General features: G+C 39.2%; 3 protein-coding genes across 10 annotated transcripts; 1 reads left to right on the forward strand and 2 right to left on the reverse strand.

Annotated features, from left to right (window-relative positions):
* Positions 1 to 247: 247 nt before the first annotated feature.
* On the reverse strand, positions 248 to 54629 carry mib1 (MIB E3 ubiquitin protein ligase 1). Of its 6 annotated transcripts, none has more exons than XM_086171891.1 (22): positions 53767 to 54629; positions 52906 to 53077; positions 50439 to 50568; positions 47145 to 47249; positions 46264 to 46330; positions 42028 to 42232; positions 41426 to 41609; positions 37818 to 37962; positions 37590 to 37723; positions 35722 to 35829; positions 32994 to 33191; positions 32659 to 32810; positions 8927 to 9059; positions 7883 to 7969; positions 7226 to 7384; positions 6318 to 6499; positions 5709 to 5898; positions 5547 to 5625; positions 5343 to 5429; positions 3991 to 4059; positions 3050 to 3150; positions 248 to 2370 (listed from the first exon to the last, which is right to left on the reverse strand). In XM_086171891.1, exons 1-22 carry the CDS (start codon positions 53993 to 53995, stop codon positions 2230 to 2232), a joined length of 3057 nt encoding a protein of 1018 aa, XP_086028017.1. In that variant the 5' UTR covers positions 53996 to 54629; the 3' UTR covers positions 248 to 2229. The 6 variants fall into 6 exon arrangements, with proteins under 6 accessions (XP_086028017.1, XP_086028016.1, XP_086028015.1 ...); XM_086171890.1 differs by having other exon boundaries at positions 3991 to 4062; XM_086171889.1 differs by having other exon boundaries at positions 5289 to 5429.
* A 534-nt stretch (positions 54630 to 55163) lies between these two features.
* Positions 55164 to 74822, forward strand: abhd3 (abhydrolase domain containing 3, phospholipase). Its single transcript, XM_086172802.1, has 9 exons — positions 55164 to 55475; positions 59179 to 59342; positions 61769 to 61951; positions 64022 to 64067; positions 64724 to 64836; positions 65571 to 65744; positions 66021 to 66069; positions 66169 to 66334; positions 67273 to 74822. Exons 1-9 carry the CDS (start codon positions 55314 to 55316, stop codon positions 67452 to 67454), a joined length of 1239 nt encoding a protein of 412 aa, XP_086028928.1. The 5' UTR covers positions 55164 to 55313; the 3' UTR covers positions 67455 to 74822.
* greb1l (GREB1 like retinoic acid receptor coactivator) lies at positions 72636 to 121294 on the reverse strand. Of its 3 annotated transcripts, none has more exons than XM_086172800.1 (34): positions 121211 to 121294; positions 102569 to 102681; positions 98675 to 98834; positions 98216 to 98389; positions 97829 to 98005; positions 97415 to 97591; positions 97170 to 97292; positions 93744 to 93866; positions 92822 to 92959; positions 92579 to 92704; positions 91007 to 91144; positions 90548 to 90733; positions 90016 to 90315; positions 89795 to 89923; positions 89191 to 89325; positions 88229 to 88426; positions 87944 to 88124; positions 87074 to 87263; positions 85563 to 85699; positions 85084 to 85426; positions 84699 to 84814; positions 81438 to 81646; positions 80051 to 80616; positions 79442 to 79544; positions 79168 to 79314; positions 78940 to 79079; positions 78673 to 78834; positions 78327 to 78531; positions 77566 to 77728; positions 77026 to 77253; positions 76803 to 76944; positions 76495 to 76698; positions 75346 to 75484; positions 72636 to 75049 (listed from the first exon to the last, which is right to left on the reverse strand). In XM_086172800.1, the coding sequence occupies exons 3-34, from the start codon at positions 98829 to 98831 to the stop codon at positions 74886 to 74888; spliced, it is 5820 nt and encodes a 1939-aa protein (XP_086028926.1). In that variant the 5' UTR covers positions 98832 to 98834; positions 102569 to 102681; positions 121211 to 121294; the 3' UTR covers positions 72636 to 74885. The 3 variants fall into 3 exon arrangements, with proteins under 3 accessions (XP_086028926.1, XP_086028925.1, XP_086028924.1); XM_086172799.1 differs by having other exon boundaries at positions 76495 to 76695; positions 81414 to 81646; XM_086172798.1 differs by having other exon boundaries at positions 81414 to 81646.
* Between the last annotated feature and the right edge of the window lie 7920 nt (positions 121295 to 129214).

Consider the following 129214-nt stretch of genomic DNA (forward strand, 5'->3'; position numbering starts at 1 on the left):
CTCTCATTAGCATAGCTGACCTATCAAAGGCTGGTGCTGAGTCATTAAGTGTTAGCATTTTCAATTATCCCTCACATCTCAGCCATGGGCCGCCTCACTCCTCTGTGAGGCAGATGCCACACAGCAGGTTAAAAGCAACAAAATGCTAATTTCCCACTTATAAGAAGAACCCTACATCCAAGCTCCACATGAAAAACAAAAGAATGCTAATTAACTATTATTTTGGGGAAAAAAAGAAAATCGTATGTCCCTTGGCTCCTTTGCTGCTTTATTTAAGCTAAATGGTTGTTTTAAAAGCACTTATTAGCAATACAGACTGAACAGTTTTCAAGGTACATAAAGTACTGCATGTCAAACATTCATGCCAAAATTAAAAAAAAAAAAACAAAAAAAAACAAAGAAAACTACTGATACAGTTTTAACGGGACAATTACAAAATAAAAATACAAAATTAGCTTTTCCATCACAACCAAACAACCATAACAAGAAAATACAAATTCAGCATATTAGTGCCTCTAGTTTAAGTGTTTTGAAGAGCAGTGAAGAGTGTGACAGGGTTGAAGCTGTAAGCTAAAAAGTTGCTTTCTTTCAGTCTGGAAAAGAAACAGAATGCTGCATGAATGTGGCTGCAATTTCCCACATAGCTTTTTGAGTCTCCTAGGCAACTGCCTTATAAGACATGAGGCCAGTCCTGTCTTAAGTCATGAGCTTTCCTCACAAACAGATACTGGTGAGAAGATGATTGATACCTTTTACGACACAGTGACTTATTTTCGTGTTCCACAAATGAATAATTTAGTCGTACAAAGACATATTTCAGAGAAAAATGCTTCTACGGATGAAAGAAAAGTATTGCAATGCCAAAAAAAACAACAAAACGTCACAAAACATATCTCAACATTAAATCAAATCAGAAAGACTTTTAGGTTAAATATTGGGGAGGCAATCATACTGACAAATCCTATTTTGGGGCAGCAACACAAAATAATTATTTTATATTGTCATCTTGTGTTTTGATAGATTGTGCTTTTTTCATTAAATGTTGATTTTGAGAAAGTAAAGACATTTATATAAAAAAAAGTTTAAGAGCACCATATCCCATTCATGTGACCTCACAAGTTGACATTGGAAGCAAATAGCAGAGTGATAATTGGTAAATTAGCAATGCTAACCGAGTCGTACAGTCTTTTTGCTAGACAATACCACCAAATCTTGAGACTTACAACATTGAGACAGCTGACACTTGCCTGATGTGGACTTGGGTTGACCACAAATTTGCTAAAGCAGAGGCTGCTCACTGAACAAAAGCCAAGTAATTTCCTTCTTTGTAATGAATGCTTGATTGGTGGCTCTTGTATCTGTGAAAGGGGTATTGCTACACCATTCTCATTCTAGTAAACAACGTCTGGGTGTGGTCTGCAAACTGGTAGCCAGATTGCTATGCTGTTTCACTGCTGCGCAAAAAGGGAACCCCTCTTATTCCACATCAAGAGGTATGGTAGTGTAATACCGGTACATTTGGGCTTCAATTTTATGAACAGATGGCATACTGTAGGTCACAAAAAACCTAGCTGGACACTAAAACACTGCATACAGTCATGTGTCAGATACTTGCCATAGTATTATGGAAAAATAACCCACATCGCGTTCTTCCAATATCAATACAGTTGCATAAGGATTTATCATAAACCTTGAATTAAGTTGGTATCAGAGGTTCTGCTTCAGAAGCATAAGGACTTTACATCATAGAACAAACCAGTCATATATTCATCCTGGAGAATGTCCTGACACTAAAAAGATAATCCAGGGTATTATCAAGATATGTTCATATTAAAGACAATTTATAGAAGCCACCTCGAATTCTAAGACAGAAAAATCTTCCAACATCAAGCAAAACAGATATAGCAGTGCAGAAATGAGGAGGAAATGAAAAGAGTCTGAAGGTCAGTAAGACAAGCATTTTCATTGGGCAAGCATCTTTTTAAGAATAGTTAGGACTTGTGATGACAAAACAGCAACTAATTTGTCGATTCATTATTGTCCTCCTTTTGTAACAGATATTCCGTCTGAACATGATCAAAACATTGAGAGGGTATTAGTTGAGGAGAATAAGAAATCAGGGGATGCCCTTTCCAGGCTGTCTTGGTTGCTGCAGCAGCAGCAGGTGTGGTTGTGGTCTTGAAGGCGTATTTGGGGAGGGCTTAAAGAGAAAAGTGAGTTCTTGGAGCTCTAATAGAGCAGAATGCGGCGCTCAATGGCTTTGCGGCAGATGGGACACTCGCTCATTCGGTCCCCACACAACTGGCAGGTGCCATGGCCGCACATGAAGATCATGTTCTTCAGACGGTCCAAGCACACCGGACACATGGTCTGGAGATAAGCAAAGGAAAAAGAACTTTTTGTTTTGGACACGGTAAAGTTACTTCAACCTTTGCTCAGAAAAATTACTATAGGTGATTATAAGCTAAAACACTTAATGAACCCTCCATGAACGTGTGTGTATGTGTGTCTGTGAGTGTGTGTGTGTGTGTGTGTGTGTGTAAGAGAGAGAAAGAGAGAGAGAGAGAGAGAGAGAGAGAGAGAGAATACCTATTAAATTACTATTAATACAGTTTACAAATGGGTAGTTCTATTCCCTTTCAATTTTCTCCTGAATCGTTAACAAGCCACAACTGCTTTCTGATGACATAAAACTAGGCTTGCGATTAGAGCAACAATTGAACAGTATCGAATGCTTCTTTGCAAAGCAGAGGAAGAATTTTCCACCGAAGCGAGTAATTGAAAGCCAAAGTTATGATTCAATTAATCAAACAACTGATTTTCAAAATGCCAGCAATCCATTTTTGTTTGTCTTGAAATGCTGACATGCTACTGCCAGGTTAGATTCCATTAGCCTGAAAATGTATTACTTTGTTTAAAACATTATTCAAAGAAACAAGTCCATTCAAACGCAACGCCATACTTGGAGATGGGGAAAACCCCTGTCTCCTCAAAAGCAGATGCAACTTTGTGTTCAATTAAACCTGGAGAACAGTTGAGTTATGTTTACCTGTTCCTTGATATCCTGGAGCTGCTGCTGAAGTTTCTGTACATCAGCATTTACATTAGTGTTGTCCTTGTCTCTTTGCAGGGCTGGGATGTTTCCACTCGCTGTTTGGACAAAATACAACAATATGAAACCAGTTGAGGTAAACAAGAATATACAATATGAGTCTGAGAACAGATCATCTAAATATAACTAGCCCAAAAAACAAGCAAGCAAATTTGGGATTACCACAGTCTATTAATTCAACTGCAGTCAAACTCCACACCATGTCTAGTGATAATGAGGATTGGACAATGTCCAAAGTTTATCTTTCACACATGCACGTGGTTGTTGCAGATACATTCTCATCCACGAAACTACAAATTCTCATTTGTTTGCTTAATTTGAAGGTTAGCACCTTGGTAGTTAGGAGTAAGGTACATTGAATTAAAGAGATACTGAACAATCGCAATTCATTTAATGTCTAGTCCATCTCATTTGGAGATTTGCGGTCAAACATACAGCTAACTGAGGGTCTCTCAATGTTCATTTACATTATGCATGTGTGAAAGTGGTAGTTTTAATTTGTAAATTCCTTTATATAATCAAAGCAGACAATGAAATCACATAAAGTGCATATAAAATTCCAAAAGAAAAAAGGCCATGCAACACATCTGACATATTTCCAAATTCACATTTACACAGCAGTATAACTTGAAAGTGTCTAAAATAGATGAATTTTAGATGAACTAAGGCTTTGTTGGGTGGTGTTGGGGAGTCATTTCATTTAGCTGGTTGCAACACAGTAAAATACTTGACAAAAGAGATACATTATAATCCTGTTTGCTGTGTTTGTTTCACTGAGCGATGATGTGGCTTTACATGGGGATGGGGGCAAGGGCAGCACTGAAAGGAGATTTTTAAATAGGCTCTGATACGGTAGGGGATCATGTAGACATACTTACACCAACTTAGTGCCAGATTGTTGGGCTGGAGAAGATCCTGCGATCCCCCTGCCATAGAGTTAGAGCTCCCTGCTGGGAACAACCAGTCACATTGTTATAGCAGGAGTTGTCCTCGCCAGCTCAACTGTTGGCCTGAGGACCAAAACTACTTACTACAGCCTCTATGGGAGGTTCAGGGAAGTCAGGAAGTAGGAATTGTTGGTGAAAAGTAAGGGAAACAGAGTCTTTATAACCTATATAGATTTATTCATGTCATATGATGATATTTAATGCTAAGTTTACATAATATTTAACCTTAAATTGTCTTAGAGAAGCTTGATAATGCAAGAAGTACATTAAAACTGAAAGATGGATTTCATGCAGTACATTTTAACTAGACATCTCCAGCCAATGTTGCTGGGATGAAAGTAAGGGAGATTGATTATAAATGCTGCCCCTTGCATGAGTGTATGTGTTTTGTATTCAAGTGTCTAATATCATTTGCCTGACAGTTAGTGGGTAAATGTGGAAATATAAAGGAATTAAAGTGGAATAGTAGGCATCATGTTAGTGAACTTGCAGCTGTTCCCCTTTTAAATCAACATGAAATATGAAAAAACAAACAAAAAAAAAAAAACAGAATTACTAATGTGGCATGAACTAAAAGTATTATTTGGATCAAAAGAAAACATTTTTTTTATTTGAATAAGAAATGATGTATTGGTAGATACAACAAAATGTATATACGCAGACACTTAATTGAATCACATTATCAGTGACATTAACAATATTTAGAATGTTTAGAAATATATAGGCTGTCTTAAAATAGCAAAAACAATAAGGGGTTATTTTTATTTATACTGAAGTCTAATGTGACAGGCATGATATATCTGATTGTCCTACAACATGATAACATTAATGAATTATGTCCAATTGTCAATAATATGATGATACCTCAAAATGAGTCTAAAGGGATATACAAGGCAACATAGCATGATCCATATCTGTTCTATTATAGTCACTAAAAGCCTTAACTGAAATGGATGAGGGCGGCAAGCCAGATATAGTAGTATTTCATAATTGTATAGTAGTATTATAATAGGAAAAAATCTATATGGTAAAGACATTTTGTGTATTTTGTGTGTGTGTGTGTGGGGGGGGGGGTGCATGTGTAGAATATCTGTGATGCAAACACAAAATAAAGAATGCAAAACAAGGCAGAAAAAATACAGGGAAGAAAAATGCCAAAAGAAAAAAGAGACACTTAAAAACAAAGTCATAGGGAGAATTAAAAGGGAACGTGTGGAAGATTCACTCACTAAGGTCATCATCATCATCATCATCATCATCATCCACGGCATCACCCTCCATACCTTTCCCTCCACAGCAAAGAACGAAAGGAGTGCGGCGTTCCACCACAGCCCGGCACTGTACGCACTTCTTCATGAGGCTGGCACAGTCTGGAGGAGAAACAACGTATTGTTGACATCCACGCTAAGTATATTTTCAAATCCTATTGAAGAACCAAGAGAGTGCCAGAATGAAGACTGTGAAGTGTTGAAGTGGGTGAAACTTACTTTCACAAGCGCACATGTGACCACAGGGCTGGAACAACACAGCTGCCTTTTTGTCAGAGCACACTACACACTCCTCAATCTATGAAAAAAAAAGGGGAAATGCGGTCAAACCTTTATCATGAATCTATTTCTGAATGGGATGGATGGTAGCTTATCTGATACCTTGGTTCTTGACTGGACCTGATCTTTGCAGATGAGACATTTCTTGACCCGTGGAGAGCAGAGTGAGCAGGTAGCAATATGTCCACAGGGCCCAAACAGAGTATCTCTCTTCATGTCTGAACACACCATACATTCCTCAAGTGACTCTATGTTGCTGTTTAGAGATGGGCTTCTGGTCCCCACCTGACCACTGGTTATGGAAAGGAAACAATAGGAAACAACCAACATGAAATTACAAATAAAAGTGATCTGTCATGAGTGTCTGGGAACCCTGCGGATGTATTGCTAGATTTCAGTTAGTACAGCATGTAAAATTGAGTGTTGGGCCTTTCTAATTTGTTCTTAAATGTTTGAACTCCAGCAGTAAGTTTGGATGCATAAACACAAATTTAAACATATTCACAGGAATACAAGCCAGTAATCACTCGCATGTGTATTAGTTGTGAATAAGCTGAAAAGAAGGAACAGAAAAGATGAATTCTGTTTGAAATTTATTTTTGTTCTACTGTCTGTTGCATTGTTTAGAGCTTATTGCTAAAAAAGTTCTTCAGTGACAGGATGAGCTTCTACAAGCGATTAATGCCTGATTTTATATTTAAAGATATTTACCTGCTCTTCTCCTTGTGGCATTTAGCCAGAGCCTTGCAAAGGCTTGGGTCAGGACATAGGTCAAGAGGGGACTGGCCCTTCTTGTTGCGAATGGTCAAGTCTGCTCCGTTAGCCGCCAGGAAGCAGGCGATGGAAGCTGCACTCTTCTTTTCGGCCCCCTGAGTGCCTAAGCCCATGATTAACTGAAAAGGGAAGTCAAACATGAAAAGGGGTAAAAATCTTCGATGCCATTTTCACCACCAATGAAGAAAGAGACCTGCCATCATTCAGATATGTGAAATTCAGATTAATCTTGTAAAGTTCAATTAGATATAAAACTAATTACCAAATTGAAGATATGCTATAAGACACCTTGAAAGGAGTACAACACCCCACATCTGAAGTTTAACTCAAGCAATTTGGAACTGATATGTCTTATTGTCTTCAGCAAATAGCTTTCACAATCCTGGTGATGGACCCAGTGAGAAGTCATATGGCATTATGACAGCTTGTTCCTGGCTCTAGAGAAGGATGAGGCTGATCAACATTGTGGTGAGATTATCCGTAACACGTCAGGCTGCTGTTTCAATGAGCAGGACTGTTCAGGAGTGCAGCTAACAGTAACTGATGATTTCTGAGCATGCTGTCTAATCTTGCTTGACCTTATTTTCGTATCCGATAAATGTAATTCTTCAAATATATTGTACATATAGATCATCGTGCAGACGTTTATATGTTCCACACCTGCTGTATTAAAGATCCAAATCAAAAATGTTTTCCGGTTACATAACAGTCAACCAGATACTACAAAAAAATATTTTGTTTGACATGTTAGTAGGTAAGTAAGTAAGTAAGTAAGTAAGTAAGATGCAAATGACCTAAGAATTAAAAACTATGTGAAATAATATTTTAATATGGAGTAAATATACTGTGTTCTTGGAGGGCTCCCAAGGCTCCACTTTGCTGACATCCTGCATATCTTGTAGCTGTCGTAATTGGGACAGTGTATGGTGACGTAATGCCTCGTGAAGTGGTGTGTCCCCATCTTTGTCCTGCACATCAAGTTTTGCCTCTGCTCGAACAAGCAGCTGTTAAAATGAGATGTGAATTGTTAGACAAAAAGACATATTCTTAAAAAGAACAATAATAAAATTATTAAATTGCGAGGATATAAATGCCACTATGCTGACTTTTTAATTTTGCTTCATAAGAGAGACTTCTCCACTCTATCTGACAATGATTAACTGCATTTTGTATTAAGTCCACAAGATGGCAACATGGCGATCTCAATTCAGAACTGTAACAAATGACTAACCAACTTCCTCAGAGCATAGTCCCAACAAAGCATTAGTGCAAAACTAGGAACTGATTCATCTGTTGGACATCCACTGCTGTAAAACAAGTGTACTGTTGCACTCATGCTGTTCTTTTCCCTTCAAATACAGCCAACAATGGAAAACTGATAAAAATGGGATCAAATGCACATAAAAACATGAGATAGTTACTAGTTGGCCAAAGATGGGAAACAAGAAAGAACAATTCTGGGTAATGTTAAGAAATAAAAGAACCACGAAACACATATTTACCCTGACAATCTGGGTGTGTTGACGCTCCACAGCCAGGTGTAAAGCTGTTTGCTGGTTAACATTCTGGATATCTAAACTAGCATTGCCCTGGAAAGATGTAACAAATGTAAGGAATAAAATCGTCAATGGTATTTTGGTAATTTTGATAATCAAATATGCATCAATGAAAAAGTCTGTTGTTTAAGACATGTAGACACACATATATATAGAAAAGCAATAAATTACAAATTAAAAATTTCTTCAGATCTTATCTTATCACTAGCTATTGATACCATGATAGAACCTTCCATACAGAACAAAGACAATATCAAAGAAGGCCTTGGAAAAAAAAAACAAGCAATAAACATCTACCAATAACATATCGCATTTGATAGTCATTTCCAAATGTGAAAACCTCGGCTAAGATGATGTAAGGTAGTGAGAAATCCTCAAGCATTAACACTGGCTGTCTAGAAATCTGCAGTGCACCTTGTAGCGTGCTGCAATTTCTAAACAGAAAGCTGAGCCATCACTGCAAACCAGCCCATTGCAGAGACTTGGGGGTGGTGGGGTTCCCCTCCTCAAACTGCAAGACATCCATGTTGGGGCTGACACTTGCAGCTGCACCACTACTTTGCACCCTCTCCTAAATAATCTGCCTCTATCAGGTGATTTTTACAGGATACTTCCATTTGTATCAGTATTAACACTGGGGGTTAAACCTGATGTAAATGAAAAAAACAAGTATGAACCGATGACTGCATACCCCCGGAGATCCTCTGAACTCTATGAATTTAACTGGAAAAAAAATATAGTATAAGCAGCCTCAACTGGTCTACGGCTTGCTGTCTGCTTGCAGGGTGTGCTGCCCTTAATAATTTGTAGTCTGGAAGAGACAGGAGTACAGTTTGGGCCACTGCAGCTTTGTTAAGGGCCCATACATTATGTGTGGACAAAGGGAATTTTCTTAAAGTACCGCTATATGAATACCTGCATTTGCAGTCAGATTAAGGGATTTGCTATGCATTTAGTTGAGGTGTACATATATTTACAAGTGCTTTGTACCTGATGAACTAATAGCTCAGCAACCTCCACATGGTTGTTGAGGGCAGCCAGATGCAGTGCGGTGTAACCGTCATCCTTCTTTTCATCTACAATCCAGGGCCTTGGCAGTTTCGACAGAAGTACTCGCATGGCACTGAGGGCGAGTTAAACAAAGGGGGATTAGATAAATTACTTTCACATGACAGAAAGGTAAAACACAATGATTCTTGGTCATATTGATAACAGTATCTGAGGAAGTCTGAGTCACTGGTTTGTATAAAATAAGCAAAAGCTGTCATTATGACATATGATCTCGAGCTTTTTCAACTTAGCGTGCCTGTATTTGGACCAGAGGCTGGAACTTGATTATAGTAGCTGGTCTGACACAAACTTATTAACGATTACTGGGTAGACTACCCATAGAGCAAAGGTACTCTATTCTTTATTTTACTATAATTGTGTCTGTAAATTACAAAATTAACACCCGTCCTATGGAAAACTTCAACCAACTAATTTTAGATATTTATGGAGAAGTCTTGTAGACTTTAAATAAAGAAATCTCAGACTGTTTTACAACCACTGCAGTTGTCCCCGTTGCACATTTGAATGGATACATGTTGAAATTACTTATTTCCTATTTTTTCAAAACCACCAAACGATGTGTACTGTATTATAATGTAAATAATTGGTAAAGGATAACTCTTGACAGAGTATGCCTTCAGCCATCAATAACTCCAGCTGTTTAGTAACATAATCAATTTGACAAAAAGGTTTACATTTGGTTGGTTGCATTGATGTTTATTTTGTGTATTTTTACAGCTGAAGCATTTCACATTTTCAAACAGGGTAACAAGAGTACTTAATCAACTAATAGAAGCGTAGCTTTTCTACACGAGATTATTTCAATTAGGAAATTTGCTACATAATATTTTGAAGTACCATGCTCCTGGCATCTCTTCAGTTAAAAAGGTTGCTACATTTCCATTGATAATGCACAAAAGGGCCAATCATTGGAAGAAAAAATGGTAATTAGATGTGATTAAGCTCAATTCAGGGTTTCATCTGTGGAAAAAACAGACCAAGTGAAAAGACAAAAGTAGTAGTATTTAACAAAATTGCCCTGGTGAGGTATAAGAAAGATGGCCAGTTCTATTCCATTGAAGGTCATTTGGAGGATGCATGAATGTAAAGGCAACTGTAGGAAAGAAAGGCTGAAAAAGAGTCACCGTGTCACTGTGAGGATAATGAGGAAATCTGAACATCAAATCCACTGAAGAAGGACATTTCAAATAGAACTATAGTATTTCCAATCCTTGTCAAACAAAAAGACTAGGTAAAAATGAGTGGAAAAAGAGGTAAAGCATATTTGACTTTAGTGGCAAGAAAGTACATCTATTAATAACATAACTACATTAATTAATAACATAACAGCTTCAGCAGTCATTATGTCTTCATCCTGCATTCTTTATATTTCAACTTAATCATTCTAAATGAAGTACATGAAAAGTACATTAATCAAGGATATGTGATAAAAATACACACATAAATCAATTCTTGCAAATACCATAAAATAAACTATTTTTAAGACATTGATTGTATCTCACTACAGTCATATCTCATCACTAAGCATATAATGTATCTTCAATAGGTGTCTTAGCAAGAATGTTGAACAAAACACTCCTGACCTTGATGTTGAATCATTCAGGGCATATCTTTGAGCTGCGACAAAAGGAGGCAGATGATTCTATTCACTTCAATATGTTTCATCAGCCGCCATGCAAGTACTGGAGTGTTTCTGTCTATGGCAGTATGGCAAATATATTTGGAATAGCATGTAGAGGGCATGAGTTTCAACTTGCAATAGAAGGGGCAAAGTCTTGACAATCAATGATACTTGTTAAGAATTGATATAATGATCAAGACAAATGTAAATGTATAAACTGACAGGCTTTAAGAGTCAAAGTAATCAGAGTAGATGATTCCCTATTGGTTTGTACTAAAGTTACAGCTTGCCTCCGTCCTTCTGTGGTTGTAAAAAAGAGCATAATCAGCACAACCTCTTGAGGAAATAAGGAAAAGAGGGGCAGAGAGGCAGGCATTAGGCACTTCTTTGCGGCCAGAGATCCATAGCTTCTGAACTGCTGCAGTGATGAACAGCGCAGCACACTGATCCCAGGCTCCCTCGCTCTCCCCCTCTATCTCTCATTGCATAGAAACTGCGCGCACACACACACACACACATACACATACACACACACACACACACACACACACACACACACACACACACACATACCTGCATTGCTTGCAGACATTTTTTTTCAACCACTTAATGCAGAGGAGCACTGCTTAAATGTGATAGCAACCGCACCCCTTCTGCCTAATTTTACATTCATATTGTGTTGCCTTTGTTGCAAAGAACTATTTGCTTGTGTTCTGTAGATGTAACCTCTCTCAAGGAAGACTTTGAGTAATTTCATCCATATTGCTGCTACTCGGAATGAGATGTGATCGGAAAAAGCAAATTGTCAAGAAATAAAAATGATTTGACTTAAACTTTGGGGCAAAACTTTCATAATATTCTTTTAGCAAAAGACTGAAAGACATAACTGGAATATATATCATCTTGTGTAAAACTGCATTTTTCCAGTGGTCTTTCATTTTTAAAAAGAAAATATTTTTGGAATTGAGAATGGCAGAAAATCTATATTATGTATAGAAAAACTAATAAATTAAGTCATACTTTCTATCCAACACAAAATCGTCACCTTTTTGTGCAAAGGCCATCCAATTAGGTAACAGGCAGGTGTTTGCTGGTGTAAAGAGCCCCTCCAATAGAAGTCTGAATCTCAGGCTCCCTGTCATGCTGGGCAAAATGGGTGAACATTAATATTAATGCCCCACACTGATACTGCTGCATTGCAGTTCAGGTCTTTGCTGTTATGGCAAAAAAATAGAACATATTAAAAATGAGGAAACATTTTTTTTAATCTCTTGGGTAAGATGTTTGCACTGACTGAAAATGCAAGTGAAAATGTATTGACCCATGAGTGCACAATGATGAGGCAAAGAATCTGGCAAGCTCGGGCATAACAGGAGTTGACATTTCAGACCTCTGAGGTTATCCACTATGGGAATGGGGCAGAATTATTTACACTATTACCAATTATTTTCAAATGAATCACAAAACCAATGCTATGACCTTTGTTTTAGAGGGACACCATAGATCAAGAGAAATAGAAGAGGCAAAAGGTAAGACATGATATTACGGGGTCACCTTGTGAGAGATCTTGAGAGTCCCCAAGGACAGCTACAGAGTGGCCAATTTTCTCAGGCTGCAATTTGTCTTTGACTGGAACACTTTTTGAAGCCATCAACTCTACAAGTGTGTTGGTGCTTGAAATTGTACACTAGACATTAAATTGAATGTGCATATGCTTGTATGCGCCTGAAAGTGACCGTGTGCTCTTGCAAAAACTAGACAGAGGGCCTGACAGGGTCCTACTGCTGCCCTCATCTAGCTGACAACCATCTGTGCGGTGGTCATTTGCTCTTATTACATCAGGATGCGAGAGTTAGGGACAAGTTGGGTAGGACGGGGAAAAATAAGTAATCAACATCCATATTAATGGTCATGCTCAAGCATATGGTTATTATGATATAAGAGGCATTCTTTGCATTCTTTCATCTGGCCTAAAATCAGGGAGGGAGATCCAAATTCTGCAAGAGTATTTGAATGGTACCACCTGCTTTGTGAAAACATGTGCCTAATAAACTTCAGAAACAAGTATAAAATCATTTTAATTTTGAAATTTGGTTTCTCTGATGGGTCATCCAACTCAACTTCCTATTGATTTAGATTACAGAAATACATACTAATACAGAGCCAGGCATGGACACATTCACATAGACATGGCTGAAATTTTAAGTTGCTCAAGAGTCAATTAAATAACCCCTCATTCTACCACTGCCACCCAACAGCCACTATCTGTCTTGCTGAAGACAGTGTAAATGATACAAACATACCTTGAAAGATGCAGTATAGAGCTGAGGAAGAAGAAGCTTACAGGCTCTGCTCAATAAAAATGTTTTTCATTACAATCCTGTGAAGAGAACAATTTCCCCCACAATGTGACCTTCCCCTGGCTGCCAATACCTGAGGCCACTAAGTGAGCATGCTTCTATTATAGACTATTTGCATAAACTGGTGAGGAAAATGAGGAAAAATTGGTGCATTTCTGTTTTAGTTAAAATAACTGCAGATGACATTGTGTGAGAGAGGGCTTATGCCCTTTGAAACGTTTGCCTCTCGATACATGAAGAAGGGGCAGTCTGTAAAGGTTTAGGTTTAATTTCCCTTAATTTCCCTTAAATGAGAATGGTAAAGTAACCCCCCATTGGTTCCTGGTGATCTCACTATGTAACCCTTTAACTTTTCTTTTATACTCAGCAAAACAAAACAAAAACAATCAATCAATCTTATTTCTCCATCACCCATATACACACCTTTAACCCCTAGAAGAAGAATTATATAATTGATACAATTACTCAGGCATGATGTGACAATAAATCTACCTTTCCTACATTTCGAAATTATCAATAGTATTTTATCTGTGGAAAAATAAGATTTTTAGGTTTTTATAAGTATTTGGAATGTCTAATTGTTTCAGACAGACATTGTTTTATAACAGAAACTTGGATGACTTAAGACTTTAAGTCATCCAAGTTTCTGTTCGGTACCGGTAACTCTAAGATGTACCGTCACCTCATCTCATCTCTGAAGTGATCTTGTTTCCTACATTACAGCAAGTATACATCATATTACATCCTTGCCAGCCTGCATAAAATACAGGTCTTCTGTTCAAGTAATATAATATCTGCCTGAATGAAAATGAATTAAGAAATCTTTTTCGTACAAAAACATTTGAAACGCCAGACTCATTGCTTTCTTTTTTTCTTAAAAAAAAAAAAAAAAAAAAAAAAAAATTCAAATAATAAAAAACACTTCAAATATTCATAAATTAAATATTACAACAAAAACTCATATTGCATGTTTTAAATGTCTCTCGCGCATGCACGCACGCACACACACACACAGACCATTTTTTAGTTGTTTTTACAAACTGCAAACTGATATACACAACATTACTTTAGTTATATACTGATATTTTCTGATATACTTACAGTAATAATAATAACAATAACAGGGGAGGCAGTGATTCAGTTTGTTGACATGCAGCTTGGGGATCTGAGGGTTCCCTTTTCAAGGCCCACTTGGACAACTATTGCCTGGGTGGGTGGGAATTGGTGGCTTGAAAGGTTCATCTTCAGAATACCACCAATGTGTCCTTGGGCAAAGCACTGAACCCCTACACTGCTCCTATGCTTCTCTAAGTGGAGGCCTTCACACTTGTGACCCTCTCCCAATATGCCTGTTTACAAATTCTATTTGTGCATGTGCACTTGTGTGAATTTCAGACCTGCATGCAATAATCACTACGGAGCGCTGAATCATAATTACCCTGCAAGAGCTCAATTAAGCAAAGTAAATTAAATAAATACTGGGCATCAGCAACTGTCACTGGCTGTCTAGGGATGTTCTGGTCTTCCTAGCAAAAATGCAGTTGCCTTCAAAACTGATTTCAAATGGTATTGGAAAAAGCATGGAACAAGACTGGAAGAGTGACTGAAGATTTTTGCAGTGCAAAGGAGATTCAAACATCTCTGAAGGCCCTTTAATCGACAGCCTTTCAGGAGCCTGCCAAACTGTCACCATATAGGCAGAGAGTCTGAGAGCTTCCAATGATATATGGTCTCATGGCAAATTTAGCACTTTCAATCAGCCACTCACTCCTAGGTCTGCCTCTAGCCATTGTGTCCCCATAAACACCTGAAACAATCATCTGTGATGTTGAATTGCACGTTCAAATTATGTTGCACAGTAACTGGCAGTACTGGTAACTGTTTTTTAAAAGCATTGGAAGGAAAAATGAAAACCTAAACAATCTCAGTTCATTAATGTTTTTCCATTGATGATCTATCATTTGAAGTGTCTATCCAACTGAATTGTGAGTAGGCAGAGCAATGTGTGACTGAGAAAATGGTTTTGCACACGGGAGCACCGTTGCAGTGAATTGATATTTGTGCAGTTTGGGGAGTCACCTAATGTAGCATGTGGTGCCTGGAAAGCACAATAAAAGATCAGAGGCAAGAGAGGCAGAGAGCTTTCCCTGCAGAGAAGCTAGAGGGAACAATGGGCTGCTGGATCAGAGAGGTTGACTGCTACTGGCTTTCCCCTCAAGCAGCCAGGTTGGCCCATTCATAAATCACTTTTATTCCTCCAAGTGCTCACCGGCCTCACCTCTTCAAATGATGCACCGTGGAAAAGGAAAAGTGGGGGTGGGGCAGGGGCAGAGCAGTGAGTGTGAGTAAGGGACGAGAGAGGCACTGATGAGAGAGAGATAAATTAAACATAGGAAGAGCAGGGTGATGGCAAAGAGCATGGAAATTTTCTAAAAAGCACAAACTGGACTCTTAAGAACAGTACCTCCCTAAAATCCCTCTATGATACTGACTTGTGTCCAATACAAAAAACAAGAATTTAAAGAAGCTTTTCATCAGTACATTGCTAAGGAGTCAGTACTAAAGCTAAAATCCTGTGCAGAATTGCAAACTGCTACAAAAGAATTGTTATTGTGTGACCACTCAGACATAGTAAGGGAAACTGTGCATTGCTGCTGATGAACTATGGTCTATTGAGCTAAATTACATATTATTTGTACTTCAAAAGGTCTTAAAATGGTTTTGTCTACATTATTTCTTAAATTACACTTGAAATGTCATATTGTATGAGAAGGAAAGGTATACAAGACAGTGGTGAGACCAGCGATGATGTATGGACTAGAAACTGTTACAATGACCAAAAGACAGCAGGCAGAACTAGAGGTTGCAGAGATGAAGATGTTGAGGTTCTCTTTGGGAGTGACCAGGATGGATAGGATCAGGAATGAGTCTATCAGAGGAACAGCACATGTTAAGATGTTTTGGAGAGAAGGTCAGAGAAGCCAGACTGAGATGGTTTGGTCATGTACAGAGGAGGGATAGAGAATATATTGGTAGATGGATGCTGGAATTGGAGCTGCCAGGCAAGAGGTCTCGAGGAAGACCAAAGAGAAGATTTATGAACGTAGTGAGAGAGAGGATATGATGGTAGTTGGTGTGAGAGAGGAGGATATAGAGAATAGGGTTAGATGGAGCAAGTTGACTCGCTGTGGCGGCCCCTGAAGGGAAAAGCCGAAAGAAGAAGAAGAAGATGAGCCTCACTCGTAGTTGTTCGTCACACATTTAAAAAACAACTGAAACAATTGCCTTTGGCACAAAAAAAACTTATTTCAGATGTACCTGGAAAGTTATTTTTCATAAACCTTTATTAAAACATATAAATCTTGTGACAAATCAAAGCATTGTTGATAAATGGGTCATCTCCATCCAACCTGTTTTATTCACTGATTTTGATTTATTTCAGTGGAGATGTATTAAGTGGTGCTTATAGGAAAAACACCTTGTCTCTTCATCTGGCGAAACAAAAGCATACCATTAGCAGATCCTTTCTTTATTGATTGATTAATTGTTTAGCGCAACATTCCGTGCAGTGCAATTGATCATGGAGGGGACACTTGAGCCATATTGTTAAGTTTCAGGAGCAGATAAGAAGTTAGTAAAAAAGATTAAATTGGGTGGGTTGGGTAAGCTGGCTTGGACAAGCAAATAGGAGAACAATACAAGTGAAAAAACACATTGAGGGAAATTTGTTGTGTGGACATTACCATCACTTTGACTTTTTTCCTTGCTGAAAAGCTTGTACTGATTAGTAGCACAAAAACCTAAACCAATGATGGGGGAAGTACAGTGGGCTTCAGATGTAATGTAATGAGGAGAAAATGCTAACTAAAGACACACGCCCACCTTACCCGAGGTAGTTAGGTGAGTGATTATCGACCTACAAATGCCATCATTCAACATTAGGTGCATATGAAATTTTCATTTCTGTAAACCATTAACCCACCCTAATGAATTGCATCACATTTTGCTTGACAACATTGATTAGCTAGGGTCGACAACAATATTAGTGAAATACTTAAAAACACTTTCTGTATAGCAGGCCTAATTCTGAAACCAATGTTATTATAGAATAAAATGAAAACCTTACTAGAATAGTCCTGTGAAGACAAATACTGTACACACACTGCTGCAGTACAGAATCATTATAAGACTATGTAGAAAAGTGGTGGGTAATTCATTTTTACAAGGGGCCATATGAGAAACCTGAATGGTGTTGGAGGGGTGAACCAACGATAACTTAAAACTTGATTCTGCTCAATAATAAATATGTCCCATTGTAAAAGTCGGTAAATTGCATATTGTGATTAGCTCCTACTGTCTAACAGAATAATAAGTAAATAATAAGTAACAAATATGTATGTAAATACACTAAATTATAGTATATAAGTATAGTGAATCAAACAGAAAAATACCCGTTAAGAAGTAGTAAACAGTGAGAGCAAAAATATCATTAGATCAGTACAACTTGTTGACCTTCACAAACACTAAAAATGTGTTTTGTAGTATATCAAAGGCAGGCAATTGATCAACTTTAAACAGAAAGCAAAAAGTGCCTTTGATTTTTTTCAGTTGATTTTACTTGTGAGAGAAATCCGGCCACGCTTGGGCTTGAACAAGTGCATCAAAATCTGTCTGAATACCTAGTGGATATGCGAAGGGCAGCTGAGAGGTGGTCATCAGTGATAGAGTTTCTGTATCTGGATTTATTGAACTTCATCACTGAGAATGTCTGTTCTCATATGTTAATGTGATTTTAGAGTCTGACGTTATCTCACAACAAGATGAGTAGTTGGGCAGTGTCCAGCTCTCAACCAAGCCAGAGAAATTATTCAAAGTTGACCACTGTCCTTCAGCTGAAGCTCGCGATTTCCTGCAATATCCCTCTGCGTAACAGTGCCTGACGATAGGCAAGCTCTGAAATGCATGTGTTTCTCCTGGCATATTAGTGCTGTGGAGTCCAACAAACACCCTCAAAAACCCTCAGTCTGAAAATGCCTGACTTTTCTGGTGATTTTGTGGTATATGACGTAACTTGTCTTGACAACTGCATATCTGGCTGTGTAATGCTTTGCAAAAAATCCTTGTTGGTTTTGCCATTAGGCTAGCAAAGCATCTGACTACTTGCACGCTCTTCATCAGAAGAGCGTTTTTGGATCATCCTCCATGTTTGGTCACATAGTGACTATTCAAACTGTAGTCCTTATACCCTGTGACCTGCATACCACAAACTAAGCACATCAATATTATTATTATTGTAATATTTGTCTGTCCATGTCTTGCTGAAAATGCAACATTTGGCATCAATTTTCCTGTAATACTCATCAGTTATTATTCATATGCGAATGTCTGTGTCTGTGAAAGTTGCTTTCAATTAAAATGCATTTTTTTAATATTATTATTATTGTTATTATTATATATATTATTATATTTTTTAATCTCTAACGCCAGACTAATATGTTCCATGCCTCAGAAAAATCTGATGTATTTTGTTTCAAGTTTGAAAACTGGAAGTGTCAGGAAGGTCAATGTTTTACTGACAGTAAGTTATACAATACCAAAAATAGACTGATCAACACGAGGCAGGGCACAAACAGGTTGCCAGCCATTGTTAACATGTATGCTCCTTCAACTCTGCACTTTAATTGGCCATGTAATATTATGTTTATAAACCATGTCGATAAGGTGAGTACAACTACAAATTGTAGAGACAGCCCACTGAAACCATTCAGTTAAACTTATGTAACTTAATTAACAGCATTAGATCTCAAGACAATTGGGAAAATAACAAAAACTGAAAAGATTTGAAAATGTAAATACATATTAGTATTAATCTTTGCAGACTAATTAAATTTGATTTGAGAAATACTTCCGGACACCCTACGGTCGACAGGTGACGGGTCCAGAGTGAACTGCGCCTCTTGCCTAATGACAGCTGGGATAGGCTCCAGCCCCCCCCCAACCAGGAGTGTTAGAGAAGTGATATGGATGATGAATGAATGAAATACTTCTATATGAGGAGGGTTTGAGTTTTTACAGTACTGCTCTTATAACTTGATCCCCATAGTTCTACATTATGTTTGATTAAAACAGAATGGACTAATTTTACTTTGTATGTACAGTTAAAATACAGGTAGGGTTAGGAGGATATTTTAGCTGTCAATGAAGTATAGAAGAAGAGAAGCTGAAAGTGAAAAAATTGAGAGGGCACAGAGGACATTGCTTCTGTACAGTATAATTGTGCCCTGTGATGAGACCAACTAATTAAACAGATTCTTCAGTGGCCGCGCCTTGGGAAAACTTGAAAAAGACACTTGAAAATTAATGAGAGCAGACCAAACTTTTTAGTGTCTCAGAGGTAGGCCTGCAATTTGTCTCCCTACATTGCTAAAAGCAGTGTATATAAATAACTGAATGGGAAAACAACAGCATATCTCAGACTGTCTAACATGTCCCCTTACTCTCTGCACTTTGCATTCAATTTGATGCTCCTCTATGACTCGAATGCAGAGTTATTTCCTGTTTAAGCATAGGAACAAAAGTAATTCCTGAACTATTCTGAAAGAATTGCAGACCGCTGACAGTAAAGAGGTTATGTCAGAAAAGGGGGTGGAGTCTGTGGTGGTGAAGGATGTAAAACAGGGGAGGGGAAGAGAATCAAGGATGTACAAGTGGAAGAATGAGAGACCTCTTTATTAGGAGCCACTAAAAATAGTGTAGCAAATGGTAGCAGTGAATAGGTGGCCTTACATTCCTCTCTTCTTCCAGGCCAGTGGAATCAATAGTCAGAGAACTTTAGCAGGGCTTCCTGGAGCCTGGAGCCAACAGTTGCTGAGAGGGGGATATGGAAAAGAGGGGGGCAAAGAGAGGAGTGGAGTAGAGCAAAGCAGGAACTATTTTTTGCACTGCTTGACTAAATATGGTCAGTGAGGTGGTGAGACAAGACACAGCAACAGCCCAGCAACAAGGCTGAGGCATGTTTCAAATGCTTGGCATCCCACATATTGGTAACATTGAGTTTAGATCTCTACGTGAAGAGTGCAAACCACCGGCTGGTTGGCCTCTTGTCCTCAATTATCCTGAAAATGCAATCCCAAGGATATAAAAACTGTAAAGATGAGTAAAAAACATTTGGACCAAAGGACATACTGAAATTTTATACTCTACTTAATATTGATGAGCACATTTGCATTGGATCAAAAGAGCTATGTACTAAAAATACATCCATCTGATGCAAAGGCACAGCCACCTCATTCAATCACTTCTATCCCAAATTACCTTTGAAAAATTCAGCTTTACTACTCCAAAGCTGGTGTATTAAGTTCCATGGTACAATACAATAATATTTTCGGAGCAAAACAAAGCATCAGGCCTGCACGTGTGCTGATGGAACAGTGATGGAATGGTAGAAAAGTGTAGGGTGGGAGAACAGTTCGTTCACTTTCAACCTCCTCCGCACAGCAGAGTATCCTCCCATCTCACGCTCTTAAAATGCAACATGATAGAAAACGATACAGATCTCATCAACCCTACTTTTCTCCCAGCCCCCATTAACAAATGGCAGCTCTTCATGTCTACTCAGTATATTCCTCTTTAAAAGGTATGACTTGTTTGTGTGGGAATGCACACACAAGAGTGTTTATGTATGCCTGTTTTCTCTCCTTTCTCCATCCTCCCCTCCCCGACTCTGGCACTTGCCACCACCCTCCCTCCCCCCAATCATAGGAGCTGATTCAGCGAGTCAGCCGTGCACCCGGCACACACGATGGCTGCAGCAGCTGGATCGCTCTCTAGGTCATTATGGCTCTCTCCACTACAGGAAGAGGAGGAGAGGAAGGGACAAGAGGAGGAGCAGCTCAGACATGAAACTGATCTGGCAGGTAATATATGCCCTTCCTTCGCTTTTGGACGGAGTTTACCTCTGACAGGCCTTGTTGGCTCGTGTCCTGTCTCTTCCTTCTCTCCTTCGGATGTGATCAGTTATTAACCGCATGGTTTGCCTGTGAGTCGCATAGTCGGAAGGGGGAGTGGAATTTACTGTTCTGCAGCAGTATTGGAACAGAACTTAACCAGAGAACACCTTTGCTTTTTCCCTCTTCTTGGCTGTTTTGTTTTAGAGGAGAAGACATGAAAGCCTTTTTAAAAGGAGAGAGAATGGAGAGGAAGAGGATGCAAAGGAGATGGAACAGGAAAAAAAGAGGGGCAAAGGAGATGCTATACTCCACATGGATTTTTAGCCCATTTTATACTCTCCACACTATCTCTCATTTTGCTCTTTCTCAGTCTTTCCCTCCCTCCCTCCACCCTTCGTGTCTGTTCCTGGCACTGGCCGGACATGCTGCAGCAGAAGGGCTCTTTGGCTCTTTAGACTTCATGGTTGCAGCCCTGCTCTACCTAATGACGGACTCATTAACTCAAACCTGCATTGGTGTGGAGAGACATTCTCTTATTCCCTATCTACCAACTGCATCTGACACATTTCAAAATGTTTTTGACAACAAAAATATGGATACTAAAATTACTGGGATATTACTGTTTTTTTTTCCACCACCCCCCGCACACTTTTTTTTAATAAATATGACTTTTTAGGACAACTTTTCAAATACGTTGAGGGGCTGGGGAGGTCACAGCCATTTTTAATTGACAGGAGGTAAGTTGGAGGACAAGCTGCAATTTTAACTCCAAGGGTGTCCAACTGAGGTATAAAGGTGGAATGTAGCTAGTAGAGAGACGCGGGGCAACAGAATATTGAAAACGTTGACATATTAGAGGTAAAAAAGGTTATCTGACAGAAGACGCCTGAGTTCATTAGCACTGGTATTGGGGGGTAGGCTATTTGGATGGGTGAGGAAGAAAATAGTAGGTAATGGATGACTGAGTAGATGTGTGTCACTGGCTGAACTCACATCACTTAACCCACTTTCTTCTCTTTAAGTATAACAGATGCAATTGGCTAGGTAGGGCATGCAGGGCACACAGCACTGCAGTGAAATTGCCCAATCCAGAGAAAACACAACAACCACCAAACAAATTCTCTGGTTCATGTCCCCATCACCATTCTACTGTGTGTAGGAAGGAATGTGATCCCTCTTTTTCTCTGTCCTATTTACTCACCCTCTCGGGTGGATGTGACATTTCCTAAACAGGACATTACACCTTTAGCAGCAGACTCATCCACCTGCCCAACCCTATCTGAGAACAACTGTCCCCCTCAGTTCCATTCCCCCTAATTTCAATTCCAAACCCTTCCTCTGTAAAAACATTGCATCACTTTTCCTATTTATTCAGTTCTCTACCACCCAGTCTCCAATGTCAAACTCAAGTTAGTCCCTCCTAATCCATTTTTTACACCCATTGCTTCAGCATTCAGCCTGCTGGCTAGCTTAGCATGATCGGGGGCCGGTGTTGACTTGTGGAATGTGTTGGTCTAGGGCAAAGATTCATTAGAGAGCAACTGAACAATTCTCACCATCATGCTAATAGTTATTGATCTGTTCTGCCCCTCTGGAATGAACAGCTTGTTTTACTGTAAATACAGACAGGTGGAACGGGAACAAAGTCAAAGCTATCCATAAAAAGCAGAGGTACATGTATGGGAAACGGGGGGAAATGAGGTAGTGCAAGGGAGGGGAACTAGAGAGCAATAGTGCAGTGTTGGGAGAGGGGGTATAACCACAACCAATCCACAAGTGCTGAGGTGGCATTAGCGCCTTCATGTGACCTATGGCCTGCCTCTGTGCCTAAAACCCAAATCCTGCTCACAATAGCTTCCTGTTCTACTTGGATCACCGTCATTTTCAAACATCAGCAAGCATGCCAGTTAGCCACTGGGGATGTCGCTGACACACGAGGGACAGGCAAGAGTAGGGTATATATTGGTACAAGTAAGCAGTAGAAAAGGAGGACCGCCACATAGAGGAGGAGGTCATGTTTGAGGAGAAAGTGATCGCAGAGAGTGACTAAAAGAGAAGCGGGAGGGAGAGTGGGAAATTGTTGAGTATGGCCATTGAGCTGGTAGGAGCAACCCTGTTCCCAGGACACAGCAAATGATCATCATATAAAACAAGGTGCAAATGGAGGTACCTCACACAACAGACTTTCGACCACGGAGATAACTTTTCCCTTCTTTGCTGCAGTTTTTGTTCAACCACTGAATCCAGATCTGGAACACCTTTCTCAAGGAAAGAGAGCGAGAGACAACCTTTTAACTTCTGTATAAAACGAGGGAGGGGGGTGTTTATCCTCCTGATTTCTCACAGTTGTCTGGAGGACAGTGGGGGTCACTGGGACACTCGACTATGGTATGGACCGAAAAAGTTCTGTTATGTTCAGGGGCGGGGGGACTGGCTGTTCAACCTTACATGGCAAGTGAGGGAAAGCCTTGAGTGTTGAACTGAATTTACACTCAAAGTCACCTTACAGTGCTGACTACCATACTTGGGAGAGGGAACGGTGAGGAAATTGTTCTGCTCATAACTTCCTGACCTTGGAAAAAGGTGAGAAAATTTCCTACCTATAATTACCTCCTTGGTGCACATACTTCTTTATGTACCCATATGAACATATGATAACTATGGAATGTAAAGAAGTATGTATTCTTGGTGAGGTGCAAGTCCTCGTTCTAGAAAAAAGTTATGTTGGGCGCCACTGACTAGTCTGAGGATGTCTTGTGTTTTGCAAATTGTTAATCTGGCAGTTGAGAAAATATTGAGCACAAAAAGTGAGCGGTATCAAAATAAGGGACAAAACGTATATAAATTTGACCTCTAAGGCCCTTATATTAACTATACCATCCCTGGGTGATATCACTGCAGTTATGATGAATATAGGGAGTTTACTGCTTGTTTCTAAACTGGGTGACTTAGCCAATAAAAATCTCTCAATCAAGATAAGACAGTCAAAACATTTATTGAATATTTATGTATATTTATGTATTTATTGAATAATTATGTACATTAGTCTAAATTTACTTCTGTTAGCTGTAGTTGTGTGTAGTCAGGTAGTATAGTTAGGTACACTTTTAAAGGGGAAACAGAGGCGCCTTTTGACATTGCCAAATGAGTAGGACTTCTTGTCATTAATGAGGAATTTTACTGCATGACAGTTTTGCAAGTCAGCTGAATACAGCATGAACTTCAGAAAACAGTGCGTGCTGGAGCTGCTCATTAATACCATAATCTTTCCTAGTAGTCCTGCATGTCTAATGAGAAAAAGAAGGAAGGTGAAATGAGACCAAAAACTGCCATTGTTCCATGCTTTTTTTCATGAAAACACATGACAAAGAGCAAGGTATCGTTGCTGAGGTGGCAGATTTAAGAGGCACCTAGGCTGCTATTGCCGGCACAAGCTGCCCCTATTCTAGTGCTGCATCATACAGCAACCATGCTAACAGTCTTGTGTGTTTAACTATGGCTCCCTTTATGCTGTTGCCCTTAACCGTCCCCCCACCTCACATCAACCCAGCTACCCCATGCTCCCCTCCCATTCTCTGATTCCTGCACTCATTGTTCATGTTTGCTATGCTTGCCAAATGCTTTGCTGGGCTGCTAGGCAGTCAGATTAGACCATTAAAAAGTGACAATGCAGGATCAGGGTCAACTCTGGCCTGTCAGCTGATTCCAATTGTAGACTGATTCAAACAAATAAAGGCAAAAGAATATAGACAGTGGCTCAGAGACCAACGAAGGCAAGGGGAGGTGGAGAGTAGTTTGTATTGCAAGCTATTCATATCTTACTCTGTTGCTTATGGAAATCGCCCCCCCTTTGCCAGTTCTGAGATTATTCAAATATACAAGGCAATAGTTCACTACTGGTTTAAACTTCTAGTATGTTGCAAAACAACTGCAACATTTTGATAATGTACATTTTACATACATATGAAACATATCTTAAAAACAAATTGAAGTTGGATACAAACAATCATTTGAAACAAACTATATACACTTGATAGCACTAGTTTTTTTTACTTACAACTGAACAATATCATATTATCCGTGGGAAAGACAAAATATTTCTACTTAAAATTTTATTTCTGCATTAGTTGCTGGTGTCAGAAAAAAAATATAATATGTCTATTACTGAGCAAGATGTCAGTGGTAGTGTGCGTATTGGAGCGCATGATATTGAAAATCTGGAAATGGGATTAGAGAAATTGATTGACACAATCTAAATTAAGACACTAAAAGTACATCCTCATTTGTAAATAATTTATGACTAATAATTGTAAAAAAAAATGAGTGTTCCTTTTATAAATAATACAAATTATTATTGCAATGTTATGATCATTGTATAGAAAGAAATTTATAGCATAGCTATTAGACTGGGCCATGTTAGATTGTACAACTTAACCAACATGGCAAAACCAAATACCAAACCAGAAATCTATTACGGCCTAAATTTAAGACATAATCTCTGTTGAGACATCAATTGCCTACGCTAGCACACGTTTAGTCCTACATGTTTCTGCAAGGTCTTCGATACCAATGACCAGCTGTCTGAGTGACAAACACAGCAGATGCTGACATTATCAAATGCTTAACGCCCCCCCCCCCCCCCCCCCCCCCAACCCGCCCCCAATCCCCTTACTCTTTTGCCCTGTTATGGCCCTTAGACGAGATGAGCTGCTTGGCCACCTGACTCTGACTTAAAAACTGTATGTGTGTGTCAAACATGGATGTGCATGTGTGTGTTACAAATAGAACTGCCTCTGGTGTACCATATCAAACTGGCCCGATGTTACCTCCCTCCTGTCTACAAGCACTACTGTGTATCCCTCAGCTGTCACTGGACACTTAAAAAAAAAAATCACATGTGCCTTGGCAGAGTCAATAATTATAACACCTGACAATGATTCTACTCTTACTTTCAAAACATTTTAAGAGTGCATTCAATTTGAAAACAGTTAAACACAGATATACATCAGTTGAAAAATAAAGATCTGCTGTGAACAAATAATTTTGGGAGATATCAAAGATAAACTGCATGTTGCCTAAGCTGAACAGCACATTCTGAATTCATGAGTTAACTGAATATGCATAGCTGAATTAAATGAAAAGCACATTAGGGTTAGAAGAAAACAAGCAAAATACCAAGCTAATATGTGGAATAATACAGTCAACCACTCTGGGTTACTATGTGGGTGAATTTTAGTTGAAAATAATACATCTTGTGATCCTACAGAAAATAGAAAGACACGTATAATAATCTGCCCTTCGTCATAGTTCAAACAATTCCCTCTACACTGCAAGTACATCTCTTGGACTTAAGTGACTGGTTTAAATTGATGTTGTGATTTGACACCCCAGAGTGCTCCTGAAGGAAGACCAGTGAGAAACCTTGTGTGCGTGGTTGTGCCTCTGCATTTGCCTGTTGGCCATCTAAGTGACCGGAGCAGCAGCACGCTTCCAGCAGGTCCCATCTGTCAGAGCCTGTAATTGCTTCATGACTCCAGGATATTTGACTCAAGTATACTGCCACAGATTATTATCCTTTTCTCAGGGCACAATTTCTCCAACTTTCAAAGAGAGGGCAAGTATTAAACTAGAAAAGATTGCAGGAAGAATAAATAGTCTACCTGGAGGGCAGCAAAAGAAAAGTTTGGTAAGGCTGATCAACTTTATGACATACTGGTGTGGTAAATGAGGTGTAGGGTGCTCAATGTCCATGTGCAATGGCACAGAGTCGATGGAGCTAAAGAGTCATTGGGGAATTAAGACCTAGTGAAATGCTATGGGGTATTCCTTTTCCCTCTCTTGTGATGAGTCACACTTCAATTTTTGCATGTTCAAGTATGGTCTTTCCCTGTTGAGTTTTTGAGACAAGCCACCGTACAGGAGTTATAGGAGTTGTAATATTTTTCACTGAAACAGAGATTTTGCAATGCTTTGCTAAAGCTGGTAAAATGGAACCAAATCACCTCTTGAATGGATTTGGTCCCCTTCAACCAGCTGTAGCTATGCTTTGATGACTACAAGGATTCCACCACTCAGTTAAGACCTTCAACACATTGTCTTTAATGACAGCATCCAAACCTATTAATGACAAGTGACTGCCTTATGTCCTTTTCAACACCCGGAGTGCCCAATGACTGTCATTTTCAAGGCTACATGTCTCCTTTTAACTAATAAAGTAACTATCTCAGCTATAAACTTTTTTATGGTCTCCTTTACTTACTGAGTGCTGCATCTGAGTCCTGAAATTTGTATTCTGACCACACTATCAATGGCTGTTTCAAAATAGCAAGGCAGAGTCATGCAGTGTGCTATTTTAGAAGCAAAGCACTCACATATCTCTCTGAGTATGAATGTCTGTCTTTCTAAGACACCCCCTTCGCTGTCACTGAATGGTAACACTCGATTACACTCTGAGTGGCATCATGGTAAAGAAAAAACAAAAGTAACATTAAAAAGAACCTTGAGAGAGTGAGTGGTATGAAACAAAAATTCTTTCCATAAAGTCCTTTCTCTACAGCCCAAAGAGTGACGTTGAGGAGGCTGGGCTAGATGAGAACAAGATGCTCAGGAGAATGACAGCTGAATTTGCAGTAAGAGTGACTTGCGATTAGCAAACACGGGATTACACATAACTCAATGTTACTACCATGAAGGCAAGTGAATCCATCTATAATTTTGTCCCTTCATTCACTCCTCTACCATTTTACTGACACTTGAATGTGAAAAGGTCCCAGAGTTGTGGGACCTATTATCACATACAGAAATCAATTTATTACATTTACATACATACAACTGAGCAATGTCTTTCTTTTGAAGTGTATTAATCTCATCAGTAAACTTCAAAATCAAAACAGTTAATCAAAGATAGAACCCTACTTACGTACTTCGGTCTTGTTCAAAGATTTTAGATTTTTTTTTAGATTTTGAAAAAGTCTCATAGCATATTGAATACAGTGGCCAGATCTAACCACTTTAATCTAATTTTCTATTAATTTGTGGCTATTCATACAATTCTTAGTTCAAACAGGTTAAGCTTAAGACAATCTATGGGATTACAGTGTCAAAAGTTCCCTGAGCCCCAAGGTCTTAAAGTGAACTAAAAACCTATGTGGCTGGCCTATGTTTTGCCAAATTAAAAAAAAAGGCAAGCACTATATTTCAGAGAGAATCAAAAATCTTAAAACAGAGCAACACATAAAGGGGTACAGACAGTCAGTGCACGGCTTGTTAGGAGCCCATTAATGAGTCATGGGCTATTAATCAGATTGTTTATAGTATTTTAGCAGGCAGTGGCTTAAAGCAACCCCACAGAGACACCCAGAGATGAACCAGGCTCCTCTTACTAGCTAAGGCAGCAGTAAACACACAGAGACAAACAAAACTCTTCCCAAGACATCTTACTACTGGTTATACATGCACTTTCAAATAACTAGCAACTGTTAAATTTAACAACCACACCTACTACTTATAACTGATGTATGTGAGTATTGAACAAGACGAAATAGGTAAACCTCCTATTGCACACCCCTACAGTCAAAAGATTGTATAACAAGAAGATTTTCTTCCGTATTTGGGTTTACAAGCTGAAAGATTTATATGTTGCTCACAGGGTTATGCACTGTATCTTATTTCCAATGCTGAAGGGGCCACTCGCAATCTTCCAAGAGCAAGGCAAAAAAAATAAATAATTACACACCAGGGTGAGACATGCTCTATTCCAAAACTCTTTCAGTTTATATTCAGTAGCTGACAAGAAATTAAGGATTGGACCTCCATGTATTACACAACTCCCATTTTACTGAAGGTGAAAACATACAAAAAATACTGTGGTGTTGTGCGTAAACATCAGGAGGCGACATGTCATATTTTTTTCCCTCACTGTTTTACCTTTAGAATATTCCTGAATTCTGTGCTTTCCTATTCATCATACTTTTCCATCAGATATGTAATAAAATGATTGTGGAAACATTTCAAAAAATTCAGTTAAGTTCATGTAATGAATGTATACATTTGAATATTATCAACATATTTCATATATTTGATATGAATACAATTGTAACAAAATTTGCTTTTCGGGCTGCATCGCTACAGTTTATGGTACCAGGTCACATAGTGTGCTCAATACAATCCTCTGCGCACATCTAAATTTTAGTACAACCAAGAATGGTACTGAATTCTTAACCAATATCTTCAAATCCACTTAATTACTAGGGGGTTCAGAAGCTGGCCAACTAGACCACATTTGTTTTTGAGATTTCACAAAGTTAACTTCAGAAAAAGCAGTTGAAATATCTATTTCAAATACTTGTTTAACGAAGGACCTGAGGATAAATGCTACTTATAAAATCACAGGTCTTCTGCCTTATTTGATGAAACAGACAACTGTATAGTCTCAGCATTGCATTTTTGAGCTCAACAACTTCAAAAGTCAGGATAGAAAAACTAAAGAACTGCACCCGTGTATCATCACCATGTAATCACAATTTATTTAATTTTACCCAGTTCAAAGATTCCCTGTTTACCCACATAGTAAAACCAATGAGCCTTACTCGATCCTTAATCAAAGGATTTTTTTCCATTCCACTCTTCTATGGAAATAACTCTGTTCAGTTATCATTTGAAAATTTCAACTAAGAAAATTTGTCTTTGGAGATAGCTTTTGATTATAGACATTTCTCTTACTTTTGCAATGGTTTGAGCGTCAAAAGAAAATGGGGACACTACAGATGACAACATACTGTATATCTTTGTCTCTCTGTATGCAAGAAATAGAATGTGAACTAAAGCACACAATCAGATAAAACCAGGGCCTCATAGAGTCAATACTGTAGATTTTTTTTGTCTAATGTCTAATTTTTTCTCAAATGTTCCACTGGACTATCTCCTTAAATTGTAATCATCAGAGCTTTTTTTTACATACGTGCACAAACAGTAATCCTACTGCACTTGTGACCCACTTGAAATAAATTTTTTGCCATTTTCAAGAAAAAAAATAAAAACAAAATACAAATGTCACAGAGGCCTTTTATATTTCTGACAACTCTGGAGAGTTCTACAATACCCAAAACACCTGTAGCTTAACTGTGGAGCTATATTTGCTATTTAAACAATATGACTGTACAGTAAGAATATGGCAACTGCATCATTTGTAACATAGGACCCCTAGATTTCTGCCATACTGCAGCTCTTCATGCATCTTCTGCATATACCACCCTCTGCTGGTCAATAACAAATAATCCACATTTTAAACATTGCAGCATCGACTTCAGAAAATAGCCTGAAGGGGCTGTTCATTGAATACATTAAGTGATTTTTTTTCTACTGTATTTTGGCATTGAACTTGATAGGGGCAAGTAGGAAAGACGAGTATTTATCTTGATTAAAGAAGACACAAACAAACATTGTGTCACATTGTGTTGCCAATGGCTACAAGAGGACACTGCATTCGTGACAGATCGATTTTCAGTCCCTGCAGCATCTTCTCTGCCTAGTAGCTGTCAGTGACGCTTCTGTTGGTTCTACTTGTACATGAAAACTAGAGGTATTTTCTATTGAAGGGCGTAAACATTACCAGATCAGGCATGGAGGTAAACAGTAAATGCATGATTTTATGTTCAGGGCTCAATTGATGAATATCAATTTTTCCTAGGTCTGGATCAAGGAGACAATTTAAAAACTTGCGGACATCCTGAATTGTGTTAAGGTAGCACATATAGCGAAATCATGCAAATTTTAAAATCCAAAATATGAGGTACCGTATTTTTTGGATTATAAGTCGCATTTTTTTTTCATAGTTTGGCCAGGGATCTGACTTAATTCTCTGGAGAGACTTATGTGTGAAATTATTGAGCTCACTTGCTCTGATACGTGTCTGTCTGTGTCTTTAATGTATCACCGATCGTCACACACACATTACCAGAACAGGCACTGACACACACACACACACACACACACATATATATATACAAACACACACACACACATATATATATATATACACACACACACACACATACATACATACGTGTATACATACATACGTGTATATATATATATTTTTTTTTTTTTTTTTTTAACATGAATCAACAACGTTTGCAACTTTTACTCATTCATTGTCTGTACCACTTGGATACAGAATTAAGGGCATGCTTGAGCCAATCTCAGCTGACACTGGGCGAGAGGCAAAAGGCAGGGTGCTTCGTGGACCATTTCCCAGGACACAGAATTGTAAGGACATAGAGAGACAACCATTCTTTCTCTAATTCAGACCCACGTCAGACCTAGGCATTTTGGTCTTTAATTAATCTACTGCGCCATTTTCAGATAGTGGGAGGATATTAGAGAAGCCACGGTGTACCTAAACAGGGTTGGGGGAGAACATAAATTGTACACAGAGTGGCCCCAGAATGAGTGGGTGGAGGCAGGAGTGAGGCAGAGTGCTGTCCACTGCTTCCCAATGCTGTCTATCTCATACCACTTACTTCAACTCTCTCTCTAACTTTGCAATCATCTAACCAATCCAAATTATTTTCCCAATTGTTGTACACTGGAAAAGACTTGACAAATCCTACTAATTCAGTGGCAAGCACAATGTTTTGTGACAACTGGTTTTAACAAATAAACAAATTGACTTCTATTTTTCTGTGAAAGTCAATATGGAACTTTTGGTATGTTTAAGTTAATCTGGTGATCAATGCATAAGTTAAACATATGGAGAACAAGTGCTGCCATCAACAAATGTTTTTAGCAGTGAACCAGAGATACAGGACCAGGCTTGATTGTGGCAGGGGTGTCACAGCCATCTAAACACTGGTCCTCATGCCAAAAGATTGGATGCAGTAAATGGGAATGACAGTCTGCCTGGTATAACAAAGTTCATCACCAAACATACTCTCATACATGCCCAAAGCACTTGGCACTAAAAACAATCATTAACTTTTCTAGAAATCACTCTAGCTAACAAAAAACAAGGGTGATAACAATGAAACAGACTGTTGTCTTTCTAAACACCATTCAATATGCTTATAACTGAAAAATATCAAAACAACGAACAAGCTAAGCATCAATGTGCTTTACAATAGATAAAAATAACTGGCGAAGGAAAAGGTGTACCCCAGTCCAGCTGCAATATGGAGTAGCCTCTTCCAATCAGCTTCTGGTCACAGCACAACACATGACTGACCAAAGTAGTAGGAAAAAGAAACACTCAACACTTTTTAAAGTGTTAATCTCTACAGACAAACGATTTGAAAAGCCTGTAAGGAACTTTCTCAACAATTCTTATCAGTTGAAAAAAAATGGATGATATGGGCCTGCCTCAAATATCCATTAATTTTAAACTAAATTTAGAGGCTTATATACATTTTATTTAGGAATTAAACGTTAAGAAATGGCAGAAATGCTAGCCAGCTCATTAGATATTGACTGATAGAGAATCTGCTGTGATAGAAACTAATATGAAAAGGAAAGTTTGAGTATATAATAAGTCATCTTCAACATTGATGTATGGCTTACCAAACTAACTTAACAACTACTGATTGTATAGATCATAAACATGACAACACTCTGACCACTGGGAAGTCTAAAGGACATTTTTTGTACTACAGTTGAAAAGATTATGAAATTATGAGAATGTGTTGTAAAAAATAAAGTGGGTTATGGAAGCTGATAAGTATCTCATACCTGGGGTTTCCTCGCAAGGCAGCATGATGTAAAGCATTGAATCCATTATTGTTGGTGATGGTGACATCAGCACCAGCCTCTAACAGTACCGAGAGCATGTCATCTCTTTTCTTACTAATGGCATCGTGCAGAGGTGTGTCCCCTTCTGAATCCTAAAAGGAAAACCTGGGGTTACTTCTTTCTGGCAAATATTTTGCTTAATCCATATGATTTTTAAAACAATGATGCCATATACTCATACATAACAAGTATTTTCTTACAAATGATCTGATAATGATAACACAGTTGAATTTCTGAAAACATTTCTCATTGGTCAATAAATTGGTGTGAAATACCTGGAGACTGGGGTGGCAGCCAAAGTCAAGCAGAGTTTTGACCACCTGCAGATGGCCCTTGTTTACAGCAATATGTAATGGAGTCTGCCGTCTCTTATTCCTGGCATTCAAGTCAGCACCTCCCCTTTGCAGCACCTCAATCACAGAGCCTTCATCACCAAAGGCTGCATGGTGCACTGCTCGATCTCCATCCTTGTCCTGAGGCCAAATCCACATTGGTTGGTAAATACATAGCTAATGTTGCGTGTTTGTAAGACTTTAACATGATCTAATTCATGAGTCTTTTTAACATGATCTAATTCACGAGAGTCTTTTCAACATGATCTATTTCATGAGAGGCTTTGTAAAATAAAATGTCAAAATTTATTGCATTTTAACTGCATGCCAATTTTTGACTGAGAAAAAACACATTTTAGTTGGTTTGATGAATTACTCAGTATACATGAGCTTCGACTTCAAAATCTTGTTTATTTTCCCATCATTATAGTATACAGATCAATAGATAAGTGCAGAAAACACATTTGTGTCTCTTATCAACATAACCTGTTCTACTTCCCTTTCATTATCATACAGCTGCTGGAATTGTTTTGGCACTGTCATTTTGGATAGCAGTTCGTAATTCTCATGATCTGAATCAAACTGTTGTGTATCCCTGTAACTCCTGATCATCTACCATGGAGAAGAGGGGTCTATGGTCCACAAGGATATATTTTGCCATTGAATTAGTACATTTATCTTGACATGTTTCTGAATTTAGACCTGGGCATGTGGCTTGCTTGTGTTAGCATTGCCATTATCTTCCACGGCGAATTTAACGTTACCAACCCGAAGGAAACCAACACGTTTCACATTGAGGTGGTAAGAAAAGGTAGAGGTGCTTCTGTGATACTCAAAATCCTTCCCACATTAACAATTCCCAATTCCAATTAAGTTGGCACATTGTGAAAAATGTAAATTAATGATTGCAATAATTTGCAAACCACTTTCAACCTTTATTTAGTTGAATACACTGCAAAGACAACATATAAGATTTTTTGATCTTTTTTTTTTTTTGTTGCAAATATTCACTCATTTTGGATTTTGATGCCTGCAACACATTCCAAAACGGCAGAGGCAACAAAAGACTAGGGCAGTTGAGAAATGCTCAAAAAACACCTATTAGGAATATTCCACAGGTGAATTGGAAATAGGTGAGTGTCGTACTTGGGTATGAAAGGAGTATTACCGAAAAGATCAGTTGTTTGCAATCAAGGATGGGGCGTGGTTCATCACTTTCTGAAACACTGCCTGAGCAAATAGTCCAACAATTTAAGAACATTTCTCAACATGCAATTGCAAGGAATGTGGAGATTTCATCAACTATGGTGCATAATATTCTCAAAAGATTCAGAGAATCTGGAAAAATCCAATATTGAATACCTCTGACCTTAAATCCCTCATATTGTTCTGCATTAATGAGTTGCATCTTTGTGTAAAGGATATTGCCACATGGGCTCAGGAACACTTCAGAAAATCATTGTCAGTTAATACAGTTTGTCGCTGCATCTACAAATGCAGGTTAAAACTGAACCATGCAAAACAAAAGCCATACATCAACAACACTTAGAAACACCACCGGCCTCTCTGGGCTTAAGCTCATCTGAAATTAATTGATGCTAAGTACAAAACTGTGTTGTAGTCTGTTGAATCTACATTTCAAATTGTTTTTGGAAATAATGGATGTCATGTCATTAGGGCAAAAGAGGAAAAGGACTATTCGGATTGTTATCAGTGCAAAGCTCAAATGCCAGCGTCTGTGATGGTATGAGGTTGTGTTAGTTCCCACGGCATGGGGAACTTGCAGATCTTTGAAGGCACCATTAATGCTGAAAGATACATACATATGTTGCCATCCAAGATGCTTCTTTTTCAGGGGCATTCCTGCTGTTTTCAGCAAGACAGTGCCAAGCCACATTCTACTGGTATTACAACAGCATGGCTTCATAGTAAGAGTTCGAGTACTGGACTGGTCTGCCTGCAGTCCAGACTTTTCACCTACTGAAAATGTATGGCACATTATGAAGCCCAAAATACAACAACGGACTGTTGAGCAACTGAAGTTGTACATAAAGCAAGAATGGAAAGAATTCACACTTAAAACAATCAGTGTCTTCAATTCCAAAATGCTTAAGAGTGCTGTTAAAAGGGAAGGTTCATGTAACACCATGGCAAAAATACCTGTCCCAGCTTCTTTGGAATGCGTTGCAGGCATCAAATTCAAAATGAGTGAATATTTGCAAAACACGTTAAAAGTTAATCAGTTTGATCATGAAATATATTGTCTTTGTAGTGGACTCAACTGAATATTGGTTGAAAATGATTTGCAAATCATTTTATTATTTTTTTACATACATTTTACGCAAGGTCCCAACTTCATTGGAATTGGGGTTTGTATTGAAAGGTTCATTCAACCAGTGTCCTATCACCTGCCTCATGTACTTTCATAACCATTGACAGTATGTTCTGTCCCCCTTTAACTCCTCTACTGGGAAACATTCCACGGTCCAAATTAAAGTCTAATTGAAATGCGTGAATTTTCGTAGCTGGCTCTTTTTCTGTAATTAATTGATCAATATGAATGCAAGTCCCAGCCATAATATATGCACTTTTCTGTTGTGAGAGATGCTGAATTTGCAGAATAATATGAATGTTAGATCATAATGGCAAAAATGTAAGTAGTTTCACCAACCTCAGCTTCAAGGTCTACATTGTGTTTAAGCAGCAGCTTGAGAACATCCACATGACCATTCTGACTTGCTGCCTGCATAGCAGTATGCCCAGCACACTGTCCATTCACCTGGAAATAATCAAAAGTGAGATCTCAAGTGTTTCAAATTAAGGTATAGGTCAAATCCTTTGTTGGTTTGTTTCAGAATGCACAGCTATGTGTTTATTTTTAATCACCACTTTCTGTATGGTCACTAATCAATTATTTGGGCATTATCGCGAGACTCGAGCTGTCTTTTGTTTTTGCAGGGGATCATTCGGCCAGGCTCCAGTACTTAGAGTTAAACAAATAATTCAACTGAAAGGCATTAGGGCATGTGGCCAACCATCTATCCTTGCACAAACAAATACATTTACATGCGCACTGTCAATACTGCAAACAAACCAGTACTCACACTCTTAACTGAGCTTTTTACTCTCTAACAGTCGTTTCCCTTGTATCTTGGCCTAACAGACAAACCAGTGCGTAAATTTCAAAATTTAGTTTACGAGTGACTCATATCTCAACTACACTCAGGGTTTATGAGGGTATCAGATAATCTAATTTAAGGCTTTTTAATGCTCTTTTTTAATGCTACTTTAAACAATTTAATTTTCATGTCCAACTACAGATACTTTTATCAATAATAATACATTTCACACTGTAGCAGATAGATACATATGACCTCCTGAGTGAAAATGGAACTAAAGAAGCGCATGGATTTAAATTTGTGTATGATTATCAGAGCATAGTTCTTGTTTTTTTTTCCTTTTTTTCTCCAACTGTTTTCAGTTCAAGGTATTTGTCCTTGTATCTCCTACTTGATGATAATTTGAGCCATGAGTGCACCGTCTGTGTTGGTATCAGCTTTCTCAGCAAGTTCATCAGCGTCCTGAAGGCTGGCGCACACCTCTGTAAAGACAGCCTTTTTCTTTCTCAGTGATTAAAGCTCATCCTTAATTGTTTTTTTTTCCCCGCCACACTCAACTGCTGCCTGCCTTTTGCTAAACTTATGACCTTCTGATCCCATGTGCTATTTGATTGATGTCCATTGTGCAAAGGTTAAAGGTTTTTGTGCAAAAGCTACAAATGCCTTTCCCAGTTTTCCACTGACAGGCTTTAATTAGTCTTGGAACACTCCTTCATCTATCCACGTTTGTTGAAAATTACACTTTCTTATTATCCAGACACAACACTATTCTCCACTCTTTCACCATGCTCTATGTCTGGTGTTGTAACTTCGTGCAGAGCAGCGGCCGTAAACAATAGTCAATTAAAGGGTTCCACCTGTCAATCATCACCGATCACCACACTATTTTGATCGAAAATTACTAAATGTTTGTACAGCCGAATTAAATTAAATTGTGAATGTATTTCCCCATGAGTGTATTTGAATTTTTTATGCCTCTGGACACTGAATTTGATGCAATATAAGGCTATGAGTTTTGCAAAATGTTTTTAATTAATTTTACAACCCACAGAAATCCTGATAATGCTCTGAAGTGATCTATGATGTACAAGGAGGCTCATTTTCAGGAGGTGTGTGGAGAGGAGGGATCTTCCTAAAAAAAATTACCCTCAGCTATGTTCTGTGAGAAAAATAGGATTCAGCCAGGAGAATTTCAGCTCCAACAGCCCAATCAGGGTTGAATTATCTGGATTTGCAGCATAACCCATGCTTTCAAGAAGAGCTTCTTTGGTGTTTGGCATTACCATTACCATTTTTAAGACTGAAATAAGTAATTAGTGTTATTCTTTAAGTATTTATAAGTTAAAAGATAGTAATTTCATGTTACTCAAACTTCACATAGAAATCTAGCAAGAGCTACTCAAACGTGTGCAGCACTTACATCTACATCTGGTCTCTTTAGGATGTCCTCCACCTTGGCCAGGTCTCCATTTGCTGCTGCCTTAACAAGCTCTTCATTGATGTCCCCCGACTCTTGTGTCTCAAACAGTTTTTTCAGTAACTGCGATAGACGCTCTGGCGAAACAAGTGATTAATCATGAATAAGTGTCCCTTAACAACAAAGACCTGGGACAACACTCTTCACAATGTCAGCAGCACATGTTAGTACCTCCAGAGGCATTGCTAACAGCAGACCCAGAGGGAGCAATCTTGGTGACTGCAGCAGGATTGTATGTCCAAGATGTTCCACAAACCTCAACCTTCAGGTCACTATCTGAGTAGATCTGCTGCACACGTCCCACCTTGCCAAGAGTCTGTTTAAGAGAATAAAATTGGTTGATGTTGTATAACAGTATGTAAGTGGTGAAGGCAGAGATAAAAGCTTGAGTAACAGTGGTTCTGGGATGTAGAGTTTACAAACAGCACTGCAAGAAAGGATGGAATCATAAAACTGAGTCATAAACCTGTTGTCATACATTGAGAAAAAAGAAGGCAATGCAAAACATTTTTCTATGCTTGCAAGAAAAGTACTAATAATAACAGATAGCCTTTCTCTTATTACTATTTGGGGCAGTCCTGGATGATGGCATCAATAATGGGCTGCAACAGTAGAGGCAGCAGCATGTCTTTATCATCAGCAGTGGTTAGTGAACAAAGCTACAACCTTATCAGGGATAAAAGGGTGCATTATTTGGTGAAGGGGACCAGTTTGGCACAGAAAAGTGGCATATTCGGGTGTATTGGCATTACATAACCCATAGGAGTGCCAGGCAATACATTTTATAGTACCGGTAGGTAACAAATAAAATCTTATGACAGAAAAACACTAATAACGTCTTTTAAATCTGCAGCAAAAGATCGCCTTGTGAAGGATTCAGAACAAGAAAATGAATTGGCACTGCTCAGTATTCAGGAAGGGACAGAATATTATACTGGCTTTTGGACCCCTTGAGCTTTATTTATAGCCAATTTGATATTCATTTTGGAGTTTGATTTTAAGAATATAACACAATAAGGGCAATCACAAAAACCAAGAATCATATTAATATGACTAATGTGATCAAACATATGAGAATTTAAGCTATCATTTAAGTGTTGTTTGCATTCAAGAGTATTGGCAGAGAAAGGTGATTTTCACCTTCACATTACAGCTAATTGATAATGAATAGATAATTGAAAGCTAATACTTTCAATTATCTATACACACTAACACATAGCTACCTTGGGCACATATTTTCAATTAATTCAGTGTTTCTTAACGATGACTTTATGGGCATAAATCTAACGCATGGCCTTATTGTCTGCATTTGCAATCCTTTTTGAAAGAAGGGGTCACTCATGAGGTCAGCATAGTACTGTAAGATAAATCTTTTGTTTGTTCTTGAAATGTATTAATTCTATATATTACATTACGAATTACAAAGACTAGACAATATTATCAACTCAGCCATAAATTAGCAGATAATATAAACCCAAAGAACAGGATAACCAAGTCCAGAGGATTATTATGTAGAAAACTGGTCAACTCAATAACTGCAGAGTCCAGACATCCTCTGAAATTGGCACACCTTTTCAATGGGAAGCTTTACACATTGGTATTTTCTTAAAAAAGCAGACGCAAACAGGCCCAACATGTCAAAATTCTTCTCAACAACTCAAAACTCACCAATCATATGATAGAATAGTATAAAGCATACTGTGACCAGACTGTACATTGTTAAGATTGGTGGAGCCCTCTCCTGGAACTGCCACCTTCTAGTGGCAGAGGGTTTTGACAGTCAGTGATACTAGGAGCTAAGTTGTCGGGAGCTTTATGCCCCTAGTAGAGTGACCCAAAGTATGGAGGTCCTGGGTCAGGGACCAGACAAAGCGTATCTCAGAAGACTCCAATGACGAAGACAATATGGGGATTGGGCTTGAGCGCCTGGTGCCCATGCCTGCAACCGTGGCTCAGCTTGAAAGTGCAACGAGGATCCCCTTCCCTTGAGCTCACTAACCACAGAAGGGGCCAAGTGGGTTGGATGCGATGTGAGAAAGGTTGGGAGACCTTGAAGGTCCAATCCACAGTTGCAGAAGCTGTCTAAAGAACATGGAACATTACCCTTTGGCAGGGGAAAGAGCCTGAGCTAGTGCACAAGGCTGAGAAGTTCTGACTGGATGGTCGGACTCACCTCGATGCACAGCTCGGGCTCTGGAACCAGGCCCCTTAGGGAGGAGGCTGTGTTTTGTTACGGGACTTGTGTGCTAGTCAAGTACTGGGCATAATGAAAGTTGCACATTTGCATACCTTTAGGCCTGAACATGATGTTCACACCTGTCACCAACACACCTTCAGCCCCTTAGGTTTGATGATCCACTTTGTAGTCTAGTCATCAGAATTGAGGCTGCATGTTCCAGACACTCAGGTGAAGAGGGGGCTGGGATGAGGATCAGCACCTCCAAATCCGAAACCATGGTTCTTAGACAGAAATGGGTGGAGTAGGTCCTGCCTCAAGTAGGAAGGTTCAAGTATCTTGTTCACGAGTGAGGGAAGAATGGAACAGGTGATCGACAGGTGGATCAGTACGTTGGCAGTGATGTGGACTTCGGTGGAGTCTGTCTTGATGGAAGATCGATTTACCGGTTTATCTACATTCGTACCCTCACCTATGATCATGAACTGTGGGCTGTGATGGAAAGAACAAGGTGGCAATTCCAAGTGGCCGAAATGAGTTTTCTCCGCAGGGTGTCCGGGCTCTCCCTTAGAGACAGGCCTTAAGAGTTCAGCCATCGAGGAGGGGCTCAGCATAGTTGCTGTTTCTCTACACAGAGAAGAGTCAGATGAGATGGCTCGGGTATCTGGTCAGGATGCCTCCTACACACCTCCCTGGTCAGGTGTGCCAGGCATGTCCAGCTAGGAGGAGGCCCTGGGAAAGACCCAGGACGCGCTGCAGGGACTATGTCTCTAGGCTGGCTTAGGAAAGCCTTGTGAAAGCCCCCGAAAGGGCTGGACTAAGTTGCTGAGGAGAGGGAAGTCTGGGCCCCTCTGCTTCAGCTGCAACCTGAACCTAGTAAGCGGTAGAAGATAGATGAATGGATAGATTGGTGGAGCATTAATGGTACATGGTTGTTGTTTGAAGGCAGGGTTTAGCCCCTGAGTTCCAATGAAGGTATTATATAATGTTTCTGCCATACAATACATTGTGGATAATTCCAGGCATTTAAAAGTAATCATCTTAAGACTTTGTAGGGAAGTCGACAGGGAGGGCAAATTTCTATGTTAGCTTAATAGTGTTTCAGTACAGAAAGCATGGTCCTTTGAGACATGGCATTACACCATCAGGATGCAGAAGAATTGAGATTGCCAAGCAGGCCTTCTTGTTCAACATGATTTCCTTTCTTCTGAAATGATGATCTGGATGAATAAGGACATATTTGTTGCTTTTGCTACAAATGGACAATAGCTCTGGTTCTGACATTTACAGAATAAGATTACCACAAATGATGTTCTGAAAGCTCTTGTTGGCGAATTGGCCTGGTAGTCCGACTTTAACACACACACACACACACACACACACACACACACACACACACACACACACACACACACACACACACACACACACACACACACACACACACACACACACACACACACACACACACACACACACACACACACACACACATTACTTTTAGTTTATACATCAATATTTCACACCCTCTGACAGGTAAATTAGTTTTGAAGAAAAAAAAAAAAAAAGAGAACAAAAAAAAAAATTTGCTACGTAAACTTACAGGCAGCATTGCCTCAGCCCACTCTCCATGGCCTCTTTGGAGCAGCTTGATTCGGTCAATGTCATAGCAAATCTGGACCAGGTCTCCCACCAGAAACTGGGAACTGCCTCCCTCTGCTCCTGCTGCCACTTCTCCACTACGAACTACATTAGCTTTTGTCAGCACTGCTGGATTAAATGTCCACCTGAGGGAACAAAAATGAATACACAAAAGGATAAATTCATTCATAATATGAATTAAAAACCTAGTAATTATGGAAAATAAATAGAAATGGCATTATTTTCACTAAATAAGATCCTTGTTTTCTAAAAAGAAAATCAGATTTTTTTTCAGAGCACATATATTTTATGGTAGATGGAAAAGCTTTTGGAAATTAGTTCAGAGTAGCATTCCTGTAGAGGATAACTACCTTTTGCAATCTAATCAAGTATTACAAATGATAATTACAATTAATTTGTTAAATGATTAACAGCTTCAGTTAGAATTGACATTTTCCTGGAAAGATAATGCCTAAGTCATTAACTAACAGGGAAATTCAGATATGATATGATTCAGTCCTAATGGCAAGGAGCAATTCAAATTGAACCAATCTATGGATTCACCTGTTCCCACTTGGATACTGGACAACAATATCATGATCTTCATCAATGCCGCACACTGTGCCAGTGGTGGTAAGGGTCTCAAACATGCCATCTGTCCATCCCCCATGACCATGTTGGAGAGATTGGACAATCTCAAGATCCAGATCAATGTTGACGAGGTCTCCAATCTGAAGGCCGCCAGGATTTCTGTTGCCATTCTGCTCACCTAAAATAAAGTAAAGTCAATTAACGAATTGGACTGTCAAAAACGTCTCAAAAATTATACAACCTTCACGTTTGAACAACAAAGCATAAGAGCTTGCAAGGATGATTCTGACCATTTGGATGCGTTAAACTTCTTCAAGCAAAGACTCGAAGAAGCCCCAAAGGCCCCTAATCATGAACAAATTGGCCTATGAATCCAGCTGCAAACAAGCCTCAGGGCATGAACACACAAACAAATAAACTCATGAGCTTTCCTCCATGTGGCGTTGTATTCCACGTTGTTTACATTGCTCATTGTTGTGTTCTCTCTATTTTTCAGTGAGGTAGACCTCATTACGGCTCCCAAAAAGTTGGGAGTGCTGGTGCTAGCAGTGTTAAGAAATAAGGTCAATCTGAAGAAGGAAATTGCGACTAAATTTGAGAGCAGTGTTCAAATAACAGATCTCACCAAGCACCACAACATGGCAAAGTCAAACATCTGTACAATCCTGAATAACAAAGATGAGCTAAAGATGGCTAATGTGGATCATCTACATTAGTGTGACTACATTAACAGCCTTAGAAGAGGTAGAAAAGTGATTGTTAGTTTGGATTAATGAAAGACAGCTTGCTGCAGATAGCATTTGTGTCTCATATGTGAGAAGGCTTTACTTTTGCGTGCTGATTTAGTGAAGGAAATGCTGAGTACAAGTGCTGGCAAGAAGAGAACGAACAACGTAATAATCAAGGTTATCTTTAATTCCTCTCTTTTTTGCCACAAATAAACCCATAAAAAGTTTTGAAACAGTACAGTATGTTTTTGAGGCTGGAGAACAGAGCAATGGTCTAACATTGAAGTGCACACTAAACATTAAACTATAAAACATAAAGTACACAAATACAATCTACTGGTACTGGGGTGAAAGGATGGCAGAGATTTAACAGCATGAAAACTGATATGTAAAAACTTATGTATAACATAGAGAGTAGCTGCAGACGTTTCTGTACAGTTCAGTGCAAAAATAGTAAGGTACTGCTGTGCCTTCTTCACCAGTCATGCAGTGTTAGTGGTGAGAGGTCCTCAGTCATGTGCAACCCCAGGAATTTGGTGCTGCTCACTCTTGCTTCAGTGGCACCGTTGATGGTAAGTAAGCATGCTTGGTGTGGCCTCTACGGAAGTTTATCATAATATCCTTATTCTTGCTGACCTTCAGCAGGAGGTTGTTGTCTCTGCACAACAAAGGTTAGAAGATTGGCCTCCTTCCTGTAGTAGGTCTCATCACCCTTGGTGATAAGACCAACCAGAGTTGCGTCATCTTCACCATGTAATTGGGGCTGTAGGGTTGCTGTGCAGACCTGAGTCAACAATTTGAAGAGCATGACTGAGCACACAGCCCTGGGGGGGTCCCTGTACTGAGTGTGATGATGCTCGAGATGTTGTTGCAGACTCTTGATTGCTTGTGGAAGTCCAGCAGCCAGAGGAAGTCCAGAAGCCAGTCGCGGACAGAGGTGTTGAGCCCGTGTTGGACGTTTGTTGACGAGCTGTAGAGATTATGCTGTTGAACGCTGAACTGAAGTTTGGAACAGCATTCTCACATAAGAGTTTTTGGTGTCCAGGTGGGCAAGGGCTGGGTGGAGAGACGAGCAGATTGCGTCTTCTGCTGCAGGGCGATAATCATTGTAGCTGGCTGGGGCAGGTTTCTTTGACACTGGTTCAATGACGGTAGATTTAAAGCATGATGGAACAGCCACCTGCCTCAAGTGTTAAAGATGTGTGTGAAGACATCCTTCTTTCACAGACAGATGTCATCAAAGAGCTGTGGCACAGGTTTGTAGTCCGTGAAGGTCTTGATGCCCTGCCACAAGCTCCATCATCTCTTCTGTTGTTGAAGGGGTGGGTTATCTTATTGATGTAGATGCATTTGTCTTTCCTGACGCAACACAAGCAGGTTGGCTCTTTTTGCTCCCAGGTTATCTCTGGCCCTAAGCAGCTGGTGGGCAGCCCCTGTGAGCCATGGCTTAAAGTTAGTTCAGGTGATGATTGTTTGGTGTGAGTCAAATCATCAATGCATTTGCTGATGTAAGAATTAACTGTGCACTCCTCAGTTTCTGTGTGGTTGTTGTAGGTGTCTGCCTGCTTGAACATGTCCCAGTAGGTCATATCGAAGCTGTCCTGAAGAGCAGAGGAGGCCCCATCCTGCCACATCTGAATCTGCTTCTAAACCGGTTTGATGACCTTCATCCTGGGTCTATAAGCCAGCATTAGCTTAACAGTGATGTGGTCAGAGTCCAAGGTGGGGGACGCGAAAGGCCTTTTATGCTCCTTTGTGGGTGATGTAGACCAAGATCAGGGTGTTATCCCTTCTTGTTAGGAAATCAGCATGCTGGTGAAGTTTTGTGTGGAAAGCCTTCAGATCAGCATGATCAAAATCACCAATGAGGATGACAAAGTCATCTGGGTGTGCTGTCTGTTGCTCACTGATGGCCTGGTGCAGTTTACTAAGAACAAGATTCCTGTCACTGCTGTTGGGATGTTAACAGCAACAAGCAAAAATCGCTGTAAGTTTCCTCAGTAGGTAGAAAGGACAGCACCTAATGATCATAAAATCTGCCAGAGGTTAACAGTGTTTGCAAACCACCAGTGTCCCAGAACCATGCATCATGGATGTAAACAGAGACTCCACTGCTGCAAGTCTTTCTTCTGTTTATGAGGGCTCTGTCTGATCGGTAGCATGTTGGCTGCTCCAGTTGTACAGCAGTCTGGGATGTTGTTGTTAATCCACATTTCCATGAAGACAAGCACACAGCAATTACTCACATTTCGATTCACTGTACTTTGCAGCCTTACGTGATCCATTTAATGTCCACGGATTGTATGTTTGCTAGAAGGATGGATGGTACGGCTGGTCGAGTAGGTCTAGCCGCTAACCTAGCTCCCTCCATGCTTCTCCCTCTTGCTTCATCGCACACTGCTTCTGTTGCTTCCTTTCCGGGGGAGAAGGTGCAGTAGAGTCTGATGTAGCTGCGGATTGGTGGAGTAGTCCAAGCTCTTTAATTCTCTTGGTTTGTAGAGAATCCATGGGGTCCTGAGGCTGGCTCCTGCAGATGTCTTACAGATCCTGTCAACTGTGCTTGTATTCCAGTATTCCCAAAGACCAACGGGACGAACGTGAAAAACGCAAAAAAAAAAGCACAAAACACTTTAAGGTCTGGAGAGCGAGGGGCTGTTGCGTCTACACGCACTTCCGTCTTGAATCATTCAATTGCAATAAAGTTTCAATCAATTGCAGTAAATTGCAATAACATGCCAATTGACTACCTTTTTGCTCTACAAATTTGGTTTCTTCTTTATTATTTTAATTGGCAGGTTTAGATCTGCAAAAATTACACTAACTTTGCAAATTACAAAAAATATATATAATAAATATGGATATAATTCAGAAACATTTGAAAAAAAGAAGCCAGATAGGGGACCCAAACTTTTTTGAGGCATGTAGCATTATTTCGATGAAAAAAAAAATCCTGTTGCACACCAAAACATTCCACTCTATAACAATACAGCTACCAGCTAGGAGAGAGTATTTCATTGCTCTGCCTGTCACAACATTGCAGGCACTGACAAATCATTTTGTTGGACCATTTATGTGAAATCAGACAATTTCTACTATCTGTCAGCCATACCTGTGTGTCCCCTTACACAGTGGTTAAAAAAAAAATCAATGTTTTACACTGCATTATATGAAATATACATAACAACAAAAAATCATCACAAAACGATATTGATATTTTATGCCACAATTCAAACAGGAAACTACTTAAGGCTACTGTGGCAACGTTTGAAAATTCAATCAGTGTTCCTTTAATAAATCGATTTCATGGCTTGAATCTGTAAAATAATTCTGAGTCTGCTAACCATGAAATGCTGCCATCAAGTGGTCATAAACAGTTAAGTAGAATTAGCACCATACTTAATACTCATTAATTCACTGCACCACAATACATTTGAGAAAAATTGGTGCTCCACTAACAAATACATATCACAGCCTTACTTACCTAAAACAGGACAGTGGTCTCTGTAAAATGAACCCCCTTTGGCATCTTGAACACATTTCAGATCAGACTTTGAAACAAAAAGAAATAAAGATAACAATGTAGAGAAATTCATTTTTGATAAACACAATTACAAAAATTGCAACTGAGAATTTGAAAACTTTGTGATGTGTTTCTCTAAAATATCAAAAATGTTAGTGCTCCAAAGCCAGGACACTAAATAAAAAGCCACATTGCTACAAAGATAAAAATGTTATTTGTAAAGACTCAAATGACAGTTATGGGGCACAGATCATGAGCTGAGCAATTTGAGAGCAAACCATCTTAGTTTAGTTGGATGTGTACATAATAGAAACTTCTGAACAGGAAAATGCATTAGGATGATACACTAAATTGGAAACAAGTCAAAAAGAAGAAAAAATTTGCTACTGCAGCGGATAATCTATATTCAGACATATTGAATGCTGAAACAAATATCTACCATCTTCCGCAAACAATTTAAACTTATTTGACAATAGACAAATCTGTTATGCAACTAAGAAACCCTATTGGTCTCTTTGATAAAAAGATAAGTCTGAACGAATGAGAAAGATCCTTTTCATTTGTGATACATGTAAAACTGCAAACACAACCATCTCAAAATAATAGCCGTCTACTCTGATGTTGACCTCCATGTTCACTCTCATCTCAAAAAACAAAACACATTGCTTTTATTATGCAAAAACCTTCCCAGCTGCTTCTACAACAATTCTTCTCCCATACTTGGGGGTTTCACAAAACCCTGACAAAGGCCTAATGGTCAGAGACAAAAGATGACGGACAGATGATCTTTTAAAAAGTTGTACGTGTGTGAGTGTGAGGAGTCATACAGGATCATTTCTCACCATTCCCTCAAATCCAACTCTGTAAAGGTTTTTGGCCCCATTATCCCATAGTACATAGGCAGCACTGTGTGGGCTTGCTGCACTCCAGTCCTGGATTTCTGTCACCTGTGAATAAAGAAGTAAAATGTGATGGGAAGAACCATAGGGGAAAAGGGAACAATTAGAGTGAAACCCTCTTGATAAATGAAATTGCTGCAAATGAAATAAAGATATTTGCTTGGTAGTATTGTCAGAGGAAGTATTTCAGTGGAGGTATTGACAATCATCTTGTATGTCTCAAGTGAAAGGGATCCGGTGTCAAACTATTCATTTCACCAGCTTAAGAGTTTCAATTAATGTAATGTAATGTAACACAGAGACAATACTTTTGAGTGTTTTGTAAGCTGCAGTAGATGGCTATTATTTGGTGTCTTTCCTTTATTATTGTAAGACTTTCTTTTACAGGATTCAAATAGACACTGTCCTTTATGGCACTCTTTTAAGTGCATTCAAAGTGTATTTGCTTATATTAAAGTCTGAGATATCACTATCCATCCATCTTTAAACTGGTCACTTATCACTTACGTTATAACAGCAATGAGGTGAAACTCAAATATTATGTTTCTGAAGAACCATGTGGTCAGTCTTTCAAGCCATTCAAATTTCTAAGTTTTTTGAATACAAGTGCAATTCCAAAGAGTCAGTTCACTTCACATTTCCGATAGTGGTTGCCAATGGCAACGTATTTGGAAAGACCTACTCCATGATGGAACATCCAATCAGTATAACAGAATGAGTAATGTAATGGGTTAACTGGTTTTGATTGATAGGTATTCTCAAAAGATTATTGACATTCAACTAAAAGGTTAACCTTGAAAATACAATTAAATCCTAATTTAGCAGATTGGATAGTTGATAAGAAAAACTTACCAACAACAGAGAAAAACTGGGAGTCTCTATAGAAGCTAAATACACTGCTCAAAAAAATAAAGGGAACACTTAAAAAACACATCCTAGATCTAAATGAATGAAATATTCTTATGAAATACTTTGCTCTTTACACAGTTGAATGTGCTGACAACAAAATCACACAAAAATGATCAATGGAAATTAAATGTATTAACCCATGGAGGTCTGGATTAGGAATCACACTCAAAATTAGAGTGTAAAAACACACTCCAGGCTAATCCAACTTTGATGTAATGTCCTTAAAACAAGTCAAAATGAATCTGCGTTGCTTCCTGAGTGGACACTATGATTTCACAGAAGTGTGATTGACTTGGAGTTACATTGTGTTGTTCAAGTGTTCCCTTTATTTTTGAGCAGTATAGTTAGGACCAAATACTGAAAATGCAAAAGACTATTGTCTATAAGACTATACAATACTTAAACTTAAGTGCATATTATTTTCATTCTACTTTATACTTGCAATTTTAATTCAATCAATTCATTTCAACCACATTGAGGTAAAATATTTTAACAATAGTCTTTGAAGAACAAACAACAAAACATAAAAAAATTATCACCAAAGGGAGTCACTCTTTTGACTGACAAACTTACAACCAAAAAAATCCAAAGAAAAGTCACAATACAATTCTTGGTGATTTTCGAAAGGTAGGATTTCCTATCACAGTGAGATCATCCAACTTAGTAAATAAGATAAAAAAAAGTATAGGCAATGAAAGCAAGAGGGAAAAAAAATGTAATTTAAACTGCTCTAAAAGTTATGAAAAGTCAATCTGAATTTCAAGACAACACCTGGATAAAAATGTAACATCATTCTTTTCATTCCAACCACCATACTGTCTTCATAAGATTGAGAATGTGTCAAGAGAAGAGCTGAAGGGTAATGTCCAACATTTTCATTAAAAAGCGTTGCTTATTTTAATACATAAATTCACTTATTTTCAGGCTGCTTTCTGTGAAAGCTAATAAATGGGCCAAATTGTTATTCCTGTTAGACTGGGGAAAGACCTAGAATGAAAGACATAACAACAATTTTCATGTCAAGAATATTGCTTGAAGAACCAAAAAATACTATTGAGATATGCCAGTAAATACAGCAAAAAAAGTCTAAAACTTTCCCAAAAGGACTATCAAATTAATGCTGTGGCATACAAACCAGAATCTAAATAAAAGACTGCTATTGCAAAATTACAACAAAAATGTCCAAAGACTTTCTAGAACAAATGCCATGAAATAGCCAAAATACTATTAAAATTAAAATGTCAACTTAAGTATTCTTATTCTTTACATGAGTTTTCAGTTTCTCCATCTTTTCTGTATAACCCTGAATGCTTCAAGTTACTATAATACTCTTTCTTTCCCCTTTCCAAGCAATTTTTTTGGGGGGTTGGCTCACTGATATTGGTTTTTGAGATACAATACAACTTATCATAAGTAAAATTAGTATTATAAGTCCAACAGAATAATCCTGATTTTGTGAAAAATTAAATGTATTCATAAGTGGCCATTAAAAGGTCAAGTAATACACATCTTTGCAAAGACAGATTGGAATCCATATCTTACTGGTTTTAGTGCTTCTATGAAATTGGAGTATCCTTGTTCATGCCACCTATTAACCATATATACTGATAACAAAGGTCTATGCAGCTGCAGTAGGTGTTGATATCAGTAAATCACAATCAAAACACATCTTCAAAGTTACAAATCTATCAAGAGCTGCTGCATGATTTAAGTCAGGAGACAATGCAACAGTCTCAGATTAGAGCAATATCCTGTTGAAAATTTAAGTCCTACATACTTAGTATAATGTATTACTTGATGTTTTACTAATGAAGTGACATATATATTAGTCTTCAATGTTGCAGCTGGTAACGCTAGTACTCTCATTGTATACTGCTGCAATAATATATCTATCATGGCATCACTGGAAAACTGTTTGAGTCTATTTTGTATGTCTACTTTAAAGGCACTCTAAGCACACTTCATTGAGTACGAATTTGTTCAATTCATTCTCACATTTACACACTGGCATAGGCTGCCATTTAAGGTGGTCGACATAACCATCAACACAATAAGGACCACAGTCTCAAAGACACTTAGATGTATGTGGGAGGACTACATGAAAATAGGATGTGATTTAGATCGATTCAATAACCTTTCCAATTACTCTACACTAAAATTCCTCTTGAGCAAAGCTGCAGCTATAGCATTACCACTTGCTGTGTATTATATTGATTTTTATTTTTACTATTATTATTATTATTATAATTATTAAGAAATAAAACAATAACAAATTTTTGCTGTCCGGTCGAGTCAGCAAATATTACCCCGGAGCACTGTAGAACATACCTTTCCTCTCCTTCCATTGCCTCCATCCTGGTCTTCCCACTGCCAATCTACGCCTCTCACCACCCGGCCACCAGTGAAGATCCCTCTGGCTGTAATTTTCTTTGATTTACGACGCGACTCCAAAAGTACTCTGCTCCAATAGAAGAAAAAAAAAACACAGATCAATTGGATTTTTAATGACCTCAAAAAGCTCAAGTGCTCAGTGCTCAGAATAGTAATTTATTTCCAGCCTTGCACTTTTACCTTTTTTTTTAAACAAAAGAACTTTAAAACTATCCTTTTCCTATCTACTAAAATGCTATTGCGCATTTGGTCCACCATCCTCTGTATGCAGATTGCTGTGGCAGTACAATATGACACAATTTCAACAAATTGGCTTGATTCAGATGGAAATAATTGATAAGAGATCATCTCTAACAACATCTAATTTGTAAGCATGAATCATCCATATACTGTAAGACTCAAGGCACTGAGTACCTATCTGTGCCTGTCCAAGCACAAGAAATTATAGCAACCAACTAAAGAGTCAAGACTCAAAGCCTTAATTGTCACATGTACAGTGTAGAAACTTGATTCCCTGTACAGTGAAATTGAAATTAATTGTATCCTTGGAATAAATGTAATGCTCCCTGTAGATTTTCACCTTTTACACTACTTTTGGAAACAACTATTTAAAAGTATCAACATTAAAAGTTGCAATAATTTTTCAGGTTCACTGTACTCTCATTTTACTTTCAATTGCTTACCCTTTCATTAATACCCATCAATCATTGCAGTGCAACTACAAAAGCAGCAGGTAAATAAATGGAAATGTCTGAAAATTAAAATAACTGTGTGAACTGTGCTGTCAGTTCCAGTTTAGCTAAAAAGCCAAAAGCAATAAAAAGGCAAATCTGGATAAAATATCCCACTGTGATTTAACCATCAAAATGGAATGTTAATCCTGATGGTAGGCATGGCAGCTGGACAGTGTGTTTCTAACCAATGCAAACACTTTTTTTTGTTTCTAACCACTCCCTTCTCAGTAGTTAGTGAAAAGATCTATTGTGGTGTAACAAAATACCCCACTGAGCTGGTGGAGATGTGTGACATGGGGACACCTCCAGCAGTCATTGCGCATTATGCAACGCCTTTCTTTGGGGGAACGGAAGTAGAAAAGGCAGGCAGCTGTTAGGCCATGTGTTCCTCAATAAATTGCTTTTGTTTGAATGGGCTTGAAATATACAAGTTACCTATGCACCAGAGGTTAAAGGTTTTTAGTGGAATTCCTACTCACAAGCAAGTAAGGATACAGGTCAATTATCTCTAACTGCAAGTTTTAGTAATAGCTTGGGAAATTCCTTAGTCACCATATAAGGTTTTCTGCAGGTTCGAACAGAGCGATCTGGCACAATCGTGTCCACACAAGAATTAATTCAAAACCATTTCTCTGCCTCCTCCCTGTCAAGTCTTTACCACATCTGTAATAGTTTCCCCCTGAGCATCTGTTCAGACAAGGCAATGACGGTAGTTTTATGTATTGATCTTAAACTAAAAACAGGAACATAAAGCCAACACAATCAGTTGATAGACCCAAAGCACAGTAACTTCCAACTGTAAGGACTCAGCTTTTGAAAAACTATAGCTAAACCAAATCAATTCCAATTAAAGTTGCTTTACAAGATCTAAAACATGACCTTACAGAGCTTCATTGAAATAAAGTTAGATACGTACAATATCCATTTAATTTTAAGCTATAAAAACTAATATTAGCCTAAAAATGAACACACCCGCGCACAAACACACACACACACGTACGCACACACACATGCACGCACACACACATACATATATGAAAATCAAAGTTAAAAAAATTAGAATTCTCAGGGTCATAGAATGACAGCAAGTTATGTTACATCTTGTTACATCACTAATATCTGGAATCTCGAATAACTTTGGAACATAGTTTGTAATTGACAAAGCAATACTCTGAAATGCATTGAGAAATATTCCATTATAGCAACTGAGCGTAGGCTCTGACATTCTAGTCAAAACACACTTCTATTGAGCTGGATAATAAATGTAATTACTAAGCCTTGTCCTAACACACAAATACAAGAAGTTCTTTTATAAAAGTAAGCTATTTATTTTTGAGAAAATATTAATGTATGTAATGAATATATGAATATAAATAATATATGTGTTTATAAATTTTATATTTGAATCTTAAACCAGGGCTGGGCTGTTGCTGGGCAACTGAGGCTTGGGAGCACAGTTATAGAATTCCCACTGCCTGAGAGCTGAGGCAGGCCAAAGACTTACCAATTTCCACTCTGACACACAAACATACACATAGGCCAAAAGCTGAAAGTGAGGTTTATTTTGTCACACTTAAGTGCTCAGGATTACCTGACTGCTTACTTCCTCACCCTCATATGTAGGTCGAAGGTTAACCACAATTCTGGAAAATTTTGCGAGGTGAACTGACCTTTCACTGCCCGGAGTGGTGATCCTGTAGAATCGATGTCTCAGGTGATGCTTATCTCCATGGTAACAGGCTGTACAGAGATCATAATTGGTGCACTCTGCACATTTCCAGCGAATACCAATGATGGGCTGTTGACGGCAGGTGTCACACATGGTTCCATCATGCTTGATGCCTAAAGGTATGAAGTTTTTTTATAATGAAAGTCTATGTGTAATTATCAACATATCTATATAAGCAGACACATTTTCCCGACAAACTTACTGTAAAATTTATCCCTCTGCAAAATAAAAAGAATATGCAAGAGCATATACTAAGGAAAAACAAATATCTTTTCTTATTTGCAATCTGAAATCCACAAGGGATCACTGTTGTTATTCTCTGAATCTCTTCTAGTTACAGTCTTTTTAATCAAACGGATCAATCAGATTCTTTAGAAGCATCATCAGGTGAATATTCAGTGAAACAAATGAGGTGGTCATGTGTAACAGATGATGACAAATGCTGTTGAAAAAAGATTGCAGTATGTTAGTCTGACAGACTGCAAGATATAACTAAAGTCGCCCATAAATGAATGCTGTAACAACCAATACTACTTTTGAGGTTGTTCATATAAGGACCGACACCGTGCATATGATATATTTTTCTGACAACTCGTCAAATACGTTTAGCCGGGAGGTTACCGAAACTAAACAAACATACTGAAAGATCGTGAATATCATATAACCTTTTCGTTACACAGAAACGGACAGTCACATACAAGTATCTGGAACCACCAAGGCCCAGTTAAGGAAAACTACCAATCCAATGTAAACCGATAACGCAAAATAAAAAGATTGTAACTTAAATTATGTGTTGGGTTACCTGTGGGTGCACTGTCTAAAATCCTCACGTCGTAAGCTCCAGAACAACGGTAGTTCGCAGCCGTTCCATTATCCCAGACAACAACGACTTCCTCCGGACTTTCAAAACTCCTGACGGTGCCGACATGTCCCTCTCCACCATCCTGCTTCCCCCACTTCCAGTCAGGTCCACGGACCACTCTCGCTCCAACTCCTTCCATCATCGCTCTGTTATTCCTGCCGGTGGTCATTGACGAAAAGATCTTGCGATACCGCAGCAGACCTTTAAAGTTAGTGAGCTAGCACTTTAAGCTAGCTAGCTACTGGTGAACTGGTGAACACTCTCCAGATGCAAGTACAAGCAAGCCGTTACAGGAAAGACACTGAACAGTCAACAAAGCTAGCCAGCCGGCTAAATCAGCGAACCAAGGAGCCTTGAGTCTCTTTTTAAATCAGTTCTCGTTAATGAACTGCAATAATATCATACCAGTTAAGCATAGTGTATAAGAATACGAGACAATATAATACCAAAGTTCATTAAGGAGCTACATTGCTAGCTTATCCAGTGTTCACCGGACTTGCAGCTGCTCTCATCCACTCGACACACACGAAAGCTACCTCTTAAACTGCTAGCCGAACTGCTAGCTAACGCAAAGCTAGCAAGTTTTTGTCGTTGAGGAAAATGTTATTCCTTAAGGTGTTGTTGATCCCAATGATGGTTTGTATTATGCTGAAGATCCATTCGTCGCGTTCCCTTCCTTTGACAGAGACGATTCCCCGGAGTCATCTCAGAGAAAATGCGTCGCCATTATAATCAATCATCTTTCCGACTTCAGACATGCTACAACTAGCTACGAAGGGAAACGGCAATCACGAAGACGCGATGCTTCGAAAACAAGGCAACTAGCTGCGCGCCTGCGCGCCTGCGCCGTGCATAGCCTTCTCAACGCAGAAATGATTCAGACACAAGATCATATTAAAATAAAGATATATTTTTTAATTTTAAAATTTGAACCCGTTAGCCGCTTCTGTTACCGCGACAGGCTTGTTATTACATTGCCTTTAAGGCTCTATCCGTGTCCATAACACTCAATGCGACATTGATTTCTTTAATTGAAACGAATGATAGAAAGGGGGAGGGGTAAACGCGGTGCTTTCTTGACAAATGTTCAAATATCTCACTGCATGAAGACATACTTTATAATAAATGAATTTTCGTGGCAAAAAAAAACTGTTTTGCTATGGCATTTTTTAAACTTCACTTTGTAGCTTAAACTAAACAGGTTGTGAAGACCGACATCGGTGAAGGGTGTATGCAGCTAAATCCCGCATGTTGCATGTGTTTCCCGCTGACATTAGGGGCGCCCTACTAATTGTCGCCGGTTCAGTTGAACTGCTGGTCAAACAGCGCCATCGCATGTTCACGGGCTGCACATGCACATATATATCTCCCCCACATCAGGTCCCCTTGACTGTCTCCTTCACAGCAGGATCGCTGGCAGACACAGCTGATTCTCAACTGAAGCCGGCCGCTGTCTTTGCTGTACGAGGTTAAACAGGGACCTTGCAATGATCTCGTTGGACTTCAATTTCAACATTTTGACAAGAGACCTGTCACATTATCTCGAAAATCAAGTGAAAGTTGGGCTGTTCGGTTCGGGAGTAGGATTATCTCTGGTGCTGGGCTTCAGTGCAGCCTACACCTGCTACTATTTAATTTCAGTAGCGAAGGTAAAGTAGATTTATTGTATATCATCCGAATTGAATAAGATTGGTTGTAAATATGCTTGTATTATACGAGTGATGATACTCGACTGGTGCGTTTACTAATGGATGTTTCGATGAGGTGCCATCTGTCGACCGGTGCGCTAACATTACCCCCCTGCACATGTGCGATGGATTTCTACCAGGCAATATGTTAATTGCCTTATAATTCCGATTTAAATTACGCCTACACCCTACATAGAGCTCAAATGCATGAATTCAATCCGGAACATCTCAGTCAAATTGCACTGATTTTGGTCAAGCTATATTCGTCTAACTCAGCGTAAAGACGGAGCTGTCAAACTCTGCCCCAAGCGGTCAAGACATGTAGCTGCGCTTCAAAAGTAAATAGGAACATGTGCATCGATTGTTTCACCGATATGGGTCAGAACTGTTGGCACGGTGGTTTGCGCTTCTGTCGCACGAAGGACCTAACCCCACAGTGGATTCGATTCCCACAGGGGGCCCCTCTGGAAAATACTTTGCATGTTCTGTCCGTTTCCTCTGACAAACCTGCAGATTCATTTGAATAAACTGGAAACTGCCCAAATTATGAAAGAGAATACAATGGTCATCTGTCTCTACATGGCCCTGTGATCAATATGTCCAGGGTGTACCCAGCCTCAGTTCAGGAAAATGCGGTAGATAATGGATGGATTTGTTGGTTTAATCATTGGCCCCTCATCTTTATTTGTGCCATTTTACTTTGCTAGTTTACACACTTGTTTATGTATTATTATGGATTGAATTGGGTTTTAAAAACTGTAAAATGGTACGTTGGCTTATCATCCTATGTGTCGTGAAAAAAAAATGTTGTCAGGTTGCTGTGAACAAACACAATCAAACATGCTGTATTTTGACCAACTTCTGAAATTCATTATTTAGTAATACTTTATTTTATGATACTTGTGCTTGACAGGCATGAGATTTCTTATACAGAGATATCAGCATATTTGCATTTTAAGACTATATAATATTTAAGATTAAACAACAAAACCAAAGGATGTTTATGTGCATGTTATGTTGTCTACTGGCTAAATAGGCAACATAATGCCATTATTTTGCTATGATTGGTTCAACAGATTCCTTCCACCGCAGTGCGTGATGTAACACAAGTCACATATGTAGCAGGGATGAGGGATCATTATATTTCAAAATATTATAATATCAGCCTAACTCTAATCCTACAATAATCAAAATGCTGTATAAAATAATAGTAACAAATATCTATCAAGCTCAGACAGTGAGCCTGAATGTCTTGAAACCTTCACTGGTACAATATGTCACAAACTTGTTTGTAACTTAACAGAAAAAGCCAGCTGTGATGTGTATCTTTACTCTATCCCTTCCTATGTGTGAAGACCCTTTTTTAAATTTAACAAAGCATATTTCAGCAAAATATTGTTAGGGAAGACAGAGGACATTTACAAATCAGCAAATATCAACAAGCACACATGCTTACCATTGAGGTTCTCTTCGAGAGTGACTAGGGCGGATAGTATCAGGAATGAATCCATCAGGGGAACAGAAAATGTTAGATGTTTGGGGGATACAGGTCACAGAGTCCAACAGTTAAGGGTCTTAGATTGTGTATATCATACTTGGTAGCCTTGATGAATACAGAGACATTTTTCATTTACATCCTCATTTCACAACATTTCCAACAAGTGTTCCATCGCCATTTGATTGCTTGTTCTTCTTGGTCACGGTGATCAACAGCCCTTCTATAAAGCAATGTCCATTGACAAGAGGAATAGCACATTTATTTTTTAATTCAGTTCAGTGGATAGTGCAACATGCATAGTGGAATAAAGCATGGAAGCTAATTTATGCACACAGAATGCATACCGTTACACATCTCTTATAAAGACTGAGGACTTTGACATGAGTCTTGTTGAGGGTTTTGTGTAATGCATGTGAAGATGCCATAAACTGCAACACGCGTTTGATGTTATGATCATGTAAGTAAAGTAAAAGTAGGCTTTTTATTCAATTTGAAGTTTGACATTCCTAACACAATTTATTCTTATGTTCCAAATTTTCTGGTATAACAGCCAGGAATATTAGTTTCTGTACAAAAAGCAATAACACAAATGTATTAGAATTTCAAAGGTTTCAGTAGATGGACCAGTCTGTGGATTTATAACAAAATGTATCCATCCATCCATCATCTACCGCATATCCTGCACTCAGGGTCGCTATCCCAGCTGTCATCGAGTGAGAGGCGGGGTACACCCTGGACTGGTTGCCAGGCCACATATACAGACAGACAACATTCACTCATTCATTCAGGGCAGTTTTCACTTTTTTTTTCTTTTTTTTTTCAAATTAAGCTGTGGGAGGAAGATGTGGGAAATATGAGAGGAAACTTGAGAACCTGGAGGAAACCGTAGACACGGGGAGAACATTTAAACTTCACACAGAAAGGTCCCATTGTCGGAATCGAACCAGGGTCCTTCATGCTGTGAGGGCAAAACGCTCACCACTGTGCCAGCACCAAAATTACCTCAACAAACACATTTATTTATCTGGTAAATGTGAAAAAACATTGCAAAGTTTATTTGCATGCAATAATGTTCAGCTTTAAAACAGCTATTTAGCTGAAGAAATTTCCTGAAAAACTGCAAACAGTGACCTCAAAATTAAGAGGAAAATTATCCAAATTGAAAGAGAAAGTAGCTATAAATTTTTAAGATATCTCATCCAAGAGCATCCAATTATCTGTGATTTAGAAAGTAAGCACTTTATCCTCAAAATGTAAGTAAAACACTCAGGTGAAGAGAGGGGCGGAGCTGTCAACTTATCACCACCTGGTGGTGAGCTGGCTCCAATGGTGGGGGAGGATGCTGATCAGACCTGGCAGACCCAAACATAACATGAGGGTCTGCTGGGAGCGTCTGGCAGAGACTCCTATCAGAAGGAATTTCAACTCCCACCTCTGGGAGAACTACAACCACGTTGTAGGGAGGCGGGGGACATTGAGTCCGAATGGGCCACGTTCCGTGCTTCCATTGTCGAAATGGCAGACCGGAGCTAGGCAGTAGGTGCCTGTTGGGGCGACTACCCTCAAACCCGCCAGTGGACTTCAGCGGTGAGGGATGCCGTAAACTGAATGAGTCCTAGTGGGCTTTTCTGGCCTGTGGGGCTTCGGAAGCAGCTGATAGGTACCAGCAGGCCAAGTGGCATGTGGCTTCAGTGGTTGCCAAGGCAAAAACTTGGTTGTAGAAGGAGTACAAGGAGACCATGGGGAACAAATTCCGGGGGTCTTCAAGGACATTCTGTACCACCATCCGCTGGCACCAGGGGGAAAAGCAGTGCTCCATCAACACTGTTTACAGTGGGAGTGGGCGCTGCTGACCTCAGCTCGACACGTTGTAGATTGGTGGCAGGAATACTTCCGAGACCTCCTCAACCCTGTTGAAACGCCTTCCAATGAGGGAGCAAACTTAAAAAGATGATTCAAATTATGGTTTAATTATGTATAAAGTTTTCTTTCCTTGCAGTTTCATATAGCTATATATACTATATAATATATAAATATAATACCGTAACTTACCTCGAAATGTTTTACTGTATTTTTTTTTCAGTACTGCTGATTATTATTGTCTTGCATTAGAAAAACAACAGGCCATTATAACACTGGTCTTATTCTGACACCACTGTTTTGCAGAAGCCCCAGCTTATCTCAGGAGGTAAAAAGTTTTACCACTTTCTAAGGGAGCAATGTCCAGTCGTGTCAGAGACATACTACCCCACCTTTTGGTGCTGGGAGAGCCGCATCCAGACTCTGCTGAGACCCTTCGTCACAGCTAAGCCAGGGGTCATCTACAGGAAGTAAGTCCTCAACACGACTAATATTAATGCACTCATAAAAATTTCATCAGACAGCTAAATGTTTTTTTTATAGCTTCTTTAATTTATGTATTTACTGGTAAACTTTTTAAGGCATGCTGCTAACAGTTAACATAATGGTACAATTATTTTACATTTGTAGCCTTTTATGTTATCATTGTAAAGGATTCTTGTGGGAAAACATGTGTCTCTTCCCATTTTGTCCATATCTTAAACAGAGACTTGAATAAATAAGTATGGCAATGTTTCATGCTTTATTTCTTTCAGTTTCATAACAGAAAATAAATCCCAGTTTTGTTCTGAGCAAAGACTACAAAGCTTAGAGGAGAAAGGGGTCTTTTGTGCCTTGATGCTGACTGGCTTGCATTTATTCAAGACAGATTAATTGGTAATGTGTTCTTTGCCCCATGCGTGGATAAAGTAGATTAAGAGAAACACAATTTTCATGAATATTGATGAATTATTCATTTGTAAACGTTTTCTTTTTTCATGAATTCATGTTCATTCTCCACAACTCTATGCGTGGATGTGTATTATTATATAATCTGTGAATGTGATCTGTGATAATCTGTGAATTGTTTGTATTTAGATCCTTTGGAGCCGAATAGAAGAAAAAGGTCCTTTATTTATTTATTCACCTTTCCAGATTGATTGAAAACAACCAAGAAAAGCAATGCACATATTGATTTATATTATTGGTAATGTTGGTAATTTATTTGAATGTCTTCAATTTAAGTTAGGACTACCATAGCCGCATGCCGCTTGGCCTTCTTGTACCTGTCAGCTGCCTTCGAAGCCCCACAGGCCAGAAAAGCCAGATAGGAGTCCTTCAGTTTGATGGCATCTGTCACCGCTGCGGTCCACCAGCGGGTTTGAGGGTAGCTGCCCCGACAAGTGCCGACCGCCCTGCGGCTGCAGCTCCAGTCGGCCACTTCAACATTGGAAGCACAGAATGTGGGGGTTTTCAGGCCAGATTCATTCAGTCCAGAACATGGACTGAATGTCCCCCGCCTCCCTCGGGAAGTAGTTGTAGTTCGAGTGGGAGTTTAAACTCCTTCTGATAGGGGACTCTGACAGACATTCCCAACAAACCCTCATGTTACATTTGGGTCTGCCAGATCTGACCGGCATCCTCCCCCACCATTGGAGCCAGCTCACCACCAGGTGGTAATCAGTTGACAACTCCGCCCCTCTCTTCACCCGAGTGTACAGGTCATGCGGCCACAAGTCCGACAACGATATAACCACAAGATCGATCAAAGAACTGTGGCCTCAGGTGTGTTGATGCTAAGTGCACATATGGACACCTATATGACTGAACATGGTGTTTGTTATGGAAAATCTGCAACGAGCACAGAGGTCCAATAAGAAAACGCCCCTTGGGTTCAGATTGTCACACTGTCATTGCCCATGTGAGCTTTAAAGTCTCCCAGGAGAATGAGGGATTCCCCAGTAGAAGCACACTCTAGCAGCTCCTCTAGGGAGTAAACTGAACTGCTGTTGGTTGCATAGCCACAAACAAGTCAGAATCCGTCCCCCCACCAGAAGGCGAATGGAGGCTACCCTTCATCTACTGGGTTGAACCCCAACGTACAGCCGCTGAGTTGGGGGGTAATCAGTAGCACCACACCTACCCGGTGTCTCTCACTGGGGGTAACTCCAGAGTAAAAAACAGCCCAGCCCCTCTCAAGAGCCCTGGTTCCAGACCCCCACGCTGTGCCTCGAAGTGAGTCCGACAATAGTCCGACTCTACTCAGAATCTCTCAGCTTGCGCACCAGCTCGAGCTCCTTCCCCACCAGAGAGGTGACATTCCATGTCGTAAGAGCCAACTTCTGCAGCGGAGGGTTGGATTGCCAAGGTCCCCCGCTCCGGCCACCATCTGACTCGCACTGCACCCGACGCCCTAGGCCCTTCCTGTGAGTGGTGAGCCTTGGGAAGAGGGACCTATGTCATCTCCTCTGGTTGTGCTTGGCCGAGCCCCATGGGTGCTGGCCCGGCTGCCATTTCAATTATGTTGTTCTTCATGGGGGATCATCTGAGCCGCTCTTTGCCTGGTCTCTTACCTTGGACCTGTTTGCCTTGGGTGGCCCTTTCAGGGGTATAAAGCCCCCAACAATATACCCGAGGATCACTGGGACACACAAACCCCTCCACCATGGTAAGGTGGCAGCTCAAGGAGGGGATTCTGAAAACATTCAAACAAAAATATATAATCGTCCTTTTCTGAGTGCATTTGAGAGAAGATGTAAATTCCAATTCAAAGGTTATTTTCATGTATTTTTACATGAATATTGATCCATATCAACTTACGATGTGCAATGGGAAAACAAAAGTCAGACATTCATGTAAAAGATGATGGTCACAAAACTCCTCATTGCTGAGTTGCATGCCCCTCCTCTCTCTGCAGTGAGCTTATTAAGGCAGCAGATGGAGGACAGATCTCTTTGGATTGGTTTGATAATGACAACAGCCATGCTCATCCTGACCCTGCCACAAGACCCACAGTTCTCCTTCTCCCTGGTCTGACCGGCACCAGCAGAGAGTCCTACATCCTGCACATGGTCCAACAGAGTCGGGATCTGGGCTACAGGTGGGTGGCCCTGGCTTGATAATATGGTTTTGTGTACAAAAACATTTGAAAATTAAAACCCAGATATCGCTAACTTTTATGTGTGTCTGTGAGTGGCAAGAACTGCTGGGATATCAGGTGAAGTGAACAAATAAATTTGGCCAGTTCAGCATCTGATTCAAGAGCTGCTTTTGTAATTAGCAAACCCTTGCACAGTTGCAGAGGAGTTGCAGAATGGCAGTTTTCCAACTTTTCTCCCTCTCTAACAGACCTTTTTCATGTTCCCTGCACTCATTCTTTCACCCAAATTTGGAAAGACATGCAAAGGGAGATGGCAAGCTCAGCATCTTCCTTCCATCACCCCTGTGTGGCTTAATGAATTACAACTTACATGCTTTGCAGCTAAGCTCAGACTAGCTTCTTAGTCTATGCTGCAGTATGTAATTAAGAACACCCCAGACACTAACCATCCCTTTGCCCCTCTCCCAAACCCTCACCCAAGACCCTACCCTTGTGGTAATAGTTTCTTCTTCTTCTTCTTCTTCTTCTTCTTCTTCTTCTTCTTCTTCTTCTTTTGACTTTCAAGGGGTTGCCACAGCAAATCAACTTTCTCCTTCAACCCTATTCTCTGTATCCTCCTCTCTCACAACAACTACCTGCATATCCTCTCTCACAACATCCATAAATCTTCTCTTTGGTCTTCCTTGAGACCTCCTGCCTGGTGGTCTACACTCCGCTGCTGTGGACTGTTGACCCCAAGTACCTGAAATCTTTAAACGTCTTGATCTCCACTCCCTGTAGCGTCACCCAGGTTCCTCTCATTCACACACATTTATGTAGTTAAACCTATAGAAATATCAGACTGACTCTGACACCTTTGCTCAAGGAACAGAGCACTCCCTGCCCCCCTGCCTCTCTCTCTGTATTCCCCTTTATTAATAGTGCTTTTTTTTTTTACCAAGACTTTTGTCCATCCACCCATCTTCTGCTGCTCATTCGGAAGAGAGGCCCAGACCTCTCTCTCCCCAGCCACTTGGGTCAGCTCTTCTGGGGTGATCCAGAGGTGTTCCAGCTTGTTGATCTCCTGTTCTATTCTTCCTTCACTCGTGAACAAGACCTCCTCCCCAGCCCAGAATGGGCACTCCAACGGTTCCTTGCTTCGAACAATTGTCTCGGATTTAGAGGTGCTGATCCTCATCCTGGCCACTTCACATTTTGCTGTGGCTCACAGAACAGCACTTGCTGGAGATTACAGTCCGATGAAGCCAACAGAACCACATCATTTGCAAAAAGCAGAGCCCCAGTCCGTAGGCCACCAAACTTGATCCTCTCAACACCCTGACTGTGCCCAGAAATTCTATCCATAAAAGTGATGAACAGAAGCCATGACAAAGGCCAGCCATGGCGGAGTTCAACCCTTGCCGGAATCCAATTTACAACTGGAAATGCAGACCATGCTCTGAGATTGATCATACAAGGACCGAGCAGCCCATATAACGGGGTTCGGTACTCCATATTCCTAGAGCACCCCCCACAGGATCGCTGGCAGGACACAGTCGAATGTCTCCTCCACGTCCACAAAACACATATAAACTAGTTTTGCAAACCCAAGGACCCTCCTATTTTCAAACAAACTCAAGTAACTATTTTCTCATTACCCAATGCAGGTTACAATGACATTCAAATTGATCAAATTAGTAAAAATGTGAACTGGATGTGAATAGTAAAGTCACGTGCCTGTTTCAAACTTTAATAATACACCTCACAATATCATAGTTAGACCTGTTTAATATTTATCTATGTATGGCCCCATAATACTTTGAAATTCTTCCAGATTTCGTACGAGTAAAATATATAGGGATCAAATAAATAATTTAGACCAGGGGTCTCAAACCCACAGTCAGCAGGTTAGTTGTGGCTCACTGGACAATGTATTGTGGTCCCCTACTTCTCATCGTGGAGCCAGCACATTTTCTCACACACACATTTTTGCTGAAATTTTGTCAGCAGGTTTTAGATCCCTGATTTAGATGGAAGACCTTAACTTAAAGACGATACAGAATTCATACATCTATGTTTTGTGTGTTTCAGGTGTGTGGTATTCAACAACAGAGGGGTCTCTGGTGAAACATTACTGGTAAGAGACTAGAAATAAATCAATTTTCACTATCATCAATGTAATGTGTTAAATCTATATTTTAACAATGCATACATATTCATATGATCAAGAATGGAGCCAAGGTCAGTTCTATGAGTTGCCATGCTATTGCACATGTGTCAGTTTCCAAAGGTTGGAAATGTTGCTGCACTGCAGGGAGTAGGATGTAGGCAGATGCTAATATAATATGAAATATGACCTGGCTGGACATGTGCTGTTTAGACACCTGGCTTCATCTGTCCTAGACCCATGGTATATATAGTCCACAAAAAAAACAAGAGCTTTGTAAAAATCCCCACTATGTAGTTTACTTGTTGAACAGAGCCATGTTCTTAGTTGACAACTGCATCTCCTTGATCCAGCCAAACAAAGGTTTTATATTATGCGCAAATAATTTTCATTACACACAATGATTGTCAACAATCAGTCAAATATTACTCTTAGAGGATATAAATCTGAATAACTGGATTAGTCATGCGTATAACACCGAGGCATGTACCACCAAGGTGGTTTGCATAGAATGCAGTGGAAAGTAAGGGGTTGAAAAGCAGGGTACAAAACAATGTGTAATGTGTTTTATCATCATAATTATAGGACTGAAAAGAAAATCTATATTTTCACACTTTCCCAACTAGACACCAAGGACATACTGTGCTGCTAACATAGAGGATCTGGAGACTGTTATTGAGCACGTCAAGAAGAACCATGAAACTGCTGCAATAATGGCTGCTGGAGTATCAATGGGCGGGTAATGAAGCCTATTTCAATTGCCTGTAACAGATCTCAGACTGAGGAATAAAGCGGTACATTGCTAAAAACAAGCAACTTAAAAACACAGATGAATTAAGACTTGGATATCTTTATACTGTGACATGCTTTATAGATTTTATGGATTTTTTATGTCTATAAAATTCCAATAAAAATGATACTGCCAGGATGGATAATTATCTCTCTTTTCGGACAGTTATTCATTAGTTTAACACATTTGAAATGATTAAATATTCATTTTTATTAATATTTTTTTAGCTATAAATCCCCTGATAGTTATCAAAATAATTGTTTTGAATTTCATGTGTATACTGGCAATTGTAGCATTTGAAGATTCACCAAAATATTAAATTATTGCTGAACATATGTTCAAAATTTCCAAAGACAAATAAAAATGTAAACAAAAAGCAGCATGAAATTGCATGAAAATTGTCATGTCAGTTGAACTTCATCAAGATGTTTGTGGGGGATAACAAGACAGACCTTGAAAGTATAGGAAAATCAAAAACAAAATGTTTTCTTGATAACTTTCCTTCGGATGCATGTAAATGTCTTCCTAAAACAAAGCAGTCACAAAAAATTATTCTTGAATATGGAGCAATGACATAAATAGAATAATAGTTTATTTCAAAACACACTGCAAATGTCAAAAGACTTGACAGAAACTGAACATCACCAATCCATCTTCTCCCCTGTCCATTATGCCATTTTTAGGATGATGCTAGCTAACTACCTGGGGCTAAAGGGCCGGGAAACTTGCCTCAAAGGGGTTGTGGTCTTCTCAGCTGGCTGGGATGTATTTGAGTGCACGGCTTCATTGGAAAAACCCCTGGACCGTTTCCTTTTCAACTCCTACCTCACCAGCTGCCTCCAAGCCTCTGTGCACAGGTCAGCTGGGGCCAGAGACGGATTAACGTTGATGCAAACTCACTGATATTGCAGGGGGTTTAGTGGTAAGGGAGCTGGGACAAATGAGTTCAAAACATTTTCTGCTCTGGATTTACCAAATCCAAAGTATACTGGTAGTAGCAGTCACTCACAATTATCCAAAATATGCATATTTGAAATGCTGAACTTGAGGTCTCATATCTCACATATTGTCGCATGCAAATACTTTTGCTAGACAGTAGTGGATGACAATTTTATTATTCATCTCCCCTCCAGACACAGACCAGTGCTTGAGAAGTGTTATGATATTGACCATGTTATGAAGGTAGGGTTTGTTTTCACTTTGTAAATGACACATTGTAAAAATGGTTAATTATGACAAAAAAAGGACCAAAAAAGTAATCAATTTCCCTGGTTCCCATAGGCAAGGACAATTCGAGAGTTTGATGAGAGGTTCACCTCAATAATGTTCGGTTATCCTACCAATGATGACTACTACCGAGATGCCAGTCCTATCCACAGGCTCAAATCTGTGCAGGTGCCAATGCTGTGTCTGAACGCTGCTGACGACGTCTTTTCCCCATTTCACGGTAGGATCCAGCCCCGAAAAAAAATTTTCCTAACACAATGTATTCAGAAAATCCTTTGAATCTACGTTGTAATTGTAATTTTGAGAATATCTTCAAAGGGGCCAGATTAGCTTTGTTTTGGGGATTTTTTTTTCCATGAGGCGTACTTTGTTGCCATTCTTAATTCCTAAAATATTTTATAATACTGATCATTGTAGCAACACTTCTACAATGTTCTACGTCTGTTTGGATCCTTTTTTTCTGATCCTGTCACTTTAAGCCCCACCACCCAAAAACACTCTTCTGCTCTGATTAGTCAGCTCAAACGCATTAGCTGCTACTGTATTGCTCAATCTGCAAGTCTTGAGCACTAGGGCATCTAAAGTGCTGGGATTATTAACAAAGAAATGTAGTTTGTGATATTTTCAAAAGCACTTGATTTGTATTCTTGTGAAATAATAATATAGGACATTGAAACAAATGAATCAAATCAGAAGTGGCAGTAAGCTGCTATTTTCTCATCCAGAATAACCTAATGCAAACTACAAAGTAAATAAGAAATCAACAAAGATCTTTGCAATCCTAGTATGTTTTCCTTTTGAAAACACGTAGTATTGAGTTGACATGTTTGTTTTAAAGACATCTTGGTCAACTTCTCTTCAAGACCACCATTACCTTTCTACTGCTAACAAACCAGAAATTAATGTGCTTTGCTTGTACCCTCCCTATTGTTATAGATTGCTGCAGCTGATATTGTAGTGTAACGTTTAATTTCTGGCAGAGACAAGAAGGACATAAAGATGGCTGCATAGAATTTTTTTTCTCAGTTTGAATAAAAAAAACTCTTGTGTCAGACCTGGCATAATGATAACAAAAAGTCTGACATAAACTCATCAGCAATAAACGGAAAAAAATTCTAAATACCAGAAAATGACATTATAACTTTTTTGGATTTGCAGCCATACCAGTGGAGGCTGTGAAGCAGAATCCCAACCTGGCTCTACTCATTACTTGCCATGGCGGCCATATTGGCTTTCTGGAGGGCCTGTGGCCTAGACAGAGCACTTACATGGACCGAGTCTTCAAGCAGTTTGCAAAAGCAGTATTCGAACAAGGAAACCGACTAAAAGACCTCTCCTGATGGATGGTTTTAATTCGATTAGTTTTTCTTACCTGTCTTCCTTCACTTTTTCATTTCAACTTTGATTTCCAACTCTCCATGATGCCTTCTTGCTGTTATCTGATTTATTTGTTCCTTTTGATTCTCTTCCTGCTTGTATTGCCAGACTACCCCCCCTTTTCTTTGCCGTGTTTCTTTCATCATCCATGCTATCCATCCATCCTTTCACAATCCATTTAGCATTTTCTTTCATCCTAATATTACTCTGCCTTTTATCTTTTATTTTAATTCCATTGATTCTTTAATATGTTCCATCCATAATTCTATTCTCCTGCATCCTACTAGCAAAAATATTTCGTTTTTTTTCTCATTTGAAGGGTACATACTAAAGAAGTTTGTGTTTAATTTAGCATCAATGTACCGGTATCCCTCCTCTGAACTGACAAGTAACTGTTTTTGATCCTATGCTCATTGGTATGCTTCTTAGAAAACAAGCATAGTTGTTCTAGACAATGTTTAAAATCTGGAGATTTGCCCATGTTGCATTGGGGAGTATTTCTTTTTTTCTTTTTTCTGTGTACTTATTGTTTTCTTTTAAATTTCATACGAAGGTTCACTCATACTCTGCTCAAGAGGCATCCTTTAGTTAAGTTTACATCTGTAGGCATTTAGCCCTCAGGGATTTTCTTTTTATACTGATCTTTCCTTTGGAATTTTGTTTTTTTGTCTTAAGACAAAAACCCCTTGAAAAGAAGGGGGTGACATTTTGGAACAATTTCTCATTTGCTATCAATCTCAAAAGTTTTCTTTTATACTGAGCAAGTCTGCTCAGCAAAGAAACATCCACAAAGAGTATGACTCTACATAAGAATGCAAATTGTACATTTACAACTGCAGATTTTACAGATTCTTATTTTTGTTTAATGAGCTGGTGTTTTATCTATTCTTCATACCAATCTCCCAATATTTTGTTTGAAAAAAGAAAGTCTTAAATCCAATATACATTAAGAATTCATGTGAGACACTAAAACACAAAAACAGTGTGACATGATCGTGTTGATAGGTACTTCCAATGTCACCTGGCTTGAGGTTCATATTTAACGCATATCTTCCAAAACGTCACTCTTCTCTCATGAAAATGGTATTAACAGCTTGAATAACTGTAGAGTATTTTCTTTGTTCCTCTGCATGCACCTTTTTTCACACAAATTCTACCTTCTACACACCAAATAACTGTTCAAATGTATTTTCATGTTGATCATTAATTCTGACAAGGACTGTGGTATTGCACAGTTTAGTTAATTCTACAATGCATCTAACTCCTTAATTTAGAGCACTTTGTTCAATTTGTTATTTTGAAGTTGATCCCAAAGTCAGTGGAACAGTTTATGAATATGTTGACGTATTCTTGAAGGTGTCACTTTTCAAGGCCTGTATGCTAGGTAAAGGCTGCTAATTACATATATGTGACTTACATACTGCACACGAAAAGCAAAAAGATTTAGACCACTTGCAGTGGTGGTTATAACCCAAGATGCACCATATCATTGATTGAACCTATTGTTGTAAGTCTGGTTTATTTTGTTTATCAACAAAGATCAAGCTGCTGGCTACCACGTATAAGTTGGTGTTGTTAAACAAGCAGATCTGACTGTCCACCAGGATATCAGTTGCACTGCATGAGGGATTTTGACCTCCTGTTCCTGTGGAACCTCCTGTTCCACAGGAACAGGAGAAGGTGTCTCCGTTCTGTTTGTTCTTTCAAGTGTCCATTAAGTAGCATGTGTCTTATCAATGTAATATCAAGTCATGAACCTTAGGACTAACGCCACATAATACGTAGCACAAATGACATGTTTTTGTCTTCACATAGGATACTGCATTTCATTTTGTACATCACTTGAATATAAAGCGGAGGAACATTCTGTGTTGACATATGCAGCAATAAGAATTTAAATCAAAAATGGCTCCATAGTGTAAGTAGGAAATGCATATAATCAACATGAGTATAATACACTGTATTTCATAAATTATTAAACAGACTCTAGGTCCATTTATCTTCTCTCCACTATGCTTCTGCTTGTAATGCATTTTCTCAGTAGAGAAAATTGGATTGCTCGTCTGACCATGTACTGTGGGTTACAGTAATTTAACACAGTTGCCCCATGTCAGCAAGTATTTATTTTCTGTCTTCAGCATTGTGTTTGTACAGCTGTGACCAAACACCGGTAATATCCAGGTTGCTTGGTCAGAGGTTTCAAGCTCATGCAAAACTTTATCCTTGGTCAAATTCATCCCCAAAGGCAAGGCATTTGACAGGCTACCACTGGCTTATTGCATGACCAATGTGTTTGTGCATGGTCACACTCCTCTTCATTTAAATCAGTGCACCTTTGCAAGTTGTTGATGGTGATTTGCAGTGCTGCAGTGGTTGACTTTATCCACTAAAAGCAAAATATAATCCCCTTGAACTTTACTAATATTCACTGCAGACCCCATCTCTCCTGAAAACTACCCCCATTTCTCCCAAATAAAACTATGCCAGGATGAGCTATCTGTGCTCTGAAAATATTCACAACATAACAAAATTGTCAGACAGACCAGTTGTGATCTTTATTTTAGTCAACTCTAATATTTGACTAATTTTAGCATGTTTCCTGATTCCTGTATCAGAAAATCAGAAGACATTTATTTTAGAGAATCATGAAAATGTTTTTTGCTCATTATATACACAAAAAATATATCTGTAAAGCTGTGGACATATGTATCTTTGGCTCCTGTCTTATTCAAGTAAATTCTAGTTCAAGTAATGTGACATCCTACATGACAGTTTATCTTGCTTAATATTGTAAAGTCAGTCATAAAACAGTTAATTGCCCCTCGAGCCATTTGCGAGTGTTGTCATTCTCTAAATTATCACTGAAGGATTATTTTGAAACAGTTTAGAGACTTTTCTCTTGAGCCTTGGGCACACTTATTTTTATGTTCGCAAAAGAGCAACTACGAGGCACAAGAATGAGCATACCAGCCACTCTTGCCCTTTCTATCTTACCCTTCCTTGACTGCTACTGGCTGAAAATATCCTGGTGTTATATCACACGTGGGTATGGGTTGATGAAAAGTGTGCACTAACATTACCTTGAAATAGTTCTGTCCATAGGTCGAAAATGCCCCCAGGGAAGTTACAGTGAAGCCAGAGGGGAATATCATTTTTTTTTAAATTGTCTTTCATGTTAAAGAAAGGATTCTTCTAAATTCTAATGGCACCACTATACAGAGATGTGTAGATGAGGCACATATCAAGTGATGATGGTCCTCATGAGAGTGAAGGCTTGGGATGTACTTAACATCAGAGTAGATTGTCATGTACTGTAAGAAGACTGAGATTATTCACTTGCAAAAGAAAGGCACATGTAGCTCAACGATACTTCTGCTTTGTATTAAGCATTAAGCTTACATGCATTTAGTAACTAAGTAGACAGACACTAAAACAAGATAGAGATTATCAAAATGGTATAAACACACTGCTAGTGTCAAGCCATCTGTAAAGGCAGTTTTCACATGAAGAGTAAAATTAAAATGTTAAATATGCTGTTGTTTCTGTCATTGATTTTTTTTTCGTATTTGATGCCGTTCATAGGCCAACTCGGGACTTGCTCTTCAGGGATAACCAAATATATAGTAGCCACCTTTGTGGCACCACTTCTTGTCACCCTGTTTCCTTCTCCTTCACCACCTGAGACTTCAGTGCTACAGTATGGCTTAGAAAGAATCCTGTACAGCCAGTTCTGGTCACATAATTTCTTGGTGATCACATGTCTTGTTTCACAAAGAACCACTTCTCTTCAGCCCTTGCATGCCTCACAATGATCTGGAAGCTGAGTGATCTGCTTTTACAAAATTAGGTGGTCTCAATAACTTTCCGTCTTTTCAAGCTGCATCAAAGTTTATTTTCAGGCTGGCACAAGATAAAGTTCATGAGAACTTTTTGACCATACTCAAACTTGGGCCATGCAGCATCTATCTTGGGTGGATTCTGACTGAGACGACAGTGGGCCATGCTGGTTCTGGACCATCACATTCACATTCTCTTGGGAATTAATAGATTAAGACCTGAAGATGACATAGGTTAGGGTAACATAATTAGTCAAGCCTTTTAGGGTGGTCAGTTTGATCATTGTTGATCAAAATATCCTTTTTCATCCCTAATGATAATAATTCATTTACATTTTATTGGTCCTGCTGTGGCACACAAGATGGAAAGAAGAGTGTCTTTTGTGTAAGTTCACTTAATGTATGCACGTGCTTTGAGCTGACAGCTTTGCTTTCCTTGACTCTGGTGCTCTCAGTGCAATAGGTTTTATAATGTTATATTTGTCATTTTGCTTTGATCCTCAAAAGAGAAGCACAACTGCATTTTGAAGCACTAGACATCACATTTGGTTGATAGGCCATCAGTGAATCTTGCTATCTTCTGTACCTCCCTGCTGTGGTGTGGCATGACCTGCTCTGATAAGGGCATTCCATTGATCAATTGTTTGTTACTTGGGAAATTATTCAACAGTCTCATATTTTCCAACTTGGACCTTAAAACAGTTATGGGGATACTGCAGTTGAATCATTTTCTAACTGTTTGTTGCACTTGCAAACTACGGCTTGTGTATTTACCACCTTTGTTGTTAATATAGGGCATTGCAAGACACAGGTAGGATGGTCTCAGCTGTTAGAGGATGAATGGTATATCAGATACTAAAACTACACCAATGATGCTCCAAGTTGATGATTATAGCTCCATACCTTTCAACTTTCTCTCTAACTTGCCTTGGTATTATGACTATTGTCAAAGAAAGAAAATGAACAGTCAGCGGATAACACCGGGCTCTTATCTCTGATGTAAGTTCAACCCAAGTCTCTAGTATGGCTAAACTGAAAATTGGCCATTTATATTGATAAGGACACATTTCATATTAAAGGTGTTTTTTTTAAATGATAATTATTACTTGATATTGTTACAGAATTTGTTAGGACTGGGCAAGACACATAATAGGTTTTCAGAAACAATAAAATGTAAACAATACAGAAATGTTCCAGACACAACACAATTACTATGACATTGTTAAGATGTCATATTAGAATGTGAAAATCGCCAGATTATCATGATAAAATGCAAGGAAATCCACTTTAAAAAAGGAAAAATGACAGTTCAATTTTGAAAGTCATTTTATTACATTCATTAAATTTTCACCAACAACAGCTCTAGTGTCACATAGTTCTCAAAGCCTGCAACCACAATAATGTACATGAGGTAGATCACCCAGATATCAATGCATTTGATCATTGAAACAATTGACATTTAAGTGAAGATTGTGAGAGCAAATTGCATATTTAGGGTTCATATGTGTTTTGTGGACACTAGAATATAACTGATACCTTTGATCACCTATAACATATTTGGACTAATATTGGGGTAAATTCCATAATTTTGCTGAGAGGAAAAACGTTTCTTCTGCTGGCAACTTGTATAGTGCAAGTTTACTTTTCCTTCCCCCAACGACATTCAGTAGATTTAACAATCATTCATTTAGGTCATGTGCAAATCCTCTGTGAATATTTTTGACGAGGACACACTCCCTTGGTTAAAGCGAGTTGAGCATGCAGTCAAATATAACACTTAACATGATTATCAGTCCATAATGTTTGTCTAATAAATAAAAATCCCATATGGACTTGATTTTCATTTTCAATAAAAATCCAAAACAAGAATAGAGAAGGATACAGACACATGGTTCAGGACACCTCTAGGTAGATTCTTTGTGTGTTTGCAACTTAACATACAAAGCAGAAAGACATTATAACCAAAATATACTGGCAAGTTACACAGACTAAAAAAGATCAGTAACCCTTAGGGGGTGAGAGGATGATACAATATATTAATAATGTAAACAAAGCTTTAAACAGTACAGTAGTCCAAAATGCTATTTTTTTTAGTCTTGAATAATTCAAATAAAATTTCTTTGCCTTACAGTTGAACGTTTCATCATTCTCATTGGTCCGCAAAATTAGTCACATAAGCAATGACTGTAACAAATGTCACTCAAGGCATATTCTGTGGACAACCCTGTGCAGAAACGTATCGAAACATTCTCCTTTCAAGTATATGAAATGACCTGGTCGGCTTTGCCTGTAAATGTGCTACCTGTTTCGTGTAAATATTGTTTGTTACTTGGAAAAATGATTCTGAAGTATGAGGATGGGAGTTCAGACCATCTACTGTATGTGCAATCCCAGCCACAGCGAGGAATAGTACATTTGGCAACACAGCTTACCCAGTACATTTCCCATGATTAAATATGCCTAAATCCAAACTATATGTGCTTTATTACATATCTGCAAAATTAAAATTTTAACTTGCTCTGACTATTTGAATAAGGTCAAAATATTAAGGTGTGCTAAAATTATTAAACCCTTGGGCAAGTCATCTCAGTTTGTTTTAAAAAAAGGAACAACTTAAAAAATGCATACTTTTGAAATTTGAGAAAAATGACAATTCAAAACAAAACTTGTACTTGTGAATGCAAAAATAATTGGAAAATATTCATTGGATATGCTCCTGTAAAGCAGATTTTGAAACTTGCTACAGTCCTGTATTTCCTTGTTACAGCGATTATCAATGCCATAATGCTTAAATACTTGCAAGGCACAACAGAAAACTATTCTCTCTTTGCAGTTTGTCTGTGCTACCGTCAACATTTACTTATTCTTTAATCCAAATTGTGTACATTTTGATGGTCTTGATAAATTCATTCTGATTCAGTAAAATCATTACAAATTGCATTAAACTTTATCATACTTATCTTGACCTGTCCTTTCATAGTGGTTGCACTTGGAGTTTCAGACAAACCCAGTACAAATCAACGAGAAAACACAATAGGCAAGGTGCAGCTTAGGATGTCTTTGGTGCTAAGTTAATGCCCAAAATGCATGTTACACTGGGAGAAATCTTTACCCACTCAAGCAACTTCCCTTTGATTTCTCTTTAAAACCCTGAGATAAACTTCTATATCCAGTACTGGATAAACTGTTGTTGAAATCATTGTTCAAATACAATCCTCAAATAGCCACAGTCATGAGAGAAGAGTGTCCACTTATGGAAAATACAGCAACAAAACAATTGTGTTATTTTCCAGGTGTCCTTTTTTGAGCTTGAAGTCTTCATCATTACAGGTTCCGCTACAAGCAAGAATTAAAAACACTCTCTGACCCTTATCAGAGCCAGGTAAGGAAAGCCAAATGAGGCTATTCTGTGCCCTGTGATACATCCCATCACCTTTGACCTTTCACCGGAATTGAAAGAATTGTGTTACTGGTTGATTTGAAATCCAGTCCCCCCTCTTATTCGATTGTGTTTTTGCAGTAGATGAGGCTGGAGGAAACTTTGTGTTTCCAATAGGTTCAAACATGGCGCCCAGTCAGAAAGTAGAGCGGACGATCTTCACTGCAGTTGGCCGTCTGAAACTCATCCCGCAGGCGAAACTGCCACTCATCCTCCAGCTCCAGTCTGACAATGGTCTGACGCAGAGAACTTCGGTCCTGGCAAATCACACAGAGGGTGGCACCTACAGTAGTGACCACGGTTAAAATCTTAGCTCGTGGGACTCAAACATACAGATCAAAACTATAGTATCACTTTAAGAAAGAACTGATGCTTCTGACTTTTCTTCTAGATGACTATCTAAATAAGAACAATGTGAAATTCCATTTGCCATAACTTAATTTGATCATGGGGAGAAAATGTCCCTTTATTGTATCACTTCACGTACCACGCTATGATATAAAAAAACATTTTTAAGCAGATGATATTGTAGCTCAAACATGATGCAACCACAGGGTTTTAATACCACTACTGATTCACCTTTGAGGAAGCGGAATTTCTTGAGGAGTCCTGACACAACAAAGGAGTCACAGAGATAAAGTAGCAACCCACTGAATACCAGCCCCTGATGGTTCAAGTTGGTAGAGTGAGGACGAGAGCTGATGTAGCACACAGAGATCTGTGACACAAGAAAATAAAAAGAGTCCATTCAAACAATGGGAAATAAAGATGAAATAGGAATTTTTAGGGATTCAAGTGCATTTATGATTCAACCTCAGTAGTCCCTGAGGGGGACATTACAGAATACATAGAGGTAAATGCATAGTATAGTACCGTGGGTAAATGTGATGATTTCTTTCAATTGTGAAGTAACTGAAACTCATATATAATGTATTACAAATATGCTTCAGTTTAATAAGTTGTTGCTTGCAGAGTCAGCAGAGCCACTCTCATTAACACATTAGGGGAATTTTCAATTTTTTTTTCCAATCGACCCTCTGCATGCTTTTGGGCAGGGAGGAAACGGGAGAACCTTGAGGAAACCCTCACAGACACAGTGAGAACATGTAAACTCCACACAGAAAGGCTCTCTGTAGGAATCGAACCAGGGTCCTTGTGCTGTGGAAGCACTAACCCCTGTGCCACTGTGCTGTCCAAATCACACACATTTAAGGAAAAAAAAGACACAAATTCAAGGTTTTACCTTTAAATTAGAGTTGATATATTATCAGTGTGCTTTTTAATGTGTCATGTAATACATTTTTTTAGCTCCTACAAGGCACCATTAAATGTTTACAAATGTCATGGTATGCAAAACTATTTGTTATACAAAAGGAAAGCTATGAACATATCCTAAATAAGATAAACATTTGATTAGACAGAACTTGATAAGAAATAAATAAACATTTGTGGAAAAATAAAAACGATTAAAATAGCTATTTCTGTTCCTAATGTACCAATTGATAAACTGTTAAGTTTTATGTTTATTTTGATTATTATATGCTTTATCATTCGTGACCTATCTGAACCACAACTTACATGTTGAGAAACATTGACTTATCCCCAATTAAAAATTAGGAACAGTAGTTAAAGACGTTATACTAATTAATTCAGCTGCACAGTCTTTGTGCAATCACATGATGCATGGTGATGCAAATACTCTTATTTTTCTGCATAGTATCCTCTTACCTCTGGGCTGATATTGAGGTAGCTGTCGATGGATAGAACAGGGTTGTTTTTGTTTTTAATAGCTTTAGGAAAAAGTCTGTGGCTACAGCTCTGCAGGAATCTTTCCAGCAGGAACTGTGCTGGGGCATCCAGTAAGGTCTGCTCACTGTCAGGGGCACAAATATATTGGGATGGGCTTATGGGAGCCAGGTTTTCTATTTCCTGCTGAGAGAACAAAGTAGAGTTTCACATGACTAAGAAACATAAGTAAGAAATGGATATTAGATCTACTGCATCATGTACATGCCTCCTATGAAGAGAACACCCACCATGAGTTTAGGTTTGACCATGAAGTCTTTGTTTCCACCCACTGGAATGTGTTTCTTCATCAGGCTGAAGTAGTTAAACCGACACAGTAGAAGGCCGCTACTGTTCACCCGTAGATTGAAGTCCACCTCCTCACAACTATACCTGCATGGAAGCAGAAAATTAATGTCTTCAAAGTATTGTACATTATGAAGTGAGACATGACAAAATGTTGCATTAGCTTACCGATTGAGGTCATATTGTACATTCTGTGTCAGATCTACATTGAGCATGAGAAAGTCGTAGAGGTGACAGCGATTGAAAGGTTTACTGGGAGACTTGCATGCCAGACGGCTACTCCATTTGCGTATGCCACACATGGCATAGAGAGAGATCTTTGGTGTGGCCTCCATATGCTGCAGCACCACCTTCAGAGACACATTTGTGATGGTTGAGTTTCTCTCTGATGACTCACTAGAAGAGAGACAAAATAATAGGGTGGGTATACAAACATGGTGCTATATCATAACAACATGGTAATAGTACATTGGCAAGGATAAAAGACATTTCAAATAACATGATTCTAGAAAAAGCATTACTTCTTTAAACAGAAGTGAAATATAGATCATCCTAAAACAACAATAAAAGCCAGCTATGATGACAAATAAATATATATAGAGAATATATTTTAGTTTGAATCACTGGACATTTTATTAATGAAACAAGAAGAAACCCAGAAACGCAACCTTATCCTTTCTGCCAACTTTGACCAATAACAATTACTACCTGCTGTCTGCTGGCTGCTGGACATTCCATAGCACACAGGAGTCGTCCATCATTACAATGAAAGGCCATACATCTTGTCTCTTTACACCTTGCTCCTCCCAGCGGTTTCTCTCGAGCTCTAGATTATGGTATGACAGCTCTTTTATCATGAAGCGAGCAGTACCTTAAACAGAAAAAAGCACTCATGTCAATTTTCTCATTCTAAAACCAATTTCATTTATGTAAAGAAAAGGTCAGTGAAGTGACAAATCTGGACATCCAATTTGCATGCTCTCAGAATTGATTAAATGATATCGATAGTTCAAAATTTAGTTCAATAATATACTGTATGTTAATTAGGTTTTCATTTGCAGGCAAAATGCATTGGCTTTTTATTTACAATTTTGAAAGGTGATCACCTCGATAAATCCTAAAATTTATGGTCACTTCTACACATTATTGGTGATTATTAATTCACACCCTTCAAAGTATGACTTGACATGTGACTGCTTTCTATACCATCTCATTACAATGTCAATATTTTCACTTTAATGACACTTTACCACTGAATAACACTGCACTTACTCTTTTGACTATCTTACATCACCGGGACTCACTTTCATGAATGAATTGATACTCTGGTCCATTCACTGTTCTAAATACCTCACTAAAAGCAAGTGGATGGTAATGTACACTTGCTCTTACTCCATTATACTGTTTAACTTGGAGAGCTGTATCTGATGTGTTGGTGGAAGGATCCATTCATCACTAATGAAACTCACCAACTCCGGAGTTGTTGAACATAGCTGGTAGGACAAGCAGGATGTGATTAGGCCAGTACTTTCTGTAGTGGGCTAGTTCAAACTGTTTCACCACCAGAATATGCAGATGACTGGCACCCTCCATCGCATGATAAATGTTAAGCAGGCCATGCTCTTGCCGTCCTGTAGTTGGGGTAAAAATGGGACTCTTCAACAGATCTGGGTCCTAGGGACAAAAATATTATCACTAGAAATTGTGAAAAATATGAAATTTCTTAATTTACAATTATCAGGTCTTTGGTAAAACTAACCAAAACCCTGATAGTAGTGCTTGTACATATTGTCATCTTTTAGCTGTTCAACTAACCTTGGATGAAACAAGAGGCAGGCGCATACTTTCAAGATGGCTGCCCTGTTGACTGAAGACAAAGTGCTGCTCCTTAGCTTTGGGGATGACAAACTGAAGGTGGACCTCCTCTCCCAGCATTGAAGAGCAGAAAGTGAAAGCATGGAAGGTGCAATCTGACAGCTATTGGACAAATGCATGGATATACTGTGTAAAGAGAAGCTTCATCTGTCACTAGCCAAAGCAAATGCTTTGAAGTATACAGTCTGCATTGCACACTGCACTCACCTGTGCAGCCATGCCTTCTTCACAGTAGTGGTGACACTGTTCACAGTGGTGAAAAGCATTGTGAGCAGCAAACTGACTGAGGCGTACTGACTTGGTCTCCCGTTTGGCTTCTATTTGATTCTCTCCTTCTTGCTTAAAATCTAAAAAATACCCAAAATGAACTTGATTCAAACACTTTGTGTTACGTTCAGCATGCTTCTATCAGAGATGTGTGACTGCCCATCTCACCTTTTAAAAACCTTGGCATCTTTTCAGAGTAAACAGGGCTGGCCATTCTGACCTTGGAGTCTCGAGGAGAGAGATCAAAAGGCAGCTTACGAATTTCTTCAATGTCAGGCCACTGAGCACTGACTGGAGCTATAACTTCTGAAGTTTCTGGTGATTATGTGGCAAGAATTAAGTGTTAAATTACATCTAAAACACCATCATATCACATTGTATTCTCCATCATCAAAATATCAGTATTCAGTTACAACATAAATAAAATCCTAATGATCTGTACCTTCTTCCTCTTCTTCCTCATCATACACATCGACCTCCAAGAGTCTGATTAGCATTCGAAACAGAATTCGTAGAAACTGAATGTAGGCACCAGTTTTTCCAACCTGTTTTTGCAAAGGGAAAAAAAAATTCCGCAATAATTATCAGCCAAAGATGCAACTAACTAAATAAACAGTAACTGTTGCAATTATAAAAATTGTGCTGTGTAACCTAATGACCAGGCTATAGATAGATAGATAGATAGATAGATAGATAGATAGATAGATAGATAGATAGATAGATAGATAGATAGATAGATAGATAGATAGATAGATAGATAGATAGATAGATAGATAGATAGATAGATAGATAGATAGATAGATAGATAGATAGATAAATAGATAGATAGATAGATAGATGATCCATCCATGCATACATGGACATATTTATTACATACAGTATTATTACATAGTTCATGTAGAGCGATTACACTGACGCATGCTGTCAATTATATGCCACCGATTTAATCACTATCCCGCACTAACCTTCTTCTCATCTTTTTCTGTTACAATAATTCAAAACAATCACTTTAGTATTTGAGCAGAAATGTGGCTAATATGTTTTGTGTTACCTGAGGAGGACCACTCAGTAGCAGGCGTCGTGGATGCGGCAAAGATGGAGCTTCATAATCAGCATGATGCTGCCTGGCAGTGGTCCACTGGCGGTAGTAAAGACTCTGCTCTTCACTCTGAAGATTCTGTGTGATGAGGGGCCTGAGCGGACTGCTCCATGCCACATCTGCATGAGGTAGCAGGGAGAAGGAGCTCAGCTGACTCCCAGATTCTCCTGCTAACAGGTTGTATGCTGCTCGTGACATGATGACAGTCCTTGGTGACAACTGAGATGGTTTCGTGTATTGGCCGCACTGCGTGGACTGGCTTGGTTTCTGGATCGAGGATGAGGATGGTGAAGGGGAGGAGGAGGAGGAGGAGTAACTGGAGTAATGAGATGGCGGAGCCTTTGAGGCCTTGGAGTGGTTGGAGGAGAGTTGGCTTCCCATGGAATCACAATCCTGCTTGAACACTTGTGTTACTGTGCCCACATCTGCTGTGCCTTCAGGTGGATAGGTAGAGGTTGAGGGGTTTTGGAAGGAGTCTGTAACATCAGAAGAGCTGACACCATTCTCGACCAAAGAGCCTGAGAAAATACGCAAGCAAAATAAAATAAAAAGAGAAATGTAATTTTTATCTTTAACCATTTAGAACCACCAAAGCCTCTTTATCATATTTTCCTGGTTTGAGCCTAAGCAAGAGTCTCAAGAGGTGACCTTGAAATCCGGAAGGGTTCTGTCTTGGCTGTTGATGGGAAAATGGTTCTTTATGTCATCCCAGTTTTTCAGCAGGGCTGTGCCTTTCTTGACTGTCTCATGTGAGCCTCTGCCTTGGTTGTCTGGGCCAAGTTCAGTCTCAAGACCGGCTGCACCTTTGGTTTCACTAACAAAGTCAGCTTTCTGGGTAGCCTGGCTTGTCTACTATTGGTAATGTTATCCACTAAATAAAAAAAACGAATGTATTTACTATAGTTTCCAATTTATCTGCCTCTTGTGTTTTCTTATTTCTTCTGTGTTCTTCTTCAATGAATGCACTTCCTTTAATTGCACAGTCATTAATCCTGACAAGGATTAACCCGGATGACTCGGAACCTCCATATTTACACAGTCATTACTTTATGTGTGCATGGGTCCATAGATAATTGTTTTTATTTTAGGCGCAGTGTGTTATATTTGGAAGATACATGCAGTGCGAATGAAACTTACTACCTTCAGATATTACTGATAATCAGGATTTTCAGAATAAAAAAAGAAATTCATCTTCACAATAGCTTCGAAATTTATGCTGTAAGTCTATTATACTTTGTGCTTATACATACAGACTAAACAACTTGAAGCCTCATAGAGGGTACGTGTCACATCAAAAAAATCTCAGGACACACACCAGAGGTCCTGGTTGCTCCACTACCATTGCTCTGAGGTCTTTCTAGCTCATCTCCATCAATCATGCTGGTGGTGGGTTTCTCGCCATCTGACTCCCGGGGGGCCATAGGCTTCTTGGGTTCCTGGACCACACCCAGGGATACATAGGTGCAGGCCAGACCAACCTCCTGCTCCAAAGCTGTTCGAGTCAAGTAGCTGGAATCAATCAGACGTAAATCGCTGTATTTCAGAGACCTAAGAAGGAAAAAAAACAGTTGTGAGACAATCACAAAAAGTAATTGGAAATATAATTTTGTACTTTGATCAGAACTGTCTTCTACTTCTCCTTTCGGCTTTTCCCTTCAGGGGCTGCCACAGAGAATCAACCTTTTCCATCTAGCCCTATTTCTGTATCCTCCTCTCTCACACCAACTTGGTCTTCCTTGAGAACTCCTGCCTGGCAGCTCCGATTCCAGCATCCGTCTACCAATATATTCACTATCCCTCCTCTGTACATGACCGAAACATCAGTCTGGCTTCTTTGACCTTCTCTCCAAAACATCTAACATGTGCTGTTCCTCTAGACTCATTCCTGATCCTATCCATCCTGGTCACTCCAAGGGAGAAGCTTGGCATCTTCATCTATGCAACCTCTAGCTCTGCTTCCTGTCTTTTCATCATTGTACCTGCTTCTAGGCCATACACCATCGCTGGTCTCACCACTGTCTTGTACACCTTTCCTTTCATTCTGGCTGATAGGCTTCAATCACATAGTACCCCTAACATTTTTCTCCTCCCATTCCAATCTGCTTGTACCTGTCTCTTCACCTCTTTTCCACACTCTCCACTGCTCTGGACTGTTGATCCTAAGTACCTGAAATCCTCCAGCTTCTTGATCTCCACTCCCTGTAGCCTCACCGTTCCACCCGGGCTCCTCTTATTCACATACATATACGCAGTCTTGCTGCAACTAACTTATTCCTCTCCTTTCCAGCACATACCTCCACCTCTCTGGCTTTTCCTCAACCTGTTCTCTGCTCTCACTACAGATCACAATGTCATCTGCAAACATCATGGTCCATGGAGATTCCAGTCTAACCTCATCTGTTAGCCTGTCCATCACCACTTCAAACAAGAAGGGACTCAGAGCTGATCCCTGATGGAGTTCAACCTCCACCTTGAACTTCTCTGATACCCTGCACTACTGTCTTACAGCTAGCATACATGTCCTGCACCAGTCTTAACATATTTCTCTGCCACTCCAGGCTTCCTCATACAATACCAGAGCTCCTCTCTTGGCACCTTTTCATATGCTTTTTCTAGGTCTACAAAAACACAATGCAGCTTCCTCTGGCTTTCTCTGTGCTTCTCTATTAGCATTCTCAAAGCAAATACTGCATCTGTTGTACTCTTTCTAGGCAAGAAGCCATACTGCTGTTCACAAATGCTGACTTCTGCTCTCAGTCTAGTTTCCACTACTCTTTTGCATAACTTCATTATATGGTTCATCAACTTTATCCCTCAAAAGCTGTTCTGCACATCCCCCTTATTCTCAAAAATGGGCACCATCACACTGTGTCCCCATTCTCTGGCATCTTCTTTCTCTCTAAGATCCTGTTGGATAATCTAGTCAAAAACTCTACCGCTGCCTCTCCTAGACGCTTCCACACCTCCACGGGTGTATCATCAGGACCAACTGCCTTTCCATTCTTTTATCCTCTTCAGTGCCTTCCTCACTTCACTTTTACTAATCTGTGCTACTTTGTGGTCTACAATAGTCACTTCATCTACCCTTGCCTCTCTTTCATTTTCACATTCATCAGCCCTTAAAAGTACACTTTCCATCCTCCCGTCACTCTTCTAGCATCAGTCAATACATTTCCCTCTCTATCCTTAACTGCCCAGACCTGTTATAAATCCTTTCCATCTTTGTCTCTTTGTTTCACCAACCTGTATAGTTCATTCTCTCCCTCCTTACTGTCCAATCGAGCAATAAGTCATGGTACGCCCTTTGTTTTGCCTTTGCTATCTTTATCTTTACCTTTCAATGAATCTCCCTGTAATCCTGCCTGTTCTCTTCAGTCCTCTCAATGTCCCACTTCTGCATTGCTAACCGCTTTCTCGGTCTATACTCCTGCATTTCATCATTCCACCACCAAGTCTCCTTATCTACTTTCCTTCCAGATTATACACCAAGTACTCTCCTACATATCTCCCTGATAGCACTAGCTGTAGTTGTCCAATCATCTGGAAGCTGTCCCTGACCACCCACTAATCTTTCTCAAATCCTCCCTAAAAACCATACAACACTCCTCCCTTTTCAGCACCCACCACTTTGTCCTCTGCTCTGCCTTTGTCATCTTGATCTTCCTTGTCACCAGCGTCATCCTACAAAACACCATCCTATGCTGTCTGGCCACACGCTCACCTATAACTATTTTTCAGATACTGATCTCATTCAGGTAACCTCGTCTATACAAGATGTAGTCTACCTGCGGGCTCCTACCTTCGCTTTATGAGTTACCCTATGTTCCCGTCTTTGCTGGTAAAAGTGTTCACTTCAGCCATTTCCATCCTTTTTGCAAAATCTACCACAATCTTTCCCTTTGCGTTCCTACCATGTATACCAAAGCTGCCCATCAAGTCTTCATCCCCTCTATTTCCTGCACCAACATGCCCATTGAAGTCTGCACCAATTACCGCTCTATCATCTCCGGGGATATTCTGCATTACTTCGTCAAACTCATTCCAGAACTTTTCCTTCTCCTCTGACTCACATCCAACCTATAGGGCATAGCCACTAACAACATTGAGCATCATACCTTCAATTTCCAGTTTCAGACTCATAAGTCTTTCTGATATTCTTTTCACCTCCAGAAGGTTCCTAACAAACTCCTGAATCAAGATAACTCCTACTCCATTTCTGTTCCTGTCAGTACCATGATAGTACAACTTAACGCCTGCTCCTAAGCTTCTAGCCTTACTACCTTTCCACCTGGTCTCCTGGACACACTCTCTACCTTTTCCTGTCATAGTACAGATATTCAAAGTCCCTACTCTCAGTCCCAGACTCTTGCCTTTCCTCTTCTCTCTCTGCTTCCCAATACGCCTTCCTCCTCTCCTTCTTGACTTTGTACTTTGATCTGAACACTACACTATCAGAATTTAAATTACAACTATTCCATTAATTTTGACAATTCAAAGGAGTTCTAAAGACTAAAAAGTAGGCGAATCAACACCAGGACCACTGATAAAAGGGGGGCCAATGGGAAAAGAATACGCAGGGTATTTTGACAGGAGACGTTACCTGGGGAAAGTCTCTCCGAGGGGGTCTTTCCCTGTGAGGATGACAATGCAGGGTAGTCCCTCCAGATCTTCATAAGTATGTGGTACCCAGTCTTCATTGTCATAACCCCGCCATGCCTGCAAGACAAATGTGACACACCATTATTACCTTATTTTTTAGTTGATTTAGTTTCTTTGAGGAAGAGACCAGAGTTGCACTAAAGGCTTATCAATATGTCTGAAAATAGCTTCAGAAATGGCATACTGGTTACCTTTTAAACTATGAATTACTTCCAAAGATATAATCCTCAGATTACAGCCTCAAGATGATTCAGTTATTTATCTGCGTTTTGGTAACAAGAGAGTACAATCCTGTTGAATAATTTTACTGACTTTGTTTTTCTTACCTTTAGACGATTGGTGAAATTTTTGGACAGGCTAAGTTCAGAGGCAGGGCTGCCAAGTAGCACAGCAAAGCATAATTGGAGGCCAAGCTTATCTCTAACTTCCTCAAGTCGCTCTCGGGCCAGCATGGCCAGTTGCAGAGAGGGGACTCGTACAAGCAGCATGTGGCCTTGGCCCTGGGAACCCTCTCTGCTTGGAGCATTGATCAGATCCTCAACCATGGCCAGGGTCTCTGGAGTAATGTGGTCTCTCAGCGATGGGGAGGAAGTCAAAGCCATCATGGCCTCAGTGTATTGCTGAATCAGCAAATAGCTGCGAATCACCATGCTATGCAGATGGGGATGTCTAGCATCAGAAATAAGAGAAATTACCAGTTATATCTGAAATTAACTTTGAAAGGGCTTACTTTTCAGAGTATGCTTAAAACTAACTATTTTGCATTGAAAACATATGCAATATAGATTGGATGCTTTATACTTACCTATGTAAAAGAGTATGAACCATCTTCTCAAAGGCATCATCACAACGCAAAAGCGGGCTTGCTATACCCCATCGCAGGGAGCTACAGTAGTCCCTTAGGCCGAAGTAGACTAACTCATTAGCAGGGTGCTCCCCCTGCTGGACGAGAATCATAGAACAAGGCAGAGGGAATTCAGGACATGTGGGGCACTGAAAATGAACACTCTTTAAACTCTTTCCTTTTCAGAGACACTCATTCTGTGCATAATTTATGCGGTAAGTTTTGTAAATAAAGAACAATTTACGATGCAGAAACATGTATGATCACTGGGGGAAGCATGGAACAGGAGGTAGAGCAATCATCTTTGGAACCAAACATTCCTGGTCACTTGCCGGCTCCTCATGTTGAGCAACACACTGAACCCTTGACTGCTCCTCTGGCACTGGTTGACAGCAGCCTACTGCTGGGTTAATTGCAGGGAAAAAATTTCGCCATGGAGATTAATAAAGGATAATTTATTATTCTTGTTTCACTACATAGTGCCTGCTATTATCAATTTGTCCCTTATCTGTTGTTAGACATGTCAATGTGTTAGGAGAAGAAAGTATAATTATTGTATAATTAATTATGATCTAAGCATGGTCTTTCAGGCCTTATTTCACCAGAAAAAAGGGTAACAAAATAATATGTGATTACAGATATCAAGGTTTCTCTTTTTCCTGTTTTTTTTTTAATGGAAAAAGTTCAGATTGACAACCATTTACTAAAAATGTTAATATTTTTAACTATTTATTTCTTGCTATAAATGTTATATAAATTGTGATGGAATGTTTTGCCTGGGCCCCATGAGGTAACCTCACATAGGACTAGGGCTATTAATCATTTATAAAACAATTGACTTTATGGCAAAAGTCATGGTTCCTTAAGACATTTCGAAAAATATTTGGTTAAATTAAAATGTCATTTTGCAGGGATAATATCAATGTGGCTCTATAATTAAGAGCATAAAAATAATCAAAACCGTCCTTACAAAACAAACAGCAAACTTGAGAAAATGAAAATAAAAAAAAAAGGTGTGGGGGGTGCTGACAATAAAATGCAATTAAGCAAGAAGTTTACAGAGGGGCTGAAATCTAGTGACCCTTGGCCCCCAGGGCTTGATCCCTGACTGTAGTTCACCATGAATGCTGCTTATATGTAAATTAACTGAGCTATAATTTAGCAAGGCAATAATTTAACATACGTTTTACATTATGTAAGGCAATAATGAGGACCCCCATTTGTCATTAGCAATTACTATTATCATTATGATTAATAGTTGAGCACATGAAGTCCACCAGGTGGAGTAGCTACACCATATTTATTTTTTGACTAACTTCTGCATGATGTGAAATATGTGAAAAAAGCATATCAAACATCACATATCATTGGATCATACATCATCATAATAGCACAAATATTCACACTTGCATAAGGACATTATGACATCTGCAAAACTCACTGTGCTCTGTTTGACTTCTGAAAATACTCACCAGGCGTTCATTGGAAGGCCAGTGAACCTCATTGTGGATGCTAATACGGGACTGGTGTGTTTGCAGGGTGTAAGGAAAGCAGCTGACCTGCAGGACCAGCAGATTCATGGCATTCAAAACTTCCTGGCAGTTCACCACCCGGTCAGCCAGACCCTGCAGCTCACCATGGCAGACAGAGCCAGACAGAGCACTAGAGAGGATACAAAAAAAAACTAGTTTGAAAACTAGACTTCTTATTTAAAGATATAGGAAAGGTGATACTTTCATTTATTGAAAACAGGAGTTGCTTTCACAAACCATCTTGGCATGAAAATTCAACCATTCCCTGTCAATATATAAGCAAGAAAAACAGCTAAAATGCATGTAGAGGCATGTAGAACTTTCTATATGTGGTGAAAAAAAAATCCAAGGTTTGCCCCTGAAGGAAAAATAATCTATTGGTCAATGACATTTCCTGCCCCAAGATTCAAATGAGTAAACACTGCTCAGATACCTTTTGACAGAAAAAAACCTTCCAAGCAGAAGATTGAGCACAAGGCAGATCAACAAAAAATCATGATGTGAATACGATGCATGCACAGTAATGACCATATGAAAGGGATTCTGATGTTGAGCTAGCTATCGCAACCTTAGTTTTGCTGCTAACACTAAACCCAAAATATAACCGAAAAAAATAGAGGCTTTCAAAGTATTTGGCCTACATTTGAGCCTTATGGCTGTTCTACTGTGTTTGTTTTTACTTTCACGCAGCTGGTTTCCTGTCTACAATTTAATCACTATATTACCAGCCCAAGGCTGAATGTGCCACTGAAACAATTAATCTTCTTCAATAGCAAGAGATAATTTAGTAGAGAAATTGCTTATTCTTACCTCGTGAGGTCAACGTGTGAGTTGTCATGTATGAGAACAAACAGTGTATATGGGTTCTGTTTGACCTTCCTCATGAAGGCCTCCATCTTTACATGAACATCACCATCCAAACGCACAACATATTTGTCTGGTTTCAGATGGGCTGAAGTGACTTCTTCAATTCCCAGGTCCACAAGGACCCCTTAGAAAAAAAGAGGTATATAAATGATTTAATACAGTCACGGTCACACCTTAATCATTTAGCACTCAAAGGGTGAAAAATTGCTTAATCTCGGGACCACATACCTGACTGTCGTATGCGCTGTGCCATCTGGTGCACTAGAATGTGAGAGGGCGGGACCAAAACAAGAAAGTCTACCTTACAAAAGCGCCCCAGATCTAGGTTTTGGGTTCCTGAATCAGCAATGGAGCACACTTGTGAGAGGAGGCGGCGAGCCACAGTCAGCTGAGTTGGATAGATCTGGAAGATCTTATTGAACAGATCTGTTACAGTAAAACAGAAAGCATCAGTTTTAGTGTAAGCAGAAAAGTTCAAATATAGGCTGAATCACATAAACCTAGAGTGATTAAAACTGAAATGGTAGTGCAAAATGAAACAAGCTTTTGAGTTTCAAACTATTCATTTTATTTTACTGCTCGAATAACATGCTTGAATGAGAAAGCTCATGTCGAATTGGAATTGTCAAATTACTAGCTTTGCAGTGATTACTTTCTATTAGGTTGTCCAAATAACAAGGATTATCAGAAGTGTTCTCATAAAACACAACCCTTATAACATTTTACACAGTTCTTTTTAAGCATGGGCCATCAATAGCAACACAGCGTCAATTTCCAACTCAAAAACTGAACAACAAAGATGTATTTTCAATATGACTCCTGGCTTTCATAGCAGAGAAGGCAGAAGTAGCTGAAATGAAGCGTCTTTTTTGTTTATTTTTTAAGAGAAACACTCATGTGTACTTCTGCTTTTCATGTCATTGCACTGCTTGGGATTAATGATGTTATCCTACAGTAAGTGGGAAAAGAAGATTGCTGAAGTTTTTGTTGGACCTGATAAAGTAATTTGCACTTCATGTGATCCTGGAGATTGAAAAGGCCCTCACATACAAGTTTGTTTTTATAGTTTTTTTGTTAGGGTAAATTAATTATCTAATAGTGATACGTTGTCAAAACATAAATGTTATCCAGCCCCTGACACATAGGCCTTATTAAGTTCAGACAGTAAGCATATTATGGAGCAGTCTAACCTCTGTCTGAGGGTGGGGACAGGATAGCAGACTCCTGGGAGTGGATGTTGTCAGTCACATCGCCTTGGTAGGGCTGGATGACCTGACCCTTCCGTCTGCGCTGATATCGCACCAGCTGTTTGTCCAGATTGTCCCCTAAAAGCAAGCAGTCACTAACGTCACATAAAGACATATAGCTACAAATAACAGATGTGTACTGTTTTACGTCTATTATGAAATGCATTCAAAAACTATAAACACTTATTGATCAAAAAGATAACAGTAGTTGTGATAGTTTGTTTTAATTGGATATATTTAATTTGAGCAGGATATTTTGAACATATATATATCCAACATACAGGAAATAGGTTGTTGTGTTGAGTATGATATAAATTATATCTTTTTTTTAATCTTGATCCAGTAATAGAACAAGAAATTTGGTCACACTAAATTCTGAGCCAGGATGGCCAATTCAAAGAAAAGAGCCACATCTTCAACAAGTTATGCATATTGAACACTGAATGCAGAATATCAAAAATGAGTGTCTCATCAAACAAAGAACCCCTTAATTATCAATTCTTTAATCAAACGAAAAAGCACAAACCCACTGGATCTTATGGTTTACCTAATGATGTGGTTTTGAAATGAGATGCCAAGATGCTGACTTTCCCCGTAATGAGCTCATAGCTGATTTCCTTTAAAAACTCATTGGTTGTCAGCATTCCTTCAGCTAAGGCTCGTGCTTGGTACTTTCCTGCGTCAAAATCCATATGTAATATTTTAGCCAATTATTTAGATATATTCTACACAATGTGATGAAAATGAGGAGGTATAAGGAAATCATACCTAAGACAAGGACACAGAACTCATTGCCATTCATTTTAGAGGAACATATGATGATCATGTAGGCAGGCAAGGACTGGTGGTGATGAGGACCCTCACAGAGAGAACGTAATGATTCAGAAATGCCTTCTCCCAAAGAGTTATGGGTTACCACAACTTGGACACTGCCTCCAGAGACACTAGCTTCTAACCGAGCTAACCAGGGAAGCTGGGATTGTGAGATGGCAGGACCCCCAGGACAGCATAGCATGGCTTTCAAAACGATTTGCTCCAGTTCTTCTCTCAAAGGAATCTGTTCTGAGCCTGTAAGCAAAATAAAATTGTAAATTCCCAAAAAGAAAAAAAAAAAGGAAAACACACATGAAGGGAACAACAATGCTGAATTTCTGATTTGCCGGGGAAGGTCCCATGTTTACATAAAAAAAAACATCACAACCTTGAGGGGATTCCCACATAGTCCCATGTTTTTGATTATAGCTACCATGCAGTCTTGTTTAAAACACTAATGTCAGATGCCTTACTGTTTGTCACTTACCTAGACGTGCAAGATACTGTAAAGTGAGCAGGATCATTGTCTCCACACTGAGAAGTTGATTGCTGTTGAGACCCAAGGTCTCTAAGGTTTTTTCTGTCAGCTGGCTGTTCTTATAGCAACTGACCAGCAGGGGGCTCACCACTACATCGCCAACGTTTCCATAGAAATAAGGTAAAGTGCCATGTCCTAAAGAGATAAGTCATTACAGGACTGAACTGGAAATTGAGACAACGGCAACTTGCAACAACTTATTGTTGGTTTAGCTGATATTTAGGATTAAGAGATCAGAAAATTACAACATTTGTATAAAAACAACAGATTAGCCAAGGTGATCTATCCATTCAAATATAGTGATTTTGGAAATTGTTATAGGAAATGACAATAAGAATGAATTTCTGACATATCACCAAGAACTGATATGTTCATTTCCAAGAACATGTCAATGAGAGGATTAACTACCAATGAGGATGACCGGGCGAACTCCAGAAGAGTTCAGCAGGTTGTCAGGGACAATGACCGTCTCTCCTGCAGTAACAGGTTGGGGTTGAATGACACCCGGCACTGCTGTCGGAGGAGAGGTCACTCCTAATACGGGACCTGACCAGAAGAAAAAGAGCCATATAAATTTTGGTTAAGCAGAAGTTATAGTTATATTAAATGATGTAGAGTTTCTTTATTTTCCAACTAGAGAAAAAAATATGCAATTAATTTACAATGAAGGTTGTATTTCTAATCTGTGATACTATAAACTACATTATCCATCCATCCATGCATCCATCCATCCATCCATCCATCCATCCATCCATCCATCCATCCATCCATCTTCTGCCACTTATCCTGCACTGAGGGTCGCGGGGGATGCTACAGCCTATCCCAGCTGACCTGCGAGAGGCGGGGTACACCCTGGACTTGGCGCCAGTCAATCGCAGGGCATATACAGACAATCACTCACTCACTCACTCACTCAATTTTGCCAATTAAATTAACATCCTGCATGTTTTTGGATTGTGGGAGGAAAACAGGGAACCCGGCGGAAACCCACACAGACATGGGAGAACATGCAAACTCCACACAAAATTGAATAAACATCCTTCATGCTGTGAGCCTGAAGCGTTATTTACTGCGCTACCGTGCAGCCCTACACTACATTATATACTATAATGATATTGATAAAATAGTGTTTCCCCTATTGAGGTTGTTGCAAATGAAAATGTGTGTGTCTTTGTTCTTTTACAATGACATAGTTGGACTGAGAGAGTTTATACCAAGTAAATAAAACTATGACTGAAATTGCATATATGTAAATATGAAAAAATATTGTGAATCCCAAACTTCTGTTTTAAAAAGTCAAATAAACTGCGATACTGTGCAAGACTGTGACCGTAAATTGAGTGCTTAATACAGTTGTGTTTTCAGAATAATGAAAATCCACAACAGATAAAAGTCTTGGTTTTGCAAACCACAATTTTGGTTTTGCCTCCAGTATCTTTGTACAGTAATATTAGGTTTGCAAGTTTTTTAGTCATACAAGTTTCAAACATTTCTGGCACACATTAATGGCAATTGGTCACTAGCAATAAATAGTATTGTTGATAGTAACTCAATAAATCCCATAAAAGGGCCACATTTTCAAGACAGGTGATCTGTAGGGTCGTGAAGATAAAATTATACAAATGCATTGTTCAGGTTCTAGGGGAAACACACCCTTGTTGAAGGTTCCATTCAAGTTCCAGTATCTTTAAATACAAAAATGTTACTTTTTTCACTTATTAAATCATTAGTACTAACTGTAAACCGTAAGTTCTGAAACAAATTCTTCAACTCTTATCATGGCGATAGAGTAAGAACAGCAACAACAGGCAGATATGAGAAGATCCTAAACACAGGAACAAAACCTCTCTCTCTGTCTCTCTCTCTCTCTCGCTCTTACGCACAAACACACACATGCACAAGCACATACACACACAAGCACACAAATGCACGCACATAAACAAAATCCATGATCTCTCTTGACGGAGATCAGAAACAAACCTGTAGGACAAATCACTGGGCGGATAGCTTGCACAGGGACAGCTGTTGGTGGGACAGGGACCAACGTACTCGGATGCCAGCTCCGATGCCGCTTCTTTGGGGGACCAGAGTTCATGGCAGAAGATACTGGACATAGATAATAAAACTCGAAAATAGCTCAGCATAAAGATCCCAACAAAAATCTCTGTAATATATCAATGCTGTAAATAAGAAATTGACTGCCTGTAAAAGTATGGGCATTACCTGGACTGTCTCCCAAGTCAGCAGAGCGATATCCCTGACCTTGAGGTCCAGAAGGAACCTGGGAAGGGCTTAGTAGGGGAGGACGTCCATCAATTCCCAAGCTATTAGGTGGCAGATTTACCCTGAGAGCTGTGGGCACTGCGGACACACAAACACACACAACATTAACAATACCAAAATACTTATTTTATTAAAAGTAAGCATATGTGAGCATGTAATGATATAAAATATTGTACATATGGAAACACATTTTTACCATAATTAAAGATATTGTTACTTTACAAAGAGACTGAGAAATGGCTGAAAGAGTAAGTGGTATTATTGATTTCCTTTCCATGAACATCAATTGCCAATAACCAGACTGGACAGTTTCCAATCTGATATTCACTGTGTATGCAATCACTAAAACATTGATTAGTGTGTAGCATTTTCTTGTCAATATCACAGACTTGTAAAGGGGCTTGGATAGCAAGACCTTAAAAAGTCATTACAACATTCCTTTCTTCAGTATTGATCAGTGTGGAAATACAAGTGCACACATGAGTGTATGTGTGTGTGTGTGTGTGTGTGTGTGCGTGCATGTGTGTGCATGTTTGAATAAGCGGGCCATAGAAGAGGTTAATCTTAGCCTCTTGGTCAGCAGCTCCATCTGCCTCATGCGGAACCATGTTAAAAAAAAAGAAGCTGTAGCTAGGCAACCTTGTTCAGAGTAAGGGCAAGCCATTTAAGAGACACTGACATAAAGGCTGTAGCTAATCAGTATCTAAGTCCGCACAATGCATATGTTGAATCATGGATGCTACCTGGTGCAAAATTCATACATAACATGCTATTATGTGTCAGGTGTATTTAGTAAGGACACATGGATTAGTCATGTTATTCAGTATAGTCATAACAATGTAAAAACAAAGAGGAGCTTTACCAATTGGTAGAGTTTTGTGTCCAGGTGTAGAAGCCAGAGGTTTAATGAAACTGCACTCTCTGCTGAGGTCCTGACTACTGAAAAAGACAGTGGACCCTTGCGTTGTTCTGGTGGGAGGAGAATCTGATGGTGTAAATATAGGATGGACATTGAAAAGATCATTTAACTGACATATAGGATTAAAAAATGCTGTTCTTGTGTGTGTTAGAGTGGTCACCTATAAAACATGTTATTCATCATAATAGTTAATAATCAGTGGATAAACAGTGGAAATGTAGCAAATGTAGCAAAGCTAGAGCTTAGGTGCTGGTTTTAAGTTATACTATCATGGTATTGATTGGAAGAGAAATAGAGTAGTAGTTAACTTGAAGGAGGAGTTTGTTTGAAATGTTCTGGAGATGAAAGGTGGGTGACAGTGTAGCCTGACAACACAGGATGGTGCTTTGTAGGATGAATCGAATGTCAAGGAAGATTCAGAGGACAAAGGCAAAGCAGAGTAGGAAGTGGTGGAAGTTGAGAAGGGAGGGCAGTTTTCAGGGAGGAGTTGCAAAAGGCTCTGGGTGGTCAGGGAGAGCTTCCAGATGACTGGACAACTACAACGAATATGGTCAGGGAGACAGGTGTGAGAGTACTAGTGTCATCTGGAAGGAAAACAGTACTTGGTGGTGTAATGAGGAAGTGCAGGAGTATGTGCAGAGAAAGAGGTGAGCAAAGAAGAGGTGTGAAGAGCAGATAGGAGCACAGGGAGATGTGGTGCAAGGTACAAGTAGAGGTAGCAAAGGCAAAACAGAGGGCATAATGTAACTTGTATGATAAGTTGGAAAGTAAGGAGGGAGAGAATGATGAATATATAGGTTGATTAAGCGGAGAGAATTAGATGGGTAGGATGTGCAGCAGGTTCAGGGGATTAAGTATGAAGAGAGAAATGTATTGACAGGTGCCAAACAATTGATGGGAAGATGGTAAGAGCAAAGTGTATAAGAGGTGATTATTGTGGACCACAAAGTAGCAGAGATTAGTAGTATTGAAGTGAGGATGGCATTGAAGAGGATGAAGAGTTGAAACACCTGATGATTTAACTGCAGGGGTATGGAAATGTCTAGGACAGGCGGCAGTAGAGTTCCTGTTAGATCATTTAACAGGATCTTAGAGAGTGAGAAGACATGTGCAGAATTGAGAAGGAGGGGATGGTGCCCATTTTTAAGATTAAGAGAGATGCGCAGAAGAGCTGTAACTATTGAGGAATAAAGTTGATAAGCCATATAATGAAGTGGTAAGTGGGAAAGAGTTGTAGACAGCAGACAGTAGAGAGCAGAAGGCAGCATTTGTGAACCAAACATTATGGTTTCATGCCCAGAGAGAGTACTACAGATGCAGGATTTGCTTTAAGAATGCTGGTAGAGAAGTACAGAGAAGGTCAGAGGGAGCTGTGTTGTGCCATTGTAGGCCGAGAAAAAACATACAGGGTGCCAAGAGAGGAACTATGGTACTGTATGAGGAAGTCTGGAGTGTAAGAGAAGTATTTTACACTGGTGCAGGACCTGTTTGCAAGCTGTGAGAGAGTGGTGAGGTGTGCTGCAGGTGTGACAGAGAAGTTCAAGGTGGAGGTGGGACTATGTCAAGGGTCAGTGCAGTGGTGATGGACAGGCTGACAGATGAGATTAGATATACACCACTCTATTGACCATGATGTTTGCTGACGACATTGTGATCTGTAGTAAGAGCAGGGAGCAGGTGGAGGATAATCTAGCGAGGTGGAGATATGGCCTTTAAATGAGAGGAATGAAGTTTAGCAACAGCAAGACAGAATACATGTGTGTGAAAGACAGGGAACCAAGTTGAACCATGAGGATACAGGAAGTTGCGATAAAGGTTGCGGCTTGTATAAGTGTGTGATAGAGGTGAAAAGGCCAGAAGGAGAAGAAAGATGTACAAACAGGGGTGAGACTAACCATGCTTTTTAGAGTCACAGACATTGAGGAAAGATAGGAAGCAACGCTGGAGGCAACAGAGATGAACATGTTTAGGTTCTCTTTAGGAGTGATGAGGATGGGTAGGATCAGGAAGTAGTCCATCAGCACATGTTAGATGTTTCTGACATCAGGTCAGAGCTGTCAGACTGAGATGATTTGGTCATATACAGAGGAGGAGTAGTGAATATATTGAGTAGAAGGATGTTGAGGGTAGAACTGCCAGGCTGGAGGCCAAGAGGAAGACCAAAGAGAACCTTTATGGATGTAGTGAAAGAGGACAAGTATTTTGTTGATGTGAGAGAAGAGGATACAGATAACAGGGTAAGATGAAGGAGGTTGAGTCACTGTGGTGACCCCTGAAGGGCACAGCAAGGAGGGGATAAAAAGACAGGAAAAGGTTGGTTTGTAACTATTGTCAATAATTAATACAGAGCCAAAAGTATCACAAATACAATACGTATAATGTATTTGAAAACGATGGTTTAAAAAATAAAACCAATGATATATGTCACCGTCTATGTTGATAAGAGAAAGAGGGGGGTTGCCGCCAATAGGCAAACTGAGACTGGCTACTAATTGTGTTCTAGATGTTACTGTATTGCTGCTGTATAAGCCATTATGGCTTTGCAGTTAAAAATGTAACCTGAAAACATACTGATACATCTAACGAGGCCCTCAAACTGCAAACACAACTAAGCAGAATTTGTGTCTGATTCAAAAGGAAATACATGTTAAATATGTGAAGCAGTGCATAGTCTTTAACTCCTTGCTTCATTAATATGTCACCTTTGCCTTTGGGGGCACAATGTAACTAAAGGTTACAGGCAAGGAGATATAAGGCTTTGCACAATATGAGCCCTGCAGTTCAGAGGCTTACATAAATGTGTGAGATTGCTGAGATTGCTGATGACAAGCAGCAACCAGATCCAGAACAAATCAATACCTTAAACCCTGGAGCTTTTTCAATCAAAGTGGTTGCAGTTGCTCTTGTTTTGACAGGACACGGAAGAGCAACCTTGAAAAGACATGATATCTATCTCCTTATGCAAAATTACTTTTCAGCTATCAGTTTATCCCACAAATAACACAAACATTTTTGTTCTCCAATTTGTTCTTCAACTACTACAATTATGATAAACAATATCACTTAAATTAAAATAAATACTGACATACATTGCAAGTGCAGCAAATAAATGTACTAAACACAAAGACAATCAATTAATAACATATTACACAACATAAATCATGAATCCCATGGCATTTAATTGCAGTAAAATGGGAAATATTTTTTTGCCATTAAGAAATTCAATCAGTGCTGTCCACTCATTTTAGCCTTTGCTTTTCAAAGCAAATTTTAGCAAGGAAAAATAATATCTATATCTCTATCTATGTTTATTTGTGAACACCAACTTGATAAACTTGCAGTTTGGACATGTGCTTCCTTGTGGCTCACCTGAAAGGGAAAAGGGAGAGGAGCTATGTCCACTGTTTCCCCCATTTTCTTTACCACTGAAAGACGAAGAGGAGCTTGGTTTTGATGTAGATGCAGAACTGGAGAATTGACGGGTCTTACAGTCTTCAAACCAATAGAGAAAGACAATATAAGTTTAGATAATGTGAAAAATGACATTAGAAGGACATTAGAAGTAATATGAAATGTGAAGGGTGTGACAGATGGAAATCAGAGGAGCTTTTTACCCTTCCAGCAGATGAGGGGTCCTTTGCACAGAGCACCCTGAGAATTCTTCACCAGGTAGTATTTTAAGTGCTTCTGCTTCTTGGGCTGAGTAGATAACTTCAGGTTTATGTGGTTAGAAAACTCTGTGAAGTATCTGAAACCCTTTTCCCCACAGCCCACACAATTTCCTGAAAACCCTAGAGGTAGAGATAAAAATGAAAGTGTTGAAAATAAAATCATAAAATGTAAGTTGATACAAATATGAACAGCAGTGCCAACACAAATATGTAACACAATATTGATACTAAGATAGTAATCACACATTTAGAAAACAATGTTTCTGATAGTCAGCAATCAATAGCGTTTGTGTAGCCATTAAATAAATTGACAGCAATCTGTCTCTATCCTGTTCATCGCATGCTTTGAGAACACACCTAAAAGTGCATTTTTCCCATTCTCATCAGGTAAAAAGCGACGGTCCACAGCACAAACAAGGATGTGCTCGGGGATGCAGGGAGACTTTGCACCGATCAGCTCGAAGCCTGCTGGGACTTCAATAGGCTCCATTGCTATGGAGACTAGGCGAAGGTCCTTGCCAGCCTGACAAAACCCTGAGGGAGAAGATATGCACTTTCAGCCATAGGACACAGAAATAAATACAAATATGAAAAAAATGAAGGACTTATCAGGTTTAGACATAATCCACTTAAAGCAAAATATGGAAAATGCATACAAAAAGTTAAAAATAAAAGCCAGGTCAAAATTAATTCCTATTTAAAGTAGACATGCTTCTCATACAAGATTAATATAAATATAAATACCATCTAGCGTGCAGCAACCATCTGGTGCAGGGGTTTGTAAGTAGGGTAGTGGAGGGGAGCTGCTGTCTGAATCTTCATCATCCTCCAGCTCCTCCTGATCATTGGAAGAGTGGCCATTCAGAAGCTCATGGCCTTGCAGCTCCCCACCATGGAGGTCAGCTTTTGACTTTGTATCTTTTGGACACATCAGATCAGATTTCAGATAGATAGGGGCTATGGGTAAATGAGTCTTACTGACCTTCAAATTCCCTACATGTCATGACAAGGACTTCCACAAGACAGCTATGAAAAGTCATTCTAATGATGTGACAATAATGGCGGTTCAAGATGGGAAAAAACAAGTAAAATAACAACATCACTGGTTGCTTCAGATTTTTAAATAAATAAATAAATAAATAAATAAATAAATAAATAAAAATTATTATTATATCTGAAGACCCTTGATAAAATATTTCCCACCTTCCATGTTTCTGGGATAAAGCTCTGGCTCTAAGTAGAGCTGTGTGAAAATAGGTTGTGGATCTCCACTACTTGATCGCAGTGATGCCTCAATTGAGTTGTGTAGAGCCTCTTCGAATCGAGCAGACTTGAGCTGCCCAGCATATGAGTTCCCCATTATCTGTGACAAGGATAATAAAGCAGTATGATGAGCAAAATATGCATATAATCATATGCATTGAGTGCTATGTCAATTAACATTAAAACTTCACATTGGAAAACAAATTGGAAAGTTCATTCAGGCTGAGGGATAAACATATTTCTAATAGTTGCTTTGGGGTGTTGCAAAGGGTTGTTTATGCTTATTTGAAAACGATTAGGTTTACAACATGAATACAAAAAAAATTATGTAATGGGTTTGATTGATAGCTGGAAAAACGCTTGTCAGAAGTAAAATATTTACCTACATATATATATATATATATTTATTTATTCAAAATTTCTTAAACTTCTGTGGAGTAACAGCTGACATTTATACTTATGTAAGGCCTTTTCTGCGTTAAGTCAAGAAAAAGACAAAGAAACACATTACAACATTAAACATTAAGAATAATTGGATCAATGCAGCTGTCCTCTTATCAGAGAGTTAAAAAGTGAAGCCCTAGTCCATTTCCTGAGCACATTGTCAGTCATAAAAAGATGGCGCTTAATACTAGTATAGTGGCAACATAGGGTTTTTGTTTGATAAAAGGTTAATAATAATTTCTGCAGTAATGAATTCTTATTTAAAATGTTTCATAAGGCTTGATTAGCTGTAAAAAAATTCAGCATAAACCTGATTTTTAACAATTTATGACTGCATTTTGTTTTAACAAAAACTGTGTTGTTGTTTTTAACAGTAAGAAAAGTTCCATGACTGGAAAAACAAAATGGTTTGGGCTGATGAATGCTTGTGTGATTGCACCCAACAGTAAATACAAGTGTAACACTGTACGGACGCAATGTCTATTACAAAACATAAAGGTAGCACGTTTTAGACATTCAATTTTACCCTTTTGCAGGATATTTTTTTAGCTTTTGATCAAAGTGTCCCATTCTGTCCTCTGTGTTTATCAGAATCCGAGAACAAAGCAATGCTAAAAAATAGAAGACTTAAGCATCCTACCAACTTAATGTAAAGAAATACTTTTTACCACTATTTCAAATGTAATGGGCTCCTGATTATCCTATATTTGACATCTTGCCAAGTCTGAATGAGCCCACTGATATTTGCTTGTCTGCTAACAGACTGATAAACAATCAAACAAACAAAAGCTAATGAACCTTACACCATTGTGCTTTAGACGCTGATTATCATTGAGTTTTCTATATCATGATGTGAGGCAGAAAGTAATTATTAAGTTGACTCTAGGTTACTGGAAGCTACTGCAGTAAAAGGCACACTAACATGTGTTTGCAGTGATGCACAAACTTAGTTTCAAGCTGAGCATAATGGTCAAGGCTAATGGCTTTTATTTCCCCTTCTTTGAACAGTTCTTTTATTTCTCCGTCTGTCTGATGTGTCACTGTGCCTGCTCTGCCCTATGACCCCACCACACAAGTGTCCACTCTGGGACATCTGTCGGGGTCGAATGTGTGGGTCTGGGGTTGGCTGGTTTTCTGATGGATGCCAAAAGTATGTGGTCTCAAGGATTTTAAGCAAAAGAAAAAGACAGAGGAGTGAAATAAAGAAAGAAAACTTGCAATGCAATGGCAACAGATAGCGACCCTTAGAAGTCCAAAATAAAGAGCATTCAAACTGTGTGGGAATGAAGCACAAAAGAGAAAATTATATTTTGACAGTTTCCATGGCCTATGAAAACTGCCAAAATACTTCCCTGTTCATTATTGGACTGTATGACACTGCAGAACAGTCTGGTAGTTGATCAACACTGAAGCTGTACACTTCACACAGCATACTTCACATGACATATTTATGTTGTATCTTGGGTTTTGAATGGCTTACTATGTCACTTGAACCTCATTCTCAAGTTAAATTTCTTTCTGTTACTTGGAGGAATAATAGTACTCTGAAATATGGGTTAGTGTTGATGAAATAATGAAACAAATTTTTATTGAATTAAAAAAGGAAAATGAGTAGGATTAAAACAGGTATTTCTGAGTGATACTATAACACATATTTCATCTTTTTAAACAAGTCCATTGCCCACCAGCTGTAATAAAAGGCCTTTACTTATACCATGTGGCAGAATAAGGGAGTCTAAGGGACACTTTCCAGTCATTTTTAATTATTTGAGTAATATTTAATAATTGAAGCTATATTTGAGGAAAAATAACCAACCAGACTGTGCTGAAGATTAAAAGCATGTGTTTAACAAGAAATAACAGTCTTTTGGTTCTACTCTAACAGCCTTTATCAGACAGGGTATGATAAAATAAGATAAGACAACCATTTATCGGTGGGTAAGTAAGAAATTAGAGCCGCTTAATTTTGATCATCCATCTGGATGATAATGTAGTCTATATCTTCTAATGCTAGTGCTCCAGTGACAAACTCAAGGTGCATATTTTTTATATTACCCTTGAAAATATTCAATAATGTTAACTCTAAAATCAATTAGAGCTGCAAGAAATTAATAATAGATGTCATTATTATTAACCTGATCGTTGGCAAAAAACTAAAACAGAAAACAGTGCTCTGATTTCTACTGAAAAACAGTATCATAAACAACATCATTAAATGCTTTGGGATTAAAGCCTATGACTGTTTATACAAAAACGTGAAGCTATAGTTTAACAGTCACCACCAAAAATATATGTTTATTTACTCCTATCTAGGATTATAAAATATTCATAGTTTGCACTACAAAGGCCGAACTGTAAAACTAGTTTCCTTACCAAATACTGAATACATTTGTGAGTTCATCAGTAAGACATAAAGTCGTTAGGCACTAGAAACAGGAAAATTATAACGATTTTATTATATCATCTGTGAAAAGGGTGGGAATCACTTTGGGCTGCTCTTCTCCACTCAGCTCTCACTTTGCCCATGCCTGGAGAGGTTCCAAACCCCATATTTACCTTACAACCATTCTGGGGAGGAATCTGACCAACGCGGACAAAAGAAAAGATTAACAGTGCCTGAATGTGCTGTCAATGAGATAAGTCGTTTAGCAGGACAAAGTTACAGTATTTCTTGCTTATCTGATGGAGGAAGATGGCTGAGCAGTAAAACAAAGACAAATGGGGTAAAGGGGGAGTGAGAGAAAAAAAGTGCCTAGAGTGATTTTAGGCAGCTGCTGCCGGATCGATTGTGAAGTCAAAGGAGGCTCCAGAGGCCTTTTTGGCCGGCTGACCCTGAAGCCTCAGTGGACAGATTTGTCATTAACCTAGCAAAGGCTGAAGGTGAATGAAGAAAATGACCTTTTACCACCTGCACAACTTAAAACAAAGCATGGCTGCGGCAGAGGTCACTAAACTGATGTTTCTGAGGTGTGACTGGTTGCTAAGGCCAGTTGTAGCAGGGGATCATTCAGGTGAATCAGTGGCTGCCGCCTGCTTGATGAATGGCCAAACATAATAAATAGACTCTACAGGGGTGAAATAGTTTCATGTTTAAAGACTGATGGCTAAAAGGGGTGCTTGTATCAATGAGTTGTGACCACATAACGCCCTCTAAGCCAATCAGAAGGGATGTCAAGGCCATTCTCTTGCTCCTGGGTGGCAGCAAGGCATAGTACGTCTGTGACCCTCAGGTCAAAATATGCTTGTTTAATTTGAGGGGATCTGGGAGGAGAATATGAGAAAGATGCCATTCAAGTTACATATTTTTCACAGCAGTACCGGCAAGTTCTTTTTGGATAGAAAGGATAAAACGACAAGCAGATAATCAGATTTAAAAACAAGGCAGCTTACATTGTCTTATTCTTCCCAAGCGTGAAGGGACTTGGTTGCTTCTGCTACATGCTGCGTCTCTACCACTCAGCAGAAACCTTCAGCAATGACATCTTACTCAAGTGCTTCAAGACCTGTAGGGGAGCATTAAGATCATCCATCAACTCACAGACTTAATTTCTTAAGGATTCAATAAAATAAAACAATGATCAATTGAAACATCATCAACATCACACACATGCAACTGAGAATTTCAGGGGGATGTAATACTTATTCAAATAAAATATTAAACATAATATTTTGAAATTAAATGCTGTAATTCACCAAAAGTATCTAATAAAAATTCCAGTCAAATCAAAACTCACCTAAATCAATTAAAAAAAGAAAAAGGAAAGACCATTGCAAATCAAACACAGCTGCAATATCAATATAAAAAATAATCATGATTAGATTGTTATTTATAAAATTCAGCCATAGGTGTATGATTCTATTGTTTTGATTAATAATGGCCAATAGGGCTTTAAAGGGCTGATTATTCTTATTAAGGTTAAAGTTACTGTAAGAAGGTGCTTACTGATTGATTTGCACCTGACTAAAGAAAGCACACATGCACACGCACAGATGACATCAATCAGAAAAACATGAAATTCTGGCACATAGACATGCTTTAAATGTCAGTTTTATGATTTATTCAAAGATGTGAAAAGGTCTATAGTCAAGGGTCTATAATAGTCAGTCAAAACCAAGGATGAAAATACGGAATTGTGTAGAAACAAAAGTTATTTCATCTGATCAATGTATGCGATATGTGCAGCAGGTCACTGTAGTCCTACGAGGTAGTTTTACAAAATAAATGGGTACAAACTCAAACACTCAAATGGGGCTAAAACCAGGACATATGTACTCACTTGGTGAGCAGCTTAAAAGGTGAAATATGAAACCCTGGCCCTTGGGCTGTTTTCACAAAACACTATTGGGTGTTTTAGTTTGTTACAGCAATGACTACACACAAGTCCTGTATTCTGAATGGATTTGCCAGTTACTTTGACCCTTTGACAAAGTATTGTTTAACCACTCAGGCTCTGATATAACAGAAGCAAAGTTCCTTTCAAAACACTGACTATCTACCCTGTCATCACTTCTGACTGTGTGCTTCTACTCTGTAAGTGGTGGTTCATTTGGGGTCCAAGTCCTGCAAATAGCAAGTGTACACATGTTGGTTCAACTTGTATTCAATGACCATATTGGAACTTATTTTATGAATGATTAGCCAGCTTGATACAGCAAATCAAACTATAGAGTGAAAAATATGCAAGCTAGAAACCTAGATGTTTTTTGCCTTTTTAACAACTGGCCTGCTCTTGGGCAATTTACATGAAAACCACTGAACACATCCGAATGAATCAAATAAATGACGCGTACAAAACTTATTTATAGTCTCTTCACACAAGTTCATGTTGTGCCCTCCTCAAGATGCTTCTTCATCACTATGCATGTAAGCCATTCCTTGGTTACTTGGCTATTTATCTAGCAGTCCTGAAATATTTTGATTCTTATCTGGTCATGAAGGACATTTGACCCAGAAGGAGAAATGCAAATGGCTCCCAAGATGAAGATGAAGGAGCCGTAAATCTAAACACCAACACAAGTCTAGCCCAAGGCGCTTATTAGATCCAGTTTTTCCAGTAATGACATTTGAAACAATGTTTGACCCAGTGTGCAGCTGTAGCTCCTGCTGTAGGCTTATCCCAAATTGAGGTGATGGTTGAAAACAGATGCACTATTGTAAGTTAACAGCAAATGAGTGCGCACACACACACACACACACACACACACACACACACACACACACACACACAAACACACAGAAATTAACAAACATCATAGTTCTATGTGCTGTCAAAATAAAAAATATAAAATAGGATGTCTTTAGTGCAGACCAACACTGTTGCGAATATTGGTTCCATAAATTGTACAAATGACGTCAGTCTCCTGATGTGGTGGTTGTAATAGAAAATTGTTTATTTTTAAAAGATTAAAAATGAAGTAATTTGTGTGATACAGTATATATTAGATTCATAAAGAAATCATCTGGGATCATTGTCAATTTATCTTTTTTTTAAAACTATGTAAAAAGACACGACTAAGGTAAGGGTAATGTTTAGTGAATGTCAATTTATAATGCTGATTTTTTTCATTTTGATTTTGTAAAAACAAAAAAGAGTAAAGATCATAATCCTTCAGATATAGAACACGAAATGAACAAAGACACTGACAAATGAAATGTTTTATAACTAATTCAAGCCAAATTAACTTCTTGGCATTCACAGCTTCCCATTTCCCCTCCCATCCAGACATCTTTTGTTTCACCCACAAGTGGATAATTACATTACAGCATTTACATTAGAGTGGGGAAGGCAGGATTAAATTTAATTCCCATATTAACCTTCTTTAATGCCATTGAATTTTTACCATTCAAGTAAAACAAACCTTCAGAAATAAAATTCCGAGGCAGTCTTTTTCTCATCGTGTCCTCTTTCTTATTATTCATAGGGATATCAAGAGAAATGAGTATAACCACAGTTAAGATAGCTACTATTTCCAATCCAGCATTTTTGATCAAGGATAAACGTAACAATTAATTTACTGATACGACAAATAATTTAAGACAAGATATTGACTAACATTCAATAAATATCTAAGGTCTTTTCACTTTATTGCTTTTACATTTCAAGGTACACACAAAATGTTGAACTACAACTAAGTCCAGCATACTCTTAACATCAGGAAAGCCAGTGAAAAGACATTGCCCATTTGACATGAGTAAGGGGGATGGGGAAAGGAATGGGGAAAAAAGACAAACGTCTCCCCATGTTTTCTAAATTGGGTGCTAAAAGCTTATCTCATTAATGCTGTATCAGCCTGAACAACACATGTGACGCACAGTAAATGAGTTTAAAGAGCTTTTTCAGTACCTTCCATGACTCCTAGACCAGTGGCTGTACTCTCAAAATCCAAATGAAATACAGTAAATTCCAATTGTAAAAGTAGAACTTTCAAAGGTAGTCCATGTTAGATAATAAATCCTAGTGGAAAGCGTCTGTTGATATCCATGCAGCAGGGTTTTCACTCTTCTCTGGTATTTCACAAGTTACCTTTGTCATTATAGCCCATAGTAAGGACTAAGTGTGCTGCTCTTTCCCTCAGCACTCCACAAACTGCTCCTACTTACTTGCTCTCACTCTCTCTCTCACTCACATGCAAACAAACACACACACACACACACACACACACACACACACACACACACACACACACACACATCCAGAAACAGACCCCTCCCCCTATCCTCTATGCCCTCCTCTGTCCTGTGCCATTTGCCAAGTAGGGAGGGAATCCATCGGGGCTCATTCATCTTGCCCCCACTGACCCCCTGTGGTGACAGATGCTCTCGGAGGCCCACAGAGCTACAGGGGAAACAAAGAGAAAAGCCTACGTTTTGCCACTACCAGAACGCCACAGTGCCCTGCCACGTGTGACCCCCAGCACGCCAAGACATCCACTATGGGCACTGTGTCAAGGTTTAATTTCTGAGACGGGAGGGGGGTTTCTGAATCAAACTTTTCCCTCACAAGCCATGTTTTGTCCCTCAAAGCCACACCCAACTTTATTGGGGCCAATTCAGAGAGAGGAGAATCTGTCGCCAGCAAAATAGGGAGAGGAATGTCAGGTCAACTTGAGAATTTTGGTCTCATAGCATTGCCTTAGATTGACCCCACACTGGGCTTTAACTCCCGTTATAAATACCAGAGACTCATCCTGTCAAAATAAATAAACCGAAATGTTCTACAAATCAGTAGGCAGTGCCATTGTTAAGGATTGTATGTAATTGCCTCACTGTGATTCTGAGGACACAGATTTGAGAAAAAAAGACAGATGACACAGCACTACACAAATGCTTTGAAATGCATATAAAATACCTGGAGTCAATTCCACTTTATTACTATTAATGTCTATATGTGATGAAACACTTTCTATACTGCTACCTCGTGAGGGAAAAAAGGCACTTAACAGTTCTCTAAGAAAAATAAAAACATTATAAATGTCATACAGGGATTTAATGCTGTAGGCAATATGCTTAGCTCCAAATTATAATATTTAATACATTAAGCATGCATAGTGCCAAGTGTATCTGTATCCCTCCAGGATTTTGTTTGACAGCAATTTTGTGGTTTAGTACAATTTTAAGTGATGTAAGTGTAACTCTCAGTGTCACTTTAACCTTACATAATGATACAGTAAACAACTTCTCTTTGTGTATCCAAGTAACAAATAAATTCCATGTAAAGAATTTGTCAGGTAAATAGGAAGTTGTCTCAACTGTTTGATTGCTGGAAAGCATTTACCACTGCAACTTCTCTTACTTGACTACTATCATTGTCCTCAGAAAGTTGATCAATTCATGTTCAAAAATTAATTAAAAGCTATATTTATATAATATTGGTTTGTTCATTATTTTGACTCTATCAATAAGTCTATTAATGCAAGAAAATAAACTGTTAGCTATTAAAAGTATGCTTACTTATTAAAAGTATGCTGATCAATATACATCAACACCTTGCTTTATTGGCCCACGGTTTCTCGCTTCACTGAACCATATGACTGATGTTCCAGTTCATTATCACAGACACAGATAACAGTTGTTTTAATCAAGTTGTGTGCAGCTTTTCTCACCTCCTCTCCAATGGTTAAATTAGGGCAAAGCCAGTGTGAGGGATGGCTATAAACCCCAACATGAGCCAATCAGGGCCTGCGTGCGGTCATTTCTCTCAATCAACCACATTTGTCTAAATATTGGGCTTGAGTTTGACTGTGAAATTTGTCTGGTTATCGCTGGTTTAGACCCCACATGGTAAAGGGTGGGGAATATTAAGCTAATTTACATGTAACTTACCAAGAATAAAGTTAAATCCCTACATCTGCAGCGATAATTAAAAAAGCCACAAGTTCAGCTGCGGGAAAGGAGCTGCCAGTAAGATTTATGCCCAAGCCTCTGGCTTTGACATGGTCAGTCTTAAATAGCCCATGTTAAATGGAGATAATAAGTAAACCCAGCATTTTCAGTGGCCTCAAAAGACAGTCCAAAAAACAAAGGAGTGTGGACTGAATGCTTGCCCACCCCCCAAACCCATCTTTCATCACAGTATTCAGCTCCAGCAAAGGCCAGTGACAAAAGGGAAGTATCTTTGCCATTACCTGAGGAAAGACGAGTCACATGACCAGCCAATGATTTCTGGGATTTCGTTTCTTAAATTTGGAGGGGGTAAAGGAGAGGTGTTCTTCCTCTTGAATTCCCAAGGAAGACCCTTGATTTTGTCTTATCTAAAAAAAAAGCATCCGTGTGTGTTCTTTGGAGCATTTTGGATGAAGCCAAATTGGAATCAACTGTCTGGACATTCGTTGTTTTTTTTTCCTATGGCATCAACATCTGCAATAACACAACATAGCAGGTCAAGAGTCTGACACAAACATGAAGATGGGACTTCAGTGACAAATCCATGAGTGAGCGATCGGTATCAGGTGCTGAAGATCCACAGCAGCTGCGGTGCAACCAGATGTGTCAGCCTCTTGGAATCAACAACAATTCCACAACTCAACTCTCAGTAAGCAAAACATGAAATCAAAACATGTGAAAATTCCTGCAACAAATTTTCCCCTTTTACAAACTTCATGTGTGATTCCCAATTCTAGAAGTGTGAGGACTCACACTGTTGTTTACTATCCAGGTGACAGTCCCTGGCTCTAATTTCCTTATAAAAGCCCCACCATCTTCTTCTTAACCCCCTCCTCAAACTCCAACAGACTACCTGCTGGGCCCTGAAGTGCAAATCGGAGCTAGTGAGGATAGCAGATGAGCTAGGGTCATTCATGTCTTTCCAGTGGGCCACACAAACAAAGGCAAACATTCCAGCTGAATGCCATTGCTGAAGTCGGCAGCAACATATAAAGAAAGAGAGGGAGGCAGAACAGGACTAATGGGAGATAATAGCCTGAGGGTGTGGGTGTGTGTGTGTGTGTGTGTGTGTGTGTGTGTGTGTGTGTGTGTGTGTGTGTGTGTGTGTGAGTGAGTGTTTTGTGGGATTATCTGTGGAACTATAAAGTGGGGTGAACCAGGGTTTAAGGCCTGGTGTGACCAGAAGGAATGGGGGCAGGGTCTAAGGCTTGAGGAGTGATGGACAAAAGGAGCATTTGGACAGATGAAGAAGTCATCATCATGAAGCCACTGGAAGTTTACTGTCTAGTTATAAACCTCAATTCAAAATTAGAGGTTAGGAGGTGCGTGTGAAAGGGCAGCAGGCCTGGGAAGGCCAGTGAGGGGCTGGAAGGACGTGTACTGGCTCACCGAGGGACTGTAGAGCCAATTCATTAAGACACAAGCAACCTTTGTGTCAACACTAGCTTGATTGGAGTGGTGACCTTGCCACACACTGGCCAAGTGGATGAGTTTAAGGGCAAGACGTTTAACCTTAAACTAAATCTCAGTCACAAACAAAAGCAAGCATCTTTTAATGGGCACAGCCAAAGAGATAACTGCACAAACACAAAAAAGCCACATACACACAAATAATTTATAAATGATGAATTACAGCTATAGCTCCATCAAGCAAATAGCCACATAGAAGAATCTGTAGGTATTTTGACATTCGTAATTCTTTCTACTGATATCAGTATCTTTAACAATTCAGAATGTGTTTTTTTAAATATTGGTCTTTTCTTATCTAATCTGCCAAGAGAAGCTACTTAGATGCCATATTTCTACTCTACTCATTTTGTTCAAGTGTGAATAGAAGCATGAATATAATAAAATTGAAATAATATTTGAAAATAGAGATAAAGGTCAACACAAATGTGTTTCATTATACATCAAAAATCTGCGATTTATTTTTCTCTTCAGGGCACCATACTACAATTACTATTGCATTCAATGGTTTGTGAGTTACCTACCTGCATTGGTGTCTTCATAGTATCACTATCCAGCAACCACCCCATTCTAACAACTCATAAAAGCACCAAGTCAAGAAAGACATGTGACACTACTCTAGAAACATTTGGAATGAGAATAATGTAAATCTCACACAACTCCCACGCGATTCTAAATCAATCACATAAAGGGATAAAAAAGTAAGAGGATATTTATGTACTAAACTAACAAGGGAAAAATTGTGCTCCTTGTCTACTGCTAGCATTTAGTCAATGTGGTGAGAACTGAATTTTAACACATAAATAACAGTAACAAGATTGAGCATATTCATGAATTATCGTCTAGAAACAAGTCATTTAACGTAATGTTTTATTTCAAGTAGACAAATGCTAGTGAAAAAGAAAAAAAGTGACTGTGTAGTGTGAAATATCAATTGTTCGTTGCCTGCCGCCACCAGGCTGAGCACTAGGGTGTCATGGCCGTTATCGCTGCTAGAATAATTGAATGAAAGTGAGAGACGAGTGACAGTTTACAATGCAGTTCATGACTGTGCAATAAAATGGAAGCCCTGTCAGTGAACCCAATCTGCATTTTACAATGCTGCTGGGTTGAACATCAGTTCAGCTTAGTCAGAACAACAGAGACAGACACTGGACCCTAATGCATTTATGGACTTATTCAGGAAAGTCATATTAAATAGGACAACCATGAGTTCTATTTGTACAATATATGTGTCATGACTAAACCTTGATCAGTGGTAAAGGGCAAGACTGCTGAAGGGATAAGGAAAAAAATATGAACAAGTCAACATAGACTTTATTCCCCTTATATTTGAGTTTAAGAACATTTAAAAAAAAAAAATGAGACCAAAATGAATGAACATGTACATTTTTCTTTTCGTTAGGTCCTTTATTTGACTTTTATTCTTATGTTATTTTTTATTTGTTTTGCAAGGGTGGGGCAGAAATAGTTTCTTTATCTTCGCAGCAGCTTCCTCAGACAACTGGTACACAGCTAATGGGTCATCCTAGTGTAGATCTTTGATGATGCTTGACCAGGCCTTGTACAGGTCATAAACTGTTGTTTAGACAGCCCTTTTTGTTATGGGGTGTAAAAGGAGGACCGTTGATCACATGGAGAGGGCCAAGACTATCAAAACATTCGCTCTTATCAGATGGCAAAACGAGCACAGGGTCAGGTTCTGTTTCCAGGAGCTGCTGAGAGAAGCACTCTTTCCTTTGTTAACATCATATATTATGAAATAGTAAGCAAAAACAAGGTTTAGTATAATCCTTAATATTCTTTTGTGAGTACAATATAATTAGCTTATCAAACCGAATCAGTAATGAATAATATATTAAAAAGAAAAAATCAACAATATTCCTGTTAATGTTTTGTTAAATATATAGGTATTGTGTTGAGGACAAATCAGCTTAAGTTAGCATGGTAACCAATTTTCCCTATTCAGTCCCATCTCATTATCCCACTGTAAATCAAGAGGTGATAGTAAATCACTGGCATCCAATCTGGCTTCTGTCCAATAATCAGGGTTAACTGAGGCAAATTTTATATGCTTAATGCATCAAGCACAGACTCCAATAACATCTGTAAGATTGACAGTTGGTTAGCTACAATTAACTTAAATGTAAACTATAAGCTGAAACCATTGGTGAGGATCTAGCAGTAACATTTCTAAACATAGTATTAATAGACAATTTTGTCGAACAAGCCTATTTTATTAGTTAATTGTTGATCTTGCATGTTTTTAATCATTTAAATATTTCCTGCGATAGTTAAATAATTGCCAATTTTCCTTTTCAAATTGACAGTTTTTATATCTAAAACTATAGAACAACCTCGCGATCAAAGTATTGAATAAAGGATCAATAAAGCAGATTCTGTTGTTTTTTTATAATATCAATGCAATATCAGTGATAGGAATGAAGAGAAAATTTAGATGAATGTATATCAACTCTAACAGTGAGGATGGACAAACTTTTAATGTTCTCTTTAAAAAACTGACATCCAATCTCAATTTTGAAAGCACTGAAGCAGGACTAGTAGGCACACATGGAGAGAAGAGAAGAAAGGACTCTGTTGTGTTTATCGGCCATCCAGAGAGGGACCCACCTTTCACAATAGGTCTTCTGCTTTGCTTTCCTCTGAAAAAAGTCTCAGCCACCTTGAATCCATTTGAGTGACACCAGAACAAAGAGACCTCTCAATGTCCCAACAAATCAGCCTCCTCCCCTTTCCTCAAAACTTCCTTACAGGGTGATCAGCTGTATCCATCATGTCTCTTCCTGACCCCAGGCGGCAATCCTGCATCAGCAGTAACCCACCCCCGTCACCCCCTTACTTTTTTGCCACATCTCCTTTACTACCCCCACCCCGACCCCCTGCCTGATTAATAAGCACCAGGTTGCCCTCGGTGACAGGACCCACACTTAAATCCCATCAGTCGTCCTTACTACACCAAGTGCCACTGCATCAGCAGGACTCTTTTTGTCTTCATTAAACAATGGCTACAGATCCATGCTTTGTTTGTGGGCTTGACCTACCGCACAATCCCTGCTGATGAGTAAAGTGACAGTAAACCTGTTCATCACTTGTACCACTTCATTCTCTGATCCCCTCAAAATGACATATTTACCACCCTGCAGACAAAATTGTTTGTAGAAATGGTGGTAAATAATGTACTGGTATATGAAAAGCACAATATTCAAAAAGAATTTGCAACTAGTGCGCGTTCCTTTTTCAGGCAGGATGAGGTAAATTAGTGTGATTGTTAACAGAAATTCAATATGAACCTGATCATTACTGTTACACAAAAGCATGGACTGTTATGTGTTTTTTCACATTAATTTTAAAGGGATAGTTTACTCTAATCACCCTGTGTTAATAACCTGACACAAACAGCAACTACAAATGAAACTAGTCCTTCATGTAACACTCCCAGCACATCTGTTGTATCCACAATTGTTAATTCCACTACAAACGCCCTTTTACCAGCGGAGAACAGACATGAATTTGCATTTGTTGTTAAATTTCTGGAGTGTTTGTTAGAAATATCAGAACACTATTCGAATATTAAAGAAAAAGGAAATTAAGGAATGATTCAGATTTTTAAAAAGGTTAAAGTCCCTCTTCTGGTTATCGCATTGCATGGGGTGATAAGAGAACAAAGGATTTATTTAGACATTTATTTTTATTACATTTGTTTTGTCAGTTATTTGAAAATGATATTGTTTAATGGTGCTTGAAAAGAGGTCTTTAGGTATCGGAATCTGGACTATTAGGGAACACAGAGCCTAATCAAGACCAGAGATCCACTCTTCTATGTTGTCATCTATGAGAAACTTGCCTATTACTAGCCTAATTCCATGGTAAACGATTGAAATGTCAACAAACATCAATTTTGCAGTATGTGATGAATTCAATCATTCAAAAGAATCTTCAATCAAAGGAATCCATGTCAATTGAAACCTTTCTCATACATTTCTTTGGAATTCTATGTGAAAAATACTGAAGCATTTTAGTCAGGGAAAACACCTGGTTGACGGTAAAACGTCTGTTTAATAAGCAAATAGCTGTTGTTGGCCACAGCCACGCCACACGAGCTTGCACTACAACTAACTGTTCCCAGTCAATTCCAGGTAAAAAAAAAACCAAATGAATTCCTTGCACCCCAAACCACACCCACAATAATCCCAGCAACCCCCAAATCATACAGAAAAACCAGCATCAACATAAACCCCAACATTTGTGACTTGTTACAATACAAATACACATTACAAAAAAAAATATAGCCACCTTGGTGGATGTAAAAATCATATGTCTTTTAAATACTTATTTAGTCATTTATTTGTTTTTCGTATTTGCAAAGTTGAGCTTCTACCAATTTTTGCTCCTACCCCTTCCTTCACATTTAGCTAACTTGACTATGTTCTGTCTCAGGATTTACAGGCATCTTGGATGATATGTTCGAGATATTCATTCTTCTGAGTACAGTTGTGGACTGTGAATTGACAGGGGGACATGACTTCTAGGGCAGATCATAGAACAATAAAGGCAGATGAAGTAATCACGACAAATGTGTACCAATGCTGGTTTTGAACTCATGCAATCAAATCAATAAACCTTTAATCATTTGATTTAACAATTTTGTCCATAATTTTATCATTCTGACAAAGCTCAGTTTTTTTGTGATCCCTAAAATGCCAAATGGAAAAATCAGTATTCTAAAGGTCGACAGTTCATGTCTTTGATTTGTCACCCACTGCTTTCTACCTCCTTCTAAGGAATAGGGGGGGAATGCAAGGCTGCTGCAACTATGTATGGCCAGACTTAGTCACACCAAGGCTCTTTGGTCAATGTTTGAAAAAGGCAGATGTCCTTGCCATATTATCTTTAGGTATGCTCAGATCTAATTACGGTAGCTTGATGGAAAATCTTGAAGAGTGTTTTAGGGCTATTGATTTTAGTCAGTACAAAAATTCACTTAAAAAGTCAATATCTAATTCCTTAAATTTGACATCTTTTTACTTTTGTATGTGATTATAATCCAGTTGTGCTTGAGCTACAAATGCACACATGCAGCCCAAGACAATAAAAAGGACCAGTGCATGAGAGAATAAAAAAAAAGAGTGAGAGATAATGACCTTCCCTGCCACAGAGGAACTGTCAGTCCTTGCAGCAGAGGGCTGGGTCTTGGTCACCGTAGCCTTGGACACCCTGTGACAGCCTATGGAAAAGCTCTCCGCTTAAGACAACCCTCTCCCCCACAAACTCTGGCAGCATCAACACATTCAGACCTTGGATTTCAATGAGAGGTAGGAGGGAGGGAGAAAGTGATTGTCCTGTTTGGTTTGGTTTGTTATTTGGAATGTATGATATTGAGCATTCCTTCGTGTGTTCTGTGTGTGTGTGTGTGTGTGTGTGTGTGTGTGTGTGTACATGCACAACCACATGTGCATTTTTTTGGACAATATAGATTTTTGAGATTTTGGACAATATATGGCCAAGACTAATGATATCACTGTAGAGACGTGGGAGATCTGGTAATGAGCCTGAAAGTTTCAAGTAGTTGTAAGAACACATCCTGCCTCTGAAAGATCTCTAATGCTTTAGTTAGGTTGAGAAGTAGAGCAAATCTAATTTTTATGTATTTAGTTTTGGCTTTTGTTTAGAATGAAATGGGGTTTCTATGATTTTCCTAACAGAAACACAACTCACAAGAAAGCGGGCAAAACAAATACATCAGTTAAATGTTTAGTGCACAGTGAATTTATTTGGTAAAATAAATATATTGACCCCCACTCACTGTTCAGTCCTCACCTGACAGCAGAAGGTTTAACTACACAGTATCATCTGGTAAGCCAGCTAAGGAAACTGGCAGGCACTTTCAAAAAATTCTTGGCAAGGGAATTGATAAACCATTCAACAAATCACTATTTGACTGCATTTTGAATGGCTAAGTATAAATAGAAACCATTTTCTCCTGTTAACCTCTTGCATACAAAATTTGTATTATTTGGAATCTTTCCCTCCGTGCTTATTGCATAGGTTCATTTCCCCCATACAGACAATATGAAAAAAAAATTAACATGATGAAAAAAATGCTTCCAATAATTACGCTTCAGTTTTGTTTTTACTGATCCTGCAGCTGTATCTATAAAGAATCTCATCTTATTATTTCGAAATACCATGCTTTCAGATATTGTATTTTGCATAATGTGATGCCAGGCTGAATGACTGGCACATATCTTTTAGAGAGGAGTGTATTCTAGTGATGAATAGTAAAAAAAAAATCAGAGCTTTCAACAAGACCGTGAACTAGGTCTGGTTGTTGACACACAATCTCAAAGGGTAATGCTCTACTTATGTTCATAGACACACACACACAGACACATACAAACATACACACACACACACACACACACACACACACACACACACACACACACGCAAGCACACACACACGCGCAAACACACACACGCAAGCACATACACACACACACACACACACACACACACACACACACACACATGCCACAGTCTTTTACACTTTGAAAAGTATAAAGCTACTAGAAACCCAAGGCAAGACTGTGTGAAAAGAGAGGGGGCAAGAGAAATAATAATGTAATTCAACCTCACAATCAATTTCAGGCAATTGTACAGTGATCATTCTGGTGGCAAAGCACACACTGTACTTTTATAAAGGAACATGAAAGATGCAAGTAGTAATGTCTGGCTGCAGCTCTTGTTCCTCTGGGTTGGCATCTGTGCAAAGAGGGGAAATACACCAGAACACCCTGTGAGAACACACTGTTCCATAACAGCACTGTGTGAGGAGGGATTCTCAGCTGGCTAATTTCCAGTTTTCAATGGCAAGAATAAGGATATATTTCTAAGTGCTCTTCTTGAGTGTGTAATAAAGCCTACAAAAATCCAAAAGATCAATCTAGGAGGAACATTGTAGACATGAGATAAGCACATCATTCCATTGTCCAATGGATCCATTGTGATGGGATACCATTTCCAAAGGAAATATTAACCTTATTTGTTTATTGCAGCGACGAAATTTGTGAGTTTGAACACCTAGGGTAAAAAAAAACACTGAAATTCCTTTTTCATCATGACATGCCAATATCCCCTGTCAAGTTGCACACAGACACACATTGACGAAATGGTGGCTCTTTGACTTTGTTTCAGGTACACTTTCTGATGAATTACACATTGCAGGTACATTCCCTATGCACCCTTGCAATTCTTCCAAGGAAAGTCACTATGATTCGCTTACATTCATCATCATATGCAACTTTGTAAAGCTCTCAGAGATAAAAGCTTCTGAGGGAACTTTGTCAATGAAGAGATATGAAACGCCTCCGATCAATGTTGTGTTATGATTAATTTCGCTGTCGAAACAAATATACAGGTATGTACAATCGCAGCACAAACATTTACTGCCTTGTGAGCAGATCCTACAAACATGGATATATTCATACAACAAAAAGTAGTACCTTGATTAGATTAATATCTCATTAGACTCACAATGAAGAAATATCAGAATTCATTGGAATTGAATGTTCCCAATGTGCTTCAATCTCACAAAAAAACAAAAAAAACATAATGGCTTGACACTAAATGATACCCGATTTATATGTAAAGCTGCAAGTACGTCTGACTAATTTTCAACTTTAAATCAAAAAAAGGTATCATAGTTGCACACTGTTTTGCACTCCTGCCTCACGGGAGGAGGGTTTTCGTTCAATTTCCGCTTAAGACAACCCTTTTTTAATGCTCTCCACTTTGCCTGGGTGGATCCAAGAAGGGGTTGGCTCCAGACAACCCAAAATCCTATTTGTAGGACAAGCATAACGATTAATCGGTGCGAGTCATATTCTGGAGACAGAAGTTGTAATTCTCTAATGCCACTTATATTTTGCAATTATCTTTATCTTTTCATAACAGCAGCTTAAATTATTCAGGTTTCGAATAGACAACTGTCTGCCGTGTTTAAAGATATGTAAAAAACTATTCATAACGAATTAAGATAAAATGAAGAAGTTATCTATAATAATGATAATTTTAGTGCAGTCCTAGTCTTATTCATTTTTACTATTCTCTTCAACTGACTATCTACGTCATTAGCTATATATCATTTTTCATATCCATTTCCAATTTATATTATTTAATGACAAAATTATTCAAACGATACTTCTCTGCTCAAAAACAAAGCACGGTGAGTAAAACAGTCAAAAAAACCTCAATAGTCAGATATAACAGATGATGTTAAGGGCTTTGTGGAGGAGGAGCATACCCTCCACCCCGCCTGAATGGGATCAATGCCCTTAAATGGAAAAGGTTGCAGACCTTTGACATCTCCTTTCAATCGGGGGAAGGGCCCAGGTCTTTGTGGGACTGGCTATAATGATCCAATTGTCGACTGTGTCATACACATACTATACAGTACAAAGTTAGTCTTGTGTTTAGCTACGCCCTTTGCTGTATATGTCTTTCAGACTTGGATATCAGAAATCACAGTGTTCCTGACTTGCTGCATCCATCCATTGACTGGTTTCACTCATCAGTCCCACATCTGTTTTAACCTCTTCTCACATCTACCCTCTTCGGTCTCCACTGTTCTCCTACAGCCCTTATCAGTGCTTTCCTCCCTCTTCTTTCATGCTGTTTGTTTGAAGAAAGTCATTCAAAAGCTATGGCAATAAAGAGTGAACATCACAGGCTCACAAAACATCACAAAACACCCAGAAGCAAGATGTTAAATTTTATTATTAAGGATGTTGAAATAGAGGCCCACATAGCAAAAACAAAGGTGTTCTTGTGCTACATGTGCATTTATTTGTAAAGCTATCAGAAATACGTTCATGGAGGGCCTGAAAAAGCTTGCTTTAAAAACTTGACTTTCTGCCAGACTGAGTTGAGTAATATTACACAGAAAAGGCATCACAGAAAACCAAATGAACACCCTTGGACAAACTTCCTGCGATGGAAAAATAAACTCTGATACTTCCATTATACTTGGTAAATATAATTCTGAAGAATTCATGAAGAACACAGTGTTCCTGGCATTCTTGACCCTCAATAAAAAGGATAGGTTAAAAGTTTACCAGCATCCATGGAGAACACATTTGGCTCTGCAGATTAGAAGCTAGATGCAGCTTTCGGGTGGTTCTCTTAGAAAGCCATTGAGGAGTTTCACCTATGGATGCTACAATTACAAAAAAAATGTCTTTTTTTTACACACTTTGTGAAGTATATTACAACATATGAAGCAATAGATTTAGTAAATGTGTGCACCATCTGTATCAATGGCATCATAATGTCGGGCTGTAGGAACATTTACAAAGCAGATCACTCACAGCTCTATCAGCAATTTACTGAATACTGAGAATTTCAAAGGCCACCTGTTTTCTCCATCCAGCCACACCATGGTCAAGAAAGTGTGAAACAATAGCACTGATCCCTTTGGCTTGATTTTGTGCCCCTTGCACCATCTGTACTCGGGGTCAGAAAAACCCTAATCTAAAAACTACTTAAGGATCAAGAGAAGCATCTGTCTGCCTGACAAGTGGTGTTTTGGTATCTAATGCAAATGATCTGAGTGTTTCAGGTAAAAGATTTCACCTCACTGATCAATGAAATCATATGCTGTTAGAGTGTACTGAGGCTACGGTGCAAACCGAAACCTCTGTGTTACAAGCTGTACTGGTAATCAATCACTTTGAATACCTTTTTGTTATGACACCACATACACAACGGAGTGATCAGTCACACACTAGTTTCCTGTATTGGTCACCAATTAAAAATGACGGGAGTCAAGCAAATCACGACACTGAATGTCTGATAAACATAGGCAGCAATAGCAAACAGAGGATGTGAGAGACATTAATGTCAGTCCTGTTGGGCTCAAAGAGAGAGATAGAAAATAACGAGAAATATCTGTTACCTCAGTCACAACTGTCTCACGTACAAATAGAAATGCGAAATTGTCATCTGTACATTGCTTGATAAAGCCTTTCATGAGAAAAATGTCATTCCAAAGTACATCTTTCAAACAATTGATAAATTGTGAATGAGAGTAAAGGCAACTATATATAATGTTTATATATAATATAAATATAAAATATATATATATAAATATATAAATTATATATATATATATATACACACACACACATATATATATATGTATAATTGCATCAGCAATTCGGTCATGATGAAAAAAAATTATAAAATGATGTACTCTTTGAGTATGGACATAAGGAGGAATTAAAATGTACAAGATTTGATTTAATTGCTTAAGTCCTGTTATATTTTACATCCTTATGTCTGTTGGAATCGTTTTGTTTGTGAAGACAGGAGCTGTGAAGGTTCAACATAATTTTCAATGTATGATTGAGTGACTGATACTATATACCCGTGTTTCAAACAAATTATGGAATCAATCCAGCCGAATACACAAGTTTTTTTTAATAAATTGTGAGATATCCATCACCCTCATGTAGGTACATGGAAAAGACATGTCTCCTTCAAGGCTAAAGTGAGAAACCTGTCATGGCAAGTGTTGTCACTGGGGTCTTACTTATCTCTCTCCAGATTAAGTCTGAATTGTTTGCAGGGAACAAAAGCAGCCACTGAGGAAACCAGCCCCCCCCCAGGGCCAGATGGTCGGCGTTCAGTGCCCCCCTGACCCCTACAGCCCTTGCCCTCTGTGATAGGGATGTGCATGCTCGAGGCCATCTGACACATACACAATTTACACTGCTTGTACAGAGCGTGCACTCACATGATTCGGTGCATGTTGTCTACCTGTCCTACTTACTGTCTACTGTCCTACTCTGTGCTATAGCTGACATCATTTTCATTTGTTTCCTACTTTGTTGATTTATCAATAAGATCCATTTATTCCTGTGTTAAATACAATGTTACAGGGCTATCATAGTCTAACTGACAATTATATTTAACTTGACATATTCATTTGTCTGTACAGTGATAACTTCTATCAAAAGGGAGGATTCAGAGTGATATAAGTTGAGTCATTATGCAAGCAGGGTGTGGAACCTGCAACAGTACTATGTTCTTAGTTACAGAGTATGAAAGCTAATTATATACATATGTCTAATAGGTTTAGAAAGACATTCAAATGCAAATCTGTAAACCGTGGTTTGTTTTCCTAAGCGGATGCCTGTATGTGCAGATGGAGGTCAACAGAGGACCACCATGATTATCAGACATTAAGAAGCAAGATTTCAAATCTTGCGTTCACTCTGGAGTGAATATCATATGATATTTTGTATATTTTTTCAGACATGTATAACTGCCTGTGTTTGAGATCATGATTCAGCAGGACAAGATAGAAAGTCAGATGTAAGATGGCCTCCCTGTATCTGACTGGAGATTTCACTTGATTCGAAGAATCTTGTAATGTGCATGTATTTGTGTTGGGCATTCTGAGGGGGGAGGGGAGGCTCTACGGAATGCTACCTTTGGGACATGAAACAAGAAAAGAAAGACAGATTAGCTCTATTCAGGACTGACTGGTTTGGCTTCAATTACAATGACAAACCATCTCCCGGTTCCCCTTATCTGATATGACTTTATCTAAACTGCTAAAGCCCGTTTCAGCATCATAGCCCGAGGTAACTTAAACACAGTTCCGACATTAATTCCTGGTCATTTTGACATGACTGTGTTAAAAGAAGGGACGGCAGTTTCTGCACGAAAGTACCATTTCGACAAGACCCGCCTGAAATAATAGTGTCCATTTTCAACATTAAATCCCCTGGACTTTTCTTTAGGTTTAAAAGGCAAACTTCCTCCATGACACTCATGTGACGCTGTGACAGATCAACACTTGTTTCCGAAAAAGACAAGGCTTTTCCCTCTGTGAGTAAATAATGCGAGATCAGATGCGTGAAAAGCATCGCAGCATCCACACAAGCCACATATTTCAGTTTTCAGCTAAATTAGTACAGATGACATCCCTATTAAAAAAAGAAAAAAGGCATTTCTATATTTAAACGGTAAGGTGGAGGTGAATAAAAACAAACTTTCCGGACCATGCTTGGGCGTTCATTCCGTCGCCGAGAATTTAACAGGTGTGTGTGCCAAAATATGAAAGAGAATTAAAGTAAAAAAAAAAAAAACAAGCCTACCTTTCTCCCAACTGGAAGGCACAACAGAGTCATGTTCACGTAGGATGGAGTCTTGTCGACTGTACGACGCCGCTATGCTCCGCGATTCTCCACTGCAGATCCGATCGACGACTGTCAACCGGAGCTGCCAAATGACGTCATGTCAATAACAGTATGTAACCTTTCAGCCGGAAGAAAGTTTCTTACACTCCTCTCTCAAGTGGAGTGAAAGGACAAACACAACTCGAACTGGTGCTTTCACTGCTGCTGCGTCTCACATGCACTACCCTTGTCACAGTGGCGTTTAAAAGCGTGCCGTTTTTAGTGAAAGTCGTTGCACGGATATATGCATCAATAAGGCCGATGTAACCTGCACTTCTTCAGAAATCATTGTTTATAACGTTAACTTTTGTTAAATGCTTTGAGAAATTAGGTTGAAAAAGATTACCATTCAGCTAGAATGTGCAATTTTGACAGTCCAACTCATTGTACTGTGTGCGGTGCGGCACAAGACGGTCCCCCTCCCACCGTCTCTCGCTCTCTCTTTCTCTCTCTCTCTCTCTCTCTCTCTCTCACACACACACACACACACACACACACACACACACACACACACACACACACACACACACACACACACACACACACAGACGCACGCACACACACGCACACACACACATCCTTTCGGTCCTGAAAATACCACGTCAGACACGAACTATGGCTGCGATTGAAGGGTGAAATGTCGCCATCCTTTGGCAGAAACACCGACACTGGCTAGAATAGAACAGAATAGAATAGAATAGAATAGAATAGAATAGAATAGAATAGAATAGAATAGAATAGAATAGAATAGAATGCTCCTTTAACCGCCCCAATTGGCACAGTGGTTAGCGCTGTGGTCTCACACCACAAAGGACACTGGTTTGATTATGACAAGGGGACCTTTCTGTGTGGAGTTTGCATGTTCTCCCCAAGTCTATGTGGGTTTTCTCTGGGTTCTCCAGTTTTCCTCCCACAGTCCAAAAACCTGCAGCAGGTTAATTGGAAAAAAAAATGGCAAAATTGCCCCGAATGAGTGATGTCTGTATGTATATGTGGCCTTACATTTGACTGGCTACCAGTCCAGGGTGTACCCCACCTTTCACCCAATGACAGCTGGAATAGGTGCCAGCATCCACCGTAACCCTGAGTGCAGGATAAGCAGCAGACGATGGATGGAGGGATATTTCAAGTTAAAATAAAAAGAGCCTACAAAGTATCAGAAAATATGGAAAATAAAAAGAAACACTCTTGAGTGTATGGATGAGCAGAGGTATGAATGAAGATATAAATGAGGTGTAAACTGAGGTATTGGGAACAGGGAATGCAGTCCTGTGCTCTCCGTATTCTTTACTGTCATGATATCTGCACCAACGAGCTCCAGCTTGTCCCTTAGTAGCAGAGGCTGGATGGTGTTGAAGGCACTGGAGAAATCAAAGAATGTGATCCTCAGAGTACTTCCAGGTTTTTCCAGGTAAGAACAAGCTTGGTTCTTAATGGTATCATCAGGTGGGTTAGATAGGCCAGCTGCTCTTGGGGGTTGGGGGGGTTCCAGGCAAGGAAAAACACATAGTCTCTCCAGCATGTCCTTGGTCTTCCTCAGGGGCCTCCTGCTGGTTCACCAGGAAGAACCAGGTGAACCAGGAGGCAGTTGACCAGATGCCTGAACTGACCGAGCCAATCTGACTCCTTTCAAAGCAGGGGAGCAGCGACACCACTCTGTGTCCTACCCAGATGGCTGGACTCTTTACCCTATCTCTAAGGGAGAGTCCAGACAACATGTGGGGAAAGCTCATGTTGGGATCCATGACCTTGGTCTTTAGGTTACCTACCCACAGCTCATTACCATAGGTGAGGTCGGGAATGTAGATCGACCAGTAAATTGAGAGCTTCACCTTTGGCCCAGCTAATTCTTCCCCAACACAGATCGGCGCAGAGTCTACATCACTGCTGACGCCACATTGCTCTGCCTGTTGATCTCCCACTCCCTCCTCTCCTCATTCCTGAACAAGACAATGAGATACTTGAACTTCTCCACTTGGAGTAGCACCTCATCCTTGGATTGGGCACTCCACTTGTTTATAGCTGAGGACCATGGTCTCAGATTTAGAGGCACTGATCCTCATTCTGGCTGCCAACTACGCTAGTGAGAGCTGGAGATCAAGGACTGATGAAGCCAACAAAACCACATTATCTGCAAAAAGCAGAGCCCCAATCCTGTAGCCACCAAACTGGATCCACTTGCCATTTTGGCTGCACCTAGAAATTCTGTCCATATAGGTTTATTAACAGAATCAGTGAGTAAAGGCACTCCTGGCAGAGTCCAACCCTCACTGGAAACAAATCCAACTTACGGCAGCCAATGCAGACCGATCTCCAACACTGGTCATACAAAGACTGAACAGCCCGTATAATGAGATTTGGTACCCCATACTCCTGGAGCATCCCCCAAAATGACTCCCCATGTGACACCGTCAAATGCATTCTGTAGGTCCATAAAACACATGTAGAATGGTTGGACAAACTCCTATGTACCCTCAATGACCCTGCTGAGGTTATAGAGCTGGTCCACCGTTCCATGACCAGGACACAAACAATAACGCTCCTCCTGAATCTGAACCCTCCTCTCCAGCACCACTGAGTAGACCTTATCGCAGAGGCTGAGAATTTTGATCGTTGGAGCACACCCTCCTATCCCCTTTTTAGAGAGGGGATCACCACGTTGGTTTGCCATTCCGGTGGCATGGCCTCCGCCATCCATGAAATGTTGCAGAGGTGTGTCAGCCAGGACTCCTTCTTCAGTTTGATGGTATCCCTCATCATGGGGCTCCACCAGCGGATTTGAGGGTTACCACCTCACCAGGCCTCAGCCACCATACAGTGGTAACCATGTCCCCCAAAGCCGGTCTGACTGGCATCCTCCTCACCTGACGGTGAGCCAGCTCACGTCCAAGTCCAACCACCAAGTCTGTCAGTGTACACATCAGGTGTATTGCTGCCAAGTGCACATATGCATACTTATATGTCTGAACATAGTGTTATGTTTGTTCTGTGGTGATGAGGTTATTTGAGCGCCTTGTGTTGTCCCACCTCAAATCCATCACAGACCCTCCTGGATCAGCTGCAATTTGCCTTCAGCGCCAACAGGTGTGTAGATGACATCACTTTGCACCACCAACCACAATCTCCCTGAGTTCACTCTTAATTTATTTAATGCCTGTTACATGATGTCTAACACCACACAGCCTCAGGGAAGAAGTGATGGGCAGATTTATTAACAGGATAGGAACAGATGGTGGTAGATTTTACAAAAAGAATTGAAATGGCTGTAGTGAACATTTTTTTTCAGAAAAGACAGGAACATAGGGTAACTTATAAGAGCGGATGTAAGGAGCACGCAGGTAGACAACATCTTGTATAGACGAGGTAACCTGAAAGAGATCAATGGCTGCAAAGTAGTTGTAGGTGAGAGTGTAGCTAGACAGCAAAGGATGCTGGTTTGTAGGATGACTCTGGTGACAAGGAAGATCAAGAGGACAGAGGCAGAGCAGAGGACAAAGTGGTGGAAGCTGAAAAGGGAGGAGTGTTGTATGGTTTTCAGGGAGGAGTTGAGAAAGGCTCTGGGTGGTCAGGGAGAGCTTCCAGATGATTGGACAGCAAGAGCTAGTGTTAACAGAGAGGTAGGAGAGTACTTGGTATGTCATCTGGAAGGAAAGTAGATAAGGAGACTTGGTGGTGGAATTATGAAATGCAGGAGTATATACAGAGAAAGCGGTTAGCAAAAGAGAAGTGGGATGCTGAGAGGAGTGAGAACAGACAGGAGTACAGGGAGGTACAACGTAAGTTAAACATAGAGGTAGCAAAGGCAAAACAAAGGGCGTACCATGAACTATGTGCTAGGTTTGACACTAAGGAGGGAGACAATGATCTATACAGGTTGGCGAAATAGAGAGATAAAGATGGAAAGGGTGGACAACAGGTCCGGGTGATTAAGGATAGAGAGGGAAACGTATTGACAGATGCTAGAAGAGTGATGGGACGATGGAAAGAGTACTTTGAAGTGCTGATGAATGTGAAAATGAAAGAGAGGCAAGGGTAGATGAGGTTACTATTGTAGACCACAAAGTAGCACAGATTAGTAAAAGTGAAGTGAGGAAGGCATTGAAGAGGATGAAGAGTTGAACGACAGTTGGTCCTGATGATATACCTGTGGAGGTGTGGAAGTGTCTAGGATAGGCAGCGGTAGAGTGTCTGAAGAGGTTATTCAACAGGATCTTAGAGAGTGAGAAGATGCATGAAGAATGGAGAAGTGTGATGGTGCGCATTTTTAAGAATAAGGGGGATGTGCAGAATTGCGGCAACTATAGAGGGATAAAGTTGATGACCCATACAATGAGGTTATGGATAGTGGAAGAGTAGTGGAAACTAGACTGAGAGCAGAAGTCAGCATTTGTGAACAGCAGTATGGCCTCATGCCTAGAAAGAGTACAACAGATGCAGTATTTGGTTTGAGAATGCTATTAGAGAAGTACATAGAAAGCCAGAGGGAGCTGCATTGTGTATTTGTAGACCTAGAAAAAGCATATGAAAGGGTGCCAAGAGAGGAGCTCTGGTATTGTATGAGGAAGCCTGGAGTGGCAGAGAAATATGTTAGACTGGTGCGAGACATGTATACTAGCTGTGAGACAGTAATGTGATGTGTGGTAGTGTGTGTAGGTGTAACAGAGAAGTTCAAGGTGGAGGTGGTATTCCATCAGGGATTAGCTCTGAGACCCTTCTTGTTTGCAGTGCTGATGGACAGGCTGTCAGATGAGGTTAGACATGAATCTCAAGCATTCAATTTTAGTCATGTTTGCAGATGACATTGCGATCTGTAGTGAGAGCAAAGAACAGATTGAGGAAAATTTTAGAGAGGAGGAGGTATACGCTGGAGAGGAGAGGAATGAGAGTTAGTCGCAGAAAGACAGAGAATATGTGTGTGAATGAGAGGAACTCAGGTGGAATGGTGAGGCTACTGGGAGTGGAGATAAAGAAGATGAAGGAGTTCAGATACTAGGGGTCAACAGTCCAGAGCAACGGAGAGTGTGGAAAAGAGGTGAAGAGACTGGTTCAAGCACTTTGGAATGGGTGGAGAAAAGTGTCAGGGGTACTTTGTGATAGAAGACTAAAAAAGAGAATGAAAGGAAAGATGTATCAGACGGTGGTGAGATCAGCGATGCTTTATGGCCTAGAAACAGTTCCGATGACAAAAAGACAGAAGCCAGAGCTGAAGATGCTAAGGTTCTTTTTGGGAGTGACCAGAATGGATAGGATCAGGAATGAGTCTATCAGAGGAACAACACATGTTAGATGTTTTGAGAGAGGGTAATAAAATCCAGACTCAGATGATTCGGTCATGTACAGAGGAGGGATAGTGAAGATATTGGTAGACGGATGCTGAGATTGGAGCTGCCAAGCAAGAGGTCTCGAGGAAGACCAAAGAGAAGATTAATGGACGTAGTGATATGAAAGTTGTTGGTGTGAGAGAGGAGGATACAGAGAATAGGGTTAGATGGAGAGGGTTGATTTCCTGTGATGACACCTGAAGGGAAAAGCCGAAAGGAGGAGAAGAAGAAGAAGAAGTAGACATGTTGTCTAACACCATTAAGCTTGAGGATCCCACCCACCCTGCACATGCCCTTTTTGTCTTCCTTCCCTCTGAGGCTGTGGAGCATCCGGAACAGGACCACCAGGCTGATCCACAGCTTCTTGCCTACAGCTGTGAGACGGCTGAAGAGTGGTGCTGCTCTGAAGATTTCCTCAAACGAGACAACTACTTTACTGCAATTTGCACGACCAAACATTGCACATTACTTATTACACTTTACTTGAATAAGTGCCTTATCCTCCCCATGCTTATTTATCAAGCTAATGCTCGATTCTTATATTTTCTGTATATTTTGATTTTTGTTCATATAGCTTGTTTGTTGCTTGTTATTGATTATTTACCCGTCTATTGTGCATATTTCATACACATCTTTATTTCATTATATCTTGTAGTGCTGTTACTTGCTGTCTATCGGGTCCCAAGTAACAAATTTTGTTCCATTCTGCATCAGAGTGGAATGAACATGAAGAATTGTTGAATTCTTGAATCCTAATGTCTGATTGCATTTGGTGATACTGCCTGACCATGGTTCAATTCATTTCATATTGTAGCAAGCAGATGAGGCAGGTGTATTGCTCAGTCAACCTATATTTTGAGTCGCCTCACTCACAGTTTTGGCATAAATGAACAATAATTCAACATTGACAATCTGATTAAAACATAGAAAAGAAAAAGAAAAGCCACACCATGCAAAAATCCTCTATAAAAAAAACTCATAACAATCCTAACTTTTCTCCCTTCTATTCCATGTCCCACAGTCCTTACCTCATTTACATTTACCTTACTGTGTGATCTTAGACTGGCAGAGAACAAGTGAACCCAAAGAAAAGACAAACAGGCTACCCACAGAGTCAGTACCTGCCTTCAGGCCTTCAGTCCACATAGCCATGATGTCTCACTTGGACTAACTGACTCTCATCCTGGTTCCTTCACGCTAGGCTACAAACTGCGCCAGTGCCTGTTACAGGTCATCTAATGATGAGGCAAACAAGACTAAATGCTTTTTGAAAAGCAAAGACGGAACTCTGAAGTCCCCATAACCGACACATTCTTTCCCTGTTCATAAAGACCACAAATAGAATTGGTGACAAAGAACAGTCTTGGCAGAGCCCAAAATCCCAAGGTAGGGACCAACACTCACGTAGGTCCCTACTTTGGCGTTGTCCCTGACCTCGATGCAACATTAAAGATCTGTCAGCCAAAACAGCTTCTCGACTACCTCAGCTACCTCCACCAGGGTTATGGATGAAGGCCTCTTATAATCATCTAGCTACATATGCCCAAAAAGCCACCCTTTGATTGAGGGCCTCCTTCACAGCTTTCCAAGAACAGGTTCTCAGATTGCCACTCTAACACGAACCATAGATCTCGGAAACTGCTTCCAAAATGGAGGCTCTTAACATACACCACTCATATTCCATACGTGTCAAATTCCTTTGTAGGCACGAGTTGTCTACAAAGGAGTGTTGGCAACTCGCAAGTGCGGAAGAAGGGCAAAGCCCAAAGTTCATCCTAACTATATTTCCATCATTTTGTAGATCACATTATCAAACATATGAAAGACTAACTGTCCTTCTCACACAGACATGGTGAGGAAAATGGCTTGTTAATGTTATTGTCAGATTTGAACTAAAAAAGTCCTCTCAATGCATCCCTAATACTTAAAGCCATGAAAGAAGTGATGAAATGGACTTGAATTGTATATAATGTAATTGTCTGCCACCACTTGACATGCCAATCGTATTTGATGCCACTTTTAGATTGGTTCTGCCTCGTTAAGACAGTGGTTTATGTGAATGTATTGCCACTAAGATCGGCAAACAGAAAAAATAAAGAAAATTAAATCTAAAATAACAGAACACTTTATTACTCATATTTATTTATTTACTCATTACTCTTCAGTAAACATTGCATCGTGCTCTCAACACTACCCATTAGGAAAGAAAATATTCATAGTTTTTAAAACACTCCTGATACCATGGATACCCATTAGCAATACTTGTTTGAATTTTGCTGTTTTACTGGGTTGTTTGCTAGCTGTATTTGAATGGCCTGCCCATGAGCAAAAGGTCAAGTGAGTCTTTTGTTGTTGTTCAAACATCTCAATCATGAAAAAATGCTGCTTGCATCATGATGCAACTGAAGAAATGAAATCAACTTTAGTTGATCAAACAAAATGATCACTTCTTTATAATTTTGTTTTGATTTTTAACCTACATCTTGCACCTCACATGTTTCATATTGTGCTGGTGCAATTTTTTGAAAAGGTAATTTCTTTTGAGAATCATTATCCAACAGGAACATAGCAAGGTTTAATAAATTATGTACAAGTCAAGATC

The sequence above is a fragment of the Fistularia commersonii genome, chromosome 25, assembly GCF_037954325.1.
Source record: "Fistularia commersonii isolate RoL2024-O1a breed Wild chromosome 25, RoL_Fcom_v1.0, whole genome shotgun sequence".
Taxonomy (NCBI): Eukaryota; Metazoa; Chordata; class Actinopteri; order Syngnathiformes; family Fistulariidae; genus Fistularia; species Fistularia commersonii.

Coding starts and splice junctions, on each gene's coding strand:
- abhd3 (XM_086172802.1), top strand. CDS start 55,314: ATGATCTCGTTGGACTTCAATTTCAACATTTTGACAAGAGACCTGTCA. Junction 64,837..65,570: donor GCTGGAGTATCAATGGGCGG/GTAATGAAGCCT, acceptor TGCCATTTTTAG/GATGATGCTAGCTAACTACC. Junction 65,745..66,020: donor CTCCAAGCCTCTGTGCACAG/GTCAGCTGGGGC, acceptor TCTCCCCTCCAG/ACACAGACCAGTGCTTGAGA.
- greb1l (XM_086172798.1), bottom strand. CDS start 98,831: ATGGGGAACTCATATGCTGGGCAGCTCAAGTCTGCTCGATTCGAAGAG. Junction 93,867..97,169: donor CTCTCCCTTTTCCCTTTCAG/GTGAGCCACAAG, acceptor TTACACCATCAG/ATTCTCCTCCCACCAGAACA. Junction 85,427..85,562: donor GTTCATACTCTTTTACATAG/GTAAGTATAAAG, acceptor TTCTGATGCTAG/ACATCCCCATCTGCATAGCA.
- mib1 (XM_086171888.1), bottom strand. CDS start 53,995: ATGACCACCGGCAGGAATAACAGAGCGATGATGGAAGGAGTTGGAGCG. Junction 33,192..35,721: donor ATGTAGACCTTGAAGCTGAG/GTTGGTGAAACT, acceptor ATTTGGCCTCAG/GACAAGGATGGAGATCGAGC. Junction 5,899..6,317: donor TGCCACAAGGAGAAGAGCAG/GTAAATATCTTT, acceptor TTCCATAACCAG/TGGTCAGGTGGGGACCAGAA.